Genomic DNA, 144,179 nt, shown 5'->3' on the forward strand with positions numbered 1-144,179 from the left:
GCATGTAAGTTAAATAAGCACGTGACAGTATTCAGCCTTGATGTACTCCTTTCCCAATTTTGAACCAGTCCATTGTTCCATGTCTGGTTCTAACTGTTGCATTTTGACCTACCTACAGATTTCTCAGGAGGCAGGTAAGTTGGTTTAGTATTCCCATCTCTTTAAGAATTTTCCACAGTTTGTTGTGATCCACATAGTCCAAGGTGTAGTCAGTGAAGCAGAAGTAGATGTTTTTCTGGAACTCTCTTGCTTTGTCTATGATCCAGTGTGTGTACTGTGCATACTAAGTCACTTCAGTTGTGTTGACTCTTTGTGACCCATGGACTGTAGCCCACCAGGCTCCTCTGTCCTTAGGATTCTCCAGGCAGGACTACTGGAGTGGGTTGCCATGCCCCCCTCCAGAGGATCTTCCCAATTGAACACTTGTCTCTGATGTCTCCTGCATTGGCAGACAGGTTCTTTATCACTAGTGCCATATTGGAAACCCTATGATCCAACAGATATTGGCAGTTTGATCTCTGAGTCCTCTGCCTTTTCTAAATCCAGCTTGTATATCTTTAAGTTCTTGGTTCATGTACTGTTGAAGCCTACCTTGAAGGATTTTGAGAATTACCTTGCTAGCATGTGAAATGAGTGCAATTGTGTAATAGTTTGAACATTTTTTGGCATTTCCCTTCTTTGAGATTGGAATGAATATCGACCTTTTCTAGTCCTGTGGACACTGCTGAGTTTTCCAAATTTGCTGGCATATTGAGTACAGCACTTTCACAGCATCATCTTTTAGGATTTGAAATAGCTCGATTGGAATTTCATCACCTCCACTAGCTTTGTTTATAGTAATGCTTCCTAAAGCCCACTTGACTTCACTTTCCAGGATATCTGGTTCTAGGTGAGTGACCACACCATCGTGGTTACCCAGATCATTAAGAACTTTTTTGTATGGTTCTTCTGTGTATTCTTGCCACCTCTTCTTAACCTTTCCTGCTTCTGTTAGGTTCATACCATTTCTGTCCTTTATTGTGCCCATCCTTGCGTGAAATATTCCCTTGGTATCTCTAATTTTCTTAACAAGATCTCTAGTCTTTCCCATTCTATAGTTTTCCTCTATTTCTTTGCATTGTTCATTGAAGAAGATCTTATCTCTCCTTGCTATTCTTTGGAACTCTGCATTCAGATCGGTGTATCTTTCCCGTTCTCCTTTGCCTTTGCTTCTCTTCTTTTCTCAGCTATTTGTAAGGCCTCCTCAGACAAGCTTTTTGCCATCTTGCATTTCTTTTTCTTGTGGATGGTTTTGGTCATTGCCTCTGGTACAATATTAAAACCTCCATCCATAGTTCTTCAGGCACTCTGTCTATCTGATCTAGTCCCTTGAATCTATTCATCCCCTCCACTGTATAATCATAAGCGATTTGACTTAGGTCATACCTGAATGACCTAGTGGTTTTTCCTACTTCCTTCAATTTAAACCTGAATTTTGCAATAAGGAGGTCATGATCTGGTCTTGATTAAAAGGATGATGCTTTCCTTTTAATGAGACATATCTTCTTGTCCCCAGGTGATGCTCATGATATTTTATTAGCAGATTTCCTCCATCTAGGGTGGGGTGTCATTGTCTCTTGCTGCATAAAAAAAAACAAAAAAACCAAAAACCCTAGTGGCTTAAAACAACCATATATATTTGTTTATAATTCTGCAATTTGAGCTAGGTCCAGTTGGTGTTTCTTCTGATCTCACCTGAGGTCACTCATGGCTACAGTTCTCGGGGGGCCCAAATAGGGTGGGATAGTCCAAGATGGTCTCACTCATCCGTCTGGTGGGTAGCTGATGTTGTGGACTAGGATACCTCAGCTCCTCATGTGGTCTTTTCTGAGGTATAACTCTGGATTGCTTTCCATGCTGAGATTGCTGAGCTCTAAGGAGGCAAGCCCCAACAAGGCAACACCTGTTCCTGCTTCTCCTGGTTTCATGTTCAGTGTCCCATTTGGCCTTGATAGGTCACATGGCCAAGCCCGAGAGTCAGTGTGGGAAAGGGTTGCCCAAAAGCCTACATACCCAGACATGATCACTGGGGACCATTACTGTAATAATCTATCCTAGGTATGAAGAGAGGTGCCTTATTTATAGGCTTGAAGTAAAGTGAAAGTCGCTCAGTCATGTCTGACTCTTTGTGACCCCATGGACTATACAATACAGTCCATGGAATTCTCCAAGCAAGAATACTGGAGTGGGTAGCCTTTCCCTTCTCTAGGGGATCTTCCCAACCCAGGGATTGAACCCAGGTCTCCCACATTGCAGGAGGATTCTTCACCAGCTGAGTCACAAGGGAGGCCCAAGAATACTGGAGTGGGTAGCCCATCCCTTCTCCAGTGGATCTTCCTGACCCAGGAATTGAACCAGGGCCTCCTGCATTGCAGGCAGGTTCTTTACCAACTGAGCTATCAGGGAAGCCCATTTATAGGCTTGGCTTTTATTAATAATTTGTTTCATTTAACACATTACATTCTCCAATGACTTGCTGATCACTCTCTAATTAGGTTCCAGTCAGTCCTACAGAGTTTTCTTTAACCTATCTGAACTAAACAAGTATATCGGGAGTTGGCAGGCTTTTTTTGTGAAGGGCCAGAGAGTAAATATTTTAGGCTTTCTTTGTGAGCTATCAAGTCTCTGTTACAACTACTCACCTCTCCTTTTGAAGTGTGCAAGAGGCCATAAATCATATGTAAGTGAATGGATGTAAAACGGTGTTCCAATAAAAAACTGTATTTATAAAAAGACAGGTGGTGGGGCAGGTTAGGTCTCTGGGACATAGTGTGCTGATTCTTGATCTATATATTAATTCTAGATGCCAGAAAAACAGTACATTCAAGTAGTGCTATTTTTCAAACTAAAAAATGTCATCTCTGCAGAATTTGTCATGAGAAGTGATTGATCAAGGCATGTTACATGATACTTTTCATCTAATTGCTTAACATCATAAACAAACTCATAAAGTGTTTTCTTATAGAATCATAAAATGTTTAAGAACTTGGAAAATGTGTATTTACTGAATAAAATGTCATAAGTTGGTTCACTGAGAGTTGGAGAGGAAATTTATGTAGGAAGCACAGCCTACCACTAGTATATGGCAGTTGAGTATATGCAAGTTACCTGACTTCTCTGAGCTTTAGTTTTCTCGTTTGAAATAGTCCTACCTTATAGTTTTATGAAGTATAAATGAGTTAGTTCCTAGGAAATATTTAGCATAACGCCCAGACCATAATAGATGCTCAGTTAAAATGTGAAACAAACATCAAAATGTCTTAAAATTCTAACTCCCTTAAATAGTAATTTTTGATAAGCCTGGGTGCATGATAGGCTTTCCAGGTTCATAGTGTTTAGTTTCAAAAACGTAATTTTAACTTTATTAGAAATAATAGGCAAGTTCAGTAAAGTCAGAGGATACAGAAATCAATCTACAAAAATGAGTTGCATTTCTATATATAAACAACTATCCAAAAAGGAAAATAAAGGGAATTCTAATGTGGTTCAGTGGTTAGGAATCTGTGCTCTTACACTGAAGGCCCAGATTCAGTCGTGGGCCAGAGAACTATGATCCCACAAGCCGTGCAGTGTGGCCAAAAACAAACGAAGAGGAAATTAAGGAAACAGTTCCATTTGCAATAGTGCAAAAAAGAATAGGATATTTAGGAATAGTTAACCAAAGTGGTGAAAGCTTGTACACTAAAAACTATAAATCACTGATAAAAGAGATACAGATGGAAAGATGTTCCACAGTCACAGACTGGAAAAATTAATATTGTTGAAATGTCCATATTTACCAAAATGATCTCTGGATTCAATGTAATTCTTATTAAAATCCCAATGACATTTTTACAGGAATAGAAAAACAATCTTAAAATTAATTTGGAACCATAAAAGACCCTGAATAGCCAAAGCAGTTTTGAGCAAGAAGAACAAAGCTCCCTGATTTTTAAAACATGTTATGAAGTTACCATAATCAAACCAGTATAGTACTGGCATAAAAACAGACATATACACAGACTATGGAACAGAATAAAAGGAAACAGAAATAAACTCTGGCATATACATATGCTCAACTAATATTTGACAGAGAAGCCAAGAAGACTCATTGTGGAAAAGATTGTCTTCAATAAATAGTGTTGGGAAAACTAGATATCCATGTGTAAAAGAATAAAATTGGATTCTCATCTCACACTATATACAAAACTCAACTCAAAATGGATTAAAGACTTAAAGCCCCAACACAATAAGACTCCTAGAAAATATAGGGAAAGAGCTTCTAACATTGGTTTCTGAAATGGTTTCTTTGATATAGTATCAAAAGTACAGGCAACAAAAGCAAAACAAGATAAGTGGGACATCAAACTAAAAAGCTTCTGCACCGCAAAAGAAACCATCAACAAAATGAAAGGTCAACCTACGCAATAGGAGAAAATATTTGCAGACCATATAGCTGATAAGGGGTTAATATTCAAATATATGAGGAACTATATAACTCAAAGGGATCCTCTCTGGTGGCTCAGACAGGAAAGCATCTGCCTTTCATGTGAGTAGACCTGGGTTCAACCCCTGGGTTGGGAAGATTCCCTGGAGAAGGAAATGGAAACCCACTCCAGTACTCTTGCCTGGAAAACCCCATGAACGGAGGACCCTGGCAGGCTACAGTCCATGGGGTTGCAAAGAATAGGACATGACTGATGGACTTCACTTTCTTTCTATAACTCAATAGCAAAAAAAAAAAAAAAAAAAACAAAACAAACCCAAATAATTTGATTTTAAAAATGGGCAAATTCCCAAATAATTTGATTTAAAAATTTGATTAAAAATGTCTGAATAAACATTCAATTATGTCTAAACATTCAATTATGGTTTATCACAGGATATTGAACATATTTCCCAATGCTATACAGTAAGACCTTGTTGTTTATCCATCATATATATAATAGCTTGCACCTGCTAATCCTGAACTCCCAGCCCTTCCCTCCCCTGTAAGTTTTCTGATATGCAAAATAAGTTCTAGAGATCTATTATTAAGAAAAAGAGGTACCAGGGCTGCTGGGCTTCTTTGAACTTTCTGCAAGGGAGCAGGTATAAGCTCTGGTTTTGGAAGAGAACAGCTTTTCCTCTTCATTTAATTTGAAGGAGTGTGGGCTCTAAAATCAATAAACAGAACTACTGGCTGTGAGCAAGTTATTTAACCTTATATTCTCTTTTCCTTAACATATGATTTTTTTTAACATGATTATTATGAAAATTGAATAAGATAATATAAAACGGGGGTTTCCTCGCTGGTTCAGTCAGTAAAGAGTCCGCTTGCAATGCAGGAGACCCAGGTTCAATCGCTGGGTTGGGAAGTCCCCCTGGAGAAGAAAATGGCAACCCACTCTAGTATTGTTGCCTGGGAAACCCCATGGACAGAGGAGCCTGCAGGGTGTTTAACAGTCCATGTGGTTGCAAACAGTTGGACACGACAGAGCAACTAAACCACCACGAATGTAAAAAGTTCTCAGCACAACTCCTAGCTGTAAGACAATAAATATTTTTTAAAATTTTACTAGTAAAATTAAATTAACTTAGATCGAGTACTTTCAAGCCTACTGAAATTGGACGTACAATTCACCAACAGTGGCACATGGCTAGACTTGGTGGGTGTGCATATAGGACATTATTAGACATCAGGAAGATACACAGATATCGGATACAGCCTTAGATTTGAGTTTAAAAAAAACCTTAGAAAAACACAGCTTCTTTTTAAAAAGAAAGTTATCTAGTAGTGTCTTCAAAATCAGCATCCAGTAGCTAGGAATTGTCTATGCATTATTTTCCTTTGTGTGATAAGATGCTGTGGCCTGTCAACCCTGCCAGACCTGTGACCCGTCGTTCTATCCAAATGAGGTGAAAAAGGCCGCTCTGTTGCAGCTGCAGAATGCGTAGAAGTTGCTAGGGTGGCCAGACCATCCTTTGTGTTGCTTCTCTATTTACAGCTGTTTTAGTATACACTACAAATAGCTCAGTGACCTACATTTGACCCCATGGTCAGCATTTCCTCAGCGTATAATTGTGAGTTATTTGTCTCTACTTCATTGATTTGGGTCTGCAAGTTCAGTGGTACTTTTGAGGCTGCTTGGCCAATATTTGAGTACAGTGACACTTAGGTGTAGCCCCATGATCCCAATAGCCAGTAATCCTTTAGCTAGGATTTACTAAAACAAAGTTTATCTCGCATTTGACTGTATAATGATTTGACATTAGTGGTTCAGAGCAAATACAGTAGATGTCTGCTATGTATCAGGTGTTCCTAAAGCTGCCGATAAATTCTACTGTGTGTGCTAAGTCGCTTCAGTCGTGTCCGACTCTAGAAAAATATCCTATGGCTGATGTGTGATGATCTGGTTAGTGTCTGGGGAAGACGGTGGATCTAAAACAGGAGATTGTTTGCTGGCATAAGGGTGGCTGTTTCCGAGTCGGTGGTACACCCACTGCAGTGGAGAATCCACAACCAAAGCACTGATGCCTCCATAGGACAGCAGAGCTGAGAAGGCACCTTGTCTCCCAGAAGGCTCTCCTGCTGGAAGTAGGAGACTGCCAGGCAGAAGCCAGCAGGGACACAGCTGGACTAGAGCCAGCCCCATGACCTGCGACATAAGCATGAGATTTATGACATATCTCCCCAGATTCCTTGCATGTTCCCCTCACTCAGGAATTCAAAGAAAGGGGGTGGACAAGGCTCAAGCCTCAGCAATTCAGCTATGAGGACTGTAACCATGGGTTGCTGCTGGAGACCACGGAAATACTGTCCACAGCGATTGATGGGACATCCTTCAGGGAAAAATCCTAATAATGAAGGGTCATAGTTCAGCTGGTAAAGAATCAGCCTGCAGTGCAGGAGACCCCGGTTCAATTCCTAGGTTGGGAAGATCCCCTGGAGAAGGGATAGGCTTCCCACTGCAGTATTCTTGGGCTTCCCTGGTGGCTCAGACGGTAAAGAATCTGCGTGCAATGCAGGACACCTGGGTTCAATCCCTGGGTTGGGAAGATCCCCCAGAGGTGGGCATGGCAACCCACTCCAGTATTGTCTGGAGAATCCCCATGGACAGAGCACCCTGGCAGGCTACAGTCCATAGTTGCAGAGTCGGACACAACCAAGTGAATACACGTATCATTCTTACCAGTGTTACATCTTTGGAACCGCTATTCTATCTTAATCCGCCTTTTTACCCAGAATACAACTTGGAAGCTTATCTTAAAATTCTTTCAGGTGTCCAGTTCTGCTGTTGCATGTGTTAGCAGCTTCCGTTTACTTCCTCTCTAGGAGGCCACCCTTGATGACATCCTGTTTATAGAGGCTTGATTGTTTTTCTCTTTATTGTCTTGTACAAACTCGTGTGCGTTAGATTCACCTGGAAGGCTTATTGTAACAGATTGCTGGGCCTGGGCTGGACATTTCTATCAAGTTCCCAGGTTACGGTTGCTAGTCTAGGGACCACATTTTGAGAATAACTGGTCTTACAGAAAGAGGACAAAATCTAATATATTGTGATATATTGTGATAGTTCTGTGATAGCTTAAATAAGCGTATGAAAGGATTAAAGAGGTTTAGCTTGATACTATTCTAATACCTATTAAGATCCTGACACTCTGATGTTTCCCAGTTACAGCCTGCTCATAGAAACTCAACATTGATTACAAACAAACAGTGTGTACTGGGAAACTGACAGATGAGCAGAACCTCTCAATGAGATGAGTAGTACAGTTTATTTCAATTAAATCTTTCCTAGTCTTATTTTCTTTCTAGAAGTGGAATAAAGGGGGGAAATTCAGATTAAAGTTTAAGGCAAAGTACTGATACACTTGTAAAGAAGACTAGAGGAGGAAGGTGATAATAACCCAAAGTAACCGAGGGAAGAGAAAAGCGAAAAACCCTGACACGTTGGCTGTAGCACAATTCAAGTTTATTCCATTTGTTCTTGCAACACAAAACTTAAACACAGTATTATTTAGCATTCTGATGTACATGAACTAGGATAATATGAGAAACCCAACTGTGTCAAATGTATTACATTGTGGAAAAAATGAACTCAAATATATCAAAATGCACAAAGCACTAGTCTTCCTCCATTACTGCTTAGAAAGATATGATTGTTTCTCCATTTACAAAATAGAATCAGGACAATTTAAATTTTTTAAAATTTTGCATGCAAACACTGCAATTGCTTATGTAGGAGGGCACTCTCACCAGCTTCTTCTATACACAATCGAGTACACAATATTGCATGGAAGAAAACAGCAGCTTAGTTGAAGTTTTAGGGGAAAAAAATCAAATAAGTACATATAGATTTGAAATCCATTATTTGGGGGAAGGAAATCAATGAATGAAGGGCCTGCTTGCTGACAGCTTCCACCCATGGCATCCACCTACTTCTCCTTCGTGCCCCACTGGGTTTAGAAGGTGAGCTGTGCAGAGAACTACTGGGTCGATTCCGGTGCCGGAGCTGAACTGTAAGTCTCAAGACACCAGTCGGAAGCTGCAAGGGGGAATCTGTTAGGATACTAATGTAGACAGGTAAACCACCTGTTTTCACTTGAAATAGTGCATCTGAAAAGACTGACTTAATACAAAACTACAGAACATGCAAAATTTTTTTCTGAGATGTTAAATATTACTGCAGTGGCGAACAAAACTTACTTAACCTTTTACTAATGCATGTAGTACCAAAAAAGCAGACAAGGTTTTAGCTTTCTTTACTCAAAATACAAACATTAAGTGTTGTAAATTTTTCTGCCAAGTGGTTCAGAAATACATTATAAATAACCTAGTTTAAAAAAAAAAACAACTCTAAACCATCTTGGTCAGTCTATTCTATGTTTATCTGTTATTTTCTCAAGCAACCGCTTCATAATTACGGGGTTTACAAAATGGCTGAGAAAGACGAGGGAAGGCAAAGTAGCCTCTACTGCATTACAAGGAACACCAGGATAAACTGTACAAAGAATCACGTGGTCTCTGGACCAGGTGACTGGAGGAAGCAGACCAGGTTTAGGAATGATAGAACAGCACACTCTCTACAGTAGCCCACTACAGAAAACACTTGGAAAATAAAGGTGTAGAGAGTAAAAGTCGAGTCTTTTAAACAGCATATGCCAAGAAGCGAAAACAAAGATACCAGCACACCTTGTACACTGACAGTACATACTGACAGAGTGCCCTCCACCTTCAGCGAGGATCACTGTGTTTCAGTTCAGTGATGTCATAAAGCACTGATTACTGACTTCTAATCCAACTCGAATAAGCCTGCATCAAGACAGCAGAATTAGCCACAGGTATCAAAGTATTTAAACGTATTCTGTGATTGTTTACTTGGACACAGGAAAATTCCAGGGTTAAGCTAGTTTTAAGTGAAAAAGCCACAGGATAAAAAAAGGGTTCACCGGGGAAAAATACACACAAACAAACCCACACATCAACCAACCAATCAGCAACTGGTCAGTAAAACTTGTTATTGGCCAGGCTGACTGTTCTTGGTACTAGTTTAACCCTGCTGTAGGATGCTACATGGCCTTAAAAAATTGTCATTAATTCTTATTAACCACAATCTGAATACAAGTCCCTAACCCACCCTCCCCCCACTTTTAAAAATTTGAGGTACATTCAATTATTGCATGACATGGCTAAGGAAAAACGCTAGTATTTTTAGTAAGCATATATGGATGGCAAGTCGAATGAATCTTATTTTATATGCAGGACAGCAAATTTAAGGGTATATGTTTTAATCAGCTGTACTGCTCAAGAAATAAACATTAGAAAATGTATCTAACTATTTTCTGCAGGTCAGAACACCATTTTAGGGCACTGTATTTTTAAAAATACAGAGTATAATTTGAAGGTGTCCCATTTTATGCAATGCATGAAAGAGAAAAGAAACAAAAATATATTAGGCAGGTGGGCTGGCATACATTCAGCAGAAGCCTATCAACAACTCTGGGAAACCTGGTGACACGCGTATTTTTAAGAGATGGGGTTAAACTGGTCCAAACAGTAGATTTCACCCCAGTGAAAGCTTTGGTGCAGTAAGTAATCAGCATCCAAGGTGGGTCTGAGAGAGGCATTCCAAAGAATGTGCCTTGCTTCTCCAAACAGAACTGAGGCCAATCTATTCAAACAGCAAATGAAGAAAATCCATAGGTACTAAGACAACTGTTCTCTCTTTATCTAACAGGCTTATGGCTATGATTCTATTTTTAAATCCCCTTTTACTACCAGCAGGAGTTGGAAAGTGTTTCAATGTTATATGTCTGAATCTAGAGGAGGGAAAAAAGAAAAATGCAGACTGGAATGATTTCTCCTTTAGACTTCCAAAATTTGAGATTTTATAAATAAAACTAGTCAGTTTTACCTAAAGATACATGAAATCCATGTGAAGGGGGAGAGGAAACCCAAAGTCCAGCCGTCCAGCAGCGGAGGAGTGTGCGCCCCCTCGCCTTAACCGAGCTCTCATGTAACGCTGGAAGTCACCAGGGGAGATCTGGTCACCAGCCACAGGCAGCGCTCCTGACGCCGCCGGGAGACCCCACTGGAGTGCGTCTTAAGGCAGAAGGCTAGGGCGGATTGCTTGTCTCAGCACCCTAAGTGTCGCCACGGCAGCCACTACTGCTCACACAGACGGGGCTGCCAAATGCAGAGCTGGCCTTGGTATAATAGACCCTCCACACAATCTAATTAATAAATTAGCTAGGGAGCTGAGAAGGTCAAATGTTAACGGTATGTTTTGTCTTTGCTCTCCCATGGGTATCGGTTGTTTTTTTAACTGGAAATGGAAAAGAGGCTGACCTGATCAGGAATCCTAGTAAAAGCCTGATCTTGTTTTTTCCTCTCCTCCCAAACATTGTTTTTTTTTTTTTTTTCCTGGTAGTCTGATTTGTTATGAATTTCTCTCTCCCCTCACCCCTCTAAAAGTATTTTAGCTGAAGAAGCTGGCAGATAGAGAGTGACAGACAGACAGGCAGCAGTGTGAGGCCACAGGAGAGTCATTCTTCCAGAGCTGTTAGCCCATCCGTCCATCACTGAAGAAGGGCTTTGATTGCCTGGTTGTCAGTGGCTTCAAAGGCAGTCAGTCCATCGGGACCTTTCACAGTCTTATCGGCACCCTGGAAAACACAGGAAAGAGCCTTTATCATTAAACAAGCCTACAACCAAGAGAAGAGAATGAAAGGCTAGATTACTTGGCACATGCAAAACTTCTTTGCTCCTGGAATCTGTTCCACTGAAGGAAAAGCCCCAAATAGTTGTCAAGGATACAGATTAAGCTATAAAAATATCAGATTATTTTTTAGGCACTAGAAATATACAAACTACAAACACAACTTGCCAGTAACATAGGCAATGACTGGTTTCTATTTATAATATCATACACTTTTTATTTGTAATACTAAACTAATATTTATAATACTCAACTAATTAAGTTTTAAATAGGAAGATCCCTGTGTGTAGTATATAATGAGGAGGGTGGGGAGAGAACACTTATGCTAAAAAAAAAAAAAAAAAGCATTACTGTGACAACATTTTCTTCTTTGCAACACTTTTTGGATAGTGCATAAATGTTATGCACATATTTTTAAAATCTAGAACTTACAACTCTTTTAGGCAAATTCCTAAAGAACATGTATGATATTGGTCATTATACTTCCAAAAAACTGAGCAGTAAGTGACTGGAATGTGAGCCGGGAAAGGAGGAGGGTCCCTGCTCTACTCCAGAGAGATTCTTTGCAGCTTGCTCCCTTGTGCTTCACGAGGAGAGTGCTGCTCTGAACGCTTTACTTGCAACACAGCACTTCAGTTTTGACAATGTGTACATGTGCTTTGGTGTCTTGTCCTTATCCATCTTCCCTTGGTAGAATAAAAACTCAATGGAAGTAGAAATCTTACTCATATTGTCCACTACTCTGTCCCCAGTATTTAAACAGGTGCCTGGTGCATGGAAGGTGAATTTGCTCCCAAACCATGTCTGAACTCTCTAACTACTAGTGAGAGCAACGCTCCACCCTCTTGAGGGTTCTCTGATAGCTCCAGCCCAACCAGTGTGTATTCACCAAATAACCTCTAGTGTCCTGTCTTCCTCCCATTGCCAAGTCTCACTCATTCTTCTGTTTCTGAGGCCTTCAGAACTGTCTTAACTTGGAGTAGATGGTCCTGTAGAGACCAATGTCAGTCAAATTCACCAGTCTCTCCTCCCATTCATCCTTCAATGTGCTACCCCTTTAGAATGTCTCACCATTCCATATCTTTTTACATTGCTGGGTTCCATATGTAATGCCTTGCCCCCTTTCTCTGGGAAACCCATTCGATCATTCAACAAATATTTACTGAATGTCTGAGGTATAGACACTGTGTAAGGGGCTGGTGGTAATTCAGTCGCTAAGTCGTGTCCGACTCTTGTGATCCCATGGACAGTAGTCAATCAGACTCCTCTCTCAATGGGATTTCCCAGGCGTTAAGGGGCTGGAGAATCAAAGGAAAAACAAGATACACTCTGCCAGTCTGGCTCGTGTGAGAGACAAACAAATTAACAAATATGATACACCGGGATGAGAACAAAAAGAGCACTATGCACAGTGATGAGTGGCTCATAAACCAGAATGGGATGAGGTAGGAGGGTGCAAGAGTCTTTCTGGATGAGGTAATGCTTGAGCTGGGTCTTGATGAGTAAAAGTACAAGCTGATTAGGTGAGCCAGGAAGGAGATGACAGAAATTCTAGCAAGCGTTAAAATTATCACAAAGTCCTCCTCATTACGAATATAAATGTTTGCTTTCCCATTTTCTAAGTGATTTTAACTGCATTATGAGACACACGGAACTTACAGTCAAGTGACAGAGAAATCTGCAAGTGAGAACTTCAGTGGCGAGCATGCCAACACAGGTTAAGTGACAATAATTGGGTCAGTTGTATTCAAAACAAATTCTTTTTTTTTTTTTTTTACTGAAGTATAGTTGAAAGACACTGCTGTGTTAATTACTGCTGGAAAGTGACTCAGTTATATGTATATACATTTTTTTCATATTCTTTCCATTATGGTTTACGTAGGACCGTATTGTTCACCATGCTATATATACCAGTTTGCATCTGCTAATCCCAAACTCCCAATCCATCCGTCTTCCATATCACTATCCCTTTGAACCACCAGTCTATTCTCTATGTCCCTGTTTCTGTTTCATAGATAGGTTCATCTGTGTCATATTTTAGATTCCACATATAAGTGATATCATATGGTATTTCTTTCTCTTTTTGATTTACTTAGTATGATAATCTTTAGGGCCATCCATGTTGCTGCAAATGGCATAATTTCACTCCTTTTATGGCTGAGTAGTATTCCATTGTATATATATGTACCACATCTTTATTCATCTGTTGATGGACATTTCGGTTGTTTCCATGTCTTGGCTACTGTAAATAGTGCTGCTGTGAACAGAGGGGTGCATGTATCTTTTTGAGAATTATAGTTTTGTTTGGCTATAAGGCCAGAAGTGCGACTGCTGGATCATATGGTGGTTCTATTTTTAACAAAACAATTATTTCTTATTCATATTGGTAACTGTTTTCATGACTAGCAACTGTAAACTGTAATTCTGCATTAACAAAAAGTCAAATATCACAGTGAATATCTGTCGCTTTTTAGCTGACAGAGTTCACTTCTCTTCTTTTGATAACAGAATCCTAAATTTCATTCTAGGGAGACACTTGTCCCCATTGTGTGGATGGACTCCTCAAACTATAACTTAAGATGCCAGGTACTTTTCTTGCCAACCATCAGAGCAGGACACTCACTTTTGGATTTTGCATCTTGACTGAAGAGAGCAAAAGAAAGGCAACAAGAAGTCAGAGCCCGTTTATTTCTGTGGCATCACCCAGAAGAGGCAGTGGAGAAGTTTCTCCTATCTTGAGTCTTATAGCTGGCATAGTTCTGGCCTCTTCTGAGCCTACTACTCCAACTTTCCAACCGATTCTATGATTAGTCCAATTATATTCTACTTGTTAGAGTCAAATTCTGCTATTTGCAACCCAAAAAATCTGGCTGATAAAAGTATTTAAAATTTTATATAAGCCATCTCTTTTTTCCTAATTATAACACAAACTAATCACAGAATTCAGAATACACACCAAAAAAGCCCCCATAATACTCATTATTCTATAAGCTAGATACAACTAATGTTAACATTTTAATGTGTTTCTATCTACTCTTATGTCCTAAATATGCATGTGCATGTACCTCTTTTAAAAATAAATGAGTAACCATAAGAGAAACAGAGTGACTCTTACACCACACAAAAGAAACTTTAAGATAAAGAAGTATTACCAGAGACAAAGAGGGACATTTCATATCATTAAAAGGCTTAATATCCAAAATTTAAAAATAAAACCAAGAAAAAATTCCATTTATGATAACATCAAAAGTAAATGTTAGGAATAAATTTAATGAACTCAAACCAGTTCTTCTAAAAGTGATAAAGCAGTTCTGTCAATGTGGAAAAAGATATTAAAAGAAAATGATTTTTTGGTAGCTGATGGGAGAACTTAAGAATATCTGGCCTTGAGGAAACCATTTTCAATCAATTGTTATTAGTTCTAAGGATTGTTTCATGTCTCTAACTAATACACTCATGCCACTAGAGTTATTAACTTTAGATATTACCTTTTGATTCCCAGCTATACAGATGCGGCTCTAGTGTACTACCAGGTTCTACCCCAGGTCCTCCCAATTTCTTATACTTAAAAATAGCAGTTTTGTTTCTTTGCAAATTTGTAATGTACTTATTTAAACCCTGTGTTTCTTATACCATCAATTCTGACAGTATCTCTACTTTGCAAGATGCTTTCTCTACTTTCCCATCCCTCCATTTCCTAAATTGCCAGCTTTTCTATTTTGTCAAGATTAACTTTTATATTCTGTCAAAAATTGTGTTTTGTTTATTGGTTGATTTTTCTGCCACAGTTGCCATACTGTAAATTATATCCCCAGGACTGACTTATAACTGGAAGTTTGTACCTTTTGACAACCTTCACCCATTCCTTGCCCCCAAATGAGTTTTGAGATTCATATGAATGAGATAATAACAGTATTTGTCTTTCTCTAATATATCTCACTTAGCACAATGCCCTCAAGGCCTCTCTATACTATTTCAAGTGGCAGGATTTTAATAGCTGAATAATATTCCATTGCAGTGTTTATGTACACACACACATACACACATTTTCTTTATTCACACATTTATTGATAGTCACTTAGGTTATTTTCAAGTCTTGGTCACAGTAAATAATGCTACAGTGAACACAAGGTACAGATATCTTTTTGAGTTAGGATTTTTGTTTCCTTCAGATAAACACCCAGTAGAACTGCTGGATCATATGGTAGTCCTATTTTAATTTTCTGAGGCCCCTCCATACTGTTTTCCACAGAGGCTGCACCAACTTACACCCTGCCAATAGTGCACAAGAGTTCCCTTTTTTCCATATCCCCGCCAACACTTACTGTTTCTTATATCTGTGATAACAGCCATTCTAATAGGTATGAGGTGACAATTCATTGTGGGTTTGATTTATATTTCCCTGGTGATTACTCATGTTGAAAGAAAGAAAAGTGAAGTCGCTCAGTCGTGTCCGACTCTTTGCAACCCCATGGACTGTAGCCTACCTGGTTCCTCCGTTTATGGAATTTTCCAGGCAAGAATACTGGAATGGGTTGCCATTTCCTTCTCCATGGGATCTTCCTGACCCAGGGATTGAACCTGGGTCTCCTGCATTGCAGGTAGACGCTTTATCATCTGAGCCACCAGGGAAGCTAATGTCGAGGAACCTTTTAATGTACCTGCTGGCCATCTGTATATCTTTTGTAAAAACGTCTATTCAGATCCTCTATCCATTTTAAAATCAGATTTTTTTAACTGAATTTTTTTCCTGTTGAGTTATGTGAATATTTTGTGTTTTGGGTATTAAACCCTTATCATTAATATGATTTGCAAATAATTCTGTCCCATTCTATAGGTTGCCCTTTCATCTTGTTGATGGTTTCTTTCATTTTTGGCGCCAAATTCAAAAACTTACCACCAAAATGAATGGCAAGGAGCTTATCATCTATGTTTTTTCCCTCGAAGTTCCATGGTTTCAGGTCTTAAAGTCTTTAATCCATTTTGAGTCAATTTTTGTGTGTGGTGTAAGATAGTGGTCCAGTTTCATTCTTTTGCATATACCTGTCCACTTTTCAATATCATTAATTGACCACACTGTCCTTTCCCTGTTGTATATTCTTAGCTGCTTTATGGTAAATTAGTTGACTGTGTATCAGTTCAGTTCAGTCTCTCAGTCGTGTCCGACTCTTCGTGACCCCATGGACTGCAGTCCGCCAGGCCTCCCTGTCCATCACCAATTCCCAGAGTTTACTCAAACTCATGTCCATTGAGTGGGTGATGCCATCCAACCATCTCATCCTCTGTCATCCCCTTCTCCTCCCGCCTTCAATCTTTTCCAATGAGTCGGTTCTTCGCATCAGGTGGCCAAAGTATTGCAGCTTCAGCTTCAGTCCTTCCAATGAACACCCAGGACTGATCTCCTTTAGGATGGACTGGTTGGATCTCCTTGCAGTCCAAGGGACTCTCAGAAGTCTTCTCCAACACCACATTCAAAAGCATCAATTCTTTGGTGCTCAGTTTTCTTTATGGTCCAACTCTCACATCCACACATGACTACTGGAAAAACCAGAGCTTTGACTAGATGGACCTTTGTGTTGGCAAAGTAATGTCTCTGCTTTTTAATATGCTGTCTAGGTTGGTCATAACTTTTCTTCCAAGGAGTATCTTTTAATTTCATATATATACACAGGTTTATTTTTGGGTTCTCTATTTTCTGTTCCATCGATCTATGTACCTGGTTTTATGTCAATACTGTACTGTTTTGATTCTCGTGCATGTATGCTCAGTCACGTCCGACTCTTTGTGACCCCAAGGACATAGCCCACCAGGCTCCTCTGTCCATAGAATTTCCCAGGCAAGAATCCTGGAGTGGGTTGGCATTTCCTACTCTTTATGACTCAGGGATTGAACTCACATCTCCTGTGTCTCCTGCATCAGCAGGGAGATTCTTTACCACTGGACCACCTGGGAAGCAATTTTGCTTCCTACATATTTGTAATATAGTTTGAAATCAGGAAGTGTGACACTACTAGCTTCGTTCTTTTTTCTCAAGATTGCTTTGAGTATTCAGCATCTGCTGTGGTTCCATACAAATTTTAGCACTGTTTAATCTAGAAAAATTGCCATTGGAATTCTGATAGAAATGGCATTAAAGCTTCTTTGGGCAGTATGGACATTTTAACAATATTAATTCTGCCAATGCATGAGCACAGAGTATCTTTCCATTTATTTGCGTCTTCTTCAATATATTTCATCAATGTAATTTTCAGCATATGAATGAGTCTTTTGCCTTCTTGGTAAATTTAAAATCCTAGGTATTTTATTCTTTTTGATGCAATTATTTTAAGTGGAACTTAAATTCTCTTATAATTTGTAATTAGTATATAGAAACACAACTGATTTTTGGATATTGGTTTTGTATCCTGATACTTAACTGAATTAGGTGAATAGTTCTAACAGTTATTTTAGTGGAGTTGTTAGGGTTTTCTATAATATATGCTGTGTCATCGGCAAATAGAGAACATTTTACTTCTTCCCTTCCAATTTGGATACCTTTTATTTCTTTTCTTCTCTAACCACTCTGGCTAGGGACTTCCAGTACTATGTTAAATATGTGGTGTGAGTGGGCATCCTATCTTGTTCATTACCTTAGAGGAAAAGCTTTGTTTTTCACAGTTGAGTATGATACACAGGTTGTGATCATAATACAGCCTTTATTATGCTGTGGTATATTCCCTCTCCATCTGGTTTATTGAGTGTTTTCATTATGAATTAATGTTAAATTATGTCAATGCTTTTTCTGTATCTACTGAAATAGTCGTATGATTTTTATCCTTCATTGTTATTGCGTTATATCACAATGATTGATTTGCAGATTCTGAATCATCCTTGTATCCCTGGAATAATCTGATCATGGAATATGAACCTTTTAATGTACTGGTGAGTTTGGTTTGCTGACATTTCGTTGAGGATTTTTGTATCTATGTTCATCAGTGATACTGGCCTGCAATTTTCTTGTTGCATCCTTGTCTGGTTTTAGATGGGGAAATGCTGGCCTTGTAAAATGAGATTGGAAGTGGTCCCATCTGTACTGATGTTTTTGGGAAGAGTTTGAGAAGGACTGATATTAACGCTTCTTTAAATGTTTGGTAGAACTCACCAGTAAAGCTATCTGGTTCTGAATACTGATAGATTTTTACAGTTAAAATATAAAAGCAATGCTTAAATTACTTCTGGGTAGACAAAGATGCCACACAAAAAAAGAAAACTACAGGCCAATATCACTGATGAACATAGATGCAAAAATCCTCAACAAAATTCTAATAAACAGAATCCAACAACATGTTAAAAAGATCATACATCATGACCAAGTGGGCTTTATCCCAGGAATACAAGGATTCTTCAATATTTGCAAATCAATCAATGTGATACACCACATTAACAAACTGAAAGATAAAAACTATATGATTATCTCAACATGCAGAGAAAGCCTTTGACAAAATTCAACCCTGATTTATGATTAAAAATTCTCCAGAAAGCAGGCACAGAAGGAAAATACCTCAACATAATAAAAGCCATATATGATAAACCCACAACAAACATTACCTCAATGGTGAAAAACTGAAAGCAAAGAATTATCTCAAAAATATACAAGCAGCTCAATACCAGAAAAATAAATGACCCAATCAAAAAATGGGCCAAAGAACTAAACAGACATTTCTCCAAAGAAGACATATAGATGGCTCAAAAACACATGAAAAGATGCTCAACATTACTCATTATCAGAGAAATGCAAATTAAAACCACAATGAGGTACCATCTCATGCCAGTCAGAATGGCTGCCATCAAAAAGTCTACAAACAATAAATGCTGGAGAGGGTGTGGAGAAAAGAGAACCCTCTCACACTGTTGGTGGGAATGCAAACTAGTACAGCCGCTATGGAGAACAGTGTGGAGATTCCTTAAAAAACTGGAAATAGAACTGCCATGTGACCCAGCGATCCCACTTCTGGGCACATACACCAAGGAAACCAGAATTGAAAGAGACACATGCACCCCAGTGTTCACTGCAGCGCTGTTTACAATAGATAGGACACGGAAGCAACCTAGATGTCCACTGGCAGACAAATAAGAAAGGTGTGGTACATATACACAATGGAATATTACTCAGCTATTAAAAAGGATGCATTTGAATCTGTTCTAATGAGGTGGATGAAACTGGGGCCTAGTATACAGAGTGAAGTCAGAAAGAAAAACACCAATACAGTGTATTAACACATATATGGAATTTAGAAAGATGGTAACGACAACCCTATATGTAAGACAGCAAAACAGACACAGATATAAAGAACAGACTTTTGGAATCTGTGGGAGAAGGGGAGGGTGGGGTGATTTGAGAGAACAGCATTGAAACATGTATATTACCATATGTGAAACAGATGACCAGTCCAAGTTTGATGCATGAAACAGGGCACTCAAAGCTGGTGCACTGGGACAGCCCAGAGGGACGGGATGGGGAGGGAGGTGGGTTCGAGATGGGGGACACATGTATGGCAAAAAACCACCACAATACTGTACAGTAATTAGCCTCCAATTAAAATAAATGTAATTAAAAAAAAACTACTTCTGGGTAAACACTGCTCCCTGTGGCGCCTGGCAGACTACTAAATTAGTTTTGCTTCTACTGTTCCAGTATCAAACCCCGTGTACCCCTCTTAAATGACAGAATCGGGACTGCCACAGCTGAGTTTTTCCTCAGTCCTATTCGTTCATTTACAAATAACAACTCTTGATCCTATTTGTTCCAGTTTGGCTAAGCTGCTATAATAGAGGCTAAAACACAATGGATTAAACTAAGTTAACTTATTTCTCTTTCACAGAACAATAATGCTTAGTGTGCTCACCTCCACATCTGCTTCCAGCCTGCTGGATGTGGGCGTGAAAGTCCATGGCAAGTGGCCTCATATTTTAGGTGATGATCTAGAAATGGCACACATCATCTGTGCACACCCCATCGGACCAAACTTAGACACAAAGCCCCAGCCACTGCAAGGCAAACTGAGATACAAGGACTAGCTGGGCTGCCACGTATGCACCAAGTTAAAACATGAAGGTTCTCTTTTTAAAAGGAAGAGTAAGGATTGGACATGAAAGGCAATTTGCACCCTAACCTATGCTGTCCTGAAAATACTCTGGAATATTATCTCCAAATTCTGTCTAGCCTGCCTCTCCTCCTTACTCCTTCCACTCCACCCTCCTCCCCTTTACTTTCTCTCAACTTTATTTAAATGCTGGATTCTCCATGGTTCTGGTTTTTGGCAGGCATCTTCACCACTTGCTCAGTATGCTTTTGCCTGATCTCATCCACATCATGATTAAACTTCTGACTTATATATTCATTTTGAACATCTATCCTGATCTTTAAGGCCTTCCCCACCACTCACACACACTGAGACTTACCTACTTTAGTCCTGGAAATACTATAAATGGAGGCTTTCCTAAAGTGAATCCATAATGTTTCCTAACAAACTTATTTCTTCATCTGGAGCATTCTCTATCATGTTAAATGTGGAGATACTATGCAGTTTTTTGTTTTTTTTTTTTTTTTTGCTTACTTCACATGTAATCAGTCACTAAGTCTTTAGATAATAATGTTCTTAAAATTTCTCACCTGTCCTTGCTACTAATACTATCTCAGTTCAGTATTTTCATATGTAAATTCTAATACAATAGTTTCTTTTTTCAATTTTCATGCTACTCCAATTCAGACTCCATACATTGGTTGGGTGATCTTTGTAAAATTCAAGTCTGATCGTAATACTCACCTACATAAACGCTTTTAATGGCATCCTCGCAGAAGAAAACAAGATAAATCACATGATACATAAGGTATAATCCACTTACTACCCACCTCTTCAGTCATGTTTCTTGCTAAATCCCATGCTGCAGCTGTGCTGAACAGCTTCCCTTACCCTAGCGCATTAACACATCAGCTCTCTTGCCTCTGTGACTTTTCTCACACTAATGCTTCTGCTTTGAAAGGTAATCCAGTTCTCTATTAGATTCCTGGACACTAAGTTTTGAGGACTCAAGTGCCAATTGCTTTTTGAAGCTACATTTGTGGTCCCTGAAGTTGTAATGACATTCTTATTTATATCACACTAGGCCTTTGACTCCCAGGACAGGTGACCTCTCCTTCCTTTAGATCCCTGCGTGTTACATATAAACTCCTGCCACAACAATCACAACACTTTAATGCCCTTGTTTTACATTTTACCAAATAGGCTGACAGCAGTACTAACCTTAACAGTCTCTAAATTCACAAAGCCTTGCACAGTGTCTAACAGGCAATAAAATGATAGTCTATAAATGCTTTTAAAATTAATTGATATAGATTATTACTATATATAATGACAGACTAGATCAGAACTAGGTTCATCTACTTACATTTACAGCATGATTCAGGTTGTGGTCAAGTTTCCTGGAGGATGAAAAGGCTGCTACGGCCAAGTTAAGTGGCCTCAGCAGAAAGAGAGATCATTTGTCATTCTAGGGAGTAAAAAACGTTTAAGGCCTCATAAGAAATTCCTTGATTTTCAAAAGTTATGGCTTTAGATAATCACACATTATTTTTTAAACTTTGTATTTTGTATTCGGGTGCAGCCGATAACAATGCTGTGACAGTTGAGGTGAGCAGGGGAGAGACTCAGCCACACACACACGCATCCATTCTCACAGAGCTCGCCTGGCGCCCAGGCTGCCGGGTAACACAGCAGGGTTCCCTGTGCTGTAAGGTCGGTCCTTGGCGGTTATCCATGTTATTGTAGCAATGTGTACACGTCCATCCCAAACCGACCCTCTCCCCACCACCCTGTCAACCATAAGATCGTCCTCAAAGTCTGAGTCTGCTTTGTACGTAAGTTCATTTCGTTTTAGATTCCACATATAATGGATATCATATGCTATTTCACCTCCTCTGCCTGACTTAAAAGTTCACTCAGTATGACATTCTCTAGGCATGTCCATGTTGCTGCAAATGGTATTATTTGACAGTAAGTCATTGACTATGGGAAATGTTTTAAAAAAATTAAAGTCATACTATCTCTGCCCTTGAACAGAATAGTTTACAATGTAGCCAAAAGATAAGGTATGCTGGCATGAATCAAGAAGAGGTATCTTTATCTACTACTTACTTCAGAGAGCCTAATTCTGTTTTATACCATCAGTTCTTAATCTGGATAAACAGGCCAAAAAAAACTGGATTAGTAACATTTTAAGAATGACTTCTTAAACTTGTACTGAGGTTATCTGATATTATATTGACAAAAGGCTTTTGTGGTGAAGATAATTATAATTACGCTGATCAACTGTTAGAATACTAAGCAGCTGTGTTTCAATGAAAAATTTATCAAATTAATTAAAAAATTAGCATTTAGATACAAATACACACACAACACTTCGGTGGATGTTTCTTTGCATGTTGCTAGACACTGTTTTACAACCTTAGAATATAACCACTGATTATAGAATAACCACTATATAACCACTAAATAAAAACTTAGCAACCATGGTTTGATATATTCAACTCACTTTTGGAAAGAAAGTGGGTCAGAATCAAATACAAAATGAATGCCTGAATGAATGTATCTGGTATTAAATGTCCCATAGGACTCTTAAAATGTAAAGGAACAAAAGCAATTCTTTGTCCTCTCCCTTTAACCACTCGACTAACTCTTATTCAACTGTTATTCTGTGTGAAGCCCTTCTGGAATTTTCCAGAGAGTGAGTTGGCTTGGCTTCTCTCCTCCTGTATGCAAGGGCATGTTGCTGACCACACTTCAAGGCAGATACTGTAGCTTGGCTTATCTGAAGTCTAGTACAACCCCCCTTTTTTCTGTGCTTTCCTCCCCTACAGACGCTGAGAAGAAACTGAATCCCCAGACTCCCTTAAAGCTGTAAGTGGCCGTCTGGCACAGAGCTGGCCTCTGCTGCGGACAGCTTTCTTTCTCCATAAAGCCCCAGGGACAAGAGAATCCTTAGTTGTCTTGAGACAGTAAGGACTAGGGAAGACAGGGGAGAAGAGAGTGTGAGTGCTAAGGACAAGGGCAGCCAGTCACTCAGCCTTGGACTGTCATACCTTCAGGTCACTTTTTCTTTGAGATATAAGTGACACAGAGCATGACACTAGGTGTACAATATGATGATTTGATACATGGATATACTGCAAAATGATTACCACAATAAGACTAGTCAACATCTATCACCACACAGAGTTACAAAGTCTTTTTTTCTTAGGATGAGAACTTATAAGATTTACTCTTAACAACTTTCAGATGTGAAATACAGTATTGTTAACTATAGGTACCATGCTGTATGTTACATCCCCAGGACTTATTTACCTGATAATTGTAAGCTTGTGCCTTTTGAACCCTCCCACCTCTGGCAACCATCAACATAACCTGTTCTCTGTATTTGTGAATTTTTAGATTCCACACGTAAGTAAGATCATATGGTATTTTTCTCTGACTTATGTCAGAGAAATGCCTTCAAGGTCCATGTTGTCACAAATGGAAAGGATATACTGTACAATACAGGGAATATAGCCAATATTTTATAATAATTATAAATGGAATATAACCTTTAAAAAATTGTGAATCACTGGATGAACCTAGAGATTATCCTATATAAAGCAAGTCAAAGACAAACATTATATGGTATCACTTACATGTGGAATCTGAAAAACAGTACAAATGAACTTATATATAAAACAAAAAGACTCACAGACACAGAAAACAAATATGTGGTTACCAAAGGGGAAGGGAGGGATACACTGTAACAGATGTACACTGCCATATATGAACAGGGGTTTATTGCATAGCACAGGGAACTATATTCAGTTAATAACCTATAAAGGAAAAGAATTTTTGTTTAAATCTCTGTAGCAGGAGTTTTGTTACAGTTGAACTCCACTTCTCTTAGAGGATTTGTCACAGTCTTTAATTATTTGCTAACTGTGCTGTACTGGCTGTGAAGTCACAGGTGGTGGTTTAGTCGCTAAGTCATGTTTTACTCAGACAATCGCGTGGACTGTAGCCTCTTAGGCTCCCCTGTCCATTGGATTCTCCAGGCAAGAATACTGGAGTGGGTTGCCATTTCCTTATCCAGGGGATCTTCTCAACCCAGGAATCGAACCCGGGGAAGTCACAGGACCAGGTGTTAAATCTTGCTTTGCTAACTTCAGGGCTGTGCACCCCGTCTGCCTCTCTAAACAGTGTGCTAAACAAGCAACAGGAAATGGCATGTATGAACGACAATACTTGCAAGGACTTCTAATTTATGTGGTGGGCTGTGTTGCTATTTTAACTTTTTAGTTTGAAAAAAATAAAAAACTGATTCTTATAACCTCAATTAACTCTTAAAGAGAAAAGTAGCCACCCCAACCTATTTACATAACAAAACCTAACAAATGAAGCCCCTCTCCACCCCAGGAGCAATAAGTCATTTTATGTTTCACTGTACTTCTCATTTGGAGACAGTGACTACAGTTCATTTTCAGGTGCATATATAATGGTCTTGGATTTGTTCTTATGTTACAGCTCTGGTGTCAAAGTGGTTGGGCTTGCATCCTCATTCTCCTCCTAACAAGCTGTGCGATCCTGGGAAAGCTTCCCAAACTTGGTGCCTCAGTTTCCCCACTCATAAAATGGGGGATTAAAAATCGTACCCACTTCATGGGATTACTGTGAAGATTAAATGAATCAATATACGTAAAGCACTTAAATGACATTTCTTAGGTATAAGTACTATTTTAACTAGGAGCTAATTCATTTACCTTCTCATCAACTCTATGTGGTAAGTACTAGCCCCATGTCTCAGAAGAGAACGCTCAGGCTGAGAGGATGAGGAATCTATTTAAAGCCACCAAGTTATTAAAGAGAACTGAGAGCCAAACTTGGAGGTGTGTCACATCACAGCACACACTTTATGTCACTGACAAACTAGCTAAAATAATGATGCACTCCAGTCTGGAAGAGCTAAACAGGTAAAAAAACAAAAAGCTTACAAAGGACATACCTGTGGATGAGATCTGTAAGGTGTATCAAAACAGTATAACAACTGGTTTCTACAGTATCTGGGGGGTACTTTTCTAGCTATATCAAGCCTGCTAGTTCTTTCCTCATGCAGTTTCTTAAAATAAGGCAATTCAGAAAAGGTATTGCTCAGTACTTTGTAGGTCACTAGTCCTAAAATTTTTTTGAAACTAAACTTGCCCATGTTACATAGAAAAGAACTTTGGGGGTTAAAGCAATAATCATAATATATGTGCTTTGAGAATACGCGCAACTGTTTAGATTTTACCAGGAGTGGAATAGTGAGTAATTTGAGTAAAACAATGTTTGTATCTACCACACATCTACTTGTTTAAGCTGAAAAGGGGTCGACTTCAAGCAGCAAAATCTGTACCACAGACACCTCTTTTGACAATGCTGGTATTTGAGAGGGATATTCAAATTTTATTATCAGCTGGCTGCTTAAGTTTTTTCATGTACAGCATAGAAAACACATTGGGCAAAATCTTCAACGTTATCAGGTTAAGATGGTTTTCTAATAAGAGCAGTTTTAGTACTTTTGTTCTCTACAGCAGTTGTACATAAGATGTTAATCATTTTACCTTTTTATAAAAGGAAGCGAAAGTGAAGTTGCTCAGCCGTGTCTGACTCTTTGCAACCCCATGGACTATAGCCCACCAGGCTCCCCTGTCCGTGGGATTCTCCAGGCAAGAATACTAGAGTGGGTTGCCATTTCCTTCTCCAGGGGATCTTCCCGACCCAGGGATAAAAGGAAGGCCATTGAGTAAATCTGTTTTTCACTCATTTATCCACACAATGAACAGAGTGGTCTGAATCAGCTGTGCATCAGAGTTGCACAAACATCAGTGGTTACATATTTCTCTTGAAAGGTTACAGGAGGTCCTAAGGAGGTAAATTCTGTGACACAGTGTAAAGCAGAGAAATAAAGGAAAACAAAAAAGCCAAGTTTATTGTGGACTTTTCTCTCTCAGATATAGCTTAGTATGCTAAATGTCTCTACCAACAAATGAATTTATAATAACAAGTATATTGTCAGTTTGATTCTATAAGAATAAAACAGTAATTATATTTTAAAAACTCATTAAATTTTATAAGATTTGTGGTTCTCTCATGCTAGGGTGCCTTTTCTCTTTATTTGTTTAAAAGAATTCTTATTTAATAGGAGGTTGAGTGGTCATTTTTAATAGCAGTATATAGCATCTAAGGGACAGAGTATAAACAAACACTAGAGTAATGAATGCTTATCTGTCTGAATTCTAAATGATAGGAAACTTAAATGTTTACTTTGATGTTAAGTATTTCCCTTTTCCCCACAATACCCTAGAGTGGATTATTTAGAAACAGTTTTCCTTAGAATTAACAAGGAGACATCTTAAAATCTTTTATTATCAAAAGAATTACATAAATTATAAAGAATTTTAGTAAGTATAAATATAGAAATCTGATATATATTAAATACTATACTAGATTAGAGGAAATGTGTAGCCTGATAGTGTATTAATGTTACAGGCAAACAATTACTTCTCACAGAGAACTGTTTCTTTAACCACACAGAAATTAGATGCTGCCAAATTATATGTAACTGTGAAAAATAAATGAATTTTAGACAACGAATCTATCAGCTATAACAGTTCAAGAGCACCATTTTGTGATTAACTCTCTTCTACATAATGTGTGCCTGCAACATTACTATTATTCAGGCATTTGAGATTTTAGTCAGATTTTTATACATCTTTTAAATATCTTTTATTCCAAAAGTTTCCTCTTAAGATTTTATTCAGGCAATAAAAAAAAAAAAAAAAAAGGAATCTTATTCAACTGTGAGATAATTACAATTTAAAATGACAGGTGCTTACATGGTCTATTTTTGCTTTCATAACATTAGGTCGAAGTCTGTCAGGTTTGGTCTTTTTAGTGACTATGGGGCAGCTGCCACTTCTGTTTTATACCCTCACTTGGGCTTCTTACTCCCTGAGACTACTCTATTCACCAGGATGCTTCTGGAGCCTGAATTTTTAATCTGTTTCATCTGTCTCCTTTCACCAGTTTTACCACTATTTCTCATGTACTCTGGATTTGGTGAGTACCAGGAGTTTTGTTTATTTAGTATTATTTAGTAGTTCTATAGTTTTAGCTTATATTTTTAAACATTCATGTTCATTTTATATTTCAATATTTGTTTTTATTCACACAGTAATTTCTTGCTTATTCCTTTTTACATCTCAGTCTTCTCCTTTGGGTTTAATTTTTAGTTCACTTGTTTGCTGCTCAAGGGTGCTGACCACTTCTGGGCTTTGAGCTGCCTTGGATTGACTCCTACTTGTAACAGTCCGGTCTTGCTTATGTTTGGGAACTCTTTCTTCTTCAACTTCATCTCACCTGCTTTCTGTCTCTCAAGGATAAGTTATTGTCTCATGAATCCCATCTTATGGTCTAAAGCAGATGTCGATTCATTTATTTTAAAATACCTCTTTTCTATCATCCGAGGATTAAAGGGGGATACCCTGGCATATGCTCAGACCTCAGTCTTGAAGTGAAAGTCTTACAAGTGTTGATCTCTACATTTTTTTTCAATCATGAGTGTAACAATAAAAAATCAGGCCAAATAGCTTTTACCTGCAGAAATATAATCATTTCTCCTAACTGTCCATGATGATAAGTCTGAAAAGGAACTCTCAAGGAGGAGAAAGAACATGTGTGGAGTCATATCTTGGAAAAAATTCTTGATTCCATCACTTTCTGTTAGACTTTAGGAAGTTGTTTAACTTCCTTTATGGTCACCTTATGTATTTGGAGATTACATAAACAAAGATTATATTTTCCATAGATGTTAGCTTCCTTTTTTGCTATATGGATAATAAAGAATTAAACATCTTAAATTCCTACTTGTGTCATAACTTCATCTTCCACTGCATTAAAATAAAAATTGTCCAGTAAATGGCATAGCTTGATTTTGTTTTTACCATTACTTGTGATCACACTGAGTTTTAAAATATTATTTTGGCTTTTCCCTTATGCTAATGATATACCAGTGGAATAATATAGTTGACTCTTCGTTTTTGTGGTTCCTCCACATTATTGTGGATTCAACCAACCATGCATCGTGCAGTAAATTCAGCATTTACTACTGAAAAAAATCTGCATGTATGTGTGCTGGTTCAATACAAACCTTTGTCGTTCAAGAATCAGTTGTATATTAGAGCTGTCAACAAATCTGGAAACTTCTAAACTATGTACTTTCAAATAAATTCATAGTAATTGATAAGGATTCTAATTTTGATAAAAAGCCGGACAAACAGATTACATAATATAAACTCTGACTGGACTTTAAATAAATGCACTGGAATAGCCTTATTTTAGTTAATTAAGGATTTTTGAAAGAGCACAATTTCCTCCTTTAAAAATTTTGTTAACTACTGGGTATCCATTAAGAAGCTTATACAAAAATAAAATCAACATAATTAATTTTGGAAAAACAACACTACATTGTATTACATTGCTTTAGAAAGGTAATATGTTGCTTTCAAAAAGATAAAAAGAAAATCTTTTTTTCATCTAAAATAACAGCTCTACATGGTTACAATTGGTCTGCCATCAATATAGCCACTGCTGAATGTCACTTATTTAGCTACAAAAATTAAGGCTTGGATATAATGAAAGGACAATATTACAGGCACAAATAAAATTTAAAAACTACTTTAAAGTCAGGAAACTCAACTTATAACCAATAATTCAGCCATATAGTGTATATATATATATATATATATATATATATAATATATATATATATAAATAAATAAAAAGACCCTTCTGGGATAACATATAATGGCTTATCATACATTCAAATCAAGCCAGCTTTTCAGGAACTTATTTAAGTAGAAGATTTACGGTCTTAATGACCTAAAGCATAGTGTTTTGGGAATAAGAAATATGGAATGATGGTTTGTGCTCTAACTATCTTAAGAATAATTACTTCTTGTTTTGTTTGTCCTAGGTGGAAAGAAAGGCTTATCAGAAAGAAATACAGTTCTGACCTACAGTTTGAGATCTGGCTACAAATAAAGAGCTGGCTTAGGGGTACCTTATTTGGTAAATGACCAGAGCCCTAAGCTAAAAAAGGATCCCATGGAGGTTTTTATTTTCAGAGAACAAAAACCCTTGGCTAGGTAGAAAAGGTCATGGAAAGAGGAAGAAAGGAGGAGTCATTCATTTCTTGTTTGTATTCTGACTTATTAATTTGTAATTGAGATATAACTGATAGTATAATACTAATGATAATTTAGGGTATACAACAAAATGATAAGTGTATGTATTGTGAAATGATTACCCCAATAAGTTTAAATAAAAATCACCTCACATAGTTTAAAATTTTTTTTTCCTCTGAGAATTTTTAAGCTCTAAGCAACTCTCAAATATAATACAGTATTGCTATTTCTTTTGGTCTACACTCAGAAGATATATTGAGGTGGGGGAATTAAGCTGACCCTGAGGAAGAGAGCTGAGAGATACACGCAGAGAAATCAGATGCTGGTCACGTGGCTTAAACCCACGGACAAGCTGTGCCTTGACCTAGAACTACGTGAGTCAACATGATCTCTTTTACTGCTTGAGCCTGTCTAAGCTTGGTTTAGTTATTTGCAATAAAGAGTCCTAACCAATAAAATATTACAATTAAATCTTCCATGAATTGTAAATTAATATTTGTAGCTTGCGACAACCAATTTTTAACACAATACAAAAATATTCCCCCAAGGCTGAAATTATCCATAGTTCTCAAAGGTTCTTTTTAATCTTTACATGGATGGGAAGACAGGAGAAAGATACAGTGGCTGGAAATCTTCATGACCACATCCTACCACAGATGCTGGATCTATTACAGTGGCAAAGAATAATGTGTTCCTTTATTTTGGGTTTTTATATCAGTATGGTATATAATATCTAAAAATTACCCCAAACTTCCCAAAAACCACCACCACACATTTCAAGAAATCCAGTATTTGTGCTGAAGGTATGGGTAAACCCCCCTAATTTTAAAGGACCTGAGTTAACTGCTTTCAGATAGCACCCTTGAAAAGTTGTCAATAAAGTGTTGGAACAAAAGTACTACTTTCTTTCCCAGTGTTCTCCAAATCCTACTGAAACTGAATCTATGAAGCATAAAATCCTCTTTAGTCTTAAACATAGTAAAAGCTACTATTTATTGACTATTATTATATGTCAGGTACTGTGCAAAATGCTTCAAATATATTTACTCATTTTATTTCTAATTTCTTTCTTCTTTTAGCAGGACTTATTTGAAAATTCCAAATTAAACATTATGGACACTTTCCAGAATATGGCCATGAAAAGATAATCTTGGGATTAATATGAGTGCCTCATTTTACGACGATTTCTTGTCTTCCAACATTTGTAGTTTCCATCTAATACAGCTAGAAAGGTTGCAACTGACTGGTTAATTTCTAAGGCTGGACTCTGACCTTCATTTGAGAGCTTGTAATCAAAGCCAAAACACTGGAAAACTCCAAATGTACCATGATCTCAATCACACCAAGAAACCAAATGACTGGTAGAGCCCTTACAGCAATCTGCCTCAATAATCTTGCTCAGAAAGATCACTACAGACAGAGAAGTTTACAAATTTCAAAGGCAAAGTTATTCAAAATGTGGTATGTGAATCTGGCACCAGTCTGCAAACTGTTACTAGCACAGGACAACATTTTTTGTGTTAAGTACAAAGTCTAGTTCAGCTAACTTTTTAAAAAAACTGCAAGATACTCTTGATGAAGGAGACTGTGTTGACTTATTTTCTAGCCCCGCCTCTTTACCCACCAAGAACTGCTAACAGCGTGTGAATCAGCTCTTTCGAGCAACACTGCTCTAGACTTCAATTTTGGCTGTTATCTCTAATTTTTCTGTTCCTGATACCACACAAAATGTAAGTAAATTAATAACCAATTACTTAGCTTGAACAGTTAAAAAACAATAGAAAAAGCAATAAAAATCAGCAATTGACCTCACCTTTGACAGAAGCAATTTCACGCAGGAAACATGACCTTCATAGACGGCAGACAGAAGAGGTGTGATATGATGTTTATCTGGAGCCTATGAAAGAATGAGATATAGATCACTTTATCCATTTTTCATTTTTTCCTTCTCTCTAGATCATTAGGGAATGCTTGTAAATAATTGAAAATCAATGTTCTGCCATTTTTAGCCTCTTATAGAGCTGACAGAGGTGTAGGCCCACAAGCAGTTTCTCCTTAGAAGTCAGCACAGTGAAACAGGGAGCAGGACTTTGACCCCAGCGCAGATCTGGACTCTGGCACTTAACTGTGTGACTAGTTACTTAATCTCTCCGAGCCTCAACTCCCCACTACTGAAGGCATGCCAGTGTGGAGAGGTAAGAGAGGCCCACAATTGGGTCAGGTGACACGGCAGTCCCTGCGATGTGAAAAGTTCATCTCACTTGCTGTTATGGTTAAACATTTTTCTGAAACTCTGAAATGCAGAAGCTACAAAAGGCAAGAATCAAGAGATAACTGCTGCCTAACCATTGTCCAAAAATCCACTTTTAGATTTTTCGTATGACTACAGGGCCTACCCTCCATTGGGTGATAGCCATTTGCCACCTACAGATGGTGATTAACTCTCAAACTGCTTTAGAACATGAAAAGGAAGCATGAACCATCTATCCACGCCTCTCACCCACCAGTTTTATCAGTTTAAAAAAATAAACTTGTTTTGCTTATTTAAAAAAAAAAATCACAATCATATATTTCTAAGCTACAGAAATTTGGCAAAATTTCAGACTATATTCTTACTTCACATGAGATTTCCACCAGCAACTATCTTATAAATCTACTGAAAACAACTACCCAAAAGCATACAACAGGAATTTTTTTCTAGAATGATAATGTTCTTTACATACATTAATATCTGCTCCTTTCAGCAGCAGAAATTCCAGGATTTCAAGCTGCCCACAATCTGCTGCATAATGAAGAGGCTTTCTTCCACCTTCTAGTGTCCGGTTGACATCTTCTCCCTTAGAAGCCAAATGAAAACAGTATTCGTAAGGATGGCAGACTGAATGAAGAAGGGAAATAAGGCATCTGCTATCTTTACTTTCTTAAATATACAAGGGTTTCATCAAAGAATTACATTTCCTGCAAAGTGAAACAAGCAACCAAGAACTTGAAATTAAATTCTGCACAATCGTTAGCACACAGTATGACCGCAATTCAAACCATTAGTCAAGCTGAAAACAAACAAACAAAAAATGCTAAATGTAATGAAATATATTACTGTGCTCTATTTCTTAAGTGAACAATGCAAAGAAACAGAATAAAACAACAGAATGGGAAAGCCTAGAGATCTCTTCAAGAAAATCAGAGATACCAAGAGAATATTTCATGCAAAGATGGGCACAGTAAAGGACAGAAATGATATGGACCTCATAGAAGCAGAAGATATTAGAGGTGGTAAGAATACACAGAAGAACTGTACAAAACAGATCTTCACAACCCAGATAATCACAAGGGTATGATCGCTTACTTACAGCCAGACATCCTGGAAGGTGAAGTCAAGTGGGCCTTAGGAAGTATCACTATGAATGAAACTAGTGGAGGTGATGGAATTCCAGTGGAGCTATTTCAAATCCTAAAAGAAGATGCTGTGAAAGTGCTGCACTCAATACGCCAGCAAATTTGGAAAACTCAGCAGTGGCCACAGGACTGGAAAAGGTCAGTTTTTATTCCAATCCCAAAGAAAGGCAATGCCAAAGAATGCTCAAATACCACACAATTGCACTCATCTCACATGCTAGTAAAGTAATGCTCAAAATTCTCCAAGTCGGGCTTCAACAGTACATGAACCATGAACTTCCAGGTGTTCAAGCTAGATTTACAAAAGCCAGAGGAACCAGAGATCAAATTGCCAACATCCACTGGATCATTGAAAAAGCAAGAGTTCCAGAAGAACATCTATTTCTGCTTTACTGACTATGCCAAAGCCTCTGACTGTGTGGATCACAATAAACTGTGGAAAATTCTGAAAGAGATGGGAATACCAGACCACCTGACTTGCCTCTTGAGAAATCTGTATGCAGGTCAAGAAGCAACAGTTATAACTGGACATGGAACAACAGACTGGTTCCAAATCGGGAAAGGAGTACGTCAAGGCTGTATACTGTCATCCTGCTTATTTAATTTGAGAGTACATCATGAGAAATGCTGGGTTGGCAGAAGCACAAGCTGGAATCAAGACTGCCAGGAGAAGCATCAATAACTTCAGATATGCAGACGACACCACCCTTGTGGCAGAAAGTGAAGAAGAACTAAAGAGCCTCCTAATGAAAGTGAAAAAGTTGGCTTAAAACTTAACATTCAGAAAACTAAGACCATGGCATCTGGTCCCATCCCTTCATGGCAAATAGATGGGGAAATAGTGACAGACTTTATTTTTTTGGGCTCCAAAATCACTGCAGATGGTGACTGCAGCCATGAAATTAAAAGATGCTTATTCCTTGGAAGAAAAGTTATGACCAACCTAGCTGCTGCTGCTAAGTGGCTTCAGTCGTGTCCGACTCTGTGCGACCCCATAGACGGCAGCCCATCAGGCTCCGCTGTCCCTGGGATTCTCCAGGCAAGAATACTGGAGTGGGTTGCCATTTCCTTCTCCAGACCAACCTAAACAGCATATTAAAAAGCAGAGACATTACTTTGCAACAAAGGTCTGTCTAGTCAAAGCTATGGTTATTCCAGCAGTCATGTATGGATGTGAGAGTTGGACTATAAAGCTGAGCACTGAAGAATTGATGTTTTTGAACTGTGGTGTTGGAGAAGACTCTTGAGAGTCCCTTGGACTGCAAGGACATCCAACCAGTCCATCCTAAAGGAAATCAGTCCTGAATATTCATTGGAAGGACTGTTGCTGAAGCTGAAACTCCAATACTATGGCCACCTGATGCAAAGAACTGACTCATTGAAAAAGACCCTGACGCTGGGAAAGATTAAGGCAGGAGGAGAAGGGGGCGACAGGGGATGAGATGGCTGGATGGCATCACCAACACGATGGACATGAGCTTGAGTGAACTCATGGACAAGGAAGCATGGAGTGCTGCAGGTCATGGGGTCGCAAAGAGTCGGACACAACTGAGCGACTGAACTGAACTAAACTGCTTCACTGACTACACTAAAGCCTTTGACTGTGTAGATCACAACAAACTGTGGAAAATTCTTCAAGAGACGGAAATATCAGACCACCTTACCTGCCTCCTGTGAAACCTGTACACAGGTCAAGGAGCAACAGTTAGAACAAACTGGTTCCAAATTGGGAACGGAGTACATCAAGGCTGTATATTGTCACCTTGTTTAACTTACATGCAGAGTATAATGCTGAGCTGGGTGAAGCACAAGCTGGAATAAAGATTGCCGGGAGAAATATCAATAATCTTAGATAGGCAGATGATACCACCCTTATGGCAGAAAGCAAAGAGTAAAGATTAAGGTGGGGAAACAATGGCAGTGACAGACTTTCTTTTCTTGGGCTCCAAAATCGCTGTCATCAGTGACTGCAACCACAAAATTAAAAGACACTTGCTCCTTGGAAGAAAATGATAAACCTAGACAGTGTATTAAAAAGCAGAGACATTACTTTGCTACAAAGTTCTGTATAGTTTTTCCAGTAGTCATGTAGGGATGTGAGAGCTGGATAATAATAAAGGCTGAGCGCCGAAGAATTGATGCCTTCAAACTGTGATGTTGGAGAAGACTCTTGAGAGTCCCTTGGACAGCAAGGAGATCCATCCAGTCAATCTTAAAAGAAATCAACCCTGAATATTCACAGGAAGGACTGTGATGCTGAAGGTGAAGCTACAATCCTTTGGCCACCTCATGCAAAGAGCCGACTCACTGGAAAAGACCCTGATGCTAGAAAAGACTGAAGGCAGGAGAAGGGGGTGACAGAGGATGAGATGGTTGGATGGCATCACCGACTCAAGGGACATGAGTCTGAACAAACTCTGGGAGATGGTGAAGGACAGGGAAGCCTGGCGTGCTGCAGTCCGTGGGGTCACAAAGTCCGAAACAAGTGAGCGACTGAACAACAACAGGGCTCCTTATACAGTAAATTGACACATTAGTAGAGAGAAGGTGTTTAACATACTTAATATCACTGGAGGCTGGGTGAGAGCTCCAATTCTACCACTGAGTTGGAGGACCTTAGACTACTTTCTAAATCTTTGTTTTCTTCCCATTTTTACTCCCATCTGTAAAATGGGACTAAAAATACACATCACTGGACTTTAGTGTATCATTAAATGAAATAATCCATGCAAAGTATCTAACACAGTACCAGACAAGGTAGTATGTTTAATAAAGGTTAAGTATTACTGCTGTGGATTGACTCATACTAATTCTAAAAGACTATCCAAAATTAGGTTAATGCAGGTTCAGAATAATGGCTGAAATATAAAGATATGACTTATGATACTTTATATTCAGAAACAAATTTAAAAGTAAGGCCAATCGGGAGTACCAGCTTAATCTTTATTCACAACTGCAGAAATGTGAGGCTTTGAGGAAAAGAAGTACTGCTTAAAATGACTTAGATAAAACTAGTTTTCCTTTCACTTCCTTTCCATTATTCATGTTAATATTAACTGGAGAGTATTAACTAGATAGGCCTTTTCAATGGAACAAAGAAATAACTTCAGTAAGGAGTCAGTAAGACAGCTTTGTCAAAAAGTTGTTTTCCTGAAGTAAAATATGTGATACCGTCCTTCTCACTTGGTATAAATGTGGAAAAGGCATATGAAAAGGAACAGTTGTGAGTTTAAACTCCCCTTTATCCCTGCAGACACTGCCTTTACAATTCTTATTTGAGTAGACAAAAATGACAATACTGGAAAGGCTTAGTGTGACTGACAGGAAAGAAAGCATCTTCTTCTGCAGGGCCTTCTGGAATTTATAGTACTAAATAACTATATTGGGAAAGTAGAAAGGTCTCAAATTAACCATCTTTGTCCTTCTACCATAAGAAAATACATGGGAAAAAGACATATGGAAATCTCTGTACCCTGCTGCAAACCTGAACATGTTCTAAAAGACAAAGTTTATTAAAAAAAAAAAAAAAATTAAATTCAAGGTAAGAAGAAATCAATGAAATGGAAAACAGAAAAATAACAGAAATCAAAAGCTATTTCTTTGAGATCAATATAATTGATAGATCTCTAGCTAGAATGATTAGGGGGAAAAAAAGGACAGAGAGTGCTAATACCAGATTTTATAGACTATCATGTTCCCACAAAGAAACTGCCAGGTCACAGATGGCTACACTGGCAAGTTTTACCAAACACTTAAGAAAAGATGGATAATAATAATAATTCTGCACACTCTTCCAAAATAATAGGAAGGGCCAAAATGTGTTCTTTGAGATCAATATACTCTGATTCTGAGACAAAGACATTACAAGTCAGGAACACCACAGGATAATGTCCCTCACGAACACAAACTCTAAACAATTTTAGCAAATTCAATCAAATAATGTATAAAAAGTACAAGAGGCCATGACTAAGTAGTATTTATCCCAGGAATACAAGGTTGGTTGAATATTTGAAGACAGTCCATATAACTCACCATTTTAACAAACTGAAAAAAAGAAAAACCGTATAATCATTTCAAAAAGCATCTGACAAAATCCAATGTCCTTTACTGATAAAAGCTCAGCAAACTAGGAAAAGAAGGACCTCTCTCTGGACTAATGAAGGGCCTCTACAGAGAAAGTACAATTAACATCATACTTAACTGGTGACAGACTGAATGAATGCTTTTCTTCTGAAACCAGGAATAAGACATCTTTTTTCTACCACCTGTTTCTACACTGTACTAGAGGTTCTGAACAGTGCAACTAGGGAACAAACAAACCTCATCCATTTTGAAAAGGAAGAAGTATAACTGTCTTTGTTTGCAGATGATGTGATAGCTATGTAGAGGAAAGTCCAATGGAATCTACCAAAAATGTACTAGAATAAGTAATTTTAGCAATGTTAAATAAAGAACAAAAGATCAATATACAGACTCAACTGCTTTATATAGCACCAGCAATTAATAATTGCAAGCCAAAACTAAAACCAGTATTATCTACAATAGCATACAAATTTATAAAACATCTGGTAATAAGTCTAACAAAAAAGACAATACCTATATACTTAAAATCACCAAACACTGTTGAGAGGAATTAAGAGAGGATCTAAATAAATAAACGGAGAGATAAGCACATTCATGGGTGGGGAGACTGACCATTGCAAAGATGTCAATTTTCCACAGATTGATATACAGATTCAACGCAATACCAATTAAAATTCTAGCAGGCTCTTAAAAAAAGAAACTGACAAACTGACCCTAAATTTCATGTGGAAAAACAATCTAGAACAGCCAAAACAACTTTGAAAAGAAAGAACAAACTGGAGAGCTAACAATATCTGATTTCAAAAATTATGAAAAACTGCAATAATCAAGAAAGCATGGTACTGGCATAAAGATATAAAATATAGAAACTAATATATACTAATAAAAAGCAGAATAGTAGTTACTTACTGGGGTATTATGGAAGGGAGGGACTACAAAGGGGCACTTGAGGGTGATGGAATCCACCAAATTCATTATCTTGATTGTGGTGATGGTTTCATGATTGTATACATGTCAAAACTTATCCAGTTGCACTCTTTAAATATCTGAAATTTTTTGCATTTAAATTATACTTCAAAAACATAGATTTTCCTAAATCAAGTCTCTGTGGCTCTATTCTTGATGCTAACTAAAATTCGATGTAGAAGAGGCACAGTAATGACTAATAGTACCTTCATGGGAGACTTAAAAAGCAAAAGCTACTTGGGATCAAGTTATTTCATTGTTAATGCTAAATGAAAAGCTCCCGACCTCTGTATTCTATAACTCAACAAACTAGACGGAAGAAAAGTTCTAAGGTGGAATAAGTGTGAATCAGTATGGCCTCTACTAGCTGGGCTTCAGATACCAAAGCAATTGTCTGCACTGCTGGGAGAAAAAAAAATCTTACTTGGTACCTCAACTTACAGCCCCATTATGCCGACCCCATTCCTTCCCACTGTCTTTTGCTCAGTTAATCCCTACTAATCCTTTAGAATGAAGCTTTACTCAAACTTCCTCTGAAAAGTCATCTTTGAGTAATATGACCTTCACAGGGGTACCCAAAGCAGCTTGTATATTTATTTCCCTGTGTCACATTCAACTCAGTCTGCCTCTATCTGTATCCTCTATGAATGCAGGTCACACATCATGTCACTATTAGTTACTTTGGCAGCTCCAATGCCTATATAGTTTCTGATACATAGTAAATTTTACGTAATAGAAGCTTTTATACTGAACAAATGTGAAATTGCTCAAGTGACAGACTTGGAAGTCATACACACCATCTTCTACTTCAAGCAACCACTGATAATGCATTAGTTATCCAGTAATAGCAGCAGTAACTTGAGACCAGTGCTATGTTTACGGATGGAGGGATCGGAATGACAATTTCACCAGCTCCCCAGCAGTTGGAGAGGTGTTAACTTCAGTAGTGGTGGTGAAATAGGGAAGGAAGGCAGTGCTCTATCTAGTTCCTTTTTCCTCACTCTCGGTTGGCATCGGTGATCAGAAGAGAGGACGTCAGATGCCTATTCTTCACCTTCATTCTAACTTCATGAGGCATTACCAGCTACAGAGAAAAATCTAACCCTAATTTTGTCTCCCAGATTCTGGGGACAGAAGTGAGAGATGCACAATTCCAACAGGTCCCTTAGCATTACATGGCAATCTTACCATGTTCCTGTTTATCTTGCTTTTCCACGTTGCACAGAGACTATTTTAAATCTCTTCCACTTTTTGTAAGCCTCCTCCTTCCTTTTTATTCTCTGCAGATAACCCTGTATTAATCTCCAAACAGAAAATGGTCTTCAGACATGAATTTCCTCCTGAACTTCTCTCTACACTTTCCTGCAACTGACAAATCCTTTCCTATCTAAAGACAATCCCTCACCTAAGTTTTGGGTATCATCCTTTTTTGTTGTCTTAAAAAAACTCGTTTCTTTGTTATCCCTTTTCTTGCCTGTGTTTTCAACCTCTCCTGCTCTACTGGCTCCCTTTCATCAGAATATGCCACTCACAACTCTTCATTAAAAAAGCAACAGCAACATAAAAGTCTATCCTTAGGCCTGACATCCACCTTTTAGTTACTATTCTTTCTCCTCCCTTTCATAGCTAAACTTGCCAAACCAATTGTGAATATCTGCTATCTCCAGCTTCTCACTTCCTGTTCTAATCTGACTTCCACCCTCATTATTATACTATAGCCATTTTTGCTGACGTCAAAGACCTCCATGTTGTGAAATGCAAAGGTTATCTCTTAGCCCTCACCTTAACTGATGTCCCAACGTGACAAAGCGGATCGATCACTTCTCCCCTTTTAAAGCACCCTGTCTTCCCCTGACTTTAGGGACACCACATTATCGTAGTTTTCCTTCTGCTCTCTGACTACTTCTTTGTTGTTTCCTCTTCTGATTTGTCCACTTCTAGGAGATGTTTAAAACTAATTTTTGAGATCTTGGTTATGAATTCAGGTTATCATATATAATTCAGTTGATAAAAACTGGTTAGCTTTATAGTCCAGTAATAGTATACACCTTGATTACTTCTTCGGTGATAGTTTTTATGTTTTTAAAGACATCATGCAGTAACATCATGCAATAGTATCATATCATGTGTCACAGAGTTGGACAGCAACAAATTCTCACCATGATCTATGTGTAAACAACCAGGCAGGTGACAAATAACTGCATACAGCTTCTATTTACCACACACAGTTCAGGTAAAGCAGGCTGGCAAATCTAACTTCTCAACACATCCAGGCCTGTCTAGCTTCACTTTTCCCTTTTTAGCAAGAATAATTTATCCAGTATCATTTTACTCTCCTTTCTGTCATTGCAACGTGAAGCCTGTTGGTTGTTAAATATACAACAGATTTTGGTTACATTAAAATTATACTTTTTACTGTATTTTTCTTGTACCAAGAAATCTGTTTTGAAGCTATTTTAATTTGTTTTAAAATATATATATTCTACTTGACAATCAGTGAAGAGACTTTCAAAAAGCTTACAAATTCTTTTGTGTGTATACATTTTCTAGGTAAAGAGCCCAGGTCACTTTTCATCAGATTCTCAAAGGGTACACCATGATCCCTTAGAAGTCAGGAAGCCCTTCCTTGAACTTTCCTACTTTATGACGGGAAGCAGTATTACACAGTGGAAAGACCACGGGACAGAAACCCTCAGTGCTGTTACCTCTGCTACTGCCCGCAATGAGGAAGTTAAGAAGCTTGGAAGACCTTAGTCTCCTCACTGAAAACTCTGCAGCCGGAGCAGATGATCTCTTAAGTCTACAACTGTTCCCCCCTTGTATTTGAGACCAGGGAGAATAGGTGTTTCTATACTTCTGGCCATGAAAACAAAGTAGTAGCTTAAGAGACTGGAAGCGGAAAATGGCTGCTACATAGGAACATTTAACTTTCCACACAAACTGGATCCAACATGAAGGTTTAATACAACAACATGAATGATGTAAAAAATACATCTACATTTCAAAGTAAAAAACTTTTTTTTTCAAACCTAATTCTTAGAGTTGTTTTGCTAACAAAAGTAGGCAATGGTTTTTAAAAAAAATGCAATATGGTATTTGAAAAAGACACATTACTTGCAATCAATTTAATTCAACAAACATTTACTGAGCCTACTATAAGTTAGGCACTGTGCTACTTGCTTGGGATAAAATAGGAAGGCCGAGCCCTGATTAAAAGAATTTGCTTTTTGGGAAGCTAGCATGCAAATAAATGAATGCCATTTAGTTAAGTACCACAAAATACAGAGGAACCTTAATGAAATGAATGTTCAACAACTTTATTTGTTGGCAATTCATCTTTTACTGCCATTTAACTTTTCATGTATTTATATCTTGTATTGTTAATTCAATGTCCTTAGGGGTCAGACACCACATCTTAATATTTTTTCATTTGCACCATAATTCTAAACATGGTTCTTTTAAACCTTTAATAAAAATTTGTTTTGATTGCTAATTATAACAGCATATTCTAAAATGCTAAATTAAGGAGTAACAGTATTCAACAACGTGTCTACTGATTTGGAGAGTGCGGATGTATGCATAAGTGTATGTAAGAGAGTGGCACCTGGAGAAATTAAATAATATATTATGCTGTATGGAATTTTCATAGACCAACAGGAAATCCAGGTACTCATTTGGAAAGCACCCACAGATACATTGTTGCTGTGAACTGAACTGAAAGTCACTCAGTTGTGTCCGACTCTTGACCACCCCATGGACTATAGTCCATGGAATTCTCCAGGCAAGAATACTGGAGTGGGTAGCCTTTCCCTTCTCCAGGGGATCTTCCTAACCCGGGGATCGAACCCAGGTCTCCTGCATTGCAGGCAAATTCTTTACCGTCTGAGCCACCAGGGAAGCCCAAGAATACTGGAGTGGGTAGCCTATCCCTTCTCCAGCGGATCTTCCTGACCCAGGAATCAAACTGGGGTCTCCTGCACTGCAGGCAGATTCTTGACCAGCTGAGCTAGCTACGATGCTAGCTTCCCAAAAAGCAAATTTACCAGAAGGCCCTGTTGCCATGAGGCTTCACTGAAATAAGGTAATGTATTTGGCACAGGAAGCACTCAATAAATGTTAACTGATAATATTATCAGAGGTCTCAATAGTTCTCATTTGAATAGTTTTACAATCAATTTTCCCACTTTCAACAATTTAAAAAATATAAATCAAGTAAATCAATGTTCCTGAAGAGTAACAGAGGAACACTGATCACACCTCTTCCTCACGCAAAAAAATTTCAACTGCTCCCTTTTGTTAAACAGAAAATCTTCGTCACAATACCCAAGTCATCTTCAATACCAACTTAACATTCTGGACTTTTTTATTCTCAAACTCACTGCTCCCAACATATCTAGGAAACTTCACTTTGTTGCTCTTCTTGGTCTACTGAAATTCCACTTGTCCTTGAAGATCTATTTTCTCTATGAAACGTTTACCTGATACTCTCCCCGCCTCCCACCCTTGATACTCTTGATAAACAATTTCCTGTTTAATTCTTATAGTTCTTATTTATATGTCTTTTACTACATTTATCTTTATTTAATTAGGTGTATGTCATTTTGATGGTAACTCCATTAAAGAAAGGACAATGCCTTATGTATATACTGCCTACATACCATGTCTATGGATGACTTGTACTTCAGAGTCCAATTTAAAGAATTAGTGTATTCATTTATACCACGTTTGTCACACTATGTAACCTTTTGCTTACCAAAACATATGCAAAACAAATATAAAGAGGTATTTAAAAAACAGTTAACTGAGTGTCTGAAAGTCACATAATCTCACTGTTGGAAAGGACTCTGTCATCTAATTCAACCATCTATATTGTATTTGAATCCCTGCTTGTGTATGCCCAACATACAACTGAATCTCTCTAATGAGAGCCAATTCAAGACCTTACAAGTCAGTCTATCCCTGCTTTAAATGCTGGAAAATTCACTGCTTACTGGTTTTGATCCTGTTCTTTCCCCAAAGAACATGGAACACATGGAACAAGGAGTTCCCCCTTTCATTAGATTACTGTTTAGTAGACATGGTACTAAAATGAAATCTTTTCTATAGGATTTGCTGTCATCTTGAAATTCAGTTACTGACTTTCTGGGTATACATGGAGGGCCATTACATAAACTACTATTAAACTGCATTTTAAAATGGTCATCTTCTTTTTCCAGGCTCCCAACTTCTTTCTAGATTTTTATTAAGAGTTTTGTTAGTCCTCATCTGCCCCTGTCTCCAGTTGCATCTCACCTATCCTCATTATGGTCACCTAAAGACATTTATTAAAAAATTAAATAAGAAAAAGACTAGGGAAAGAGCCCCACCAGTGTCAGAAAACTTCCTTCAATTTGCTGCATAGAGAGACAGGTATTGTATTTGCGTACCACCCTTCAAACTATCTTAGCTCTAGTTCGTCACACTCTCTTCTAACCATCCTTTCCCATATGGCCCCAAGCATAACATTCTAACATCCATAGTTTCAATGAAATGCTTGAGATTTCCTTTATTTAACAGTCAAGAACTGCAAAAAAGGGAACAGAATATTTCATACCTTAAAAAGTAATTTTATATGATTTTGATATAATGAAGAGATTAAAGTTAAACCCCAAAAGGACACATTATACCCCAATGCTAATATAATATGTTTACAAGTTCTGACATTATCTGAATTATGTCCAGACTTAAAAGGAAAGCAAACTGAACTCCAGTATGAGTAACATATTCTGAGGGAAACATTCTCTGATATGCCTGTCCTAACTTCTTGGAAAAGAAGCAGGAAGAGACAATCCAAAAAACAGCTCAGAAACTACTTGCATATTCATTCTTGGATGCAGAGCCTGCTCCCATGAGAGAAAAAAAAAGTGATCTACTAATTCTCTACTCATAAAGGACGTCTTATGCAGAGACACAGTCAGAGACCTAAGGCACATTCCTGTCTGAAGAATTTTTTCTGAAGTTTATTAGAAGCAGGCAATATCAATATAAAGTATAAACGATCTCACATCAGGCCAACAAAGTCACCTCAAATTAGAATTCTTCTAGCACACGAGGCAGAAGCAATCATCACATCCTATCTATTCACATACCCTGAAACTGGACAGCTTTCCCACTTTAAAAGGTAAGTAACACAAGAAAAACAATATGGGAATGCATAAGAATTAATCACATAGCAAAAGAAAAAGAATATCACATTGAAATCTCAAGAAACCTAATTTTATTTAGCAAGCACTTATAGCGTGACCAAAATGGAATCCAAAAGACATGGTTTCTTTGAAACAGGTATTTTAAGAAGAAAACAGGCAAACATACACAGTGAACAAACTGAGATGCCAACCGATAGGAAAAGCAAGTTGGCTAAGAAAGTAAAATGTAGCAAGAAAATAAAAACTGTAATAGAAAAATTAAAATCTGCACCAAAGTCAGTAGAATTGGGCAGCACTACTCAGATTAAGAAAAAATTAAATAAAGAATTGAGAACAAGCTTATCTTCCAGAATATGAAGGGGATAAGGAAATAAAATTAATTTTTAAAAAAGGATAATTAGATTGCCAGGAGAAATATCAATAACCTCAGATATGCAGATGACACCACCCTTATGGCAGAAAGTGAAGAACTAAAGAGCCTCTGGATGAAAGTGAAAGAGGAAAGTGAAAAAGGTGGCTTAAAGCTCAACATTCAGAAAACTAAGATCATGGCATCTGGTCCCATCACCTCATGGCAAATAGATGGGGAAACAGTGGAAACAGTGGCTGACTTTATTTTTCTGGGCTCTAAAATCACTGTAGATGGTGATTACAGCCATGAAATTAAAAGACGCTTATTCCTTGTAAGGAAAGTTATGACTAACCTAGACAGCATATTAAAAAGCATAAACATTACTTTGTCAACAAAGGTCTGTCTAGTCAAGGCTATGGTTTTTCCAGTGGTCATGTATGGATGTGAGAGTTGGACTATAAAGAAAGCTAAGCACCGAAGAATTGATGCTTTTGAACTGTGGTGTTGGAGAAGACTCTTGAGAGTCCCTTGGACTGCAAGGAGATCCAACCAGTCCATCCTAAAGGAGATCAGTCCTGGGTATTCATTGGAAGGACTGATGTTGAAGCTGAAATTCCAATACTTTGACCACCTGATACGAAGAGCTGACTCATTTGAAAAGACCCTGATGCTGGGAAAGACTGAAGGCAGGAAGAGAAGGGAACAACAGGGGATGAGATGGTTGGATGGCATCACTGACTCAATGGACCTGAGTTTGGGTGGACTCCGGGAGTCGGTGATGGACAGGGAGGCCCGCCATGCTGTGGTTCATTGGGTCACAAAGAGTGGGACATGACTGAGAGACTGAACTGAACTGATGCTCCCTTGAGAATGGGAGAAAAAGGTGAGGAAAACCTTAAGACTTCTAGTGCAGTATTCACCAACATTTTAGTTTTAAGATCCCAAAGAACTTTTCTTTTTTAAAGGGGATTATATCTATAGGTATTTATTGAATTTGAAATTAGAAAGCATTTAAAATGTTTATTCATATAGAAATAACAAGACATTACATGCTAACGTAAATGCAATTTTAATAAAAATAACCATATTTCCCCCACCCCAAAATTGAGAAGGATGGTACTTTATATTTTTTTGGTAAATGTTTAAAATGTTTGCTTCAATAGAAGACAGCTGAATTCTCCTATCTGCTTCCACATTCAGTTTATTTTGACATACTGCTTTGGCTGAAATGTGTGAAGAAAATTTGGCCTCCTGAAGATACCTAGTTTAACAAGTAAAAAAAATTTTAAGTCTTTTTAGTCAATTATGGATATTTTTCTTTGACATTATAATAAAAACTAAACAAGTGGTAGTTTGTTAAAAGTTATTTACAATGTGGAATTTGAAACTGTATCAGTGAACTTCATACTGTTACATTAAAATCCATCAGTAAGTCTATTTATACTTTGAACGGCTCTTTTATCCATGCAGTATGATTCTGTAATCTCATGCACTGGTCATTTAGAATATATTGGTTTACCAATATTGGTTTTCCAATATATTAGAATACATTGGTTTATATTTAGAGTTATGCAAATCTTCCCGATGTTTACAACTTTCTTTATACAATAGCAAAACATCACATTCATTGATATCATCTCATATAATGGCAACCCACTCCAGTATTCTTGTCTAGAGAATCCTGTGGACAGAGGAGCCTGGTGGGCTGCTGTCCATAGGGTCGCATAGAGTCGGACACGACTGAAGCGACTTAGCATGCATGCATGCGCTGGAGAAGGAAAAGGCAGCCCACTCCAGTGTTCTTGCCTGGAAAATACCAGAGACGGAGGAGCCTGGTGGGCCGCGGTCTAAGGGGTCGCACAGGTGGGACACGACTGAAGCGATGTAGCAGCAGTGGCAGCATATCTCACTGAAAAAGTCTTTAAGTACTGGGAAGTTGTCAAGCTCAAAACGGCAGATATAAATGTTCCAAAATTTTAGTTTTCTCTGAAAATCTGAATTTTGTCATTGGCAAAAAAATTATCATCTGTTTTCCTTGAATTGAGTCTCACTAAATTCATCTTCAAGACAATATCTGCCAAATATCCAAGTCTGAATAACTGAATTCATAATTTAATCAGCTGGTTAAAAAAAAAACAAACAAAAAAAACCAACCAACCAAACAGAAAAAAACCCATGTGGGCTTCTAGTTCAAGATGGTGGACTAGAAGGACAGGTGCTCATCTCCTCCTGTGAGAGCACCAAAATCACAACTAGTTGTTGAACAACCAATCAACAGGAGGACACTAGAACCCACCAAAAAAAAAATACCCCATGTCTGAAGACAAAGAAGCCGCAGTGAGACGGTAGGAGGGTGCAAACACAATAAAATCAAATCCCATACCCGCTGGGTGGGTGACCCACAAACTAGAAAACAGTAATACCAAAGAAGCTCTTCCACTGTTGTGAAGGTTCTGAGTCAGGCTTCCCAGCCTGGGGAAGCACCAAAGGAACTGGGAACCCCCAGGGAACTTGACATTGAAGGCCAGTGGGATTTGATTATAGGACTTCCACAGGACTGGGGTAAAAAAGAGACTCCAGTCTTGGAGGGTACAAAAAAAAATCTTGCATTCACCAAGACCCAGAGGAAAGGGGCAGTGACCGCACATGAGACTGAACCAAAACTACCTGCTAGTGTTGGAGGGTCTCCCGCGGAGGCGTGGGTCAGCAGGGGCTCACCACAGAGACAAGAGCACTGGCAGCAGCAGTCCTGGAAGGTCCCCCTCAGCACAAGCCTTCCTGGAGGCTGCCCTTAATCCTATCATAGACCTACCAGGGCTGGGTCCCCTCGGGCCAAACAGCAAAGGGGGAGGGCAATCAGCAGAAAATTGGATTAAAGCTTAACTGAGCAAGGCCCTGCCCACCAGAACAAGACCCAGTTTTTCCCAGGACCAGTCCCTCCCATCAGGAAGCTTACACAAGCCTCTTGGCCTCCTCCATCAGAGCAGACAGAAGCAAGAAGAATCAGTCTCACAGTGGCTAAAATGAAAACCACATTACAAAAAGTTAATCAGGATGAAAAAGCAGAAAGTTACATCCCAGATGAAGGGACAAGATAAAACCCCAGAAAAACAATGAAATGAAGTGGAGACAGGAAACCCTGCAGAAAAAGAATTTAGAATAATGACAGTGAAGACATCCAGGATCTCGGGAAAACAATCGAGAAGATACAAGAAATGTTTACCAAAGACCTACAGGAACTAAAGAACAAACAGAGATGAATAATACACCAGAAGGAATCAACAGGAGAATAACTGAGGTGGAAGAATGGATAAATGATCCAGAGAACAGAATGGTGGAAAGCACTGCTTCAGAACAGAACAAAGAACGAAAAAAAAAAAAAAGGACTGCCTAAGAGACCTTTTTAGTGAAAGTCACTCAGTCATGTCTGACTCTTTGTGACCCCATGGACACAAGTCCATGGAATTCTCTAGGCCAGAATACTGGAGAGGGTAGCCTTTCCCTTCTCCCAACCCAGGGACAGAACCCAGGTTTCCCACATTGCAGGTGGATTCCTTACCAGCTGAGCCACAAGGGCAGCCCAAGAGACCACTGGGACAACATTAAACTCACCAACATTTGCATTATAGGGGTCCCAGAAATAGGAGAGAAAGGACCTGAGAAAATATTTGAAGAGGTAATAGCTGAAAACTTCCCTAACATGTGAAAGGAAACAGTCAACGAAGTCCAGGAAGCACAGTGTCTCAGGCAGGATAAACCCAAGGAGGAACACACCAAGACACACAGTAATCAAACTGACAAAAATTAAAAACAAAGATAAAATATTACAAGTGACAAGGGAAAAAAAACAAGGAAACTCCCATCAGGTTAGTAGCTGATTTCTCAACAGAAAAGCTACAAGCCAGAAGGGAATGACATGATATATTTAAAGGGATAAAAGCAAAGAAACTACAAGTAAGAATACTCTACCCAACAAGACTCATTCAGATTTGATGGAGAAATCAAAAGCTTTCCAGGGAAGCAAATGAGAATTCAGCACCATGAAACCAGCTTTACAACAAATGCTAAAGGAACTTCTCTAGGCACAAAACATAAAAGAAGAAAAAGACCTAGAGAAAATAAACCCAAAACAATTAAGAAAATGGTAACAGGATCATGTGCTGTGCTGTGCTTAGTCACTCAGTCGTGTCCGACTCTTTGCAACCCCATGGACTGTAGCCTGCCAGGATCCCCTGTCCATGGGCATTCTCCAGGCAAGAATACTGGAGTGGGCTGCCATGCCCTCCTCCAGAGGCTCTTCCCAACCAAAGGATCAAACCCAGGTCTCCTGAATTGCAGGTAGATTCTTTACCATCTGAGCCTCCAGGGAAGCTGTATATAGATCATAAATTACCTTAAATGTAAATGGGTTAAATGCACCAACCAAAAGACAAAGACAGGCTGGGTGCATGAAAACATGCATTTATGCACTTCCACTTACCACATCACTCTGCTTGACCCCCCAAAATGTATGCATTATTTTATACTGTTAGGTTAATCATGTTCCCATTATGGCCTGCAATTGTAATTATCTTTTTTTTTGTCTGGCTATTGACTGTGAAAACCGACGAACATTTTCTACTACTGTGATTATGTGTAACTATTACTCACTTAATACCATTGTATCATGATTGATCAACGGAAAAATAACAGAGTTCTATATCACCAAAACTACCATTTAGTAGGAAAACCTTTAATCATTTTTTAAAATCCAGATGCCTATCAGAATTATCTTGGAAGTTTTTGAAAAATACAAATGCCCAAATATCTTTTTTTTCCTCCAAAGTTCCAGATATGTTTCTAGTGAGCCAGCCATGTTTAAAAACAACTGGACTATATGATGATCTTTTATTTAGTTTGTTTCACTTTTTCTATTTCATATTCAGTGCTCCCATTTCATTTATTTTTCCATCTTTTTTTTTGATGTTCTTTCTCAAGCCATTATCAAGCATAGTGGAAAAAGCTTTTATATACATATATAAACAGCATATATAATACATATTTTAGAAAAGTTGAATTTTTGCCTAACTAAAAAATGTATGACATTTTGATTCCACTTGTTTGACTAAGTATGAACAGAACGCTAGATTTCTAATTAAAAAAAAATAGATAGGCAACAAGCAGGAAAAGCTTACTGTATAGCACAGGGAACTATAGTCAATACTTTGCAATAAACTACAATGAAAAATAATTCCAAAAATAATGTGCATATGCGTAACTGAATCATCTTGCTGTGTACTTGAAACACTGTAAGTCAACTGTGTGTGTGTGTGTGTGTTTGTGTGTGTGTGTATTAGTCACTCAGTCGTGTCCAACTCTCTGTGACCCCATAGACTGTAGCTTGCAGGCTCCTCTGTCCATGGAATTTTCCACGCAAGAATACTGTAGTGGGTTGCCATTCCCTTCTCCAGGGCATCTTCCTGACCCAAGGATTGAACCCTGGGTTCAATGCTGCATCACAGGCAGATTCTTTCCTGTCTGAGCCACTACTTCAATAAAATACATATATATATATATATATATTTAAAAGTTTCATATAAAAGCAGCTAGTTTAAGCTGCAAGTCCAACAAATGTAGGACATCTTCATACAAAGTAGTAAAGACATGCACTCCACAATCAAGATTTAATAAAAGCATGGCTTCCCTGGTGGTCCTGGGGTTGGGAATCTGCCTACCAATGCAGGAGACACGGGTTTGAGCCCTGGTCGAGGAAGATTCTACATGCTGAAGGGCAACTAAGCCAACGTGCCACAACTGCTGAGCCCACAGGGTGCGACTGCTAAGCCAGCACACCCTAGAGCCCATGCTCCACAACAGAGAGGCCACGCAATGTGAAGCCTCAACACGGCAACTAGAGAGTAGCCTCCACTCGCTGCAACAAAAGAAAGCCCATACACACAACAAAGACCCAGCTCAGCCAAAAAATAAATAACACACATTTAAGAGAAATAAATTATTAGGAGTACTTCAACAAGGGCCTATTTTTCAACTACACATGTGTGTGGTTCACAACAACTGGCAGTTACACATTTTGACGCCACTGCCTTGATTCACACTGCAGGTATACTTACTTTTGCACCATCAGTAAAAGTATCAATCAAAAGAGAAAATAAAAGTCTTAATACTATTATGAAGAGTTTTGACCTCATGAATCTCTTGAAAAGGTAATACTTTGAGAACTGCTGATCCAGTGAAACAAGAGAGGAATTCAAAATCAGAACACAAAAATGGGGAGTTTGGCATAAAAGAATAATGAAAAGTAAAGCTAAGTGAGCCTTTACTTAGGCAATTATGACTAAAAAATAAATCTTGAGAAAAGACATAGCATGTAACAAATATAGTCACACATTTATATAAAGTAGAAATGGATAGAAAATAAAAAGCCTATTAGATTCTGTGAGACACAAGGTCTTACTGAGTGACACAGTGAGCTAAGTGCTGTACACGGGAGGTTTCTAGATGAACGACGGCATATGCTCCCTGAACTACTGAGTGACTCACTCAGAATGAAGATGAGAAAGGCCCATACTCCCCAAATGCTTACAACAGGCCAGGGACTGCCTTAAGCACTTTCTGGGTGTTAATTCCTAATTCACTTCATTAGCACAAAAGCTTTAGGAAGTTAGTACTCCTCTTCTTGTACGAGGAAGCGAGGAAGCGGAGGCACAGAGAAGGTAACTCATTCAAGTTCTCTATTGCTGAAATGTGAGATGACCATGCTATTTAGTCAGTAAAGGAGGTGTTTAAGTTTCAAAACTTAGAAGATGATGCTTATATATAATCATAAAATTTCAGAGAATACATACAAGTTTATTAGTAGTTATCTTTAATAAGAGGATTATGAAAATATTCATACTTCTGTATTACAGTAATATTATATTTTAAAAAATGAGCACATATTACTTTTGGTCAAAGCAAGATAGACATTTTTCTTTTGAAAAACTAAAATTAAAGGCTGCTGCTTAGCAAAATGTAGACCTAAACATTTTTTTTCTGATGAAACTAAAGTTTTAGTAGACTTAAGTAGACATTCAAGTCATGGAAGAAAAAGAAGTAAATTCCTACACCTAAAAAGTGAAAGCAAATTTAAACAAAGTGAAAACAAAGTCTAAAAAGCAGAAAATTTTAATGTGAATAGATTTATCTACTGAAGATAAGAAGACTGAATCCTGGATTTTGTTAAATGACAAGAGAAAGAAAAGCAAACAAAAAACCCAACTAGGGGGTACTCTTTTGCCCCCTTCTGATGCCTATGTCAGAAGCTTTCTCTATCTCCTTTATACTTTAATAAAACTTTATTACACACACACACACAAAAAAAACCCAACTAGAAGCTGATATTGAGAAACACAACTAAAAACAAAGTAATATGAGAAAGAATAGAAAAGAATGGGCAAAAACACATCAGGAACATATATCTAAAAAACTAAGACAACTGATATTAATATACGACAAAGCAGAATTAAAGACAAAGAAAAGTAAATGGGAAAAAGCTGTTTATTTTACATTTTAAAAAATGTAGAAAGGTGGTCATGAATTTTTATCTGAAGAATATCAATAAAACAACTAACAAAAACAGCACGGCACACAACTCAACATAAAAAAAAAATCAATTAAAAAATGGGCAGAAACGAACAGACATTTTTCCAAAGAGGAAATATGGATGCCAACAGAAACATGAGAAGATGCTCAACATCACTAATCACCAAGGAAATGCAAATCAAAAACCACAATGAGATAGCACCTCACACTTGTGAGAAAGGCTACTATCAAAAAGAACACAAATAACCAATGCTGACGAGGATGTGGAGTAAAGGGAACCCTCGGACATCGTTGTTGGGACTGTAAATTGGTGCAATCACTATGGAAAACCGTATGGAAGTTTCTCACTAAAAATAAAACTACCATATGACCCAGAAATTCCACTTCTGGGTATGTATCCAAAAAACCAGATACACCGACTTGAAAAGACACATGTATACAGCAGCACATTCACAATGGCCGGGACACAGAAACCGCCTGAATGGCCGCTGACAGATGAACGGGAAAAAAGATCACAGAGAGATTGTGTGTGTATCTCCCCTGGTGGCTCAGACTGCCAGCAATGCGGAAGACCTGGGTTTGATCCCTGGGCTGGGAAGATCCCCTGGAGATCTTCTAGGATAAGGAAGTAAGATCCAGGAAGCTGCCTGGGGAAGGGAACAGCTATCCATTCCAGTATCCTTGCCTGGAGAATTCCATGGACAGAGGAGCCTGGCAGGCTTACAGTCCATGGGGTTGCAAAGAGTCAGGCACGACTGAGCAACTTTCATATATATATATAAGTATGGCTGTGTGTGTGTGTATGTAATAGGATATTACTCAGCCATTAAAAATACTGAAATTTTGCCATTTGCAGCAACATGGACAGACTTAGAGGGCATTGTGCTAAAGTTTTAGAGGGCACTATGCTAAAGTGAAATAAGTCGGAGAGAAAAAGACAAATACTACATGATACCACTTATATGGAGAATCTAATAATGCAACAAATTAGCAAATATAACAAAAAAGCAGACTCACAGACATAGAGAACATGTTTATGGTTACCAGTGGGGAGAGGAAACAGGAGAGGAGTGGTATAGGAAGGGTAAGGAAGTAAGAGATACAAACTATTAGGTATAAAATAAGCTACAAGAATACACTGCACAACTAGGGAATATAGCCAATATTTTATAGTCGCTATAGAGTATAACCTTTAAAATGTGATTCACTAGATTGTATATCTGTAACATATAACATTGGACAGCAACTATACTTTAAAAATGAGACTGAATGACTATATATTAAACTATGGACTCTATGGAAACTACGTCTTCTATTTCCACAGAGAATTAAACAAAATTAAAATCACAGACCAAAGAAAACCTCAATACATTCCCAAGTTCAGAAGCTTACAGAACCTATTCCCTAATCGCAATGCAATAAAACTAAAAATTAATACCAAGAGTTTTAGCACTAATACAAAGCAGAACAAAAAACCAAGAGAACAAAGAGCAAAAATAACACAAAAAACAAAGCACAAACACTCATACAGTACTTCACATCCTAAATTACTCATGCAGTAAAAAGGAACTCAATACTAGAATTACAGACTCTTTTCACAATAAAGGGAAAAATATTAATTATATTACAGAAAATTACTTATAGTCAGAACCAAAACTGACTGTGAAAAAACCAAGTGAGCTTTTGTGAAATGGTTGGTTAAACCAAAAGTATGAATTTGAAGTCTGTCACAGTTCTTTTATTTCACATTAGATTTCGGAAACATTGCTAATTCTGCTTAAATCTAGAAACAACAAAAACATTTTTAAAATTTTTGGGGGGGAGGGGTCTGCATTGTGCAGTATTTGGAACCTCCCTAATGAGAGATCTAACACGTGACCTCTGCAGCAGAAGCATGGAGTCGTAACCACTGGATCACTACGGAAATCTGACAAAAATTTTAAGTATACTGTGGTAACTTTTCATATTAACTGAAGGTAATGACAATCTTTACAAATTCAAAAATCTGTAACAAAGTCTGATTAGAAACATCATTTGATCCATCTTCCTTCCTAAGAAAATTGAAAATTAACCTCAAAAACATCATACATGTAAATCCATGGCTGATTCATGTCAATGTATGACAAAACCCACTACAATACTGTAAAGTAATTAGCCTCCAACTAACAAAAATAAATGAAAAAAAAAAAATCTGACTTCAAAGATCTAGCCTTCCAGTTTTGTGAAAATCAGTGTTAATAAGAATTCAATAGAGTTCTTAATACTTGAGAAAAAAACCCAGGATTTATATATATTTATAAGTATATCTACACATACATAAAAGTACATTTCATCAATATTTCCTTTAAAATAATTATTCCCAAACCTGACACTGTTCAAAATATATCCTTATAAAAATAAGTATTCTAAAGAGAAACAAGAAATGAATTAAGAACAAGATATAGCAATTACAGCACTAACTGAAGAGTATCTCCAAGCTAATTAAAAATACCAGTATTAATATTTTGGGCCAAAGTTTAGCTGCTGAACTAATCTTTCACTTTAAATAAAACTGGCAAACTAATATCTGGCTTTGGTGGTATTGTGTAGCAATTTGACTGTTTTCTCTTGAAATACAAATTAGGGAAAAAAAATAATGAGCAACATTCTGTGCCAAAAGTAAAGACGTCTTACAATGACTTAAAAGTTAAATTATTATTTAATTATGAAGCTTGAAATGCTGAACCACTTTTTTTTACATGATTAGGTCAAAGCAGTTTGGCATCTTTATTTGATCTGTCCTTTGTTTACTTTCACCTTAGAAGAGTAAAAATAGTTAAAAGTATCAAAGAACCCAGAACCCCACCTCCCCGCCCCGCCCCCCCCCCCCCCATCAACTGGTTGACAAGAATCAAATCGCCACTCCTCTCCCCTCCCCGACACCCTATCTGCCAGTTTGCTAAATCTGAACTCTGCTAATGCTCTTTTTCCTATTCAGACTGTGGATGCTCTTTCCCTGTTATTTAGGCTCCAAATTTTGCCAATGACTTTCACCTCAATCTGATATTCCTTAATCTGATCTCGATTCTGACTTCTGGATAAAGAAGAGCTGCAAGCTCTTTCTACACACACTCTTACCCTGGTATACACCGTTCTAGATCTTCCCTAAGACCTTGAAGCTTTAAAGAGCTTATTATTAGTCACTAGTCATTTATTTAGTCAGTCAGTCAGTCATTCAACAAATATTCATGAGCTCCCATTATGAGCTTTATACATTATCCTCAGTGACAGCAATACAGACATGAACAAAAATGGCAAAGTTCATCAGGTCAAGTCATGGCTGTAACCTACTCAGCATGAGCTGGACTATGGTCACTGCAGTTCTGAAAGTTTCTCTTTTGACAATAGGTTTGTGCTAAGTCAAACAAAAGTTCAAACTCCATTCCTCCTCTCCCCTCTTAATCTTAAATAAAAGAATAATGCTTATGTTCCTACAATGGAATTAGAGTGGTTTCCGCAATCTAACGGCTCCAAAAACAAATTCTGGCTCTGCCGTTTATTAGCTTGGTTATCCTAGGCAAGTTACTTGAATTTCTCCAAGTCTCATTTATCTCATCTGCAAAAACAATCTTTAATGGTTTTTTTGAAACAAAATTTTCTGACACAAAAATGTAGACCAAGCATTAAGTAAACAACCTCACATTAAACAGGGACCACAACCTCCAGTCCAGGTGCCTGCTAATCCCATATTCTTCATTTATCCCTCACCCCCTTCTCTTCCCTTTTTGGTTTGTTTTCTATGACTAGAGACCTAAGTTTTGCCCAGTGCTATGAAATAACAATAATCACAATACAGGTACGTACTACCGTGTATGGGCTTCCCTGGTGCTTCAGACAGTAAAGAATCTGCCTGCAATGTGAGAGACCTGGGTTCGATCCCTGGGCTGGGAAGATACCTGGAGAAGGGAATGGCTACCCACTCCAGTATTCCTACCTAGAGAACTCCATGGATGGAGAAGCCTGGTGGGCTACAGTCCACGAGGTCACAAAGAGACACAACTGAGCAACTAACACTGACTTTTTCTACCACATATAAAACAACAGGATTTACTGTATAGCATAGGGAACTATATTCAATATCTCCTAATAACCTATAATGGAAAAGAAAGAGGACAAGATGGTTGAATGGCATCAACTCAATGGACATGTGTTTGAGCAAGCTCCGCGAGATGGTGAAGCCTGGCGTGCTGTAGTCCATGGGGTTGCAAAGAGTCAGACACAACTGAGTGGCTGAACAACAACAAATATATATAAGACTGAATCACTCAGCTGTTTACCTGAAAATAACACATTTTAAATCAACTATAGTTCAATTAAAAAATTAGGCCTCTGGTTTGGTTTATCTGTGTTCTAGGGATATTACTATTCTAATCACATACGGTCCAGAGAAAAAAATTTCTCCTGTTGGACTGCTGTTACTATTTCATTGTAAATGCAGCTATGAGTCAGGCAAACAGTTTAGGTACACTGGTGAAGAAAAGGCAAGTTCAAGGAGCTTTATGATCAGAATTGTTCTAACACCCACAATCCAAATACAGAGTAAATCAAGAAGAGTCTAGTTTACCTATTATTTGTTTTTTTTTAGAGCTCACTCTTCCTTTCACTAAATTTCCTTCAGTCTGTCTCCATCTTTGCCTTCCTCACTCTTCTAAATGGCTTTAATATGGAATAAAAATGTATTGTTAATAGTTTCAGATTTCCTATCCTTAATGGTAAAATTTTTTAAATGTATCTCAAAACTGTAGTTTGGTGGAGATATTTACCATAGATCCAGTACTTCCTACAGGCCTCTACTACACAGCATGCGGTTCACTTGAATAATTTTTTTAGGTCTTTCTTCAGGTAAAATGAAATGATTTATTTTCCTTTGATCTCTAAAACATGTACACGTTGCTGAGTTCTAAAGCATAAGTACACACTGTACCGTCATAAGAAATCAGTATCCTGAAAAGCTCCTTAACAGAGTAGGTTAAATTAGCACAGGTGTGACCATTTTGGAGCACAGCATGTAAATTAATACTAGACACCTGACTGATTGTAGAATGCAGTAAAACTATTAAATTTAAATCCTATATAGTTGAGTCAATGTCCCCAGTAATTCAAGTTACAGCTAACCCTACATTTCCCCACTTAGAATTCAGAAGTCTGTAGGCTGGATATTTAGTATCTGTCATGATGACAGATCTTTTGAGAACTGGATGGATGCAATCAATTCTCCTTTCCTATGATCCTCCTGTCCTCCTCTCTCCCCTGCCACTCAAGGTTAAAAGTCCTTACTTAAGGGTATTACTTTGCCAAGAAAAATCATGTATTACTGCACTGGTGACATTAGTGGGTAAAACAGTACCAGAGTTATATATTACAACATAGCTATGGATTCAAATATATAATATCAGTACTTTAAGTACTTTATATGGAACTTTATGATACAAGTAAAATAGATGGCACAACAAAAAGGTAGAAAGTCTGAGAAGTATAAAATAAAATCAACATGCACTTACTCTACATAGTTTCTACAAAGTTAACAGTAAAGTTCTCTCACATCAAATGCGCTGAACTCTCAATATTATAAACATGAATTCATTTCAAAATAATGAACAATGATACCCATAATAATCATTTTAGTGAACACCTGTTTAATAAATGTAATATATGAAGACACAGTTTCATAAAACATTTTAATGTGTTTTAAACAATAGTTTTTTGTTACTAGCTACAAATCCATACTAGGCTGATCCTGATGAAAGTGATCACCTTCTAAAATCCAATGGATCAGTCACCTCAGACATGTTCCCAATTGAGGGTTATTTTCACTGACAAAATCACTAACGCCTGTAGAGGTACTACCACTTGTAGTTCACTTGTAGTGGACATAGTGCAATGGCAGCAATGGCTGAGAATCTGGCCAAAAAGAAAAAAACCAAACTGTTCATGGTAAAAAACAAAACATATATACCTTGTTTAAGAATTAGAGAACTACAAAAATAAGTCCTGTGTTTTTAACACAGTTTAACAAATAATTACATATCTCCATCTCTGGGATTCTTAACCTAGGACTATTCAAGGTTCTGAAAGTATATATTCAAATTACAGGCTTTATGTTCATTAATTTACTTATTAGCATCACACGGAACTAAAACAAGGCAAAGAGATATCAATAAAATGTGTGCCAGAAAACATGTTAAGTGCAAATGTGTGAGTCTTTTTAAGTATTTTTAATCAGTTAAAGTGTTAAGCATCTATCTTTCCAACAAAAAAAAGCCTTAAAGTGGAATCCTGCAATAATTTAAGGCCTCAAATCTTACCGTATGTTCCCATACATACCATCTATATACCTACACAGAATCTTCAAATTTTCTTTTCTTTCCAAAATGACTACTTCAGGCATTTAAATTAGTTTTATATAGCTGATTTACTTATTAAAAGCACACTTTTCTTCTCTGAAAGAAGAACAGGTTTAAAAGCGACAGGTTAGGGTTGGGTATCTTCTATCAGGCTGGTGAGAAAGTAATTCAGTTTTGGACTTCCCTTGTGGCTCAGCTGGTGAAGAATCTGCCTGCAATGCAGGAGGCCTGGGTTCCATCCCTGGGTTGGGAAGATACCCTGGAGGAGGGAACGGCTACCCGCTTCAGTATTCTGGCCTGGAGAATTCCAGGGACTATACAGTCCATGGGGTTGCAAAGAGTCGGACATGACTGAGCGACTTTCACTTTCACTATAACTAGGCTCAAACACATCTTTATTAGTCAAAATAGGAACCATTACAATCAACAAATTTTTGCCAATGAGAAATAAGTCTGTTTATTCCTGGAGCATAAAAATCCATGCTTTGGAATTCAACGAACTCTTGTAAAGCATTTTATGCCGCCTGCTATTTGTGGAAGCGTTTTCCCTACAAAAAAGTTGTAGAGATACTCGAAGACGTAATAGTCAGTTGGTGAGAGGTCAGGTGAGTATGATGAATGAGGCAAAACCTTGTAGTCCAGTTCTTTTGAACTGTTGGTCGTGCAACATGCAGTCACTGGGTGCTGTCATGGAGAACTGGGCCCTTTCTGTTGACCAATGCCGGCTGCAGGCGTGCAGTTTTCAGTGCATCTCATCAATTTGCTGAGCAGACTTCTCAAATGTAATGGTTTCACTGGGATTCAGAAAGCTGTAGTGGATCAGATGGGCAGCAGACCACCAAACAGTGACGATGACCTATTTTGGTGCAAATTTGGCTTTGGGAAGTGCTTTGGAGCTTCTTCGCACTCCAACCACTGAGTTGGTTGTTGCCCGGTGTTGTATAAAATCTACTTTTGGTTGCAGGTCACAATCTGATCAATAAATGTTTCATTGTTCTTGCACAGAATAAGAAAAGATGACGCTTCAAGATGACGATTTTTTTTTTTTTTTTTTGCGGTCAGCTCATGAGGCACCCACTTATTGAGTTTTTTACCTTTCTAATTTGCTTCAAATGCTGAATGATTGTACAGTGGTCAATGTTGAGTTCTTCTGCAACTTCTCCTGTAGCCGTAAGAGGATCAGCTTCAATGATCCTCTCAACTGGTTGTTGTCAACTTCTGATGGCCCATCACTGCATTTCCTCATCTTCAAGGCTCTTGTCTCCCTTGCAAAACTTCTTGAACCACCACTGAACTATACATTCATTAGCAGTTCCTAAGCCAAATGCGTTGTTGATGTTGGGTGTTATCTCTGCTGCTTTACAGCTCATTTTGAACTCGAATAAGAAAATCACTCGAATTTGCTTTCTGTCTAACATTATTTCCCTAGTCTAAAATAAATATAAAATACACTTTCAAATTGTGGTGCTGGAGAAGACTCTTGTGAGTCCCTTGGACTGCAGGGAGATCAAACCAGTCAATCCTAAAGGAAATCAACCCTGAATATTCACTGGAAGGACTGATGCTCAAGCCCCAATACTTTGGCCACCTGAAGCAAAGAGCCGACTCACTGGAAAAGACCCTGATGCTGGGAAAGATTGAGGGCAGGAGAAGGGGGAGACAGAAGATGAGATGGTTGGACGGCATCACCGATTCAATGAACGTGAGTTTCAGCAAACTCTAGGAGACAGTGAAGGACAGGGAAGCCTGGCATGCTACAGTCCATGGGGTTCCAAAGAGCTGGACACACGACTTAGTGACTGAACAACAACACAGCAAGTGATAAATCATTAGCAAAAATATAAAGTGAGAAATGTGCATTAAAATCATGTATAACATAACCACATTTATTTGGAAATGTATTCTAATATCAAACAGCAAAGTTCAACAATGCAAAACTGCAATTACTTTTGTACCAACCTAATAATTGAAAATGTGAAGTATTAGAATTTTTTACTGGTGGCTATGGTTTTTCCAGTAGTCATGTATGGATGTGAGAGTTGGACTCTAAAGAAAGCTGAGCGTCGAAGAATTAATGCTTTTGAACTGTGGTGTTGGAGAAGACTCTTGAGAGTCCCTTGGACTGCAAGGAGATCCAACCAGTCCATCCGAAAGGAGATTGGTCCTGGGTGTTCATTGGAAGGACTGATGCTGAAGCTGAAACTCCAATACTTTGGCCACCTGATGTGAAGAGCTGACTCACTGGAAAAGACCCTGATGCTGGGAAAGATTGAGGGCAGGAGAAGGGGACGACAGGGGATGAGATGGTTGGATGGCATCACCGACTTGATGGACATGGATTTGGGTAGCCTCCGGCAGCTGGTGATGGACAGGGAGGCCGGGTATGCTGCGGTTCATTGGGTTGCAAAGAGTCGGACACGACTAAGTGACTTAACTGAACTGAAGGTATAAAATTTTTAATTTAACAAAATATGTATTTCTATATAAATAAAAACTACCAAAATTAAGAAAGTCCTTCCAAAACATTATAGCAGTAACTGAATGTGGAAAAAAGATTAGTATGATAAAAAGTAGCTTCATTTTCAATAAACTAATAAACTAATTCATAGCTCTGTAACGGGAATAAATTCCCAAAAACTTATGTAGCCAGGGAAATACCCTGTGTTCTGTTCCAAAGGTCTACACTCTGAAAGACAATATCTGTAATAATCCCATGATAGGAAGAGAGATGGGGAAAAGACAGAAAGAAGGGGGGCAAGAGAAGAGAAAGAAAAATTCTAAAATTTCAGGCATAGTCTCTGCAGAAATTTGTTGAGTGAGAAGCGGGGGGATATATACTTTCTTAAGATTGTTTTTTTTTTTTGTCACCATCATATGTGAATGACAACTTAAATATATGTCTTCCTATCTTTTATTCCTGACAGAATTGCTTATTTCACTGTTTTCTAGTAACATCATAGGTAATAATATAAAGGTAAAAGGAAAATTTTTTTAAACCTCTTAGCAATTAATGTTATTCTGCCCAGAAACTTACAGACTAAAAAACAAACAAACAAAAAAAAAAACCAAAAAACAAAGTTCAGTTAATCATTTTAGCCAGCAGCATCTATCTTGTTCCTCATTTGGGCTTATTAATTTTAAACAGAAATACAGGGACCCTCTTATTTCCAATCTGGGGTCTTTTGTCTGAAAACTTGGATTTCTATTAATCAGTTCAAACTTACATTGTTCTTCCCTAACCAGCAAAAGCTGGTTACAATGCTTTATTTACTGTAACACTCAATCTTCAATTTTTTCCATCTATGTATTTCAAATGTGGTTCTGAAACATTTCAATGCAAATGATGCAGAAAGAATACTCCGCTAGAATGAGTCAGACCAAATCCAATCCTTCCACTTATCAGTTGTACAACTGCAGGCAACTTTACTTCCCATTTCCCTAACTATAAAACGGAGACAAGACCTATGGGTAGAGGTAACCATTAAATTTCATACACATCTGTATGTTCATTAATTATGTGGGACCATAGCTGGCCTAAGGACTAGGCGTATATTTCACTACCTTCCATTCTCACTCTGATGTTCTACAGCGTTCATTCTCCTGTATACTGCAACCAAACAGAACTTCTTGGCTCTTACAGCTGTTTATTCTTTTTATACAACTGTGTGTTTTCTTAAAGTGTTTTTACCGTTGCTAAATTTTATTCATATATCATATATTAAACAGGGAAATAATTCATTGAGAACCTACATAACTATCTACCTTATTTATTGTTGGTCCTAAACACCCTTTTTGTTCTTTCCTGGTAGCTCAGCTGGTAAAGAATCAACCTGCAATGCAGGAGACCCCAGTTCGATTCCTGGGTCAGATCCTCTGGAGAAGGGAACAGCTACCCACTCCAGTATTCTGACCTGGATAATTCCATGGATGAGTCCACTGAGTCGTAAAGAGTCGGACACAACCGAGCAACTTTCCCTTTCATACACCCTCTTATCAGAACCTACCCAAGAAAACTCATCCTCAAAAGAGTTACTGAATACACTGGCCAACACTGCAGGTCTCAAATGATACTGGCTGAATGAACTGTGAATGAACCAGTGAGAACTGTGCTAACTAGCCTTTTTTTTCACTTCTAGAGTTGGAAATCAAGCCAGGTCATGTGACTGGCACTAGTGCTGGAAAGAGAAGAATTCTGGCACATTTTTGAGGATGGATGACCTTTGATAGCCAAAAAGACTTTGTAAAATTCCCTTTCAGTTTTAAGATTTAAATTAGCTTCTGTTTGCATGTTTATAAGTAACGATTCCTAATTTTCAGAGTAATTTTAGGTCCCTTGCCTAAGGTTCAAATTTACAATAAAAGCTCAGTACTTTTAGAGAATTTCATTCAGCCTCTCTTCTCTTACCCCAATCTACACATGGCTTTCCATGACTTGCTTTTCCTTATAGTTCAGTATCTTTAAACCATAAAGATAATTTTTTTGGAAAGGCTGATCCCCAAAATAAGTTTTATATTTGATCATATATTTTAATTATTTTAGTTCTCAAAAACTCCAGGGGGAAAAATGAAATTTAGTTTATTGGACAACCTAATTTTTGGAACTTGAATGTTACACAGCAGTGAAGAAACTATGTCCCATGTGCAAAATCTAGTCTGCTGCCTATTTTTGTAAATAAGATATTACTGGACACGCTCATATGTTTACATACCATCTACAGCTGCTTTTGAACAATAGTAGAGATGAAAAGCTGTGATAGAGACTGTAAGGTTTACAAAACCTAAGCCAAAAGAGACACTAAGAAAAGGGTCTATGTAAAAAAACAAAAACAGCACACATTTACTATATAGTTACAGTATGTGAGGCACTGCTTTGCTAAATTTTACCTTAACTATCTCCTTTAAAACTGGGTAAAATTTTTGGATAAAATTTATGGTTAAAACATATGAATTGGGTACTATTATAATTCCTATTTTCAGATGGGAAAGTTGAGGTTTGATCAAACTAAATAGTCTGGTCAAAGTTAACAGGTGGATTGGGAGTCAAACCTAGGTCTACTGGAAACAAGAGTAGAAGTATAATTACTCTTCTTCAGAGGGTTTTAAAAATAACACTAAAGGTGTTTTCCAAGGGCTTAGTTTGTGATTAGAAAGCTTTCAATTTTATTGGTTTGATGGTCCACATGCTTTTATATTGGAAGTAGTATATAACTACTACTACCTATATTAGTAGTAGTACACAAGTACTACTTAGTATGTAAGTACGGAATTAAGTATATATTTTAATATTTGTCCACTAATACCAACGAAAGAAAAATGATTTTTATTTTTCACAAAGAAATGAGCATAAAAACTATCTTTACTTTTACTGAGACTGTATGGTTTTTAAAATTTTTTTAAATTTATTTATTTTTAAAAACAAGTTATACTGGGATTAAATGACAATTTAAAGCAATTATCAATAAATACATAGTAAATAAAATGGAGATACCCCATGTCCAAGGTCAGGAGCGGTGGCTGTGCGGCACTGTGAGGCGATACCCCACGTCAGATGGTAGGTGCTGGACGGGCCGTGAGGAGATACCCCACGCCCAAGGGCAAAGCAGAAGCCCCAGCAAGATGGTAGGAGGGGCGGATTCACGTTTAGAATCAAACCCCTTTCCAGCCAGAGACACTCAGAGGGCTCAAGCAAACCTTGTGTACACCACGACCCAGGGACCCCACAGAGACTGAGAGAGAACTGTGTTTGAGTGTCCCCTGTGGAGGGACGGGTCAGCAGTGGACTGCCACGGCACAGGGGCGCTGGGTGCAGCAGACCTGGGCACGGCACAAGCCCTCTTGGAGGAGGTCGCCATTAACCCCACCACAGAGCTGCCAGAACTTGCACAGGACTGGGGAGTAGACTCCTGGAGGGCACAAACAGAACCTTGTGCACCAGGACCCAGGAGAAAGGAGCAGGGACCCCACAGAGACTGACCAGACCTGCCCGTGAGCGTCCAGGAGTCTCTGGCAGAGGTGTGGGTCGTGGCGGCCTGCTGCAGGGTTGGGGGCACAGAGTGCAGCAGTGCCTGTCTGGGACCTTCTGGAGGAGGTCGCCATTATCTTCATTACCTCCACCACAGTTTGGCCCCAGGTAAATAGCAAGGAGGGAACACAGCCCCACCCATCAACAGAAAACTGGATTAAAGATTTACTGAGCATGGCCACACCCACCAGAACAAGACCCAGTTTCCCCCTCAGTCAGTCTCTCTCACCAGGAAGCTTCCATAAGCCTCTTCATCCTTCTTCATCAGAGGGCAGACAGACTGAAAACCACAATCACAGAAAATGAACCAATCTAATCACATGGACCACAGTCTTGTCTAACTCAATGAAACTATGAGCCATGCTGTGTAGGGCCACCCAAGTTAGACAGGTCATGGTGGAAAGTTCTGATAAAATGTGGTCCACTGGAGAAGGGAATGGCAAACCACTTTGTATTCTTACCTTGATAACCTCATGAACAGTATGAAAAGACAAAGATAGGACACTGAAAGATGAACTCCCCAGGTTGGTAGGTGCCCAATATGCTACTGGATATCAGTGGAGAAATAAGTCCAGAAAGAATGAAGAGATGGACCCAAAGCAAAAACACCACTCAGTTGTAGATATGACTGGTGATGGAATCAAGGTTCAATACTATAAAGTGCAATGTTGCATAGGAACCTGGAATATTAGCTCCATGAATGAAGGTAAATGGCAAGAGTGAATGTCAACATTTTAGGACTCAGTGAACTAAAATGGACTGGAATGGGTGAATTTAACTCAGATGACCATTATATCTACTACTGTGGGCAGGAATCCCTTTGAAGAAATGGAGTAGCCATCATAGTAAACAAGAGTCCGAAATGCAGTACTTGATGCAATCTCAAAAACGACAGAATGATCTCTGTTTGTTTCCAAGGCAAACCATTCAATATCATGGTAATCCAAAGTCTGTGCCCCGACCAGTAATGCTGAAGAAGCTGAACTTGAATGGTTCTAAGACCTACAAGACCTTCTAGAGCTAACACCCAAAAAAGATGTCCTTTTCATCATAAGCGACTGGAATGCAAAAGTAGGAAGTCAAGAAACACCTTAGGTAACAGGCAAATTTGGCCTTGGAGTACAGAATGAAGCAGGGCAAAGGCTAATAGAGTTTTGCCAAGAGAACACACTGGTCATAGCAAACACCCTCTTCCAACAACACAAGAGAAGACTCTACACATGGACATCACCAGATGGTCAACACTGAAATCAGACTGATTATATTCTTTCCAGCCGAATGTGCAGAAGCTCTATACAGTCAGCAAAAACAAGACCGGGAGCTGACTGTGGCTCAGATCATGAACTCCTTACTGCTAAATTCAGACTTAAACTGAAGTAGGGAAAACCACTAGACCATTCAGGTATAGCCTAAACCAAATTCCTTACAATTATACAGTGGAAGTGAGGAAAAAGATTGAAGGGACTAGATCTGATAGAGTGCCTGATGAACTATGGATGGAGGTTTGTGACACTGTACAGGAGACAGGGATCAAGACCATCCCCAAGAAAAAGAAATGCAAAAAACCAAAATGGCTGTCTGAGGAGGCCTTACATATAGCTGTGAAAAGAAGAGAAGCAAAAAGCAAAGGAGAAAAGGAAAGATATTCCCATTTGAATGCAGAGTTCCAAAGAACAGCCAGGAGAGATAAGAAAGCCTTCCTCAGTGATCAGTGAAGAGAAATAGAAGAAAACAACAGAATGGGAAAGACTAGAGATCTCTTCAAGAAAATCAGAGGAAACATTTCGTGTAAAGATGGGCTCAATAAAGGACAGAAATGATATGGACCTAACAGAAACAAGATATTAAGAAGAGGTGACAAGAATACACAGAAGAACTATACAAAAGATCTTCCCGACCCAGATAATCACAATGGTGTGCTCACTCACCTAGAGCCAGACATCCTGGAATGTGAAGTCAAGTGGGCCTTAGGAAGCATCACTATGAACAAAGCTAGTGGAGGTGATGGAATTCCAGTGGAGCTATTTCAAATTCTACAAGATGATGCTGTGAAAGTGCTGCAATCAATATGCCAGCAAATTTGGAAAATGCAGCAGTGTCCACAGGACTGGAAAAGGTCAGTTTTCATTCCAATCCCAAAGAAAGGCAAAGCCAAAGAATGCTCAAACTACCGCACAATTACACTCATCTCACATGCTAGTAAAGTAATGCTCAAATTCTCCAAGCCAGGCTTCAGCAATACATTAACTGTGAACTTTCAGATGTTCAAGCTGGTTTTAGAAAAGGCAGAGAAACCAGAGATCAAATTGCCAACATCTGTTGGATCACTGAAAAAGAGAGTTCCAGAAAAACATCTATTTCTGCTTTATTGACTATGCCAAAGCCTTCGACTGTGTGAGATCACAATAAACTGTGGAAAATTCTGAAAGAGATGGGAATACCAGACCACCTGACCTGCCTCTTGAGAAACCTGTATGCAGGTCAGGAAGCAACAGTTAGAACTGGACATGGAACAACAGACTGGTTCCAAATCAGGAAAGGAGTATGTCAAGGCTGTATATTGTCACCCTGCTTATTTAACTTATACGCAGAGTACATATGCTGTTCTGTGCTGGGTTGGACGAAGCACAAGTTGGAATCAAGACTGCCGGGAGAAATATCAATAACCTCAGATATGCAGATGACACCACCCTTATGGGAGAAAGTGAAAAAGAACTAAAGAGCCTCTCGATGAAAGTGAAAGAGGAGAGTGAAAAAGCTGGCTTAAAACTCAACATTTAGAAAACTAAGATCATGGCATTTGGTCCCATCCCTTCGTGGCAAATAGATGGGGAAACAATGGAGACAGTGAAGACTTTATTTTGGGGGGCTCCAAAATCAATGGTGATTGCAGCCATGAAATTAAAAGACGCTTGTTCCTTGGAAGAACAGTTATGACCAACCTAGACAGCATATTAAAAAGCAGAGATATTACTTTGCCAACAAAGGTTGGTGTAGTCAAGGCTATGGTTTTTCCAGTGGTCATGTATGGATGTGAGAGTTGGACCACAAAGAAAGCTGAGCACCAAAGAATTGATGCTTTTGAACTGTGGTGTTGAAGAAGACTCTTGAGAGTCCCCTGGACTGCAAGAAGATCCAACCAGTGCATCCTAAAAGAAATGAGTCCTGAATAGTCACTGGAAGGACTGATGCTGAAGCTGAAACTCCAATACTTTGGCCACCTAATACAAAGAACTGACTCATTTGAAAAGACCCTGATGCTGGGAAAGACTGAAGGTGGGAGGAAAAGGAGACGACAGAGGATGAGATGGTTGGATGGCATCACCAAGTCAATGGACATGAGTTTGAGTAAACTCCAGGAGTTGGCGATGGACAGGGAGGCTGGTGGGCTGCAGTCCATGGGGTTGCAAAGAGTTGAACAGAACTGAGCAACTGAAATGAACTGAAAACGGAAACACATTTAAGACTTATTTACAGATTTGAGTGTTTTTCTCAGTAATGATATTTTCAAATGCTGTTACTAAAAGCTCTTTTCATATATGTAATCTTATTTTTTAACTGAAATATAAATGACCTACATATAACACTATGTTAGTTCCAGGTGCACAACATAGTGATACCATACTTCTAAGATTTCAAAATAATACCCATGGTAAGTATAGTTACCATCTGTCACCATATAAAGTTATTACCATATTAACTATATTCACTACACTGTACATTTCATTCCTGTGACACATTTATTTTGTAACTGGTAGATTATAACTCTTCATCTCCTATTTCACTCATCTCTCCCACTCTCCTTCCCTCTGGCAACCACCTATTTGTTCTCTGTTATCTATGCATCTTATTTGTTAGGTTTTGTTCACTTATTTTGCTTTTTAGATTCCACATATAAGTGAAACTATTCAGTATTTGTCTTTCTCTGACTTACTTCACTTAATATGATAATCTCTAGGTCAATCCATATTGCTCCAAATTATATTATTTCATTCTCTTTTTATGGCTGAGTAATATTCCATCGTATATACACATGGCACACGCTTCTTTATTCATCTACTGATGGATGCTTAGGCTGCTTCCATATCTTGGCTATTGTAAATAATGCTGTAATGAAATTAAGAATTTGAAAATACTTAATGAAATTCTAAAATGATTGTCATGAGAGGTTATAAGTGGAAGTTGTTTTATACCTGCTATATATAACTGCTATCATTATTATTGTTTTTCATAACTATTATAATAATATGGAAAAGGTGAACAGAGTAGTTTGAAACTGAGCTTTGTTTAAGTGAGGAAATGAAATATTATTTACACTAAGAACATATGTTTTAAAGAGGAATATGTAAAAAAAAAAAAGCTTTGGGAAAAAACTAAGGAAGGGTCAATTTCTGGAGATACTTCAACTCAAATTTAAGTAAACTACAGGTGGGTAAGAGATGTGACGAATACTGGAAATACAAAGATAAGTTCTAACTTCAAAAACTATACAGCACAACAGGGCAGACAGGCAGGTAAACATTAATATAGGGTTCTTAACTGCAAGCAACAGAAACCAATTTACAGTGATCAACACAAATGTACAGATATTAAAAGCAGCTCTGAGAATTGGTGAGACATTTGAAGAACCACACTCAATAAATGGGTAGGAACCAAGTGAGGAGGCTTAAAGAGAAGAAATCAAAATCAGAATCTGTGACACAAACCACCTGGGCAGAGAAGAGATGCCACAACAGGCACTACTTCTCCTTTTGGAAACTGGATGCTTTACTGCAGACACTGTCTCTTCCTGTGTCTGAGTATCGGCTCCAGATAAAAGCATCCAATTAGCCATGTTTGGGTTATGGGCCCATTTCCTAAACTTTGGGCAAGAGAAAGCAATTTATTTGTCCTTTTCTGCTTGTGCAGTGGGAGTTGGGCCTTGCATTTCACCAAGATTCATACTATATATAAATAGCAGAAAAGAAAGTGAAGTCGTTCAGTCGTGTCTGACTCTGTGACCCCATGGACTATAATCTACACCAGGCTCCTCTGTCCATGGGATTCTTCAGGCAAGAACACTGGAGTGGGTTGCCATTTCCTTCTCCAGGAGATCTTCCCGACTCAGGGATCGAATCCAGCTCTCCCACACTGCAGGCAGACTGCTTCACCCTCTGAGCCACCAGGGAAGCCATATAAATAGCAGGGAACTCTTCAAAAGCAGGAAGGGGCTCAAAGGCTGCAAGGTCCACCCCCAAGAAAACAAATGCCTCTCTACAAACACTGTAAATTATATCGAGACTTGCAGAAATATTTTGAGAGGGAGTCTCTGTGTTCTCAGTTTGAAAGGCATTAGTCAAATATTTAAATAATAACAAGTGATACACTCCTATACCTGGCACCTTTGCTTTTTTAACCATTCATTAAGACAAAACTCTTGGAACATTCAAAACTTAAGAGATATATTCCATAGAGCAAGAGTTTCTTACGCCACTTACAGTTTTTCAAACTCAAATCCAATGACTTGTTAGTCAAGCCCAAAGCCCATAAGTCTTAAGTTTAAGCAATTCTACACTAAAACATAATACAACAAGAAAGCTCTATATTATTAGCATACTACACTGGCATAAACGAGAGATTAATAACACAGGAAATGTTATGCAAAACAAAAACTTTAAAAATAAGCAGAAATTTACCAAGCAAATAGAGTGGAACAAAAAAAATAATAGAACAGTGGTAATAGCTATATAAAGCACTTCATTAGAAAACAGTGCAATGCAGTGCAACAGGCACCTGTTCGGGTCAGAAAAGTGAACTGAAGTCCTAATCCTAATTAGCAGTATAATCTGAGTCAAGTCCTTTCATATCTAACTTTTCCTCATTTACAAAATGAGGAAGGTAGCCTAGATGACCTTTAAGTAGTTTTGCTTCTAAACAAATGTTAGGTTATCATTATTAATAACAATGGTTTACATTTATTGGCACTCACTGTATTCCAGGGAAAATAGTTTACAGTTTACGTATATTAAGTAGGTATCATTATCTCCATTTTCTCCAATTCAGGAATTTCAAGCTCTAAGCAGTTAACTAACTCATTCAAATCAAGTTAGATCAAATCTTAACTTTTCCTGAAGCTCAAGGTTATATTTACATACAGTAGTTATTGTACAGGTCTGGGGAACTTGAAGGTAATGTGCCTCTGTCTCTTCATTCTCTCAGGTCAGCTTAAATTTTTGTTTCTTCTCTCGTTGATTTCATTGACCACAGGTCCTCTACACCCATATTAGTGTCTTGTGGACTAAAAAAGTAAGTCAAGCTGCATAAAAATTACTTTCAGTCACATTTCTTACTACAGGTAGCCTGGATGTAGTAATATAAAGTAATTCTTATTTATCAAATTAAAAATCCCATGGACTGAGGATCCTAGTAGGCTCCAGTCCATGGGGTTGCAAAGAGTCGGATGCGACTGAGCAACTTCACTTCACTTCAATTATCAATTCAGCTGTGATTTGATTACCTAAGCAGAACTTTGCTGTTCTAAATACTTTGATACAGAATACTGCCATGCTGTACCATACCTTCCTACTTTGAGATACTTCATTAAGAATTAAAATCTAAAGCAGCATGTCTTCAGATCACAAGCTGCAAGCATTCGGGGAAAAAGAAAATGCAATGTTTATGAAGCCATATAGGTTAAAGGTAAGGTCGGTTCCAAAAATGCTCAGTTTCCTTAAAATGACAGAAAAAAAGGAAGAATTCTTAAAGAAATTCTATTGCAGTAATTCTAAAGGGAATATAAGAGAGAAGATGGCTCTATCCCATACTAAAACATATTATGAAGCTACCATTAAAATCGCTTACTATGGATAGAAAAAGAGCAAGAAACATTGGAATTCTCTTTATGACAAAGATAATAGTTCAGATTAGCAGGCAAAGAGGAATTACAATAAATGTGAAAATTGTCTTAAAAAAAATACACCAACTATATTCCCATTTCATACCTTCCTGTAAGATAATTAACAGAAATGATCACATGTCTAAAACAGAAAAAAAAAGAAAAACAGAAGTTCTGAAAAAGAAAAAAAGACCAACTTTACTCATAATCTGATAGAGCAGAAACAGTCTCTTCAAATAGTACACAAAATCCAAGTCACAAAAAGGGGAAAAAGCAACAAATTCAATCACATAAAAAGTAAAGACTGCTGTAAAACAACAAAAAAAGATAAAGGCAAGAGACAAACCGGGAAAAATACTTGCAAAACGTATGATAAAAAACTAACAATTTATAAAGGGCTCATACAAATCAATTTAAAAAAATCAGACCAATTACCTACTAGAAAAATCAAAGAAAGGTATAAACAAGAAATCTGAGGAAATGAATACAAATGCTAAAAGTTCTGATGTTTCATTTCCTCATTAAAGAAATGCAAATCACCTATTCAAACAGCAAAAATGCAATGTCATTAGGGAATGGTCAGTCTCATGTGCTACTGACTTGTGTCTAAGTTGATAAAACTCATCAGGAAGGTCATAGAGCTATGGCCTCAGAAACTGTCACGGTGTATATACACATACATACATATATCTATATATATATAAAGGTAATCACAGTAACGTGAGCCAGAAAAAGATGTTTATTATGGAGCATCAGTTAAATTATGGTATATCCATAAAGTGGAATAATATGTACCACTTAAAAAGCAGGGATGAATAAATGTAATGTGGAACCTAAGATAAATTATTAAGGAATTTAAAAAAAGCAAAGTGCAGAAGTGTGCATAGAAATTTTTTTAAGTGGGGAAATAAGAGGAGTAAGTGGGTTTTTCCAATGTTTTTCTGGAATTACTTATGTGAACCTGTTAAGAACGGCTAACTTTGTTCACAGGTACTAGCACAGAGAGCCACAGATGCTGTATTTTCTAATCTGTACCTGAGTTAATTTCACTTTTTAAAGTTAACAGTAATTATCTAGAGAGTAGAATTACAGACCAAATTTCATCTTTTTTTTATACTTCTCTGTCTTAAAAAAAACCTAATAAAATCTGTATTTTAAATAAAAAAGCACTCCAGTAGGGATAATGGGCAAGGGGTACTTTGTTGCATTTTATTAACAGGAAGGCCTGGCTTGCTGCAGTCCAGGGGGCTGCAGAGTCAGACATGACTGAGCAACTGAACTGATGATTGTATCAATACAGCTTCATCTCTTAAATAATAAGAATGTTATTTTAAAATTTAAATCAGCTTTATTACACTTTTACTTGTTTGCCCTAGTTTTTGATGTTTAGAATCTCAAAGCAAAACATGACAAATAGCTGATGTACATATGAGTAAACACTCCTCTTGCAATGTAAAAAAGATATTCTCATTTTCAATTCAAAGTAAGAGACACACAGAAAAGTATCTAAACTATTCTGTATCTACTGAGGGCACCTTTTTACACAAGCTGACCTACTGGCTTTCTGTTTGGGTCACAAGCCCTGCTGCAGAAAGGGCCTAAACACAGTGACAAATTTTTACAAGAAAGAAACTGGTAATTTAAAAAAGAAACAAAAAAGAGGAAACTATGTAAAACTGATATATGCAAGATAATCTGAATCAGGACCTGTTTTCAACTGCCTATTAGGAAAGTGAAAAGTGATCCCAATAAGTCATGCAATTTCTAAAGATTAGAGTTGATACTTTTTCTCAGGTTCAAGAGATCCTTTTCTCTCACAAGATGAACAATTGTTGCTTTTCAACCTATCAGAATGTCAAAGGCAGGTGTAACTAGAAAGGGGCTGGAAGGGGAAAGAAAACCACAGAGAAAGAGAAGTTAGAGAGAGACCTGATGTCTAGTGTTTCACAGCAAGTGAAACAGAAGCACCGGTAAACAAGAGTACATATATCAGACCTGCTGGAGATTCTAAGGTAACTACTTATCCATACAACCCACAAACCTTCACCTGAGAGCGGGAGTCTCAAAACTAAACCCAAAGCTCACCTCCAAGTAGTCTCAATGGATAATTACCATCTTGCTGTGATTATTTTTAATACTTAATTATACTCAATAATATAGCATCCCTGAATTATCCAGCATTATTGAAAAATGAAAGTCAATGTTATGCTTACATAACAAGAGCTTTTACGTCAGAGAGACTGACTTAAAATCTCAGCTTTGTTACTCAAGAGCTCTACGACCTTGGGCAAGTTGTTTAACCTTTGGCTTTGTTTCTTCATCTCTAAAATCGCTAATATTGGGTTAACAAATTAACTATGTTCATGGGTTGGTGTGATAAATAAAAGCAGTTACACTTCTACATGGCTTCACAGTATTCAAATAAAGTTTTAAGAACATACTTTTTGAAAAAATTGTCATTTGTTTAAACCATTCTGAATAGAAATCTCAATACCTCAGTTAATTTTTGTTTCTTCTTAAAGCAAACAGACACAACTTAACTTTTTCTACAGGATAATTACTAATATAAATGATAAGATTATGTATGACTACAAGGGCTTCACAGGTGGCACAGCAGTAAAGAATCTGCCTGCCAATGCGGGAAATGCAAGAGACGCAGGTTAGATCCCTGGTCAGGAAAATCCCCTGGAGTAGGAAATGGCAACCTACTCCAGTATTCTTGCCTGGAAAATTCCATGGACAGAGGAGCCCGGCGGGCTACAGTCCATGGGGTTGCAAAGTCGGACACAACTGAACATGCGCACGTGCATGCACACACGTTTCCACAAGCTATCAATCAGTTTCCTTAGGAACACTTTAAGATAGCACCCGACAAGGCTTAAAGTTTATAGAGAAGTCTCCATGCTAATTATTTCCAAATGTAACAATTTTAAAAGTAAACAGTTAACATTTTTAAAAACTATAGCCATTTTACTATATCCTTATTCACAATCAAATAACTTGTGCTTGCCTTTTGCAAGCCCCTTTCTCATCTTCTTAATGTGCTCACGCTAAGTTACTGTGAGCTAAGAAGCCAGATAACCATTTCATGGCAAATCGATCTGGTGAAAAAAATATGGGCTGTAGAGACAGCTCTGTGTTTAAATCCCAGGTATGTTACTTATTTTGTGATCTTAAGTTACTTCTCTTTAGCTTCCATTTCCTCATCTTTAAAATGGGAATGCAATTACCTATACTGAAATGCTGTGGTAAAAGGCAAATGAAAATTGAGGTAAAAATCTTACAGAGTACTTTCCAGTACCTGCCAAAGTAAGTCATCCTGTCGATGATAATTATTATTACATAACTAATGCAGGATGTTAAAACTACAGTGAAGTTACTTACAAATATAAAGGATTTCTTATTTGGAACATATGCTTTTAATGTGTGAAATTCCTTGGCACCATACTGGAGATACAAAGATGAAAAAGGATATATGTATCTATCCTCCAGAGGCTCACAGCCTTTAATTACAGACAGACACACAAACAAAATCATAGCAATCTGGTAAGTGAAACAGTAGAAGCAGCAGCCCTCCATCTGAAGTCAAAATGCCTTTCTGGAGGAGGTGATAGTTAAGCTAAGAGGATAAACAGTTCAGCAGGTAGGACTTAGGGACTGAGGTGAGCTGACTGGGTCAAGAAGGATGAAAGATCACAGGTGAAGAAAATACACAAGTAAGAAACACCTTGGTGAGGTGTGGAACAGAGCACGTGTAGAGAGGAGCGTTTAAAAAGGCCAGCATAGGCCAGATCTTCATGAACTGGGATGCCAAACCAAGGAGGAGTTGGCCCTTTTAAAAATAAATAATGGGGAATCACGAAAGTATAAGGGTAATGAAGGAGGTGAGCTGAAAAAGACGCTCAGATTCCTATTACATAGAGGTTCCTCCAGCTGAGATGTTCCAGCTGACCAGGGAAGAGACACAAATGACAGTCAAGGCAAATACAGTCCAGGTGGTTAAGTAGCAATTAATTTAAAGTAGTGATGTTAAGAGAAAGGAACTAAGAAATAAGGTAGTCTTGATTTCCTTAAACTCCAAAAGTTGGGGAAATTCCCCAATTTCTAGTTTGGGCAAATGGTTGGGTCATGAAGTCATTAGTCGGAAGGTGGACAAGAAAAATAGAAACATTCAGGATTTATCTGAACGCAGTTATTTACTAAGTCTGGAGCTCAAATGAAGGTCGAATTAACTCCAATGGGAGAAATTAACATAAAGGCAGAAATGGAAGGCAAAAATAAGACATTCATATGAATCACACAGATTGAAAACGGTGAATACTACTACCATTGCCGATGAACATCCTACTTCGTGTTTTTCAGTTGTTTTCCAATTGAACAAACTGTTATATGTGACGTTACTTTTAATCTACATGCTACCTTGTAAGTATGAATGCTTTTTCCAGAGGTCAGCTGAACATTAATGTTTAAGTTTTCTGAGCATCACTATCATGCCAAGATTAGCAAAGTGTTGGGGGCCTGAACAGTGCCCAATAAAAATGGAAGAATTAAGTAAATATAGTGTTTAGGTCAGTCAAGAAACCAAACTGCTTCAGATACTGTTTTAATGATGATTCAGATAAGCATGTAACGTGGAATAATCTGTTTTTCTTTATATGTTGCTTTTTTCATTTAGGAACATGTAATTTTCAATGGTTTTGGAATTTTGAATTTATTTTTCAGAATTCAAGAATTCACCCCAAGCCAACAATTTATGCCTATCCATACTCCACACTTCTGTACAGAAGTCAGAAGTCAGTAAAAAAAAGTACAATTATTGCTTTTATTTTACGGAAAAATACTAAACCGCTTCATCTACAGGTCCATTCTTATATGTTAACAATGTGAGAGAGCTTCACAGGTGTACTCAGGAGAGTATTTTAAAGATTCTCATCCCTTAGAAGGAAAACTAGACAACAAGACGTGTTTCTTTATGTACTTTCTTTGTACACAACTCAGATAAATGTAGATCACATAAACTTAGAAAATAATAATGACTGCCCACCAGATGAAAAAGGTGAATCAATGAATAAGCAGGGAAGATGGAGGCTGGGTGGAAGAAACCATGTTAGGAGGACTTGCAATACAAAAAGGCACAAGAGGAGAGCTCAGTCAGTTAAAAATGGAGGGCTAGTTTTTGGCTGTTTTGTTTTTTATCATTTTTCATTAACAAAACAAAAGATATTTTAAGAGACTCAACAGTGTCTTAGTTTTTACTCGATAAAAACTAAGAAAAGAGAAAGCTCCATCATCTGTTCAAAGAATTACTTTTTTGGATAAATCAGTTCTTAATACTTTCTTTTGATGTCTATCCTTCCCTCTTATGCATATCTTTTTTGTTAATGAGTGTAGGCAGTATGGTCGTATTAGGGAAAAATCAAAATTAAACAGAACAGAATGACCTAACTTAAAAACTGAAAATAAATTAATCCATTGTTAATGGCACTTATTTTTACACCAATGTTTTTGTGTGATTGAAAACTGTGCATAATTTGCCTGGATATGGACCTTGGAAATGTCCTGCTAGAGATTTTGGTATCATAAATTTTCACTATTACAGTTTAGATTGTGAGACTGCAAGGAGCAGTGAAAGAGTCTAAGTCTGGGAGTCATCAGTTTAGTTCTGCCTTCATTTGTTATCTCTGTAACTAGATTTTTTTTTTTTCCTTATGCACCCTGTATCTCAGTAATCTTATCTGTAAAATGGGACTAATAAAACGATTTACTTCACAAGACTCACAAGGATAATGTAACAGGAAGACACTATGTAAAGACACTATGTTATTTTTGTAGCTGCAAACTCAGTCCTTAACTTTTCAAATCTCAAGAATATCAAATAAACTAGGTGCCACCATTAACAGAAAAACAAGAGCCCACTCACTTCCAGAGTACTGCATGCAGTGTCTCACCACTGGAATCATACCATGAAGAGTTTTTCAAGTAATTTCTTTCCTTTAACCTTACATTGAAACATCCGAAAAGACTGGTTTCAGACTCCCACTAGCTGAAGGCAGTTAACTGTATCCTAAAAATCCATCTCAAAGGACTAAGAAGATAATCTGCATGTGGAAAGTCTAGATTGTAATGGTACTAAACAGAGTAAAAACTAACAGTAGCTTGCCCTGCACAATCCCGTAAGTTTTAAGAAACTCTGCTTTTGCTTACTTGCTTCTAACACTCCACTGTGAAGCAGAAACACAGTATCATATACCAGTGGTCACAGCCTTTGAAGAACTAGAAGCTGGATCAGATTCTCAAGCTTTTAGAAGTTGAGCAAGATGCCCTCCATGATCATGTCACAAAGTTATACATTTTAGAAACAAAATGTGCTCCGTATTTATGTAATAAAGTCTTATTTATTTTGGAAGATTTCTTTTTAGATCATCACCATACTAGAATCACACGTAAATTCTCTCATAATTACACAAGGCATAATTTCAGGGCCCAAAGGCAGGCCATTGGAATTTTAAGTTTACCACTCCATCACAACGGGGATTCACATTTGGGTTTAGGTTTGAGATTAGCTTTCTTCATCATGATTTTCCCTCTAAATGTACCATGACTAAACTACATTACTTTTTTATTACACATGTAAGCACTTCTGATGGAATCTAGGAGAAAGATGGAATCACTGAAGTTAACCCGCTGGTTTGAAAACTGCTCAAGTATCTTAAACACTCCCAGATGCTAACCGACAACCTGACCACTGGAAGCAAATTAAGTTATTCATTGCAGCGGGGGAGAGGAAAGAGGCCACACCCAAAGTTGAGAGTTCACAGTGAAGTGACACCAAGTTTCAGCATTTTAACTATTGCTATTTTCGGTACTCTTTTTTTTTTCCTTTCACGGTCAAGGAACACTTTAAATTCATAACAGGCCCAAAGTTACATAGAAAATGTTACTCTGATTCTAATCACTTAAGTTACTTCATTCAGTAGTGGGCAGGTCCAAGATGGAGAATTACCTCATCCAAAGGAAGGCTGGAAGTAATGTTGGCGTCGAAGAAGGCCGAACTCAAGTCCTCAGTGCTCATAAGCGACTCTAGAAGAGCTGGTCACCCACTCTCCCCAACCCCCGAGAAACCAGGAAGGCAAGGCTCTGTGTCACCACGGCAGTTATTTGACCCAGAACGCGACCGTTTTCTGTGGACCCAGTTTTCGGCTTTAGACGCTCCCGGCCTCCCACTCTCTCCGCGCCACCTCCACCCAGGAGGTCGCCCCCGCTTCCTCAGCCTCCTCTCCATCCCACCTCCGTGCTCTCGCCGACTCCACTCATTCCCCCACCTACCTTGGCCACATAGTCTTTCACCTCATCCAGGTCTCCGTTTTTCAGGGCCCACATGAACTCCTTGTCGCACATCACTGCAGCGGGGCGGGCCGGCTGGCCGGACAGCAAGACGAGGAGGCGGTGGCAGCGGCAAGCGGATACCGCCGGGCGAGAGGGACACAGGGCCGCGCGGTAGCCGCACAGAAAAGAAGGCAGGGTAGGCGGCCAGGCGGGCGAGGCAGTTGGCCGCGGCGACCGTTAGGGCGGGAGAAAGAAAAGTTGTTTTTTTTTTTGCGGCCACCGGGCCCAGCAGAGTAGGTTCCGCCTGGCCGAGGAGAAGCAGGAGCGCTTGCACTTCCGGTTCACTCCCGGCTAGGACCGTCCCCCAACTTCCTCTTCCTCTTCCCCGCGGCGAAACGCCCTGCTCGGGACCCCGCCCCGAAAGCCCGCGGTGGAGGGCTCCGCGTGCGCAGACGCAGTGAGTGAGCCGTCCGGACAACGCTGGTCGGGGAGCAGTGGGCGTGTCTGCGAGGCCAGAAAACTGGGCTGGAGGTTGAGAAGGGCCAGAGCGCTAGTGGAGGAACTGTGCGGCGTGAATGGGAAAAACTTAAAAAAACAATTCGCAATGTCGGAGCGCACCCTGCTCACCTTCTAAGTGTTCAGGAGAAATGTCTGATTTGAATTCCTGCCCTTTTCTTTTCCCTCCTTCCCTCCTTTTCGCCTTCCTTCCCTTCCTTGATCTTTCGTTTCCTTCCTCCACTATCGAGCATCCTTGGGCTCCTACTACATGTCAGACTCTGCTAGGCACAGAGAATACACTTTAAAAAGAAAAAAAGGTTCAGTTCAGTTGCTCAGTCGCGTCGGACTCTGCGACTCTATGGATTGCAGCACGCCAGGCCTCCCTGTCTACCACCAACTCCCGGAGCTTATTCAAACTCATGTCCATTGAGACGGTGATGCCATCCAACCATCTCACCGTCTGTCGTCCCCTTCCCCTCCTGTCTTCAATTTTTCCCAGCATCAGGGTCTTTTTCAATGAATCAGGTCTTTGCATCAGGTGGCCAAAGTACTGGAGTTTCAGCTTCAGCATCAGTCCTTCCTGAATGAGTATTGAGGACTGATTTCCTTTAGGATTGACTGGTTGGATCTCCTTGCAGTCCAAGGGACTCTCAAGAGTCTTCTACAACACTGCAGTTCAAAAGCATCAGTTCTTTGCTGCTCAGTTTTCTTTATAGTCCAACTCTCACATTCATACATGACCACTGGAAAAACCGTAGCTTTGACTAGATGGACTTTTGTTGGCAAAGTAATGTCTCTGCTTTTTAATATGCTGTCTAGGTTGGTCATAACTTTTCTTCCAAGGAGATTAAAAAAAAAGAAAAAAGGTGGCATAAAACAGTTACTGCCCTCAAGGAACTCTTCCATACTTAAGACAACGATGTGAATGCTGTGTGTCAACACTACACATAATGTTCTATGGAGGGAAAAACTTGACTCATCTCCTCAACCGGCAAATGATGTCCAGAGACTTAAGACTTCAGTTTGATGCCATACGACAGGGCAGACTTAACTGACCGGTGCAATTGGTATTTGTAAAAAAATTTGTTCTTTTGTTTTGTTTAAAAATTTTTTTGTTCTTTTGCTTTGAGGCTTCAGGACCGTTCTAGCAAAACCGGTTCCACTTTTCCTAGAGACTGACTGTAATAACCTGGGGCACAGCCACTAGGTGAATTGTGCTTTAACCCTAATGATCCAGGTGCGCACATATCAACACAGAGCCAATAAAAACTCTTATTGGTACAATTATATGTATATATATGTGTGTGTGTGTGTATATATATATAGTCTATTATTTATGACCCATTGTCACCCTGCTTATTTAACTTATATGCAGAGTACATCATGAGAAACGCTGGCTTGGAGGAAGCACAAGCTGGAATCAGGATTGCCAGGAGAAATGCCAATAACCTCAGATATGCAGATGACACCACCCTTATCGCAGAAAGTGAAGAGGAACTAAAGAGCCTCTTGATGAAAGTGAAAGAGGAGAGTGAAAAAGTTGGCTTAAAGCTCAACATTCAAAATAAAAAAATAAAGAAAAACAAAAAGAAAAAAAAAAAAAAAGCTCAACATTCAGAAAACTAAGATCATGGCATCCGGTCCCATCACTTCATGGCAAATCGATGGGGAAACAGTGGCTGACCTGATTTTTCTGGGCTCCAAAATCACTGCAGATGGTGATTGCAGCCATGAAATTAAAAGACGCTTACTCTTTGGAAGGAAAGTTATGACCAACCTAGACAGCATATTGAAAAGCAGAGACATTAGTTTGTCAACAAAGGTCCATCTAGTCAAGGCTATGGTTTTTCCAGTGGACATGTATGGATGTGAGCTTGGACTATAAAGAAAACTGAGCACTGAAGAATTGATGCTTTTGAACTGCAGTGTTGGAGAAGACTCTTGAGAGTCCCTTGGACTGCAAGGAGATCCAACCGGTCCATCCTAAAGGAGATCAGTCCTGGGTGTTCATTAGTAGGACTGATGTTGAAGCTGAAACTCCAATACTTTGGCCACCTGATGCAAAGAGCTGACTCATTTGAAAAGACCCTGATTCTGGGAAAGATTGAAGCCAGGAGGAGAAGGGACTGACAGAGGATGAGATGGTTGGATGGCATCACCTACTCAGTGGACATGGGTTTGGGTAAACTCCGGGAGTTGGTGATGGAGAGGGAGACCTGGCGTACTGCGGTTCATGGTGTCGCAGAATCAGACATAACTGAGCAACTGAACTGGACTGAACTGAAACGGATAAATGATAAACCAAGCTATTTTTCTAGGCTTGCTGTATAGTATAGGGGATCAGAAAACATACTGGAACCAGAATGCTTAGTTTTAATAAAGGACCCAAACTATATTAATTTTGTGTCACCTCAGGCAAGTTATTTAACCCTTCTCTGTACAGTTTTCCATGTATGTTAAGTGGGTATGAGAACAGTGTTCAATACATGCATATATATCACCTATGATTTGTGCGTGTGTGGCTAAATCACTTCAGTTGTGTCCAACTCTTTGCAACCCCATGGCGTGTGGCCTGCCAGACTCCTCTGTCCACGGGATTCTCCAGGCATGAATACTGGAGTGGGTTGCTGTGCCCTCCTCCAAGGGATCTTCCCAAACAAGGGATGGAACCCACCTCTCCTGAGTTGGCAGGTGGGTTCTTTGCCACTCACACCACCCAGGAAGACCTATGATTTAGCAATAGCAAATAGAGATAGGATTCAAACCAAAAGAAAAATAGAAAAAATCTCCAAATATTTAATAGCTACCTTGATTGTTATTCTGTTAATTTTCCTTTCTGACAATTAGAAAGACAAGTTCACATACCTAACAATGATACATTTCTGGAAACAAATCTCAGAAATGAGTTTGTTGGGTAACTCCGGAAGTTCCTATATGTCTTTTCTAACTCTCTGAGTGATCTCTGTGTGATCTCTGAGTTACATCCTGCTGAAAGCGCTTGATTTATTTCTCTAGCCCAGACTTCTCTTATGTGATCCATTCTGCTATTTAACTTCTTACTCATTTGAATGTTTCAGACTTAATATGTTCAAAATAGGATTTGGTCTCTTCTGTATTCTAAATTTAGTTGTCCCCTAGACCATCCCTTCTCTGTGAATGACATCACCAAGCACCCTGTCACTAAAACCAAAAACATAGCAACAAATTTTCTCTCCTCGACTAAACTATAGTCAGACTCCTATGAGCCCTCTTGACTTGAAGCCTATAGACAGAGGCTTCAACCTCTGTCTATAAAGACTTGAACAAATAGGAACATAGGTCCTCTCGAGGCCACATCCTAAAATAATCCCAGTCCTCTTAAAGTGCCTGCATGAGAAAATTCAAGGGTGCCAAAGCCCCTGTTTATTCCAGTCAACACCCAAGACTGGGACCTCTCTCTCCCAGCTTCTGCAAGAGGGTAGAATCCTAAGTCCAGTCATCACCACTAGCAGACACAGCTGGCCTAATTGCATTGACACTGACTGCATACATGTGTGCTAAGTCACTTCAGTTGAGTCTGACTCTTCGTTACCCTAAGGACTGTACCCGCCAGGCTCCTCTGTCCTTGGGATTCTCCAGGCATGAATACTGGAGTGGGTTGTCAAATGGCTACCCACTCCAGTATTCTTGCCTGGGAAATTCCACGGACAGAGCAGCCTGGTGGGCTATAGTGCATGGGATTGAAAGACTCAGACACCTTGACACTAATCTTTTGTAATTTTTTACTTCCCTGACTTGACTCCCCCGCCTTTTCCTGATTCTCCCTTTAAAACACCTATTCATCTCTGTACAGATTGAAGTTTTGTTTGGTTCATGTTGGACCCTTTTTTCCTTACAGCAGTAGTTATTACTAATAAAAATCTTTTCTTACCACATTAACTAATGTCCTGCTTTGTTCATCCTTGACAGTGCGAGTCATAGGTAGCTCCTGCCGCTCCCAGCCTTTCTTTTATTTCATCCATCAGTAAGCTCTGCAAAATATATCTTAAGTGGTTCACTTCTTGGCATCTTCCCTGCTGACTACCCCGCTATGGCCCTTCCTAACCCTGTCATCTCTTGCACTGCTACAATCGCGTCCCAGCTGGCATCCCCATTTTCACTCTCACCCTTTTCCGAGTAATTTACCACAGAGCCAGTTACTTTTTTAAACATAAATCAAACATGCATTTCTTATCTTAAGACCTTTCAATGACTTCCTATTGCATTTTAGGATAAAATTCTATTTATTTGCTATGGCATTCAGGGTTCTCTGTGATTTGACCCTGATGGTTTCTCCCATCCATAACACTCCCCTTGCATCCCTTTACTTTTTTTGTTTCTCATAGATCTCATCTTCTGGCAGTTTCAGAAAAAATCAAGCCTACTCCACCCTATGACTGTTAAGCTTGTTGCTTCCTGTCTGGAATGTTGTCTTAATTTATGGTCACTTGGAGGTCTCAATGCAAATGTTACTTCTTCAGAGAGGCCTCCCAGACTATCCACTTTAAATAGGTCCCTCAATTGTGTCTAGCCTATAACCTACCTTTTTTTTTTTTTTTTAAATTTAGCTCACTTATCACAAATATTTTCATTGCTTTTTGCTTACCTGTTTTGGCAGGCATTCAGCAATTTTTCTTTTCATTTGGCATCCCAGGCACAAGAGAGAATTGCTCTTCCTGGCTTCCGTGTGGTTGGATAATGTCATGTAACTAATTTGGGCCTATTAGTTATGAGCAGAAGTAACATGAGTCACCTCCAGGCTTGCCAATGCAAGACCCTTCAGAGGGCCCTATTCTCTCTCCCGCAGCAACCAGCAACATTCGAAACAGTGGCTGAAGTCAGCCATGTTCCGGAGCGACTGCAATGAGCAGAACTCCCCTGCCACCCCAGAATGAATAAAATTGTAATTAAACTTTCGTTGTTTCAAGCCACTGAGATTGTAGTGTTTATGACTGCAGCAACACTGAGCCAATCTTGGCTAACAGCGGTGGGCTATTACTAGAACAAAAATCTTCATTAGGTGGCATTGGTTTAGGGGCTAGGTGGCACACAACAAAGGAAATGATATTGGAAACCATATGGATGGTGATTCATATTCGCAAAAAAGAAACATTTGGCAAAACAACCTTCTGTGATAGAATGGTGAGGCATGGAAGGCAGATAATGTATGCTGTAAACTTGTGGCTCTGGTGGAAGAGAATGGGAAATGGAAAGCTGGTGGCATGCGTTGGTAACTATTTTTATGTGTTGCCTGGTGAGGGTGAGGTGGGGGTGTTGGGGTGGTGAAGGACATGTTTTTATTTATTTTCTTTCCAGCTTTACTGTGATATAATTCACATGACATTGAATAGGTGTATCATATACAGCATGATGATTTCATATGTATATATTGCAAAATTATTACCTCAACAAGGATAGTTAACACAACCGTCACCTCATAGTTACTTTTTTTCTTGTGGTGAGAATTTGGAAGATTTACTCTCTCAGCATTTTTCAAGTATACAGTACAGTATTGTTAAGTATAGTCACCATGCTGTGCATTAGATTTTCCAGAACTTATTCATCTTGTAACTAGAATTTGGTACTCTTTGACCGCTTTCACCCATTTCCCCCACCTCACAGCCTCTGGTAACCACCCATCTACTGTTTCTGTGAGTTTGGATTTTTCAGATTCCACATTTAAATGAGACCATACAGTATTTATCTTTCTCCATCTGACTTATTTCACCTTGCATAATGTCCTCCATATAACTGCTTTGCTATATCCCATATTTTGTGGTATGTTGTGTTTCCATTTTCATTGGTTTCAAGATATTTTTAAATTTCCTTTTTGATTTCTTCTTTGGTCCACTGGTTGTTCAGAATTGTGTTGTTTAATTTCCACATATTTTGGAGGGAACACATGTATAACGATAGCCGATTCAAGTTGACGTATGGCGAAAATTAACTGACTTCCCTGGTGGCTCAGACTGTAAAGTGTCCACCTACAATGCTGGAGACCAGGGTTCAAACCCTGGATTGGGAAAATCTCCTGGAAAAGGGAATGGCAACCCACTCCAGTACTCTTGCCTGGAAAATCTCATGGGAGGAGGAGCCTGGTAGGCTACAGTTCATGGGGTTGCAAAGAGTTGGACATGAATGAGTGACTTCACTTTCACTTTTCAATGCCCTCCAAGATTAGGTTGTTTGAGATCTCTCTTTTTACATGATGTATGAATTTATATCTATAAACAATCCCACTATAAGTGCTTTGCTATATCCCATAAGTTGTGGGGCAGGAGGGCTGAGAGGAGCTACTCCACATTCAAGGTCAGGAGGGGCAGCTGTGAAGAGATACCCCACGTCCAAGGTAAGAGAAACCCAAGTAAGATGGTAGGTGTTGCAAGAGGGCATCAGCGGGCAGACACACTAAAACCATAATCACAGAAAACTGGCCAATCTGATCACAGGACCACAGTCTTGTCTAACTCAATGAAACTAAGCCATGCTGTGTGGGGCCACCCAAGATGGTCGGGTCATAGTGGAGAGGTCTGACAGAATGTGGTCCACTGCAGAAGGGAATGGCAAACCACTTCAGCATTCTTGCCTTGAGAACCCCATGAACAGTTGGAAAAGACAAATTGATAGGATACCGAAAGAGGAACTCCCCAGGTTGGTAGGTGCCCAATATGCTAATGGAGATCAGTGGAGAAATAACTCCAGAAAGAATGAAGGGTTGGAGCCAAAGCAAAAACAATACTCAGTTGTGGATATGACTGGTGATAGAAGCAAGGTCCGATGCTATAAAGAGCAATATTGCATAGGAACCTGGAATGTTAGGTCCATGAATCAAGGCAAATTGGAAGTGGTCAAACAGGAGATGGCAAGAGTGAATGTCGACATTCTAGGAATCAGCGAACTAAAATGGACTGGAATGGGTGAATTTAACTCAGATGACCATTATATCTACTACTGTGGGCAGGAATCCCTTTGAAGAAATGGAGTAGCCATCATGGTCAACAAAAGAGTCCAAAATGCAGTACTTAGATGCAATCTCAAAAACGACAGAATGATCTCTGTTCGTTTCCAAGGGAAACCATTCAGTATCATGGTAATCCAAACCTATGCCCCAACCAGTTATGCTGAAGAAGCCAAAGTTGAACGGTTCTTTGAAGACCTACAAGACGTTTTAGAACTAACACCCCAAAAAGATGTCCTTCTCATTATAGGAGACTGGAATGCAAAAGTAGGAAGTCAAAAAACACCTGGAGTAACAGGCAAATTTGGCTTTGGAGTACAGAATGAAGCAGGACAAAGGCTAATAGAGTTTTGCCAAGAGAACTCACTGATCATAGCAAACACCCTCTTCCAACAACACAAGAGAAGACTCTACACATGGACATCACCAGATGGTTGACACCAAAATCAGATTGATTATATTCTTTGCAGCCAAAGATGGAGAAGCTCTATACAGTCAGCAAAAACAAGACCAGGAGCTGACTGTGGCTCAGATCATGAACTCCTTATTGCCAAATTCAGACTTAAATTGAAGTAGGGAAAACCACTAGACCATTCAGGTATAGCCTAAACCAAATTCCTTACAATTATACAGTGGAAGTGAGGAAAAAGATTGAAGGGACTAGATCTGATAGAGTGCCTGATGAACTACGGATGGAGGTTTGTGACACCGTACAGGAGACAGGGATCAAGACCATCCCCATGGAAAAGAAATGCCAAAAGGCAAAATGATTGTCTGAGAAGGCCTTACAAATAGCTGTGAAAAGAAGAGAAGTGAAAAGCAAAAGGAAAAAGGAAAGATATTCCCATTTGAATGCAGAGTTCCAAAGAATAGCCAGGAGAGATAAGAAAGCCTTCCTCAGTGATCAGTGAAGAGAAATAGAAGAAAACAACAGAATGGGAAAGACTAGAGATCTCTTCAAGAAAATTAGAGATACCAAGGAAACATTTCACGCAAAGATGGGTTCGATAAATGACAGAAATGATAGGGACCTAACAGAAGCAGAAGATATTAAGAAGTGGCAAGAATACACAGAAGAACTGTACAAAAAAGATTTTCACGACCCAGATAATCACAGTGGTGTTATCACTGACCTAGAGCCAGACATCCTGGAATGTGAAGTCAAGTGGGCCTTAGAAAGCATCACTATGAACAAAGCTAGTGGATGTGATGGAATTCCAGTTGAGCTATTTCAAATCCTGAAAGATGATGCTGTGAAAGTGCTACACAAAACATGCCAGCAAATTTGGAAAACTCAGCAGTGGCCACAGGACTGGAAAAGGTCAGTTTTCATTCCAATCCCAAAGAATGCTCAAACTACCGCACAATTGCACTCATCTCACACGCTAGTAAAGTAACGCTCAAAATTCTCCAAGCCAGGCTTCAGCAATACGGGAACCGTGAACTTCCAGATGTTCAAGTTGGTTTTAGAAAAGGCAGAGGAACGAGAGATCAAATTGCCAATATCTGCTGGATCATCGAAAAAGCAAGAGAGTTCCAGAAAAACATATATTTCTGCTTTATTGACTACACCAAAGCCTTCGATTGTGTGGATCACAATAAACTGTGGAAAATTCTGAAAGAGATGGGAATATTAGACCACCTGACCTGCCTCTTGAGAAACCTGTATGCAGGTCAGGAAGCAACAATTAGAACTGGACATGGAAAAACTGACTGGTTCCAAATCGGGAAAGGAGTATGTCAAGGCTGTATATTGTCACCCTGTTTATTTAACTTATATGCAGAGTACGTCATGAGAAATGCTGGGCTGGAAGAAGCACAAGCTGGAATCAAGATTGCCAGGAGAAATATCAATAACCTCAGATACGCAGATGATACCACTGTTACGGCAGAGAGTGAAGAGGAACTAAAGAGCCTCTTGATAAAAGTGAAAGAGGAGAGTGAAAAAGTTGTCTTAAAACTCAACGTTCAGAAAACTAAGATCATGGCATCTGGTCCCATCACTTCATGGGAAATAGATGGGGAAATGAAACAAATGACAGACTTTACTTTCCTAGGCTCCAAAATCAAGGCAGATGGTGATAGCAGTGAAATGAAAAGACACATGCTCCTGGAGAAAAAGCTATGACAAACCTGGACAGCATATTAAAAAGCAGAGACATTACTTTGCCAACAAAGGTCTGTATAGTCAAAGTTATGTTGTTCTGGTGTCATGTATAGAAATGAGAGTTGGACTGTAAAGAAGGTTGAGCGCTAAAGAATTGATGCTTTTTGAATTGTGGTGTTGGAGAAGACTCTTGAGAGTCCCTTGGACTGCAAGGAGATCAAACCAGTCCATCCTAAAGGAAATCAGTCCTGATTATTCACTGAAAGGACTGATGCTAAAACTGAAGCTCCATTACTTTGGCCACCTGATGCAAGCAGCTGACTCCTTAGAAAAGACCCTGATGCTGGGAAAGATTGAAGGCAGGAGGAGGAGGGGATGACAGAGGATGAGATGGCTGAATGGCATCTTGGACTCAATGGACACGAGTTTGAGCAAGCTCCAGGAGATGGTGATGGACAGGGAAGCCTGGCAATCGGTAGTCCATGGGGTCGCAAAGAGTTGGACATGACTGAGCGACTGAACAACGTCTATAGGGCACAGGGGAATGAAGGAAAAGAACTTCTCTAGAAGGTAGAAGACGAAGCTAAGGATCTGAGAAAAACAATGCAGTGGGGGAGGGGAGTGTAGGATCAGAACATCCCCCACCCTAGTGGAAAGACTAGGAGGCAACACCCTTGCAGTGTCTGCCTGGTAGGATTCCACAGTTGCCGGACACTGATTACTATCTCTATCCCATTTTTCTCCATTTCAAATGGGAGTGTTTATGGCAGTTATCCAGTTTCTCCTCTGTCATTAGGTAAGGGGTGTGGCGCAGACTTTTCTTCATGTGTGTCCAGATCCAGAGGAGATACAGATCTAGGCTTGACTACTGTCAGATCCTGGACTTTGACCTTGATGTTGTGATAGGATGAACTTTTTTGTCATTTCTCTGGAAGAGAATATGAGTATATTTTGCACATGGGAAGAAAAGCAAACCTAATATCTGACGAGCGGGGGTGACTGTGGCAGTCATTGATCTTCCTGCTCAGTCTTCCGCTGTTGGAGCACTTTCTGGCGCCCTAGTGATTCGGTAGGGCTATGTGACTGTTCTGGCAAATGAGCCAGGAATACAAGTGATATGCCACTTCTGGGCCTTAGGAGTTTTTTTTTTTTTTTTTGGCCAGGCAGCACGGCATAGGAGATCTCTCAGTTCTAGGCCCTCAGCAGTGAAAGTGCAGAGTCCTAACCATTGGACAGTCAGAGAATTCCCACAAACATTTAATTGCCATTGGGGGCTCCTCTGATGTTCTTTTTCCAGTAGGGTAGAAACCCTCAGCTTGAGTTCTTGAATAACTATGAGAAGCAGATTCCCCTGCCAGTGTGTGGTAGATAAGCAATATCAACGAGTTGTATATTACTGCAGAATAATCTAGCCTATCCTGAATGATACCTATTTATTGTCTGCTTTTTGCATTAGAAAGTAGGCCTAATGAGGATAAGAATCTTGTCTATCTTGCTGTAAGGTATATACCAGATATTTATCACTACACTGGCTTGTTGACTAAAAAATATAGTCACAACATGAAAATAGAGAGCTATTTTATTTGGTGGGAATGTTTAGGACTCTGAGCCCAGGAGACAGCATCTCAGTAGCTCTGAGAAAACTGCTCCAAGGAGGCAGGAGGGGAAGTCAGGCTATATATGAGTTTGCAACAAAGGGAGCAGGCAGTGTGAACAATCAAGGATGAAGTTAAGGAATTTAGCATTCTATGTATGGGAAGATGCAAGTCTCTGGGCTCACTGAATTCATTCCTTTCATGTATATCTCAGCTATCTGAGGCCAATCCTGTTTCTTTGTTAACTTTGCTTCTTGCATTGCCCCAGCTCCTCGGCAATCAATGTAGAGGGTTGCAGCATCTGCTGGATCACAGTTTGAGGAGGCCTCATTAACATTTTGCCTGGCTTCCCAGGTGGTGCTAGTGGTAAAGAGCCCTCCTGCCAATGCAAGAAACGTGAAGAGTTGGAAGGACTGAAGTGACTTAGCACAGAGCACGTACACTCACATTTGGAAGCCAGAAATCACTGACAGTTGTGAAATTTCTTGTCTACTGATATGGCAGGAAATATTTTCACTTCACAGGCTCATAGTAGGTGCTCAACAAATATTTCATGAATTAATACATAGGTGAATTCTCTTAGCATAATTAAAGACCTTAGTTAACCAAGATTTGTGTCTGAATAGTCACCTCAATTTTGCATGGTGATGAGCCAAGATAATGCCAGGAAACAGGCCTAAAGAGTTTTCAGAACGAATTTTGAGGTTGCTTCAAAATAACACATAAAAAGAATTATCTTAAGTGAAGTGAAAGTCACTGAGTCATGTTTAACTCTTTGCGACCCCACAGACCGTAGCCCTGCAGGCTCCTCTGTCCATGGGACTTCCCAGGCAAGAATACTGAAGTGGGTTGGCATTCCCTTCTACAGGGGTTCTTAGTGACCCAGGGATCGAGCCTGGGGCCTCCTGAATTACAGGCAGCCTCTTTACCATCTGAGCTACCAGAGCATGATCTTAGTAGGGCCATGTTCTTCAATTTCCATTTACAAAAGTACTATGTGAATGTATGCCTGTTTTTAAATTTTTAAGGAAACATCACTGCACATAGAATAAAAAAGTGAAAATAGCCTTTCTTACAGTCTCTGATCTCTCTCTTAAACCACGCCACTTACTTTCCCATAGGTAAGCACTGACAGTGTTCAGCAGTACTGGGGAACTATGGTATGCATGTTAAATTTGAGATAATAAAAACATACAAAAATGGATTTATAAGAGTATTTCGGGGGCTTCCTTCATAGCCCAGTGATAAAGAATCCACCTGCCAATGGAGGAGATAAAGGTTCAGCCCATGCCTCAGAGCAACTAAGCCCATGTGCCACAGCTATTGAACCTGTGCTCTAGAACCAGGGAGCTACGACTGTTGAGCCCATGTGCCACAGCTACTGAAGGCTGCACACCCTAGAGCCCGTGCTCTGCAACAAGAGAAGCCACCGCAGTGAGAAGCCCCGGCTCGCTGCAACCGGAAACAAGCCCCGGCTCGCTGCAACTGGAGAAGGGCCCACGAAGCAGTGAAGACCCAGCACAGCCAAAATAAATAAATAAATAGATTGTTGAAAAGAGTATCATGGTGCCATCGTGACTTATCATTAGAAATATATGTTAGGTCTTTGTCTCTGACACAAAGCTCCTAAAACCTTTGGAATCTCCTAAGGAGTGAGAGCTATAAATATTAATCAAATATTAATCATATCATTCTGAATTTTACAGGTTATTTTAATAAAATAACTTTGGGATCCCATCTAAGGATGGGGGCTGGTTGCCAGTAGAACCGACCATGTGATTAGAGGGATGGAAATCTCAGAGGCACAGATAACAACCTGGGCTTGTGACTAGCATCTGAAACTGAGGGGGGGGGGGCAGGGTTGTAGGACTGACCCCTTAGCCTCTGGAATCTGATGCTATCCCCCAGTGGTGGTTGGTGGCTTGGTGGTTTAGTCGTTAAATTGTTTCTGACTCTCTCAATCCCATGGATTGTAGACTTCCAGGCTCCTCTGTCCATGGGATTCTCCAGGCGAGAATACTGGAGTGGGTTGCCATTTTAGATAGTGTCATAATTGGGTTGAACTGTAGGACATCCAGCTGGTATCTGAACGTTTCTTGTTGGTGTGGAGAAACCCCTCTCACACTCCCCCAGTCTCTTCTCCATGTACAATAGAACTGGGTGCAGAACTGTTAACTGTGTGTGTGTATGCATATAAAAAACTAGAAGGAATCAAATATTAATCATATCATTCTCTGAGTTATGGGAGTATGGTTGATATCTTGCTTGCTTTCTTCCATATATTTTCCCATATTTTCTAAGTTTTTTATCAACAAATATTAACTTAAGAATCAGGAAAATAAAATTAGCTTTATTAAGTCATATATCTGAGTAGTTGTTACTGTTGTTGTTCAGTTGTGTCCAAGTCTTTGTGAACCCATGGACTGCAGTATGTCAGGCCTCTCTGTCTTTCACCATTTCCTGGAGTTTGCTCAGACTCATGTCCATTGAGTTGGTGATGCCATCCAGCCACCTCATCCTCTGCCATGCCCTGCCTTCAGTCTTTCCCAGCATCAGGGTCTTTTCCAAAGAGTGGGCTCTTCACATCAGATGGCCAAAGTATTGGAGTTTCAGCTTCAGCATCAGTCCTTCCAATGAATATTCAGGACTGATTTGCTTTAGGATTGACTGGTTTGATCTCCTTGCAGTCCAAGGGACTCTCAAGAGTCTTCTCTGGAACCACAGTTTGAAGGCATCAATTCTTCAGCGCTCAGCCTTTTTTATTGTCCAACTCTCATACCTGTACATGAGAGGTATGGAAAAACCTCTGGAAAAGCTACTGGAAAAACCATAGCTTTGATTATCTGGACCTCTGTCAGCAAAGTCATATCTCTGCTTTTTAATATGCTGTCTAGGTTTGTTATTACTTTTCTTTCAAGGAGAAGTGTTTTTTAATTTCAGGGCAGCAGTCACCACCCACAGTGATTTTGGAGCCCAAGAAAATAGTCTCTAACTGTTTCCATTGTTTCCCCATCTATTTGCCATGAAGTGATGGGACCAGATGCCATGATCTTCTTTTTTTGAATGCTGAGCCTTATGCTAGCTTTTTCACTCTCCTCTTTCACCTTCATCAAGGGGCTCTTTAAATACCTCTTTGCTTTCTGCCATAAGGATGGTGTCATCTGCATATCTGAGGTTACTGATATTTCTCCCAGCAATCTTGATTACATCTTGAGCTTCATTCAGCCTGGTATTTCACATGATGTACTCTGCATATAAATTAAATAAGCAGGGTGACAATATCTAATATCTAGAGCAGATATCTAATATCTAGAGCATATCTAGATATGTTCAATATCTAGTGTAGAGCTTATGTCCAATTCAGTTAAATGAGTTGCAGTCATTGCAATAAAAAAATATTATAAAAGCAGGTGACAAGAAAGAGTGATGAGGTAGACATAGTTCTATCAGATATTCAAACATATGAATTTACAACAAGTAGTTAATTCAATAAATTATTTATTCAGTGCCTGACACTGTTTGGGAAATTGAGAAGGAAGTGGTAACTAAACAGACAAGATTTCTGTTCTCAGGTAGATAAATAGTCTAGTGGAGGATAATAAACAAGTAAATTAGTAAGTTAATTTAGGTAGTATTTAGTGCTATGAAGAAACAAGAAAAGGGTGTTATAATAGTGAATGTTGTTGGAGGGGGGCAAAGTTTGCTAAGTAGGGTGATGAAAGGCAGCCTCTTTGAAGCAGAATATTTGAGTTGAAACTTGGATGAGAAAGAGTGAGCCACTGAAGCTTCTGTAGGGAGAGCATTCCAGGAAGAAGGAAGAGCAATTGCAAAGGCCAAGGTGGGTATAGACTTAGCAGAATCAGGAGTTGGGCGGGCTCAGCTAGTAGGGAGGTGTACATGAACAGCCAGGGCAAGTCCTGGCAATATTGTGGATTGCTAAATATGCTGTGGGGGTTTTCCTGAGGGAGACGAAAGAATGACCTATGGAATACTATTGACAATGTGGTAAAAACAAGGCAGTGCTAAGATGGCACTAATATCACACAGAAAGTCTAATGAGTATGAAACTGTGTTTCCTATTTCTCTTGCTACAGTCAAGTTTTTATTTAGATGATATTGGTGGCTCAGTGGCAAAGAATTCGCCTGCCAATGTAGGAGGCACAGATTAGATCCCTGGGTTGGGAAGATCCCCTGGAGGAAGGCATGGCAACCCACTCCAGTATTCTTGCTTGGAGAATCCCAAGGATAGAGGAGCCTCGTAGGCTACAGTTCATGGGGTCGCAAAATAGTCGGACACAAGTGAATGACTGAGCATGCGTCCATGCCTCAGTTAGATTCCACATCATGAAGAATTAAGACCCTTATATGTAAATAGTTTCAAAATGAAGTTTCAAGGTGGACTTCCTGATGGTCCTCTGATTGGGACTTTGCTTTCCAATTCATGGGGTGCACGGGTTCGATCCCTGGTCAAGGAACTAAGATCCCACATGCCTCATGGCCAAAAACCCAGAACATAAACAACAAAAGCAATATTGTAACAAACTCAGTAAAAACTTTATGAAAAAATATGAATGGATATATTTGCTTTTGGTTCAAATACCTTTAAAAAGAGAGAGATGAGGCTTCAAAGAACCCTGTTCTTCATGTCCCAATTAAGCACTCGCAGATTAATGCTTGGGTATCAGCACTGAGTTTCAGGCAGCAAGTGTTGATGATGTCCAAGGTCAAAGCTGGGCCTGGGGGCAGCATACAGACCATGCTGTGTATACTTGTGGATGGGTGAACGGGGATGGCTGTGAATCTGGATGGTCACAATGTCTGGGCTGGGCACACAACTTGAGTTGTCAAATACAGTGCTAGAGCCTAGGTACCACCACTTCATAGGATCTAGATTCATTTTTAGAATGGGAGTCATTTGAGCTTAGACAGCCTTGGCCATTTTAGGAAGATGGTAAGATAATTTGACCAAACAGAGATATTTAGAGACATGGGAAGATCCTGACCTACTGCAGAGATTTGTGAGAATTTATTGAGATGTGTGGATTTCTTCCTTCTTCTGAATTATGTTTCACTTTATATTTAATTATTAGAGGATAATTTATTGTTATTACCTTGGTTTATAGAAACAAATATATTGTTATAAGCAAAATACAACCAGTTGGAAAATATGCTGATTTTCCTTTTATTAATTCATACCTATGTGGATCCTGGAGAAGACAATGGCACCCCACTCCAGTACTCTTGCCTGGAAAATCCCGTGGATGGAGGGGCCTAGTGGGCTGCAGTCCATGGGGTCGCGAAGAGTCAGACACGACTGGGCAACTTTACTTTCACTTTTCACTTTCATGCATTGGAGAAGGAAATGGCAACCCACTCCAGTATTCTTGCCTGCAGAATCCCAGGGATGGGGGAGCCTGGTGGGCTGCCATCTATGGGGTCGCACAGAGTTGGACATGACTGAAGTGACTTAGCAGCAGCATGTGGATCCTAGTACCAGGGACCATTACTCAGCTTTGGCAGCACTTGAATTTTCAGGCACATTCCTGGGTTTGAGATGAATCTCTGAGTCTTGAGATGAATCTTTGAGATGAGTCTCTGAGGTGTCAATTATGCAATCCTGAACCTAAGATAGAAAAGGCAAAGTTCATGCTGCCACAAGTGATAGCAAATGCTGAAATGGACCCTTAGGGAACTAGACCAGACAGGATGGATTAAGAAGCAGAGATTTAGCTTGCAAAGTCTGACATATTTGGCTGAGTCCATGATACAACTAATGACCTCTTGAAGAGCTGAAATCTCACTGGACTATTAAACAACAATATGTGTTCAAGAGCAGGCATCAGTAAATTGTCAGTGCTGATTCCAGTAACAATACTGAGAAACAGTATTTGACTTTCGGTAGATCAGACAGTAAAGAAAATCTGCCTGCAATGTGGGAGACTCAGGTTCGATCCCTGGGTTTGGGTAGATCCCCTGGAGAAGGAAATAGCAACCCACTCCAGTATTCTTGCCTGGAGAATCCCATGGACAGAGGAGCCTGGTGGGTTACAGTCCATGGGGTCGCAAAGAGTTGAACACGACTGAGTGTCTAACACTTCACTTCATATACATCAAGAATAATTTCAAAAAACATGCTTGTAGCTGCAGGGGAGTGGATTTTCCATTTAGGATACACATGTCAAAGTATGTGTATATATGACATTCCTGACTAAATAATCCTGAAATGTCTTCTTTATACATACAATACATACGGTGTGAAGGAATCACATTTTATAAAATTGAAAGGTGGTTTACTAGGAAATACAACTAGATATCAAATGTGGGTAGCTGGATAGTTGACACCCAGGGTTCACCTTGCTGTGAATAGACTCAGTCACTTTGCAGTCTCTGAGGCAGTGTTTCATGCAGCTGTAAAGTCTGAGAGGTAACTCAGGGGAGCAACATGATAAGCAGAGAGGATGGGTCTTCAAGACCTGCTGCTCAAAAGGCTCTGTCATCAACAGTTCAGTCGGTCAGTCATGTCTAACTCTTTGTGACCCCATGGACTGCAGCATGCCAGGCCTCCCTGTCCATCACCAACTCCCGGAGTTTACTCAAACTCATGTTCATTGAGTCAGTGACGCCTTCCAACCATCTCATCCTCTGTCATCCCCTTCTCCCACTTTCAATCTTTCCCAGCATCAGGGTCTTTTCCAATGAGTCAGTTCTTTGCATCAGGTGGCCAAAGTATTGGAGTTTCAGTTTCAGCATCAGTCCTTCCAGTGAAGATTCAGGACTGATCGCCTTTAGGATGGACTGGTTGGATCTCCTTGCTGTCCAAGGGACTCTCAAGAGTCTTCTCCAACACCACAGTTCAAAAGCATCAATTCTTCTGTGCTCAGCTTTCTTTATAGTCCAACTCTCACATCCATACATGACTACTGGAAAAACTATTGCTTGGACTAGATGGACCTTTGTTGGCAAAGTAATGTCTCTACTTTTTAATATGCTGTCTAGGTTGACTATAACTTTTCTTCCAAGGAGCAAGTGTCTTTTAATTTCATGGCTGCAGTCACCATCTGTTGCGATTTTGGAGCTCCCAAGAATGAAGTCTGTCATTGTTTCCACTGTTTCCCCATCTATTTGCCATGAAGGGATGGGGCCAGATGCCATGATCTTAGTTTTCTGAATGTTGAGTTTTAAGCTAGCTTTTTCACTCTCCTCTTTCACTTTTATCAAGAGGCTCTTTAGTTCTTCGCTTTCTGGTATGAGGGTGGTGTCATCTGCATATCTGAGGTTATTGATATTTCTCCTGGCAATCTTGATTCCAGCTTGTGCTTCATCCAGCCCAGTGTTTCTCCTGATGTACTCTGCATATAAGTTAAATAAGCAGGGTGACAATATACAGCCTTGACGTACTCCTTTTCCGATTTGGAACCAGTCTGTTGTTCCATGTCCAGTTCTAACTGTTGCTTCTTGACCTGCATACACATTTCTCAGGAGGCAGATCAGGTGGTCTGGTATTCCCATCCCTTGAAGAATTTTCCACATTTTGTTGTGATCCACACAGTCAAAGCTTTTGGCATAGTCAATGAAGCAGAAGTAGATGTTTTTCTGGAACTCTCTTGCTTTTTTGATGATCCAACGGATATTGGCAATTTGATCTCTGGTTCCTCTGGCTTTTCTAAATCCAGCTTGAACATCTGGAAGTTCATGGTTCATGTACTATTGAAGCCTGGCTTGGAGAATTTTGAGCATTACTTTGCTAGCATGTGCTGCTGCTGCTGCTAAGTCCCTTCAGTCATGTCCTGTGACCCCTGTGACCCCATAGATGGCAGCCCACCAGGCTCCCCCGTTCCTGGGATTCTCCAGGCAAGAACACTGGAGTGGGTTGCCATTTCCTTCTCCAATGCGTGAAAATGAAAAGTGAAAGTTGAAGTCACTCGGTCGTGTCTGACTCTTCGCGACCCCAAGGACTGCAGCCTACCAGGCTCCTCCGTCCACAGGATTTTCCAGGCAAGAGTACTGGAGTGGGTGCCATTTCCTTCTCCTTCTCCATCTCACTCATGTTAGATGAGTGCAATTATGTGGTAGTTTGAGCATTCTTTGGCATTGCCTTTCTTTGGGATTGGAATGAACCCTGACCTTTTTCATCAACAGCCAACTCATTAATACCTTCCAATGTTCACAGCCAATGAACTGGGATTGTCCTTTGTGTCACTCATTTTCTTATAGTTTTCCTTATGTGGCTTGTTTTCCCATTCAATACTGGAGGACAGAGGCAATGGGGAACTCAAGTTCTCTGGGGAAGCTTCAAGTGCTTAGATACAGCAATGACTCTATCTCAACATTGCAAGGCCTTCCAAGGTAAATGGATTATTTATACTAAGTTTTGAGAAACATCCTAAGGGACAATGAAGATGCTAATGCAAACTTCCATGAGCTGTGTTGTTATAACATAAACTAACTGAGTCATCAATAAAAAAGTTGTATAAATGTTAAGCCTAACACAAATATTATGTATTGATCTGTCTGACACATTTATGTTTATTTTCTATGGGTTGGAGTAAATTTCTGTTTCAGAGATTATAGAATTTTGTTTATTTTTTGTCCTTTCTTAGATTTATTTGATGGTGGCTTTTCTTTTTTTCCCTAACCACAGGTCATAAGATTGTGTCTAAGAGAAAATATGGTATTTTGTGATGATTCATTTTATTTTCTATCCCTGGGTGTTTTTAGTAAAAATCCTGAACCATCTCTATAATTTTTTTTTTCTATAATTTTTATGTTTGTGGACGGGCAAATTTCAATACTGTCCTTTTGCAATATTACTTCTGTTTTATATTTTGTTTTTTTTTTTTTTTTGGACAGGAGGCATGTGGGATCTTAGCTCCCAACCAGGGATTGAACCTATACTCCCTGCCTTGGAAGGGGAGTCTTAACCACTGGACCGCCAGGGAAGTAAGTCCCTTCTCATCCCTTTTCTATGCTTTAAAACATGTAATTATGTATCAATAGATTCTTTGCCTCTATGGGTAGGAGCAAGAGTAACAAAAGCTCATGTTACAGATATGCTGGTTTTGTTGCTAAAGGCAGATGTTTGACTGGCATGCTGTGTGACATCCTTATCAGGGTGGCTACACAGATTAACCAGAGGGGAGTAAGGTATGAAGAAGAACTGGCAAGAAGAACGATAATGGCAAAAGCATTCTACTGTTTCACTGATTAGGAAATGCTTTTGTATTATTTCATCTGACCATAAAACTACCCTGTTGTTAATAGTTATTAGTTTCATTATATTATCTTGCAGATGTGGAAATGAAGCAGGGAGTGCTTGTCTGACTTTCCAAGGCCATGTGAGCTCTAGGTGGAGAAGCTGGAAGCCCACAGGGCTTTAGGATGATACTGTTCAGAGAAACGGCGGGGGTGGGTGTACAACTGTGCATCTTTGGTGAGAACAGCAGTTACGTGTGTTAAATCTCAGGTTCAAATATACATAACCGAGTGTTTCAGACAAGGCTCAAAACCAAGTGGTATTTCCTGCCCCTAAACCCTAAAGGAGTCTATCCTAAAGGAAATCAGTCCTGAACATTCATTGGAAGGACTGATGCTGAAGCTGAAGCTTCAATACTTTGGCCACCTGATACAAAGAACTGACTCACTGGAAAAGACCCTGATGCTCTGGGAAAGATTGAAGGCAGGAGAAGGGACAACAGAGGGTGAGATGGTTGAATGGCATCACCAACTTGATAGACATGAGTTTGAGCAAGCTCCCGGAATTGGTGATGGACAGGGAAGCCTGGCGTGCTGCAGTCCATGGGGTCACAAAGAGTCGGACACAACTGAGTGACTGAACTGAACTGAACTGAAGGTGTATTTACCAAGGTAAATTTGCCCAAAGAATTTTCAGATTCGAAGAGCAGGCTTCATCTACTACAATTCAAGTTTGACGCTGGGCTCTGGGGCAACCATTTGGAGAGAATCTTGCTTCTTTAAAGACCTGAGAGCCACAAGATAGCTCTAGACCAGGAAAGGAAAGGACTATGACGTAAGGAAGGAAAACTGGAAATGCCGGGGAAAGTCACTGTGTTCATTAGGGTTTCTTGACCTGGGCATTTGGGTAGGATGATTTTTTTTTTTGTTGTAGGGAGCTGTCTTGAACATTGTAGGGTGTTTAGCAACATCCCTGGCCTCTACCAATGTCAGTAGCATTGCCCTTCCCCATTCCTAGTTGTGACAAAATATCTCCATATATTACCAAATGTCCCTCAAGGGACAAAGTTGCTTTGGTTGAGCCACTATTTAAGATGAGTCAAGCTGAATTAAATAATGAAGATTTAAACTTTGTGTTTACCAGCCTGCACATGAATTGTATTTTAGTATTTTTTCTTTTTTATTGCTTCAAACTATTGTAAAGTATTTTTTAAAGCAATGCAATCAACTTGTCAAGTACTTTTTGGGCAAACCTCTATAGTCAGAAAGATCCCCTGAAAAAGGAAATGGCAACCCACTCCAGGATTCTTGCCTGGGAAATCCCACAGACCAAGGAGCCTGGTGGGCTACAATCCATGGGATGGCAAAGAAATGGACCTGACTTATAGACTAAGTCATGTTTAGAGACTAAGTCACTAAACAGCAACAGAAAATCAGGTAAAAGTAAAAGAGGAAATTATGGTCTTGAGGTAAAAGACTAGAGAAAAATTCCAGATTCTTGAGATAATGGCAGTAGAATATTACCTGGAGCAGAAATATTTTATCTTCCTCTTTTACATTAAATGTAAGCTGTTGGTAGGCATGTAAAATGATCCTCATGTTGGTGTCAGCAACTCTTTCTCTAACATGTGGAGAGCCTCTACTTCATATCAAGCTCACTAGTGCTGAATCACAAGGGCCCAGAGCCATCTCTTCCAAAGTTTCCAATGAGAGATGCTCTCATGACTGTCTCCTAGAAAAATAAAATTAAAATACCATAAGCAATAAGATTTTGAACTTCTTTCAAGGAAGTCATGAATAAAGACCACTTAATTTTTAAAGGGCAAGAGGCTTGTGATATCACAGCTTCTGAGTGCTGAAATAACACAAGGATTGCTGGAGAAGTATAATATGCAATTAATAATTTCCTGATGAAGGAAAATCCATTGGTAAAAAAATAGTAAAGCAAATATATTAATTAGTATTTTGAGCCAACCTTTCATTTCAGCTCCAAGAATACCATTATAACTTTGAAAAGAATCTAAAGATGGATGTAAATCCTTAAGAGAACTTCCCTGCAGGAATTTCCTGAAATTTTAATACGTGTTTAACTACTCAGTCGTGTTTGACTCTTTGTGACCCTTAGGACTGTAGCCCACCAGGCTCCTCTGTCCATGGGATTCTCCAGGCAAGAATACTGAAGTGGGTTGCCATTTCCTCCTCCAGTGGACCATCCTGACCCAGGGATCAGACCTTCATTTCCTATGTCTCCTGCATTGCAGGAAGATTATTTACCTGTTTATTAAAAAATCATTCACTTTGGCCACCTTACTCAAAGAACCAACTCATTGGAAAAGATTCTGATGCTGGAAAAGATTGAGAGCAGGAGGAGAAGGGGTTGACAGAGGATGAGATGGTTGGATGGCATCACCGACTCAATGGACATGAGTCTGAGCAAACTCCAGGAGATAGTGGAGGACAGAGAAGCCTGGCATGCTGCAGCCCATGAGGCTGCAAAAAGTCGGACATGACTTGGTGACCAAATATCATGGAGAAATCATTAATGACCACTTTAGTGGACATTCACCTTTAAAAATGGTTTTGGCCATTGACCATTAAGATGCTCATCTTAGGTTTCAGAAATCCCCCTTCTAATGAATCTTGGAAGGAGATAGGCTTAGCCACAACCCATAGAAGAAGATGCTATATCCTTGCTCTTGTGACATCTCTCTGAGACCTAGCCTCCATCAGTTAGATGATGCTAGTTGGAGCCCACAGCCAGTGATAGGCTGTGAGAGTTGAGTTCTATGGTGGTGACAGTTGAAGGAAGATTGAGTTCCTCAGGACAGCATCTGGAACTGGGGCTGCCAGCAGTGCAAGCCATAAATCTGAGATTCAGAGATGACAATGGCATAGTGGGGAAAGAGGGAAGAGGGGGTCACACCAGACAGGTCCTGCCTCATGATTTGGGGTGTTGTTATCGATTACATAGCCCTATGTCAGTTCTTTAATTTGTCCAGTGATTGTGGGAGTCACTCCTTATGTCTTTAATGAACCCCATTTCATGTTTAAGTCAGCTGGAGTTGGGTTTTGTTGCCTGAAACTAAAAACCCTGAATGATACAATTATTAACTTATAAGAATCTCATTAACAACTGTAAAAGCAGAAAATTTTTTTTCAACTCAAAACTTAGTAGTAGTAGCAGTAACAGTAGCAGTAATAATAACAATAATAACTGAAGTGCTTATTCTCTGCCAAGTACTGTTCTAAATTCACCACATCTATTAACTCACTGATTCCTGACAACTGTTTTCTATGAGCAAGCTGAGGCACAGAGAACTCGTGGACATGACTGGGAAAATGCAGTACTGGGCTTTGAATCTGAGCTATTTGATGTCAGGGCCTGTCCTCTTAATAGTTATGATGTAGATACATACCTAATTTGTGAAAAGTTTCCTTTTCCCTTGCTCTTTTAATTTTCATATTTCTTCAGGGAAGGATTCCTTATCTTTTCTTTGATCATTTCCAAAGACTTTATACTCCACAGTGAGGAGTAAAAGTACTACACGTGGAACAACCCCTCAGCCAGAATAGAGTCTTCCTTCATTCACTCACTCATCCAGAGGACATTTAAGAACGTCCTGCAGCAGGCAGACCCCCTAAAATGGCCCCTAATGATCTCTGCCTCCTGGTATTCATGCACTTGCATAATCCTCTCTCTTTGAGTATAGGCTGGCCTAGTGACTTACTTCTAACCAACAGAATGCAGCAAAGATCATGTGATGTCACTTCCATGATCGGTTTACCTAAGATTGCAGTTTCTCTCTTGCTAGCACAATCTCTCCATTTCCTTCTTGGCTTGCATGTTTGATAAAGTAAACTGGAATGGAAGAGCTGCCTACACAGCCAGGGACTGAAGGCAGTTTCCAGGCAAAAGCCAGCTAGGAACAGATTTTTCTTCTAAGAGCCCTTAAAGAACTGAACTCAGCCGACAACCATATGAGCTTAGAAGCAGATCCTTCCCCAGTCAAGCTTTCAGGTGAGACCCCAGCCCTGGCCAGTACTTTGAATGCAGACCTGTAAGAGGCACTGGAGCAGAGCATCCTGGTTAGGTCATGTCAGAATTCCTGAATCACAGAAACCGTGATATAAATAAGTGCTGTTTTAAGCTGCTGAGTTTGTGGTCATTTGTTATGCAGAAATAGATAACTGATAGTGTAAAAGAAAGTGTGCCCAGCACTTTTTCTAGGTAGACCAGATCCCTGCCCTTAGGGAACTTACTGAGACAGGAAGGAAGTAAGGCACAATGTTTAAAAGAATGACAGCCCTTGAGGACACAACATGAACTGGTTAGAACCAACTAAGTCCAAGATGGTGGATGAGTCAATTTCCACTAGACCTCGAGCCTCAGAATAGGCTCGGTGTAACACATCAGCAGGCTAAACGACATATCTACAGGCACCATGACTATTCCAAGGCCCGCCATGAAAGGCCAAAATGTGGGTGATGGCTCAATTCATGGAAATCCCTGCTCCTTTCCCAAAATAGCTTGAATAATCCTCCCACTCAGCCTATGAAATTACCCACCCCTATAAAAACTGATGGGCTTCCCAGATGGTGCTAGTGGTAAAGAATTCACCTGCCAATGTTGGAGATGTGGGGTTGATCTCTGGGTCAGGAAGATCCCCTGGAGGAGGAAATGGCACCCCACTCCAGTATTCTTGCTGGGAGAAGCTCATGAGCATGGTGGGCTACAGTCCATGGTGTGCAAGAGTCAGACACGATTGAGTGTCTGAGCAGACAGAAATGGACAACCAGGTACCCTGGGGCCTCTTGCCTTCTCAGATGGTCCACACTCTGTGGAGTGTGTTTCTCCCGAGGGTCCTCTCACTTTCTGAGATAAACTGTGTTCTGCTTTTGGAGTAGGTAGCTTTCTAAATAAACATGCTTTCACTTTACTATGGCTCACTGTTGAATTCTTTTCTGCATGAAACCAAGGACCACACTTGGTGGCCAGTCCCAAGGATGCACTCAGGTCCTGGGACATGACTCTCCTCCCATGCCCCTCTTCTTCCTGCAGTGGTGTGAAAAAAACGAGCATGACTTTAAGTAGTTACTGGTGCACTGAGGAAAAGAAAATATAGTGATGCTATAGATCTGTACATGGGACTGTTCATATTAATATAAATCAAAATGAAATAAAATAAAAATCTTAGTTCCTTAGCTGCAGGAGCCACATTTCAAGTGCTCTATAGCCACATGGGGCTTGACTCTTGGCTCCTTTATTGATTAGGACTGATTATAGAACATTTCTAACATTCCCATCACAGGAAGTCCTGTTGGACAGTGCTTTGCCGAGAATGACTGGGGAAGTTTGAGGGACTTGTTTTTCCTAAATGAGAAGCTAGAGAAGGCTCCTCTGAGACAGAAGTATTTTGGTATGACTGGAAGGAAGAAGAGAAAGCCAGTCTTGCCAAGACCAGGTTCAGGATGTGAGGCAGAGAAAGTAAGATGCATGCAGCTCTTTGGGTGGAAGCCACTGTGGTGTGTTTGAAGACAGTGTGGTGGGAGCTTAGTGTTATAGGAAGAAAGGAGGAGTAGGAGTGGAAGGTAAGGCAGGAGAGGGGGGCTAAGGGGCCAAGTGGTATAGGCTCATGTCCAGGGTCAGGAGCTTGGATTATATTTTAAGTGCATCAGGAAGCCCCAGAAGTCTTAAGTAGGGGAGTAACATGATGAGATTTGTGTTCGTGCTCTCAACAGGCCACTTTGGTATGTGAAGAATTGATTGTTGGAAATAATAACCAACAACTGATTATTCAAAAAACAGTTGCTTAGTGGGGGAAATAGGTAGGTCATGTAAGAGATGATTGCCATAGCCCAGATGTGTGCCTGTGTGTTAAGTCACTTCAGTCACGTCTGACTCTGTGTGACCCCATGGACTGTAGCCCGCCATGCTCCTGTGTCCATGGGATTCTCCAGGAAAGAATACTGGAGTAGGTCGCTATGCCATCCTCCAGGGGATCTTTCTGACCCAGGGATCAAACCCGCGTCTCTTACGTCTCTTGCCTTGGCAGGCAAGTTCTATGCCACTAGCACACCTGGGAAGCCCCTGAAGCCAGATACGGGTATCCTAAGGTGTGTGCAGTAGAAGGTTGTGGGAATATGGGCAACATTCCAAATGATGAGAGTCCACTGCTATCTGAGTGGCAGAGCCCGGAGGGCTGTTGGTTTAAATAGAATCAGGGCCTGGGCTGAGCTTCAAAAGGGCAGGCTGTGTTGGAGGAATCATGAGATATGGGTTCTACTATCAAATAGAGGTGCTAAAACAAGATGGAGAGGATTGGGAACCAGGCCTTTTCTTGGAAATAGGGCACAAAGGATATGTTATTACTAGTTTACTAGTCTGTAACGGAGCAGACTTCTTCCTGTCACCTGGGGAAAAAAATGGAAGAACTACAGATATTAAATTCAGTAGGGACCTCCCTGGTGGTCCTGTGGTTAAGAATCTGCTTGCAATGCAGGGGACGTGAGTTCAATCCCTAGTCAAGGAACTAATATCCCATGTGCTGCAGGACAACTAAGCCTGTGTGCCACAACTACTGAGCCCTCATACTGCAACGAAAGATCCCACATGATGCAAAGAAGGTCCCGCAGGCCGTAACTTAAACCTGATGCAGCCAAATAAACTTAAAAAAAAGAAAGAAAGCTGGTAAATAAGACTCATGATTTTCAGGGGGGCAGTCTTCCCTTATGCATTTATATCATGTTTGTTATTGTGTATTTGTGAGATTATTTGAGTTGCATTTGCCTAGGTTCCACAAGGGTTCTTTGTTTCCTTTCCTCAGGGTTATATGATAATGCCTCAAGTAACAACACTAGCAGGGACCAGTAAATATTTAATTAGTGAGTAAATAATAAAAAGAAATGATAGTCATACTAACAGGACCACACAGGACACATGTTAAGTATCAGGAACTAAATATTTCACACTTATTAACTCAATTACTTCTTATAAGAACTCTATGAGTAAGTACAATTATTTCCCACATTTTGTTGAGGAAATCAAGGCACAGAAAGTTTAAGTAAGTCTCCCAAGATCATAGCTAATAAGTAGCAGAGTTAGGAATAGAAGCTGTTCTAAAGGTGGTGCTCCGATACTTTGTTACAACATCTCTGAATGAATGAACTTGTGCACAAACAATTAAGGACCCCATGGCATCTCTACTTTTGGACAAGGAGCATGCTAAGGCTATTTTCAGATTTTTCTTTTGAGGATGAAGACATCCTGTCTACCTGGTCTTTCATTGGATCCATGAAGGGAGCAGCTGGCTTGCAGATAACTAGATGCACACACCAAACAGCTGGATGTAGCTGGAACAGGATAGGAAGTGGCCAGAGGGGCATGCTACAAATAACAGCAGACATTGAGTACTGTGGGGTTCCATGGTGTAATGGTTAGCACTCTGCACTCTGAATCCAGTGATCTGAGTTCAAGTCTTGGTGGAACCTAGTTGCTTTTACTTTCTAATTATTTGGGGCTTCCCTGGTGGTTCAGATGGTAAAGAATCTGCCTGCAATGTGGGAGACCCGGGTTCACTCTGGGATGGGAAGATACCCTGGAGAAGGAAATAGCAACCCACTCCAGTATTCTCGCCTGGAGAACTCCATGGATGGAGGAGCCTAGTGGGCTACAGCCCATGGGGTTGTAAAGAGCTGGACATGACTGAGCGACTAACACACACTGAGTAAGGAAATTCTGAGAATTTAGTTCAGTCAGAGAAAATGGGGATGGGACACCGAAACCTGAGTGCCAGAAAGACCCTACAGGTGTACATTGAACAACATTTCCTAAATATGACTTTTAAAAATGAATATAAAATACAGGATGAAAGAAATTATAAATTATCATCAAGATGAACATATATGGATTTATTTGTTGATTATAAAAACAAAAACATGGGATTAAAATCTACACTCACAAATGTTATAACAGGGTACAACCAGCTGTACACAGGAATATTATAAGGCATGACTGATAACATTACTTCAGCAATAATGGTGTGGTCTTCCTGTGGTTTATGGGATAATGGTAGGGCCTAAGGTCCACTGCTTTTAAAGTTTATTTTTCTTTTTTCTACAATTGCACTTCTGTTTCTTAATCTGCTAAGAGTTTTACCTGACAGCCATTAAACATGATATAATTTAGTCTTCCACACTACTCTGAAACCTAAATTTGAAACAAATATTTCCTAAAAAGCAATTACATATTTCTGTGCTTATTATACTTGTTCTACATATATTATAAAAGTTGAGTGCTTTATGTTAGAGAAGTTAATCTGAAATCATTCTTAGTTAAATTCATCATTCTCTGTACTTGTTAGAAAAAGCAAAATGAAATGGTAGGAACATTAAAGGTAGAGCATTGTTATTGTATATTTGGCAAACTATGAAAATTAACATTTGAAAAGTACTTCACTGTGTTGATGTTTTATTATTGTTTAGCTATAATAAAGATGGAAATGTGAAAATATTCCAGGTAGTTATATCTTATAAATAAAGGAGAAAACCATGTAAATACAAAGCATAATAATAACAATGTCTCATGTAGGATTTTGAGAAATATTTTTCACTTATTCTTACTGAATATTTATAACAACTCTAGAAAGTTGATTTCTGCTTTATTGACTATGCCAAAGCCTTTGACTGTGTGGATCACAATAAACTGTGGAAAATTCTGAAAGAAGTGGGAATACCAGACCACCTGACCTGCCTCCTGAGAAACCTGTATGCAGGTCAGGAAGCAACAGTTAGAACTGGACATGGAACAACAGACTGGTTCCAAAGAGGGAAAGGAGTACATCAACGCTGTATATTGTCACCCTGCTCTTTTAACTTATATGCAGAGTACATCATGCGAAATGCTGGGCTGGATGAAGCACAAGCTGGAATCAAGATAGCCAGAGAAATATCAATAACCTCAAATATGCAGATGACATTACCCTTATGGCAGAAAGTGAAGAAGAACTAAAGAGCCTCTTGATGAAAGTGAAAGAGGAGAGTTAAAAAGTTGGCTTAAAGCTCAACATTCAGAAAACTAAGATCATGGCATCTGATCCCATCACTTCATGGAAAATAGATGGGGAAACAGTGGCTGACTTTATTTTTTTGGGCTCCAAAATCACTGCAGGTGGTGACTGTAGCCATGAAGTTAAAAGACGCTTACTCCTTGGAAGGAAAGTTATGACCAACCTTGACTGCATATTAAAAAGCAGGAGCATTACTTTGTCAACAAAGGTCCGTCTAGTCAAGGCTATGGTTTTTCCAGTAGTCATGTATAGATGTGAGAGTTGGATTATAAAGAAAGCTGAGCGCTGAAGAATTGATGCCTTTGAACTGTGGTGTTGGAGAAGACTCTTGAGAGTCCCTTGGATTGCAAGGAGATCCAACCAGTCCATCCTAAAGGAGATCAGTCCTGGGTGTTCATTGGAAGGACTGATGTTGAAGCTGAAACTCCAATACTTTGGCCAGCTGATGTGAAGAGCTGACTCCTTTGAAAAAGACCCTGATGCTGGGAAAGATTGAAGGCAGGAGGAGAAGGGGATGACAGAAGATGAGGTGGTTAGTTGGCATCACTGACTCAATGGACATGAGTTTGGGTAAACTCTGGGAGTTGGTGATGGACAGGGAGGCCTGGTGTGCTGCAGTTCTTGGGGTCGCAAAGAGTTGGACACGACTGAACAACTGAACTGAACTGAACTAGGAAGTTGATAACATTATTATTTTTATGTTAGGGCTTTCTGTTAGGCAACAGATTTCAAGGAATAACTTACCCACAGGAGTAGTCGGGGAGGGTGGAATTAGAATGCAGTTTTCTGACTTCCAATTCAGTACAATTTTCATTACATGAAGCTGCCTCTGTGTGGAAAAGCAATCAGATTTGGACTTCAACAATCAGTTAAGGTGCTTTTAGGATTTTCAAAATTAAGTGCTTGGTAAGTGGGTGTAGATATTTGGTTTGCTTTATAGGGAAATTGTCACAAGTGGAAATGAGTCCTTCCCAACCCAGGTTCATTTTACTCTTTGTAGGTGGAAGACACAGAGTCATAGCCAGATGCTCTCTTCCTTAATGAGAAGCATATTCTGTGAAGTGTGGTCCTTTGTATAAACTCTGGAGGCAGACCTGGGATCCAATTCGCAGTTCTGTCACCTCCTAGCTAAGTGACCTTAAGTGAATTCACTCTTCTAAAACTCCATATTCTCACCTGTAGGATGTGGGTGAATAAAATATCTATATGAAAATATTTTTATGAAGGCAAAATGAAATAGTTTATGGAAGGTACCCAACAAGTCACATTAGGTATATTATTAGCGACTACTTTAATGTCCCATATTTGGGGGCTAAAATGCTCGCAAAGAATGCAAGTTGTGTGCATACAATATTTTGATAATTTAACCATTAAGACATGATCAGCAAAGTGAACATGGTCCAAGTCCAAATGGGAATGAGCATTAGTCATGGGATTTCTACATTTTCTCAGGATACTAATTTAAACACTTTGTCTCATTGTCAATTGTCAATACTTTGTCTCATAAGTCAATTGTTTTGTTTTGTTTTGACCCAGTGAATATGATCACTGTAAGCCTCTGAAAAGAAACTCTGCCTTGACACACAGGTAACAAGGTGAACACACGGCTGGTTTCTGACTGAAAAATTTCAAAGGACAAAACATGTAAGTTGTTAGGGGCTAGTGTGAAATTTGGACACCTGTCGATACTGGTTTGCTGGCCTTAGGCTGGACTATTCTGAGTAACTACAGAATTCGTTCAATCATAAAGAGCCTGAGGACAATGGATTCATTTTTACTGTATTTAATCAGCTAAAACTAGTTTTAGGAACTGTATTTGGAAATTGTTGCAAAGGTTATCTTTTACTCATTGATTTGCATAAACACATCCAGAATTACTTATCAATAGAAGATGACACCTTGGTGGTTTTTCTGGTATGCTTATTATTTTAATCCAAAGACCTCTTATATCGCAGACAGTGGAGAATATATGTTTCAGAACAATGTAATATCCCCGGAAGAGCACTGAACCTCCAGGTACACACTGATCCATTTGGACCCGTCTGGGATTTTCAGGTGGAAGGAGAGGTGTCTGGAGTTTCTGGGTTGATTTGTAAATTGCTATCATATGGATGCAATGTCTTGAATGTTTCCCCCCAAATAAACTCATTCTTTAGGTTGGCTAAACTGAAAAAGCCCTTCCATTGGTTGAAATGGCATGAAAAGCAAGAATTTCTTCCTTTAGTTGTTCAGAGTGATTATTCTTTTTTTCTCTCATCTGTAGATAAAATGTGTTCTGGGAAATGGACATATTTTGTTTCTCTGAATATCCCACTCACTGCTTTGCACTCACTGCTTGTCAGATTCTTCTTAAATAACTTTACATTAGACATTACATATTAGGATCTGGGTGGGATTTGAGGAGAAACTTTGGAAATGGAAAATGCCTGAAAAATTGAGGATATTTAGCTTGGAAAAGAGAACTGAAGTTATGATGGTTGTTGTTAAATAATTATAGTGCAACCCTTTATACAGATGCAGAGAACAAAACTAGAAACAATGAGAAGTTGTCTTTGAGCCCAAAGTGTGATTTTATAAGATGAGAGTTCTCAGGACGGAGTGGGCTCCTGTGAGGGGGTGAAGGCAGTTAGCAATCTGTCATTTCTTAAGTGATGTCTTTTCAGAGGGGTTACTGAACTGGCTTTCACTTTGGGCTGGTTGAATTGGTTGACTTCCTAAGATGCTTTTTAACTCACAGAATCTCTGGTTTCACAATCTTTAAGAACAAATTCTGAAAAAAAAAAAAAAAATGATGTGCTGAGTACTCACTGTGCGACGTGGACAAATCCTGAGCTGTCACTGGGCTCTACAGCCTTAATCTGCAAGATGAGATGTTTGGAAACGGGATCAAGGTACATTCTGTGGCCCTGAAGCTGCGTCCAGCCTGAAATGTTAAGAAGGAAGATTAGAAGCCACCACTATGTTTTACCTCTCAAATATGTTCTCATGTTAATGTTTTACTGGTTGTTAAAACAGTACCAATCTTCTTATTTGCATTTAAAAAACTCATTAAAGTGGAAAATCCAAGCTGTAGGAAGGGTTTTCTCCCAGAAGAAGCAGTGATGTCATTTTCATTGGGAAGGAAGACAGAAATGTAACCTGAAAAATCTTGAGTTTTCTTGACTAGTCCCTATATAAAACTGCTTGACAAGCATTGTACTAGATGATGTTTATGGTCTCTGCATCTTGAATATTGTTCCTCATTCTCTCATTGCTGTTAGAATGGTGGTGGTTGGTGGTTTAGTTGCTAAGTTGTGTCCAACTGTTAAAACCCCATGGACTATAACCCACCAGGCTCCTTTGTCCAGGGAACTTTCCAGGCAAGAACACTGGAGTGAGTTGCCATTTCCTTCTCCGGGGGATCCTCCCTCCCAGGGATCGAACCTGTGCCCCCTGCTGTGCGGGCAGATTCTTTACCACTGAACTCCCAGGGAAACCACCAGCTCTTAGAATAACCGATTCTAAAACAAGCAATTTGAAATTGTTGGCATAGGAATCCTCTGCCTTTAGGTCAGTCACTTCCTCTCAGAATCAAGCATTGACTGGATCTCAGAAGAGTATATCAAAGGAACAGAGGCAGTTTCTCTTTCTAGTTGCCACAGGGAATATATATCTCTCAGAGAACAGAGGAGAACAAAAATCAAATTTAATGTGTACTCCAAAACATTTCAAAATACTTTCTCAGCAACTAGAATCACCCAATCCCCAAATGAATGTCCTAGTAATAACAGCTTTTACTTAAGAAACAATGATTATTTTTATTAGAGGTAGCTAAAATTTAGAAATCAGATTCTAAGTTCCCTGAGACCAAGGCCTTCCTACTGTATTCCTGGAAAGTAATAGAATTTGGCAGTTAGTAGGTACTCAATAATATTTTGGTGAATGGGTAAGTGAATGTACAATGGAGTGGATAATTTTAAATAATTTTTTCCATCTACACTTCTAATGGTGAGACAGCCCCCTGCTGGAAGAATGGATATTCGATACACTATCTGCATCTATGCACAGTGTACTGAAAATATTTCAGTTAATCAGTCTCGTTTCTACACCAGGTCATAGGAAAAGATGGCATCTTATCAGACAGAATATTGTAAAAAACTCTGTGAAGAATCACTGGATAGAGCAGGACTCATATGGCATTAATTGGGTATGTTGTTGATTAAACAATGGACTTCAAAACTGAATCTCATATACCAAAATTTCTGATATGATGTTATAAACCAAAACCTATAGCATGCATAATACAAGGAGCTATAAGGGTCATTGTCAAATGAAGTTTATCTGATACATAGATACACATATTTACGTAGCACAAAATTATATATAATATTCATGCTACACAATGATTATGCAAGTAATAATTCATGAAAATAACTTGGTATTACTTTCTATGGAATCAAGATGAGATGTTAAGTTTTTCTTCCCATGAGTTCTTCAAAATGATAATCACTTGTGCTTTTTACACATGCAGTTTAAAACACACACGCATAAACACACACACACACCCTGTCTGGAACTAACCTCTCAATTCTTAGGTTCTTAGGCAGCTGTGTTTTTCCTGTGTTTCTTTCCATGTCCTCGCTTCCACTATCTGGGTGTTTCAGAGGCTGCTCTGCTGGATGCTGGAGACCTAAAAGAGAGATGGGGCCAAGGAAGTGGGAATGACCTTTCCAGAGAGCAAAGTGATGTCACCATACTTTAGGAGGAAGTTAGGATGGGGTAGAAGAGATTTAGGCAGCAGTTTCTATTGTGAGATAGGTGGAGAGCACAGTGAGATGGTGACTGGACCCTGGCAGCTTGGAGGGTCGGATTCGAAGGAGGAGACAGAAGCCCTTGGAGAAAGTAACTGGAATGGGGCACTTTTCACCCCAGAACGGAGCAGGCAGTCAGGGCTGAACGTAGCTGGAAGTAGGCGGCAGCCAACTGGGAGAGCTCCAGGTCCCTTAACCAGTTAGGAACAAGTCTTTAATAAAAACACACAGGAAGAGGCTTTCACTAAGCAACAAGAACCTAGACCAGGGGTTTTCAAACTCGGCTGCCAAATGGAATCACCTGAGGAACACTGAAGACTCCTGATGTTCCGCACGTTCAGAGAGTCTGATTTAACTGGCCTGGGCTGTGGGCTGGTTTTTTGTGGTCATGCTCAGCTGCTAAGTTGTGTCTGACTCTTTTGTGACCCCGTGGACTGTAGCCCACCGGGTTTCTCTGCCCATGGGATTTTCCAGGCAAGAATACTGGGTGGGTTGCCATTTCCTTCTCCAGGATATCTTCCCACTTCCCATCTCCTACTTGTCAGGCAGATTCTTTACCACAGAGCCACCTGGGAAGCCCCTGGGTTAGTTTTTAGGAGGTTTAAAAATGTCTTAGATGATTACAATGTGTAGCTAAGGCTCAGAATCACTGGTTTGTACAATACTCTAGTGAAACAAGGAGTTTCTAATTTCAGATGCATGGAATTTACAGACCCATTGTTATTTCTACTCCTAATTTACCTTTTTCTTGCTCTATTTTATTCTTTTCCCCCTCATCACTGCGATAGGCAAACTACTTGCACCTTCCCCCACAAAGATGTCCATGTCCTAATCCTTGGAACCAGAGAATATGTTACCTTATACAGCAAAAGAGTTTTTTCAAACATGATGAAAGGTTTTGAGATGAGGACTTCATCCTGATTTATCCAGGCTCACCCAAGTGTAATCTCAAGGGTCCTTGTAAACAAAAGGAGGAGGGAGGAAAGTCTGAATCTGAGAAGGAGGTGTGATGACAGAAGCAGAGGTCAGCGGTCATGAGATGCTTATTTTGGAGATGGAGGGTGAACATGAGCCAAGAACATTGACAGACTCTAGAGGCAGGAAAAGACAAGGAACAATTCCTTCCTAGAACCTCCAGAAAGAACAGAAGCCTGGCTGACCCCTGTATTTCAGCCAAGTGAGACCTATTTTGACCTTCTGACCTCAAGAATGAGAAGAAAATTAACTTGTGCTGTTTCAAACTACCAAATTTTTGGACAGGTGTCGCACCAGCAGTAGGAAGTGAATACAGTGGTTAATTCCACTTTTCTGTACTTACTTCTTCTACCACCTTAAATAATCAATGTAAGGACTTTGCAAAATATGCTTGTATATACAAGTGTCCTTAAAGAATGTGTACATTTTACCTAAAACACACAAGCTAATGTGACTATGGGGGTTTCCCTGGTGGCTCAGACAGTAAAGGATCTGCCTGCAATACGGGAGACCTGGATTTGATCCCTGGGTTGGGAAGATCCCCTGGAGGAGGGCATGGCAGTGCACTCCAGTATTCTTGCCTGGAGAATCCCATTGACCGAGGAGCCTGGCGGGCTGCAGTCCATGGAGTTGCAGGGTCGGAGGCGACTGAGTGACTAAGCCCATCACAGTGTGACTATGGAGGGTTTCCCTAAGCTTCCCAAAGCCTTTAGTAGGAAACAAAGCCCTTCTCTTTATTTTTATGAAAGCTTAAATGACAAAAGTTTACAATGAGCCTTGGATCATTTTCACTAATGCACACCAGACGAGTGCCAGTGAAGACGCTGAGTGACTTCTGGTTTGGGGTGGAGGAGGTGGGATGGAGGAAGCATGAAGTACTGTGAGGTAGGGAGTAAGAAAAAGGATGAGATAAGGGGGGGGGGCAGGAACCCCCAGACTTGCACTGCTTCAGTTGGATGCCCATAATCAGAAGCCGTGTGTGAAAGTCTTCCTCTGAGCTCAGCTGCACATGCACAAAATTTCGCAGGAGTGTCAGTTTCTACATGGGGCTTCCCAGGTGGTGCTAGTGGTAAGGAACCCACCGGAGAGAGATCTACCAGACTTGGGTTGGATTCCTGGGTTGGGAAGATCCCCTGGAGGGATTTGTACAGCATAATTACCCTTCTATTTAACCTTTCTTTCTTTCTTTTTTTTTTTGTTCTGCCTGCTTCACTGAATATAAGCTCATTTCAGTAGAGATATTTTGTGCACCTGATGGAGTGGGAAACCTGAACTCTGGGAAAGCATTGACTATATGTGGTAGAAGGGAGTTCAGATTTAGTGCAAAGGACAAGAATTGTTTAAATACAACACTAGCTATAAATCAATAAGTGACAACAGATTGGGTAAAATAGAGGACTCCTTTAAAATGTCATAACTTTACATGGAAAAAATTGTATATATAAATATCATAATCAAGAGAAAATTATTGATTTGGAAATCAAAAGTTAATCAGATCCCTCTCCCTTCATGGCCAGAAAGCTGGAAACTTGTGATGAAGAGTGTGGTGTGAATTGAGGTTGGAGGAGTGAGGGGGAATCCTACCAGTGAGGGATTTGTTTTCTGGGGTGCAGAGAAAGGCTTAGACTTTATGGCACTTTCAAGGGGAAGTCATTGAAGGACTTTAAGCAGAGGAGTGACAAGATGTGGTTAATGCTTAAAACAATCCTTCTGGCTGCTGCACAGAGAATGGGCTGTGGGGTTGGGGACACAAGTAGAGTGGAAGCAGAGAGACTGGCCAGGAGGCTGCCGTAGGGGTCTAGGTTAGATGTGATGATGGCTAGCACTGGGATGGAGGAATAGAAATAGAAAGGAATAAATGTCAAAGATATTTCGGGGGTACAGCCAAAAGGACTGTATGAAGGAAAAGGAAGAATCAAGAAGAATTCAGCTTTTGACTTAAGCAACTGAGTGGGTTGTTGGAGGTATTTACTGAGACAAAGAGTGTGTGAGGTGACTAATAGGTTTGGGGGCAGAGAGAACAGAGAGTCCTATTTTGGGCATGGTAGTTTTGAGATGCCTATTTGACATGCAAGTGGAGATGTCATTAAGGGAGTTGGATATGAGGAAGGAACTTGGGAAAGAGGCCCAGGTTGGCTCTTTTAATTTAGGATTTTATCGATGGACCAGATGAGATTACATGAACAAGAGTTTAGGTAAAGAGAAACTCTGAGGCATCTTCAACTTTTAGACGTCAGAATAAAGAGGTATAGACAGCAAAGGACCATGGTGAAGAAGAGGTAGGAGTGTATGGTGGCATAAGAAGTCACAAGAAGAAAGTAGAAAGACAGATAAGCAATGTTGATTGAATTTAAGAAGTTCAGTGTTGTTTTTTTTTTTCATTTATTTTTATTAGTTATTTCATGTAACTAAAAAATTACAGTACATGTATGTTGTATCAACCAATGCTGGCCTAACTCCTAGTGATGGAAAGTATAGTAAAATAAAAAAGAGGACAACTATTACTGTCATTATTTAATTTTTTCTGAAAGAATTAGCCCATAAAATTATACAAAAGGAAAAAATTGCAGTTATGCAAAGTTAAAAGACTTTCCAGTATTTTTACTTGGATCTCACTAAATTTATAGGTTAATCTAAATGGAATTGACATTTTTACAAGTTTAAGATTTTTATCCTAAGAACAGGGTATGTGATGTATTTAAGTCTTCTTTTATGGACCTCAATATAGATAAAACATTTGCTTCAAGAAGGTTCTGCTTCTTTCTAGAAAGTTAAATTTATTCTTAGGTATTTTTTTAAAGTTTTATTTTGTATTGGAGTAGAGTTGATCAACAATCTTGTGTTAGTTTCACATGTACAGCAAAGTGATTCAGTTATAAATACATGTATTTATTCTTTTTCAAATTCTTTTCCTATTTAGGTTATTACAGAGTATTGAGCAGAGTTCCCTGTGCTGTTCAGTATGTCCTTGTTGGGTATCTATTTTAAATATAGCAGTGTGTATGTTTCAATCCTAAAGTATTGTAAAAACTCTTTATGTTGCTACTGTTAACATATCTGCATCTGTATATTTATTAATATATATCTATACTGATGTTGACATACAGATACTCTTAGAAACATATATGTTTAAAGGATTATGCACAGAAAGACCAAACCAGAAATGAGCAGAATCTTCCTAAAGAAAACACATGCTCTCTCTTTCTACGTATATATACACAGACATATGGTATATTCATCCATATACATGTATATAGATATATGGATTGTGGTATATATATGCATATACATTTAAATACATATGTGTGTTTCTGTGTGTGTATATATATATATGGCTTCCTAGGTGGCACTAGTGGAAAAGAACCTGCCTGCCAACGTAGGAGACTAAGAGACACAGTTTTGGTCCCTGGGTGGGACGATCCCCTGGAGAAGGGCATGGCAACCCACTCCAGTATTCTTGCCTGGAGAATCTCATGGACTGAGGAGCCTGGTGAGTTACAGTCCACAGGATTGCAGAGTTGGACATGACTGAAGTGACTTAGCACACATGCACGCATACACACACACACACACACACACACACACTCTCTGAGCAATACTTAAATTTATCTCTGGGTGAGTCTTTTTTCTTCTCTGTCTAATATTAGAGTCATTGTCTATTTCCCTTTCCTAATTGTGACAGGTTACATCTTAATTTCTTGGGCGTTTCTTGAGATGCCCAATAAAGAAGGTGTGAAGACAGTCTTCTTTTGTGAGTCTTTCCAAATGAAGGGCCTGAGCAGGAGGGTCAGTGAGGATCACTGAGGGGAGAAGAGTGTGGTCATCAGAATACTCCTATCATATTTTTAGTCATGTCTAAAATTGAGCTGAAGTCTTAAAGAGTCCTATGAACTGAGACATTAAATTATGTTTTAATTTTAACTCACAGTTTCTTTAAAATTCCATCTCTTTGGTAACATCTTGTTTTTTTCCTCTCTTTTTAATAAAACCTCATTTCCAGAACAACTAAATTGCTATAGCTCTTCAATGATTCCTTTCAAAAACCTTATGGGGAATGTTTTTAATAAACACTAAAAAGTATTGTTCTATTTTTAAGCTTTTATCTCAGGTATCTGAACAGTTTCTTAGAGCTTCCTACTGGTCTGTTTGGTCTAATTCAATATAAAACAGGAAAACAATTATACAAAGCCTTTCCTAAAGAAGTGTTAAACAGATGCATGGTTTAAACTACATGGAAACATTAAATTTTGATAATATTTGGATAATTTATTAAGCAATAGTCAGCACATTAAAATAGCACTTGACATATATGTTTTGATAGCATTATATATTAATAATGTAGTTGGCTGCTTCTTCTCTATACAAAACCAATTATTGCATTTGCTTTGAGTTACAAACAGCAGTGGGATTAAATATTGTTTTCTTCTGGAAGTTTGACTTAATAAGTTAATTCTCTGAAAGAATAAACATGTAGGTAGGAGGCAGGGTAAACACAGTATGCCAAAACAGGAACAACAGTGAGATTTTATGTCTTTAGAATATTGTTATAAGCCAGTTCATTAAACTACAGAATTAAAAGTATATTGAGAAACTCAATAGCAAATGAATTTATGAATTATGCTTGTTGGCAAACTCAAAAGCTCAAATGATTTATGGAAAAGCAAATGAGAGAAGAACCCAACTTAACTTGACTAGAGATGTAGTCACTAGGACTTAATTTCCAAGGGATCACACGCTTGTCAAGATTTCCCTAAAGGCAGAGGGAGAAATAGAAATGGAACTAGGGGTTGTAGATTTGATAAAGTACAATGAGGGAGAGAAAAATGAATGTGTCCAGTGATTTTATCCTTCACCTTTGTACTATTTTGTTTGGTTCCTGTGTCTGATAAAACTCTTACTGTTCTAAGTTTCTTAGGCAAATTCAATGTTGGTGTCAAAAAGGGGGCCTAGGACCTCTTGATTCCATAGGGAAACTCAAGGGAGTATTTTCAGTCCTCCAGTAGGGATAGAGTATTACAGAATGTTCCCTTCCTGTACTCCAGTCAAATATTAAATTTTGATAAGGTCAGATTCTGCCTAAGTAGCTTAAGGCTAAAATATTCTATATCAAGGTGTTCTCCCATCAACCTCTAGAGAACCAAGTGATCATGTGTGACTCAGTAAACTCATGACTGCAAAGGGAACCTCAGCCCAAAGTATATTTTCTAATATTGAGGGGTGAATAGCATCCTCCTCATTCAGTCTTACTCATACCCACATGTTTGGGATGCTACTTAGGTAGTGTCACTGAAGTACGACAGAAACTCATTTTTACCAAGATGCACCCTTTTAGGGAGTTCTTTCCATAGGAAAACAGAAATGTGCTAGTCACAGCTCATGCAAGTCAGTAACAACAGCAACAAAACAACTCAATTAAAAAATGGGCAGAAGACCTAAACAGACATTTCTCTTAAGAGAACATAGAGATGGCCAACAGGCACATGAAAAGATGTTCAACACTGGTAACTATTTGAGAAATTCTAATCAAAACTGCAATGAGGTACCACCTCAATCAGGAAAGAATGGCCATCATTAAAATGTCTGCAAATAACAAATGCTGGAGAGGGTGTGGAGAAAAGCGAGTCCTTTTACACTGTCAATAGCAATGTCAGTTGGTATAGCCACTGTGGAAAACAGTGTGGAGATTTTTCAAGAAAATAATATAGAATTGCCATATGATCCAGCAATCCCATTCCTGGGCTTATATTCAGACAAAACTGTAATTCAAAAAATGCATGCACCCCTATGTTCATAGCAGCACGATTCACAATAGCCAAGACTTGGAAGCAACCTGAATGTCCATTGACAGATGAATAAATAAAGATATGGTATATATATGTCCCACCAGACTACTTATTTGGGTGCAGTTTGCAATGTCCCTAATAAATTACAACAGTGACATCAAAGATCACTGATCACAGATCATTGTAAGAAATATAATAATAATGAAAATATTTTGAGAATTACCAAAATATGTCACAGAGACACGAAGTGAGCAAATGCTGTTGGAAAATGATGCTGATAGACTTGCTTGACACAGGTTGCCATAAACCTTTAATCTGTTAAAAAAAAAAAAAAAAAACTGCCCCCTTCCCAGACTGTAGTAACTGTGAAGCCCAATAAAATGAGGTATGACCATATGAATAAATCCAGAACCAGATATCAACAGTTTATGCTTATAGCTTTTATATGACTATAATACAAATCAAGTTTACAAACTAGTTCAGTTCAGTTCAGTCACTCAGTCGTGTCTGACTCTTTGCGAACCCATGAACTGTAGCACGCCAGGCCTATGAGATCAACAGAACCCAAATCTAGGACACTTATTTAATGCTGGTTTGTTAAAAACTAAATTACCTTTCATTATGTGAATGGATACTCTGTAGCTACCACCTTTCATTGAAGATAGGTCCTTTCACGATCACTATCTGTCTTGCGAGAGGAATCAAAAAAAATTTCACAATGCCAGCCAAAATGAATAGGGAACAGGTCTCACTAGGGGAAACTTACAAGGCAAGAATCTGTGAGAAGAAAGATGTACGGTTGTCTATGGAGGGAGGTGGTTGGAGTTAGCAAGCTTAACTGGACATGCTGTGGATGTATGTTTTCGGGAAGGTTCTTTGCCCCCTATTGTTGTACCTCTTTATAGTACAAACACAGCAAAGTAGTCATGTTAGAAGTGAGACAGACCACTCAACTCCTTGGGATATCTGAATTTTTGATTCCAGTGTTAAAAAAAGTTGTCTGAGAAAACCAGCTACTTGGAGACATTAGGAATCCACGTAGAGTTGGGTTTTGGCCAGACTTTCCAGGTGGGGGAAGGTGGCCACCGGGCTTGTAATTCAGGTGACCCAGAGTGAGTTCTTAGGACCATTTTTAGACAATTCTGCTCATTGTGTCTTAGTGCTAGATGCTAGGATACAGGTTCATTTGAATTTGGTATGTTTAAATCATTATAAGTCAAGTGATGATTTAATTCTTCTACCATTTCTTCCCATTTGAACTATTGTAAAACTTTTATTTCCTATAGTATGTCATTACATCACTTAGTCTTCTCTTGGAAAAAAAGCCTCCTTTGTGTGTTTACTTAGATGGTGTTAACTTCATGGCAAACCCAAGAGCAAGCCAAGCCCTAAAACTTGGGAGCAGTATTCATTTTTAAAGTAATAAGCTGACATGATATATTATTCTGAACATGCTTACTTTTAGATTACCAAAAACAAAAAACCAAAAACCCTCACGAAACTAAAAAACAAACTATTTTAGAGAGGATTTCGACATCTATGAATTTGGGCTACACTGGAAAGATCATGGATGTTAACGCTCAGTAACCTTGGACTTGAAACCTTGGCCCTCGAACTTTAGTATGCAGCCTTGGGGAAGTCATTGAACCTCTCTGGACTGGAAGTTTTGTATTTGTAAAGTGAGGATGACCTTCACTTATTCAGTGTATAGTAACTAAGCTAGCTCTGTCCTAAGTGCTGGGGATCTAGCTGTGAACAAGCTAAGTACCTGACTTCATGAAGCTCCTAACTTCATGGAGCAGCCAGGGTGGAGAGTGGAGGGAGAAAAAACACACATAAAATAATTTCACATGGTGATAAGTAGTATGAAGAATACAGGGCAATGGGATAGAAAGTGACTGTGGGTAAAGGCAGAGTAGGTACTGAGCCAGGGAAGAACTCTCAGATGATATGTGCCATTTGAGTAGACACCCAAATGATGAGATAAAACTAGAAGTAAGATGAGCCAGGAGATGTGGGAGTGAGCTTATTGTATCTGAGGGATCCAGAAAACTAATGTGATTGGAGCAGAGAGAAGAAGGCAATGATGGATTCTACTTTGCAAGGTTGTTTAAGGATCACAGGAGCTAAAGACATAAAGTGTCCAGCACAGAATATCAACCCAATACAAGCATTACTTGTATTATAGATTATAAATTCACATTTTATTACTTAGTCTGTTCTAAGCAAGAAAATTTTGTTGATCTCACTTAAGTTCATTCCCCTTAGAAACAGAGAAGCTAGCAAGATAACTATTTCAGTAAGTAGTCATTATTGCTTTGTTCACACTTATTCGTTGTCAAGTTTTCCTCAGTGAGGTCTGTGGTATGTTTTCTCAACAATCTCAGGGTATACATTATTCATATAATCATAAAATCTTTATTTATTGAAGCTGGTGATATTTTAGAGATCATTCTGCCTCACTCATTTTTCTGGTAAGCAAGGTACAGCCCAAGCAAATGATGAAATTTAAAGAGACAGAAATAGTGGCAGAGCTGTACCGGATCCAGGTCCCTGAACTCCCAATTGTCTCTTCTTTTTATTATCCTAACTTATTCCCGCTTACTCTTCCTCCCTAGTCATACCCTGGCTTTTTGTTGCTTTACTTTGATTAGCAAAATGATACTTTAGGCATGGTTTGTAGTGAACACAAGCCAGTGATAGGACCAGCAATTTAAAGCCTTTTAGACAGATCATCACAGAATGAATCTATGAATCATCATAGATGATAAAGGCATTGTTATGGACTAAACATTTATGTCCTCTAAAAATTCATATATTAAAGCCCAACGCAACTGTGATGGTATTTGGAGGTAGAGACTTTGGGAAGTGGTTGGGTCTAGAGGAGGTCATAAGGGTAAATTCTTCATGATGGAATTAATGCCCCTATAAGAGAGACCAAAGAGTTTGCATACTGTCTTTCTGCCGTGTACAGACACAGCAAGAAGGTAGCCATTGGTAAGCCAAGAAGAGACCTCTCACCAGAATGTGACCATAGCAGCATCTTATCTCGGACTTTCCAATGTTTGTTGTTTCAGCCCCAAGTCTACGGTATTTTGTTACAGCAGCCTGAGAAGATTAAAGCAGGCCTTCATATTGTAACATTTAGGATATATTATACTGTTGAACATTTACTAGGGTGAGTAAGAATAAAGCAGTAAGTTGGTTGCCCCCAAAAACTTCACTTATAAAATTAGAGGAGTTTTCTTGGGCAAATTTGCTAAAGTTTTCCCATCTTGATGGTGAGGTGTCCATTTCAAAGTTACACATGCCTTAAAAAATCTGCTTTATAACTGATCACTGTTGATTTTAGGGTGTGAAGGCAAAAACTGAAGATCTAAAAGAAAAATACAACCTAATAATATGACATTAGGGGAACTTGTAAGGTTTACTGACTTGTCCCATCCTGATGAAATACATCAGTGTCAGAGAATGCTTGTTGAACTAGATGGGTTTGATATATGCTAAAATGTAGGCTATTTTGTGCTTGTAATTGAGAACTGGATCTTTGCTAGTAATTTTTTTAGAGATGTATGAGTCAGAGGAGGACACAATTCTCTTCTAAAGCTGTATTAAGGATATAGTGCTGACTCTGGGGGAAAAAGGCTTTGTCAGTAAATAAATGTAATACAGACACAAAGAATTGATGTGCATGGTAATAATTGTACTCCATTACTTTTATAAAGTCCTCTGGCCTACTGATGCTTAAGAAAATATACTACCAAATAGCCCCTTGATAGGGATGAATAAGTTGAGATATCGCTTCTTAAAGTTTAGACTCAAGTGCTCCCTATAGAATAGAAGATGTCTGAGTGCTTAGGATCGAATATTTAACAAATGAAAAATAGAGGCAAGTTCAGTGCATGCATCAGCTGGCCATTGCACGTACAGTTTTTGTATCTTATTCTACTTATGAATTCGTCTGCAGAATATCTGTAGTAATTCTTCAGTATTGGGGTAATGGGAAGAGCCTATGGAGTTGAAGACTCCTACATGTCAATCTATGGTTTGATTTTTTTAAATCTTCAAAATAGGAGGAGTAATAACACCTGTATCTCAGGATTGTCCTAAGAATTAAATGAGATAATATATGTGAAATGTGGCCTGAAAAACACTAAACAGATATTCTTAATATATATGCACAAAAGTATTTCACTTCCAAACCCAAGAACAAAGGAAATAAAAAATAGCTTTTGTCACCAGTAATTAAATGAACTACGGCTGCCTTATAAGCCATGGACATGTGAGTAGAAGAAAAAGAATCTAGTGACTGAGGAAGCTGGCTTAAGAGGTCTCCTCATCCACAGCCAGGGCAGAAAAGATGAACCAGCAGAGAAGTTGGTTGCCTTCCTGGAAGCCAGTTTGGAAGGAGAGCTGGGGACTCTGGACAAGGATGTGGGAAGCCGTGGAATCTTCTTTTCATCTCATTCATGAGTGAGGGCAGCCTGAAACACCTCCATGCACAGGTCAGGCCTATAGTATCAATAGCTGAAGCAATTCAGGTGTAAGCAGAAGGAGGCATTCTCTGTGGGTAGGTTGGCTGCTGCAGTGGGACTAGGGCTGTACCTCCCATCAGCATTCCCAGTCCCAACCCCATGGACAGAGATTTTAGTAGAAAACTAGCTTGCTCTGCATATAAAGCCTTGAGATAAGTCTCCATTCCATCCAAGTGCCTGTAAGACCTTCCTATTTAGAACTTCCGGAACTGTCATTGTTTTCTGCCCCATTTAAGAAGAAAGATGTCTAACTCTCTTTGTATTCAGTTAAGAGTTTATCTTCACCGGGCCGTAAACTCTATGGGATGTGCCATAGAGTCATTTTGTTTCCCATTGGGTCCTCAAAGCCTGGCCCAGGGCCTGGCACATAATAGGGGCTCAGTAAACAGATGAAGAATGAATATGTAACACAATGTAAATAGGAGGAATACATAAATAAGAACAGGGTAGGTCCTTGGAAAAGTAACATTACTGACTGCCTGGTTCGTCATTACTTACAGTAATGTTTGATCCTCTGAACTACTCTGAGGTAGAGGTAAAATGACGTTTACTAAACGCAGAAAACAGAGATTTGGAGAATTTATCAAACTTATTTCTGGTTTCACACCTGGTAGTTGATACAGAATTTGGATGGGAAGTGAACAAGGCCAAAATCCATAATCCTCCAAAGCCGAGGTCCCCCCTGCACAGCATGGATGATACATAAAGACAGGCAGATCCAGGTTCTGTTCTAAGGGTGTCCCAAGGCAACGCAGAAGCCATTTGCAATTTCAAGGAAGAATAGAACTTAATTTTCTGTTTGTTATTGAATAAAGCTAGTGTTTGTTTGAACTGACTGCAATGTTCCCAGTGAATGAAGACCACAGATAAACATATTTAGCAGGATCTGAGACGTGGTAGGGACTCAATCAATGTTTGTAGCACAGATGAATGAAAAATATAAATGGAAGAAAGAAAAGGATACATCAGCCAGAAGGTGACCGGTTTTAACCTAAAAGTCACAAGGATGAGCATGACAAGCTGCAGGGAGATAGAAACGTCAAAGGACAGAAGCCATGAAAATAGGCAACAGAGCAACCCAGAGCCTGAAAGTAACAGGAAATGAGAAACAAGGCAAACACATTTAAAGCCCACACAGAAAGCGGCTCTGCCTTCTATTTAGTTCTCTAAACAATAATCCTGTGTTTCTTCAGTTCATTAGATAAACTATCAAAGAAAAACAAATAACCACATTGACTTTGGAAAGTCAATAAAGCTTTCCAGGGTGGGTTTCCAGAATCAGGGAAGGAAATCTTAAGAACCTGCTGGTGCCCTGATTGAGTTACTATGCTTGGATTGCAAACGTTCCTTGTGCTTGAAGTATAATATTGCAAGCTTTATTGACACATTGTAACTGAATAGGCAAGATTTTGCTCCCATGGCTCAGATGGTAAAGAATCTATCTGCCTGCAATGCGCGAGACCTGGGTTTGATCCCTGGGTCGGGAAGATCCCCTGGAGAAGGTCATGGCAACCCACACCAGTATTCTTGCCTGGAGTATCCCCAGAGGAGCCTGGGGACAGAGGAGCCTGGTGGGCTACAGTCCATGGGGTCTCAAAGAGTCGGACACGACTGAGCGACCAAGCACAGTGCAGCAGAGTGAGGCCTTCCTTACCCATCCTGGTGGGTCAGGATGAGGAAGCATCAGTTTCCTGATAAAGAATATAGGCGCTTAGAGGACATTAATGTTCCGCAACAGCTGCTGTGAAGGAGGAAACAGAACAGGCTCTATCTTGAAAGCAGGACTCCATCTAGGGCCGGACTGTGGACTTTGAGCTATATGCCCAGTATCTATGGAAACGACATACCAACTGGAAAACCAGGCCCCCGGAAGGAACAGCCCCACGGCTCTCCATGCCTAAAAGAATACCCTAATAATCTGTGTAACTGAATAGAATCATACATTCTATTATGCTTATTGGGGTATGACCACAAGCCTATTGATAATTGTCCACTGTTAACTACCTAGGCTTAAGGCATATGAATCATGGGTTAATTTTGATTGTAATTTTCTTTTTCCTTTGTTCAGACTAGTTTCAGGGAACCTTATACACTTAGGGTATATAAGGTTTTCACAAAGACTGATGGGGTCCTTGGTTGGGCCCGCCGGTGTAATAAACTGCACTCCACTATCTGCATTGTCCTTCTGAGTGAGTTTGTTTCCCAGAATGTGTGGCTACAACAACTGTGCTTGAGTTGTCCTTTGACAGTTTGAGGCAAGTGACATCCTGCTGTCCCACACTCCACCCCTTGGTACCATTCCCATTCCTTTGGTACCAGTCCTGATGTGAAAGGGACAGGAGCCCTAATAAACACATGAAAAGATGCTCAACATCACTAATTATTGAGAAATGCAAATCAAAGCTACAATGAGATATCACCTCACACCAGCCAGAATGGCCAACATCACAAAATCTACAAACAATAAATGCTGGAGAGGGTGTGGAGAAAAGGGAACCCTCTTGCACTATTGGTGGGAATGTAAATTGATACAGCCACTGTGGAGAACAGCATGGAAGTTCCTTAAAAAGCTAAAAATAGAACTACAATATGACCCATCAATCCCATTACTGGGCATATAAGAGAAAACCATAATTCAAAAAGACACATGCATCCCAATGTTTTACTGCAGCATTATTTACAACAGCCAGGACATGGAAACATCTAAGTGTCCATCTACAGAGGAATGGATAAAGAAAATGTGGTACATATAGACAATGGGATATCACTCAACCATAAATAGAAACAAAACTGGGTCATTTGCAGAGATGTGGATGGACCTAGAAACTGTGATACAGAGTGAAGAAGTCAGAAAGAGAAAAACAATATATATATATTAACACATACATGTGGAGTCTGAAAAAATTAGTATCAACAATCTTAGGCAGAAATAGGGACACAGAAGTAAAGAACAAACATATGGACACCAAGGTGGGACATGGGGGCACAGGATGAATCAGAAGATGGAGACTATATACAAAGTATCAATATACACTATTGATAAAATAGACTACTGATACTATGTATAAAATAGATAACTAATGAGAACCTATTTATAGCACTGGGGACTCTACTCAATGCTCTGTGGTGACTTAAATGGGAAGGAAATAAAAAAAGAGGGTATATATGTATACACTTAGCTGATTCACTTTGTTATACAGTAGAGACTAACACAACATTATAAAGCAACTATATGCAAATAAAAGCAAATACATACATAAAAAAGAAAGGGGCAGGGGCCTCTTCATGTTCATCTGCCCTGCCCCTCATCCTGTGAAAGTGATGGTTAGGATGGCACTGTCCTGCTCCAGCCTCCTGGACCAGAAGAGGTGAAACAAGAGCTCACAGCCTCAAAACCCCTTAACTGTGAATTATTTTCCACTTATTATTACTGTCATTTGAAACGGTTCCATGAATTTTAAGATGAGAGAACTAAGTACATGTGACTTGTGGTTTATCCAACTTAGTATCAGAAATGATGTTGATGTATACATTAACTGCTTAGTAGCGCTGTCTGCATTTCTTAGATTAAATAGCAATAGCTCAGTTATTGAATAAGATCAAGATAGATTGATTCTGACTATTAATTTTCTCTTAATGACTTTTACTGGCTATGGTGCAATTAATTAGGAAGCATTTTGATACACTGATTAAACACATGGGATTTGGAATTGGATGGGCTGGCCTCAAATCTCACTTGATTATTATCTAACTTGGTGGGCTTTAGGAAATTAATTAACCTTATAACCTCAGTTTCCTTATTTGTAAAATGGGCACAGGAGCTATAGCTTCCTAGATTGTTGTGCAGATTAAATGAATTAAACCATGTGGTTTACTTGTTTGAAAAGGTCTATCATGTATTGTCCCAACAAAAGAATATCAGCTTGAGAGCAAGATGAACATTTCCAACATTGTGTCATTTCTGAAATCAGGATGTGTCTGAAAACCTTTCCAAAGAGACTTTCCAGGTGCTTGCGAGAGAACCTGATAAGTTACCATCAATTACCTGTGTTCATATACCAGCTTTACTAGATGCAGAGGGTAGATGTTGACCTTAGCTGAGTTAGAACCATTGGTAGTCCCACAGGTGCTATATCATTGAAATCAAATTTAGAAGTGTAATTGTAAGAATCAACAAAAATATTTTTAAACAAGCCTGCACCTTAGAGCCACATAGAAACTAAAAGTTATTTTTTTCAATAGAAGACAACCTTTCAACTTATCAGGCAATGCATTTAAAGATATCAGAGAAGGCCAGGTTTTTCAGAATACATCACGGGATTTTCAAAGCTAGGAGAAAGGTGTATACAACCAGTTTTGTGAAGGTCTATCATTCAAGCTCAGAACATCAGATAAAAGCTTTTAGCTGACTTTCAAGAAAAGCAGTTTAAATTCCAATAATATGTAAGCCCATTAAAAAATTCCATGAGCATAATCAAAGCAGAAATGTAGGCAAAATTCCAGATTCTTTGATGTGCTTTTAAATGACGTGGGCAATCCAAAAATGTTATAATTGTCAAGACAATGGAGTAGAGTGATGAAAATTAGAATATCTTTGTGACCCCAAAGTGACTCAGAATTATTTTTATACTTCGCAAATGAAGCTTAGAGTCAAATTTTGATGGTCATACTGATTCTGGAGAAGAAAGTAGTATATTATGATATGAACAGATACAAACTTTTGTAGTCTTTCTTCTCTCTCTCTCTCCCTCTCTCTATATATTTAATATGCTATTTGCTTTTCCTGGAAGAGTTTTCAATAACTGACGCTTTTTACAATGGCTGATGTCTTAGAATCTAGGGCATATAATATAATCAAGGTGACTAAAAGCTTCATGTTGGATATGGCAATACATTTTGGAGTGTGTCCCAGCTCAGAATGCCTCCCTGGAAACTGTTTTACACAAGGGACTGTCATTCCCTTTGCCTCAGTTATGAACCCCTGGTTCAAGTGGAGCCAGAAATCTTTCCCCAGGAATCTGGAATTAGGGCTTAGAGCAGGAGTCTCTGAACTTGGGAGGGATGATAACATGGCCTGTACTGTTGGTGAGAATGTAAATTGGTGCAGCCACTATGGAAAACAGTATGAACTTTCCTGGAAAAACTAAAAAGAGAGTTATTATATGATCTAGCAATCCTACTCCTAGGCATACATATAGAAAAAACTCTAGTTTGAAAAGATACATGCACCCCAATATTCATAGCAGCACTATTTACAATAGCCAAGACATGGAAGCAACCTAAATGCTCATCAACAAATGAGTGGATAAAGATGTGGTACATATATACAATGGCAGGCTACTCAGCTGTAAAAGATATATACTCAGCCATAAAAGAAACAATGCCATCTATGGCTGATTCATATCAATGTATGACAAAACCCACTGGAAAAAAAAAAAAAAGAAACAATGCCATTTGCTGCAACATGGATGGACCTTCAGTTCAGTTCAGTTCAGTTGCTCAGTCATGTCTGACTCTGAGACCCAATGAACTGCAGCACACCAGGCCTCCCTCTCCATCACCAACTCCCAGAGTCCACCCAGACCCATGTCCACTGTGTTGGTGATGCCATCCAACGATCTCATCCTCTGTCGTCCCCTTCTCCTCCTGCCTTCAATCTTTCCCAGCATCAGGGTCTTTTCAAACGAGAAGCTCTCCACATCAGGTGGCCAAAGTATTGGAGTTTCAGCTTCAGCATCAGTCCTTCCAATGAACACCCAGGACTGATCTCCTTTAGGATGGACTGGCTGGATCTCCTTGTAGTCCAAGGGACTCTCAAGAGTCTTCTCCAACACCACAGTTCAAAAGCATCAATTCTTCAGTGCTCAGTTTTCTTTCTAGGCCAACTCTAACATCCATAATGACTACTGGAAAAACCATAGCCTTGGATGGACCTAGAGAGTATCATACTAAGTGAAGTAAACCAGACAGAAAAAGGCAAATATCATAAGATATTCATTATATGTAGAATCTAAAAAAATGATACAAATGGACTAATTTACAAAACAGAAATAGACCCACAGACATAGAAAAAAAATTATGCTTACCAAAAGGAAAAAGGCGGGGAAGGAAGGGGTAAATTAGGAGTTTGGGATTAACCGACTCAATGAACATGAGTTTAAGTAAACTCCGGGAGTTGGTGATGGACAGGGAGGCCTGGCATGCTGCAGTCCATGGGGTCGCAGAGTCAGACATGACTGAGTAACTGAACTGACTGACTATTATATATAAAATAGATAAACAATAAGGACCTACTGTATAGCACAGAGAACTGTATTCAATATCTTGTAATAACCTATAGCCTATAATGGAAAAGAATCTGAAAAAGTATATATAATCACATATATTTGTGTATGTATATATATATATATATATATATATATATATATATATATAACACGTGAACCACCTGCTGTATACCTGAAACACTGTAAATTAACTATAATTTAATAAAGAAATATAACTAATTCAACAGATACAGTAAAAAAGGCATTCAGTAAATTGCACTCATTAATGATAACAAACAACAAACTAGGAAAAAAGCGCTGAAAGAAAGCAGTGATAAAATTTTAGTTAAGGAAATAATTGGGCAGTTTTAAATAGTAACACTGACAGAAGAATATCTGGAAACACTGCATTTTATGAGCCTCTGAAATCTGAGATGATTGAAATCAGAATTACAGAGCTGGCCCCATGAAACAATATCCTTATATTGCCACAAAACTTCCTCTATGTTATCTCATGGCTGCTGGTGGCATATTTCATTAAAAAAGAAATATATTCACTTTGGAATTTCCTGTGGAACTAACAAAACTCAGCTGTTTGATTTTTGCAACTGCTCATCTTCTGTTTATTTTTCCCCCAATGAATATGGAGAGAGGGCATAATGGAAGCTTATTAATTGCTATGACATTTCTTTCTAATATATTTCAAGCCCAAATGTTGAAATGAGTATGTGTCAGGATTTAATCATTGGAACTTGTTTCTTCATAGGGCATCTTGCTATTTTGTGCCTCTGGATATCAGATCTTGCCCTTCTCTCTCAGTTCTCTGTTTTTTAAAATCACTAATTCTTTGACTTTATGAAATATGACATCCACCCTAGGTGCAAGGGTCTTCCTGGACACTTCAACTCATGAAGAAAATTCTCTTCAATGGTTTTTAGGGAATAGCAGAACTTCAGTTCAGTTCAGTTCAGTTGCTCAGTCGTGTCCGACTCTTTGCGACCCCATGAATCGCAGCATGCCAGGCCCCCCTGTCCATCACCAACTCCCAGAGTTTACTCAAACTCATGCCCATCGAGTTGGTGATGCCATCCAGCCATCTCATCCTCTGTCGTCCCCTTCTCCTCCTGCCCTCAATCCCTCCCACCATCAGGGTCTTTTCCAATGAGTCAACTCTTCGCAAGAGGTGGCCAAAGTACTGGAGTTTCAGCTTCAGCATCGGTCCTTCCAATGAACACTCAGGACTGATCTCCTTTAGGATGGACTGGTTGGATCTCCTTGCAGTCCAAGGGACTCTCATACCCTAACGTTATTCAATGGCAGGAGTTCTTAACTCTATATTGAGCCCTTGATTCTTTTGAATATCTAATCAAAACTGTGTAATCATTGCACAGAAAAATTCATCTTCATGCTTATGCATACATTTTGGATTAGCATTTGGGAATTAATAAATTGGTTGAAGCTCATTCATGACTGTGTGGATCACAATAATCTGTGGAAAATTCTGAAAGAGATGGGAATACCAGACCACCTGATCTGACTCCTGAGAAACCTGTATGCAGGTCAGGAAGCAACAGTTAGAACTGGACATGGAACAACAGACTGGTTCCAAGTAGGAAAAGGAATACATCAAGGCTGTATATTGTCACCCTGCTTATTTAACTTATATGCAGAGTACATCATGAGAAACGCTGGGCTGGAGGAAGCGCAAGTTTGAACCAAGATTGCCGGGAGAAATGTCAATAACCTCAGATATGCAGATGATACCACCTTTATGACAGAAAGCGAAGAAGAATTAAAGAGCCTCTTGATGAAAGTGAAAGAGGAGAGTTAAAAAGTTGGCTTAAAGCTCAACATTCAGAAAACTAAGATCATGGCATCTGGTCCCATCACCTCATGGCAAATAGATGGGGAAACAGTGGAAACAGCAGCTGACTTGATTTTTCTGGGCTCCAAAATCACTGCAGATGGTGATTGCAGCCATGAAATTAAAAGATGCTTACTCCTTGGAAGGAAAGTTATGACCAACCTAGATAGCATATTAAAAAAACAGAGACATTACTTTTCTAAAAAATGTCCATCTAGTTAAGGCTATGGTTTTTCCAGTGGTCATATATGGATGTGAGAGTTGGACTGTGAAGAAAGCTGAGCACCAAAGAATTGATGCTTTTGAACTGTGGTGTTGGAGAAGACTCTTGAGAGTCCCTTGGACTGCAAGGAGATCCAACCAGTCCATCCTAAAGGAGATCAGTCCTGAGTGTTCATTGGAAGGACTGATGTTGAAGCTGAAACTCCAATACTTTGGCCACCTCATGTGAAGAGTTGACTCATTGGAAAAGGCCCTGATGCTGGGAAAGATTGAGGGCAGGAGAAGAAGGGGACGACAGAGGATGAGATGATTTGATGGCATCATCGACTCGATGGACATGCAGGCCTGGTGTGCTGCAGTTCATTGGGTTGCAAAGAGTTGGACACGACTGAGCGACTGAACTGAACTGGAGCTAAAAGCTACTGTTTGCTATGCTCTCACACAGACCCTCAGAAATTCCTTTAGTTTCCACCTATAAATCTGACAAATTGAGCATTTTTGAGGGTGACGACACATTTCAGGCCAGAGTATGGAGGTTCAATTTCTTTCACCCCTCAAAGTAAGAGTTGGAGGGGGAGGTCTTCCTTCATCCTGAGATTAATCCCCTAATCTTGAGAGCTAAGTTATACTACATTTACTATTACTAAGGCTCTCTCTGAGAGCCAAGAGAGCACTTCAAAGTATTTCATTTTTATAATACTCTTTGAGATAGATGAAATCATTCTTAGAAGAATAAACACAATAGCAGAACAAAATTCCAGAACCAGAAGAGAATGGGATTAGACCAGCAGACAAAAGTGCTTCTGCTCTGAGTAGTTCATGTTCCTATTGGTTCATTCAACAAATATCTCCTAAGAGTGTTCTATGGAATTTGTGCTATGCTGGAGTATTTGGCTATCACCAAAAAAAAAAAAAAAAAAAAAATCAGACATGGTTCATGTCTTCAAATAAGCATTAGGAAGATGAGACAAAACAATTTATTAGGCTAGGTACTGTCTCCTTGCTCTGAATGACAGACATCAAACAAGCAAGACCTATTTTTGTACTGAAAACACCTGTGACCTGCTTAGAGGATATTGCAAGTAGATACGTGGCATTGATGCAGAGGCAAATAAAATATGTGCTGAAAGAGTGAAATGAACCCAATGAGACATGCTTGGGGGGAAAGAGAGACGGAGGGTGGCAGAGTGGACCTCTAAGCTCTCTAAGTTCCCTGGGGAAACTGTGGGGACCACGCTGATGGAAGATAGAATGTCTATATTAATCTACTGGCCCTGAGATCCTTGAATATAGAGACTGAGTCTCATTTTTTTTTTACAACATTTTTTTTTCAGGTCTTAACACAGTATTTGCCAAAGAGAAGGTGCCCAGCAGGTGCTGGGTACATGGAGCTGGAAACAAAATGTTAAAAAACAGAACCCCTAAAACAAAACTACTGCTACCACCGAGAGAGAAATAAAAAAACCTATATACATGCTTTAGTGCTAAATGCAAACCAAGGAATTACTTTGGTCCTTGACCACTATGACTTGGCAGCCTAGTAGAGACGCATTAAGGTAGACGTAGGAAATGCTTTGCATACATCAAGGACTTCCTTACTCTGTGAAGAAATAATCCAACTCATTGGAGGAAACAATGTAAAAATGAGGTCATCTCATAGTTATTAGTTATTGGGCTTTCTTAGTTGCTCAGTGGTATAAAACCCGGCTGCAATGCAAGAGATGTGCAGGAGATACAGGTTCAATCCCTGGGTCAGGAAGATCCCTTGGAGAGGTAAATGGCAACCCACTTTAATATTCTTGCCTGGAAAATCCCATGAACAGAGCCTGGAGGGCTACACTCCATGGGGTGGCAAAAGAGTCAGACACGACTGAGTGACTAAACAGTAACAGACAACTAGTTATTATTTCTATTTATGTTTTGTTCTTTTTTTTTTCCTCTTTGGTACATGATGATTTGGCTGATCATCATCTAAAAAGTGTTGATTTGCTTGCTAGCTCTTATAAACTACTTTATATACAGACCATCTTTTATTATGACAGGGAGATACAACATTTTGATAGATATTGCTGCTTTTATTTGTCCTTTGTCATAATTTCCAGTAATTTTTCCATTATTGGGAATGCTTATGTAATCACATACTAACACCTACACACCTACAGGAGTGAATCACAGTTCATCCTGCAGATTTATGGCATGACTACTGGGAAAAGTGCCTTCTGACGCAAACATTAATGTTTAAGTTACCAAAGAGACCCACAGCCAGGCCATGGGGTTTAGAGGTCAAAATTAAAAATGAATCCATTTAAACTCTTTTCTTCTGCATTTAAATAACGAGACAAGTCAAGAAGAATTGGGAAATGCTCTTAGCAAGCAGATAAGTCACTTATTCACAACACAGTTGAAATAGAAAGCTTCCACACGTGGGAAGATTCATGAATACTTGCAGCAAGCAAACTCGTTATTCCCCCTACACTTCAACCAGCAGGGGGATGAAGGTCTGCAGGTCTGCCTAGATTCTAGATTGTCAGAGCAGCCACTTTGCTTCTTTGCCATTTCCATGTGCCCTTGTACCTGTCTGTGCTGTCTAGTTTTATTCCATTGATAGCTAGCTGTCTTCAGCATTCAACGAGAACTTCGCAAATATTTTTGTAGGAGTAGGGGGCTATGTAGTTACTATGTTCATGACTTAATTTTTCTTTTCTTCCTTCCTTCCTCATCAAGGCTTCTCCTCCCTTTTCTGGTTTCTCTTTCTGGGTCTTTGTTCCTATTTCTCTCTCTCTCCTGACACTGTATCTGTGTCTCTCTCTCTCGTATCTTCTGTCTGTCTTTTTTCCATCCGCCTCTCTCGTCACATATTTATTATGTGTTACCACGTGCCAGGCACTAGGTTAGGTTTGGAGACTATATAGATCCTAAAGAAGGCAGTTTATACTTTCCAGAGTTCTCGCTAAAACAGGGTAGGGGTTGAGAGAAGGGGAATGCATGGAGAGTAATGACGGCAATTCATAAAGGTGGAAGTTCCATGTTACAGTAGCACAAAGCAGTATTGAACCCTGTCTGATAGGGCCAGGATGAAGTGAAATTTGAGCTAAGTCTTGAAGTATAAGCAGGAGTTTTTAGGTCAACAGTTGGGGAAGGGCAGGAGAGAGGCCATTCCAGAGGGGATAGCAAAAGCATGTAGGTGAGAAAGTATCAACAATCGTGGAAATGGCAAACAGAAAATTCACTTAGTCCACTTAGAACCAGAAACTGAGGGTGGATCACAGAGCAATGATGCTTTCAATCCTCTAGTGATCCTTCCCTGCAAACTGTGCAACCAGTGCTTTTGGTTTTTGGTTTTCTGCCAACAGTCACCCTGAAATACATGTAATGAGGCCATATAGGGAAGATGTTTTTCCTTGTAGTCTGTATCCATGGTGTTGGGCAGAGGGGAATCCTCTATTTCTCAGACCAGAGGGGTTTATGCTCTTTTTAATATTAAAATTAAAAGCCAAATGTTGGAGATTTGAAGACAGCCAATACATTATTCCTTGGCATTGCCTTTCTTTGGGATTGGAATGAAAACTGACTTTTCCAGTCCTGTGGCCACTGCTGAGTTTTCCAAATTTCCTGGCATATTGATTGCAGCACTTTCACAGCATCGTCTTTTAGGATTTGAAATAGCTCAACTGGAATTCCATCATCTTCACTAGCTTTGTTCGTAGTGATGCTTCCTAAGGCCCACTTGACTTTGCATTTCAGAATGTCTGGCTCTAAGTGAGTGATCACACCACTCATCACCCAGATATTATATTACCATCACCCAGATAATACCATGATTATCTGGGTCGTGAAGATCTTTTTGTACAGTTCTTCTGTGTATTCTTGTCACCTCTTCTTAATATCTTCTGCTTCTGTGAGGTCCATGCCATTTCTGTCCTTTATTGTGCCCATCTTTGTATGATATTGGTATCTCTAATTTTCTTGAAGTGATCTCTAGTCTTTCCCATTCTATTGTTTTCCTCTATTTCTTTGCATTGTTCACTGAGAAAGGCTTTCTTATCTCTCCTTGCTATTCTTTGGAACTCTGCATTCAAATGGATATATCTTTCCTTTTCTCCTTTGCCTTTCACTTTCCTTCTTCTCTCAGCTATTTGTAAGGTCTTCTCAGACAATCATTTTGCCTCTTTTTGCATTTATTTTTCTTGGGGATGGTCTTGGTCACTGCCTCCTGTACAATGTCACAAACCTCTGTCCATAGTTCTTCAGGCACTCTGTCTATCAGATCTAATCCCTTGAATCTATTTGTCACTCCCACTATATAATCATAAGGGATTTGATTTAGGTCATACCTGAGTGGTCTCGTGATTTTTCCTACTTTCTTCAATTTAAGTCTGAATTTGGCAATAAGAAGTTCATGATCTGAGCCACAGTCAGCTCCCAGTCTTGTTTTTGCTGACTGTATAGAGCTTGTGCATCTTTGGCTGCAAAGAATATAGTCAATCTGATATCGGTATTGACCATCTGGTGATGTCCATGTGTAAAGTCTTCTCTTGTGTTGTTGGAAGAGGGTGTTTGCTATGACCAGAACTTTCTCTTGGCAAAATTCTATTAGCTTTTGCCCTGCTTCATTTTGTACTCCAAGGCCAAATTTGCCTATTACTCCAGGTATTTCTTGACTTCCTACTTTTGCATTCCACTATAAGGAAAAGAACATCTTTTTCTGGTGTTATTTCTAGAAGATCTTGTAGGTCTTCATAGAACCATTCAACTTCAGCTTCTTCAGCATTACTAGTCTGGGCATAGACTTGGATTACCGTGATATTGAATGGTTTGCCTTGGAAATGAACAGAGATCATTCTGTTGTTTTTGAGATTGCATCCAAGTACTGTGTTTCAGACTCTTTTGTTGACTATGATGGCTACTCCATTTCTTCTAAGGGATTCTTGCCCACAGGAGTAGATATAATGGTCATCTGAGTTAAATTCACCCATTCCAGTCCATTCCAGTCCATTTTAGGAGGTAAACTTATAACCAAGCTAGACAGCTTATTAAAAGCAGAGACATCACTTTGCCAACAAAGGTCCGTCTAGTCAAAGCTATGGTTTTTCCAGTAGTCATGACTGGATGTGAGAGTTGGACTATAAAGAAAGCTGAGCGCCAAAGAATTGATGCTTTTGAACTGTGGTGTTGGAGAAGACTCTTGAGAGTCCCTTGGACTGCAAGGAGATCCAACCAGTCCATCCTAAAGGAAATCAGTCCTGAATATTCACTGGAAGGACTGATGCTGAAGCTGAAACTCCAATACTTTGGCCACCTGATACAAAGAACTGACTCATTGGAAAAGACCCTGATGCTGGGAAAGATTGAAGGCAGGAGGAGAAGGGGATGACAGAGGATGAGATGTTTGGATGGCATCACCGACATGATGGACATGAGTTTGAGTAAACACTGGGAGTAGGTGATGGACAGAGAGGCCTGGTGTGCTGCAGTCAATGGGGTCACAAAGAGCTGGATACAACTGAATGACTGAACTGAACTGAAAACATTATTCCACTTTACCTTTCCAATTCCTTCAACCAATTGAGAGAGAAAGAATAAGACAGATGGAATTCTGAATATCCCCTTTGTTAGTAATAAAGGCTAATTTGGAGACTATGACTTAAACCTCTGGGAATACTGAACTTCTTGGCTTTTTATCCTGGAACTAAGGAGGTTCACCTACCCAGTTGTAAAATAGGGGTTTCCTTGCAACCCTGAGGAGATAGAGGATCAGACCAGAGCTCTTTGCAAGGCAGGTAGCAGAATGGGAAAATGAGGTCGAAGACCTCAGTAGTCTTAGAAGTCATTCCACCCACCATGGACTAAAATGAGTGAGTGTGTGGGGAGAGGTTATGAGCTATAGTGATGATGTCCCACGGAAGCCTGAAGTCAGGTTAATAGAAGTATGTGTTATCTCTCTTCCTCACCATGAGAAATTGACATGGGTGAGAAGCATATGTGAAAGGTGATCTTGTGATTATTTTTTTTTTCTGAATCCCTAGCATGAACCAGTGTGGCAAGCAGAGACATCTTTTGTAAACAATATTTGTAACTGCCTTCTTTCTTAGAGTAGAGGGACAATGTGTTGACCTCCCAGGAATCTCCTAGATCTGGAACTCTAGATTGTATTCCATTAAAATTAGTGGAGAAACTCTAGCATTATTGTTCAAAAACTGTTAGAGACCCAGGTTTTTAGGAGAAAGCTAGAATTGAGCACAAGATTGAAGGTGTGTGGCAGTGTGACCTTTTGAGCAGACTAGGAAAGAAGTTTCTCAGGTTGTTGCCTAGACTTCAAGGCTCTGTTCAGGACTTTTTGTTCTGGCAATATTTAACTGCACTTGATCATGCTAACAACTCCCTTCTCCAGCTCTCAAGGACTCTTTGCTTTCGCTCTGATATAGATTTTGCTGGGGTGCTGTGTTTTTTGAAGATTAAGACAGTGACTCTGTGCTAGCTTCAAGATGCCTAAATTTTAGTGTCCTTGGGTTTGTTTTTTTTTTTTTTAAGACAATTGAAACAAGACTTAACAATTTAATTAGTAAGGAGTTGTAATCTGTTAGCACACCACACCTTTAATAGCTGCAGAGGCATGCCTGGAGGGGATGGTGACGGTGGTTTTCCAAAGAGATGCCACTGGGATCCAGAAAATATATTGAGACCCTAACGCTACCTTTCTGGTTCTATGACCTTGACTCCTGTGACCTTACTCTTGCTGCCTGATTTCCACACAGTCTCTGCTTTAAATCCTTACTCCTACCCAGAGTGGGCATTTTTGGCTTATGGACTCTAGTTTTCCCTGGTCCTACTTTCCCTTGAAGTCGGTAACTCTCTAGTGTTAGTAAGCATACCAGTCACTTGGTGCTTACTCACTGGGCAGATTCCTGGGCAGCAACCTCAGAGGTTCTGATGTGTTAAGTCTATGATGTGCCCCAAGAACCTCGCCTTGAACTAGCACCCCCAGAGATTCTGAGAAAGGTGAGAATGCTCTCTCCCGTATGCGGCCTTGGTCTACCTACAATTTCTGTTCTCAAGACTCTCATTTAGGTGCAGAAAACCTGAAGGAACTGGGCTTCTTTAGCTTGTTATGAGATCCATTCCATGATGTACCTGGAAGAAGAGAATGAAGTTGGTGACGTGCTTTGAAATTAAAGGGGTAGCTTAATTATGTTGTTAGCATGCACTCTCATTAAGGTTAGAAGTTTATGGAATGATTCAGCTCTGTCCAGTTCAGCTGAGTTCCCCTCAGGCTCCATACTTCATGATGGGGTCCAGTCCTCTGAGATCTTACAGTCTTAGAGGGGTCCCTGGGAGAGTTTTGTTTCTCCTCTCCAGGCAGTCTGCCAAGCAGTTGTTGACTTCTGTGGTTGTATTTTTTATGATGTGATTTTTTTGGTTTGATTAGTAATTGGAAATGTGATCTACAGAAGTTACTTTGAGACGCTTTCTGGACCACGTGCCTCTATTTAGGAATATTTGCCCAGAGTTATAAAACCTCTTGAAGGGCTACTGTGAGTCATCTTGCTTCAAGGAACCCTATTTGCTTTTCAATAGGGTATTAATCATAGGACTTCTGAATTTCTAAAAATGTTCGTAATTTTATTTTGTTTTTTGATATTCTTTTAATTGATATTCTAAATTATTCTCATGCTCCTTATGTTTTCTAGAATATTCTTTTACCTAAGACTCATTTTTATTGTTTTTAAAACTTAGTTTACCATTTTATTAGTCTTTTTAATACATCAATCTATTTAATTGTGTTTCATTTGTTGTTGTTGTTCAACCACTAAGGGGTTGGACTCTGTGATCCCATGGACTGCAGCACACCAGGCCTCCCTGTCTCTCACTATATCCTGAAATTTGCCCAAGTTTGTGTCCATTGAGTTGGTGATGCCATCCAACCATCTCATCCTCTGCCTCCCCCTTCTCCTCCTGCCTTTAATCTTTCCCAGCATCAGGGTCTTTTCCAAAGTATTGGAGCTTCAGCTTCATTTATACCATTTTGTCTTTCTTATTCACTTCTTAAGTTTTAATTTTATCTATTTATTTTGATCATTTCATAGCTATGACTTTTTATAAACAGAAAAACTGAATTGTGGATGAATTTTTTGCATTTTTGTTTAATATGGGAAATTACTTTCAATTTAGATTTTTTGTCCCAGTCTTTATTGACTTGCTTTGTCATCATCTCGGTTCCCTATTTATACTAACGTTTCACTCAAGAATTGTTTGAAATTCAAACTGTTCATTGTATGCTGCCCTCTGGGAAGTTTTATGAGAAGCTAGTGTGTTTAGGTGGGTATTGGCATGGTGTTAGCATGCCATCTATTTTCAGTATAGACTGGATGTAAGGTGGTATGACCAGAGGCCACTAAAATTCCTGAAATTGTAATTTTTTTTCTTAAAACTTGTGTGTCTCAGTGAAAGGCATATTACATGTGGCGTTAAAAATTATTATTTTTTATTGTTTATGGTGGGTGAGAAATGTTTATTAACTTCCTCAGTGTCCTTTGAGGGAGCCATAAAGCAAGCTTCATTGTGCAACCATTGTGTCATAGACTGAAATGTCCTGGATTAATTTTTAAGGTTGCTTTTCTTAGAACACTTTGGACCCCCCATCAAAAGACCTAGGAAAAAAATCTGTTTCCATGATCCCTAAAATGTTGACACCAGTTCTCTCACTTGCAAAAATGCAGGTTGTGATTTAGTAAAAAGATTCTGTTTTCAAGCAAAAGAAACCCAAACAATAGACTTCAGATAGTAGGGAAAATAGGACAGCTGAAGGTTCTGTTAGGTTTCCATACATGCATCCCTGAAGGTCCAGTGTACATTTGTGTTTCCGCAGAGTCCTCAGCCTGGTTGCAATCTGTCAGATATATTGGCTGTGGCACCAGTTCCTGCTCTGGGTTGTTAGAGATCTGTGGTCATCCACAAAGCACTTTTCGGACCCACTTCTGTCCATATCCTGGTCTGGTGATGTCTCTAAACTGATTTTATCTCCCATATTTGAAAGAGAATAGGAAGCTGGATTTTAGACACATGCTACATACTTTGGATAAATCATGTCTTTACCTTTACACGGGTGTTTGTTGCTGAGGATTTATGGACACTCAGGCATCCTGTCCTCCCACTTAAGGTAGAAATGATAGCCTTATTTTTAAAAAACCTGCCAACTCACCTTTTGTAATAATTGTTAACTATTAATGGGTATATGTGTGTGTGTGTGTGTGTGTGTGTGTGTGTGTGTGTGTGTGTATTTGGTCTACCTAGCATCTTTATTTCCTTATTTAGGTAAATGTGTCTATGTCTATATTTGTCTATATTAGTTAGGTTTCTCCAGAGAAACAGAACCAATATCTCTATCAGCTCTATCTCAAGAGAGATTTTAATGAACTGGCTCTTGAAATAGTTGGAGGTTGGCAAGTCTAGAAATCATAAGATAGGCAGCAAGCTAGAGACTGGGAAAAACTGACATTTCAGCTTGAGTCTGAATACAGCCTGTAGGCAGAAGTCCCTCTTTCTTGCAAGGGGGAAAGGAGAGGGTGGACATGCAGTCAGTTTTTTCCTTCTCTTAAGGACTTTAGCTGATTGGATGAGACCTACCCTGATTATGGAGGACCATTTGCTTTACTCAGAGTGTACTGATTAAATTGTTAATCTTATCTAAAAAATATCTTAATAGCAACATGACCAAATATCTGGGTCCTGTGGCCCAGCCGAGGTGACATATAAAATTAACCATCACATATCCCACCTTGCTTTTGGAGAACTGCTCTCCTGTCCATGTGCTTTGGATGGGGTCCCTCATTTTCGGTTCCAAGAGTGAGCATGTGATGCAGGCTCAGACAATCAGCATAAAATTATCCTGACCAGAGGTACTACTTCAAGGGTGGACAACAATGAAATCCAGGTCAATGAGAGCCCTTCCTGGGATTTCTGCTAGAACTACCAGGAATGAGGTGCTGTTCTCAGAGTCTGGGTGCTAAGGCCAAGTAAACTTGGCTCTACAGGGGTCATCTTTGCTCTCACGTAGGGAAAGTGTACTTGAAAATTAAGCCGACCCAGGGGAGGGAAAGCAGGGCTGAGAGAACAAGAGATCATTTCTTGCAGATATTATATAAACATTATTTGAAAACCTGATTCCAGCTGCCTTGATCCATGGATTTATTTTTTTTTAAAGTTATATAAACCAATACATCCCTCTTCTTGCTAAAGCTAGTTGAATCTGAGTTTCTGTCACTGGCAACTGCAATAGTTCTGATTAATATACAATCTGCTGAGCCAAGTTCTAGGTGCTTCCCAGAAACAATCACTTTCAACAAATTTAGCTGTTTCTTTTCATATTTCTGTCTACACAGCTAAACAATATGCCTTCACTGCTATTTCTTGATTGGTTGATTTTAGTTAGTAGTGATTGATTTCCTGTTAAGGTGACGGATTCCCTCTCCATTTCTCCCTCCCTACTCCCAACCAGTCGATAGCTACAATGCTCAGTTAAATCGCTAATCAGGAGTTACATTATTCTGACTTTGGCCAAGATCAATTTACTCTGTATAATAGGAAGTAGCAAAATCTTCTAACAAGGCAAAGGATTAAAAAATAGTTGAGGAAAAATTGTGTACAGATTCTTTACAACACATTAGGTAAACTCAAAGAGAACAGAGAATGTGTATGAAATTCTAGTTGTTAAATTTTCTGTAGGCCAGGGAGTAAGGAAACCCTTACTGATGTCTGCTGTCTGTGCGCCACACCCTGTATTGGTATTTAATGATTATCTTTTTGGTGCTTACAATAGCCCTATGAATTTGTGTTGCTTTCTCCTTTTCATGGATGAGAAAACCGAGGACCAGAGAAGATCACCATCTATGTGAAACAAACAAACAAAAAAACAAACAAAAAATGTCATCGTCCTTTTGAATAATATGGCAGCAATCCATGTACTCATAAAAGAAAGGCAAATCCTTTTTTAGGAAAACTTATTTAGTTATGGAATAAAGGCACAGGGACATAATTTAACAGGGGCTCAATTTGCTCAGCTTTGACTGAGTAAGTATAGAGGACGACTCTGTATTATAATACCCAGGTATTATGGGATTTGGGCTGGTAAATCCCATTTTGTTTTATTTTATTTTTTAAACCATGTTTTAAAAAATGTTTTATTTTTTAATATTTTTGGCCATGCTGTGTGGCACACAGGATCTTAGTTCCCTGATCAGGGACTGAGCCCACATCCCCTGCAGTGGAAGTGCAGAGACTAAACCACTGGACTTCCAGGGAATTCCCAGATTCCATTTTAGAACCAGTAAGAATTCAGCCTTATAGCATCGGTGACTATTATGAGGGGCTGAACTGGGGGCTTGGCAATAGTTTTGGTAAAACCCAAAATGAAAACTAAATCTTTCGTTTGGAAATCAGTAGAACTCTAAAAAGATTCAAGAGACGTTTCAAGTGTGGTTGAGGTTGTGGAAGAGTTGGGGAAGAAGCTGGATTCAGAGACGGCTGAGGGGCCTTGTTATACTAGAAGCACTCTGGAGCTGTTGACTAGAGGCCTGAATTGAAATTCAGATCCAGCAGTAACTTGCTTGTGTGATCTCAGGCAACTCACTTAATCTTTTTTCTATTTCCT

General features: G+C 39.3%; 2 protein-coding genes across 2 annotated transcripts; both read right to left on the reverse strand.

Annotated features, from left to right (window-relative positions):
• Positions 1 to 7,956: 7,956 nt before the first annotated feature.
• On the reverse strand, positions 7,957 to 10,517 carry LUZP6 (leucine zipper protein 6). Its single transcript, XM_043871798.1, has 3 exons — positions 10,426 to 10,517; positions 9,292 to 9,313; positions 7,957 to 8,642 (listed from the first exon to the last, which is right to left on the reverse strand). The coding sequence occupies exons 1-3, from the start codon at positions 10,515 to 10,517 to the stop codon at positions 8,325 to 8,327; spliced, it is 432 nt and encodes a 143-aa protein (XP_043727733.1). The 3' UTR covers positions 7,957 to 8,324.
• Positions 7,957 to 79,031, reverse strand: MTPN (myotrophin). Its single transcript, XM_043871939.1, has 4 exons — positions 78,665 to 79,031; positions 32,220 to 32,333; positions 31,310 to 31,393; positions 7,957 to 11,166 (listed from the first exon to the last, which is right to left on the reverse strand). Exons 1-4 carry the CDS (start codon positions 78,734 to 78,736, stop codon positions 11,080 to 11,082), a joined length of 357 nt encoding a protein of 118 aa, XP_043727874.1. The 5' UTR covers positions 78,737 to 79,031; the 3' UTR covers positions 7,957 to 11,079.
• Positions 79,032 to 144,179: the final 65,148 nt, after the last annotated feature.

This window comes from Cervus elaphus, chromosome 18, assembly GCF_910594005.1.
Source record: "Cervus elaphus chromosome 18, mCerEla1.1, whole genome shotgun sequence".
NCBI lineage: Eukaryota > Metazoa > Chordata > Mammalia > Artiodactyla > Cervidae > Cervus > Cervus elaphus.

Bases quoted from the DNA above. Each gene is read 5' to 3' on its own strand.
- LUZP6 (XM_043871798.1), bottom strand. From the start codon at position 10,517: ATGAGAGCTCGGTTAAGGCGAGGGGGCGCACACTCCTCCGCTGCTGGA. The intron at 9,314-10,425 runs GTATCTTTAGGT...GTCTTGATGCAG, and splicing joins CCCCTTCACATGGATTTCAT to GCTTATTCGAGTTGGATTAG. The intron at 8,643-9,291 runs GTCAGTAATCAG...CATGTTCTGTAG, and splicing joins TTATTCGAGTTGGATTAGAA to TTTTGTATTAAGTCAGTCTT.
- MTPN (XM_043871939.1), bottom strand. From the start codon at position 78,736: ATGTGCGACAAGGAGTTCATGTGGGCCCTGAAAAACGGAGACCTGGAT. The intron at 32,334-78,664 runs GTAGGTGGGGGA...TTGGCTTCTAAG, and splicing joins TGAAAGACTATGTGGCCAAG to GGAGAAGATGTCAACCGGAC. The intron at 31,394-32,219 runs GTATGTAAAGAA...ATTCTTTCATAG, and splicing joins TGAAAGGAGCAGATATTAAT to GCTCCAGATAAACATCATAT.